At 38.1% G+C, this 144,179-nt stretch overlaps 8 protein-coding genes and 3 pseudogenes across 19 annotated transcripts; 7 read left to right on the top strand and 4 right to left on the bottom strand.

Moving 5' to 3' along the window:
• Positions 1-15,343: 15,343 nt before the first annotated feature.
• Positions 15,344-16,831, top strand: LOC104610685 (class V chitinase-like). The gene is made up of 2 exons (XM_010277420.2): positions 15,344-16,430; positions 16,639-16,831. Exons 1-2 carry the CDS (start codon positions 15,353-15,355, stop codon positions 16,665-16,667), a joined length of 1,107 nt encoding a protein of 368 aa, XP_010275722.1. The 5' UTR covers positions 15,344-15,352; the 3' UTR covers positions 16,668-16,831.
• A 6,511-nt stretch (positions 16,832-23,342) lies between these two features.
• On the top strand, positions 23,343-24,770 carry LOC104610684 (class V chitinase-like). The gene is made up of 2 exons (XM_010277419.2): positions 23,343-24,458; positions 24,614-24,770. The coding sequence occupies exons 1-2, from the start codon at positions 23,381-23,383 to the stop codon at positions 24,631-24,633; spliced, it is 1,098 nt and encodes a 365-aa protein (XP_010275721.1). The 5' UTR covers positions 23,343-23,380; the 3' UTR covers positions 24,634-24,770.
• A 7,330-nt stretch (positions 24,771-32,100) lies between these two features.
• On the top strand, positions 32,101-35,749 carry LOC104610683 (T-complex protein 1 subunit theta-like). 7 transcript variants are annotated; one of them, XR_016079332.1, is made up of 9 exons: positions 32,114-32,312; positions 32,626-32,698; positions 32,804-32,870; positions 32,995-33,093; positions 33,239-33,322; positions 33,764-33,975; positions 34,536-34,593; positions 34,706-35,355; positions 35,447-35,749. XR_016079332.1 is itself a non-coding variant. In XM_088892749.1 (8 exons), exons 5-7 carry the CDS (start codon positions 33,809-33,811, stop codon positions 34,769-34,771), a joined length of 291 nt encoding a protein of 96 aa, XP_088748875.1. In that variant the 5' UTR covers positions 32,114-32,312; positions 32,626-32,698; positions 32,804-33,093; positions 33,229-33,322; positions 33,764-33,808; the 3' UTR covers positions 34,772-34,782; positions 35,447-35,749. The 7 variants fall into 7 exon arrangements, 2 of the variants coding, with proteins under 2 accessions (XP_088748876.1, XP_088748875.1); XR_016079331.1 differs by having other exon boundaries at positions 33,229-33,322; XR_016079330.1 differs by having other exon boundaries at positions 32,804-32,916.
• Positions 35,750-40,118: 4,369 nt separating this feature from the next.
• On the bottom strand, positions 40,119-42,336 carry LOC104610682 (uncharacterized). Its single transcript, XM_010277417.2, has one exon. It carries the CDS (start codon positions 41,824-41,826, stop codon positions 40,591-40,593), a length of 1,236 nt encoding a protein of 411 aa, XP_010275719.1. The 5' UTR covers positions 41,827-42,336; the 3' UTR covers positions 40,119-40,590.
• A 16,363-nt stretch (positions 42,337-58,699) lies between these two features.
• Positions 58,700-60,041, top strand: LOC104610681 (class V chitinase pseudogene; annotated as a pseudogene). The gene is made up of 2 exons (XR_002023407.2): positions 58,700-59,347; positions 59,479-60,041. The product of XR_002023407.2 is annotated as a class V chitinase pseudogene (transcript).
• Positions 60,042-61,614: 1,573 nt separating this feature from the next.
• Positions 61,615-79,282, top strand: LOC104610680 (nuclear pore complex Nup85-like protein). 4 transcript variants are annotated; one of them, XM_088893433.1, is made up of 19 exons: positions 61,617-62,126; positions 65,668-65,770; positions 65,900-66,010; positions 66,160-66,243; positions 66,740-66,811; positions 67,010-67,066; positions 70,217-70,336; positions 70,429-70,629; positions 70,792-70,902; positions 71,014-71,051; positions 71,225-71,381; positions 73,791-73,892; positions 74,023-74,079; positions 74,553-74,699; positions 74,860-74,930; positions 75,059-75,146; positions 77,634-77,690; positions 78,512-78,742; positions 78,874-79,282. In XM_088893433.1, exons 1-18 carry the CDS (start codon positions 61,735-61,737, stop codon positions 78,704-78,706), a joined length of 2,163 nt encoding a protein of 720 aa, XP_088749559.1. In that variant the 5' UTR covers positions 61,617-61,734; the 3' UTR covers positions 78,707-78,742; positions 78,874-79,282. The 4 variants fall into 4 exon arrangements, 3 of the variants coding, with proteins under 3 accessions (XP_088749560.1, XP_088749559.1, XP_010275714.1); XM_010277412.3 differs by having other exon boundaries at positions 78,512-78,747; XM_088893434.1 differs by lacking the exon at positions 74,023-74,079 and having other exon boundaries at positions 61,616-62,126; positions 78,512-78,747.
• A 10,931-nt stretch (positions 79,283-90,213) lies between these two features.
• On the bottom strand, positions 90,214-92,394 carry LOC104610762 (proteasome subunit beta type-5 pseudogene; annotated as a pseudogene).
• Positions 92,395-101,532: 9,138 nt separating this feature from the next.
• On the bottom strand, positions 101,533-114,303 carry LOC104610760 (uncharacterized). Of its 2 annotated transcripts, none has more exons than XM_088892661.1 (3): positions 113,663-114,303; positions 108,186-110,703; positions 101,533-105,729 (listed from the first exon to the last, which is right to left on the bottom strand). In XM_088892661.1, exons 1-2 carry the CDS (start codon positions 114,198-114,200, stop codon positions 108,791-108,793), a joined length of 2,451 nt encoding a protein of 816 aa, XP_088748787.1. In that variant the 5' UTR covers positions 114,201-114,303; the 3' UTR covers positions 101,533-105,729; positions 108,186-108,790. The 2 variants fall into 2 exon arrangements, with proteins under 2 accessions (XP_088748787.1, XP_088748786.1); XM_088892660.1 differs by having other exon boundaries at positions 101,534-105,713.
• Positions 105,346-108,789, bottom strand: LOC148789729 (receptor kinase-like protein Xa21 pseudogene; annotated as a pseudogene).
• Positions 114,304-115,476: 1,173 nt separating the features above from the next.
• Positions 115,477-116,136, top strand: LOC148789728 (uncharacterized). The gene has a single exon (XM_088893763.1). The coding sequence runs from the start codon at positions 115,477-115,479 to the stop codon at positions 116,134-116,136; it is 660 nt and encodes a 219-aa protein (XP_088749889.1).
• A 16,110-nt stretch (positions 116,137-132,246) lies between these two features.
• Positions 132,247-134,283, top strand: LOC148789727 (uncharacterized). Its single transcript, XM_088892481.1, has 3 exons — positions 132,247-133,130; positions 133,205-133,635; positions 133,710-134,283. Exons 1-3 carry the CDS (start codon positions 132,827-132,829, stop codon positions 134,010-134,012), a joined length of 1,038 nt encoding a protein of 345 aa, XP_088748607.1. The 5' UTR covers positions 132,247-132,826; the 3' UTR covers positions 134,013-134,283.
• Positions 134,284-144,179: the final 9,896 nt, after the last annotated feature.

Below are 144,179 nucleotides of genomic sequence, written 5' to 3'. Positions count from 1 at the left end.
CTTTATCACTATACTCGAGAGATTAGAGGTCTCTAGCCGAAGTTTCCCCTCTGCCTTGAGGGCTTTTATAGGAGTGCTCTTGCGAGATCGAGCATAACCGCCGCTGGGTCCCTGCCACAGCCGTTACATGCCAGGGCTGCGCAGGTGGCCGTTGGGGACGTACTCCTTACTCGGGCGAGTGACACATCCTCAAAGTGATAGGCACGCCTCCACCTACTGAGAGACGTGGGCGCAGACTGTCGAAAGGACAGGGACTGTGCCGTCAGTTAGGAACGTGGTCCAGTCTGACTGGTACGGCTTATTAAATAGAAGCTTCCTGAGGAATGCTCGTGTGGCCCATTCGTGAGCTACTTTTCAACGAGCTTCGAATACTTCAGAAGTACCCTTAGTAGAATTGGTCATCGGATGACTTGCCTTGTTCGGGAGCTCGGGCGAGCTGGCTTTCTTAGTTCGCAAGTTAAAGTTTGCCTCGGAATATCCCTTGAGGTAGCTCGGGGGACCCGGAGCTCGCGTTATGCCGAGCCCCTCCTTTATCCTGCTACCATGTAGCGAGCTGCTTTATGGGCCTATCACTTAGCTGTACTGGACCACAATGTTGAGCTGTTGCTTACGCTGAATCAGCGTCCACGTATCGCCGTTTTATAGGTCGAGTCAAATCATCCTTTATCAGATTTCAATCCCATTCTTGACATTCAAGCTATTGCAAGGGGTATTTGTTGTAAAGTGAAAGTTGAGAGGGTTCTTTATCGCCCCATAGTACCCATAGTACAAGAGGCTCTTTATAATTTATAAAAAAAAGACTACCTTTATATCATATTATGATACTGTTTGAAAAATTTTGATAATTTTGGCTTTGCTATCAAGCTCATTAACGGGTGGAGGCAATTGCATACATTTCTTAAAGTTTAGAGTGAATCATTGTCAAGTATCACTGCCCCGAAATACAAGGTGACAGTCTCTAACTTACCCAAAGCAATTTAGTTAAACATATGGTCCATATCATATCAACTACCCAACATTCGTCGCCAAAAAATTAAAAAAGGAAGTTGGTTGAAGATAGAACATACTCTATATGAACACTCATATATACAAGTAAATAATTGGTTAAGCTTCTTTCATAGAATAGTAGATAGTTTCATTTTCCTAATTCTCCCATGTGATATAAAGGAAAATAAAGGAAATAATAAAATCAAAATTTGATTTGACCAAGGAAAAGAAATAGAAAAGAGAATTAAAACTTGACCTCTAGTGGGTCCCATTTTCTTTATTTCTCCCGTTTCTCCGCACTTCTCATTTATGATGGGTCCCCAGTCTCATATCTAATCTATATATAACACTTCTCTCTCTCTCTAGTATAGACAAGTAATTAACTTTCCACGAATGGTGTCAAAATGTTGTTCATCTTCTCTCTGTATTTCTTTCTTTCTCCCTCTGCACTTTTCAGATGCGGAAACTAAGATAAGAGGTGGCTACTACTTCCGGGAGAGTGAATTCCCCATCGCTGCAATAAATTCATCTCTCTTCACCCATCTCGTCTGTGGATTTGCAGAGGTCAACCCCGATACTTATGAGTTCAATGTCTCATCCTACGACGAACCCTACTTCGCCAACTTCACCAAAATTGTCCAACAAAGGAACCCCTCCATCGGCGGCGGAACTGGGAACTCCACTCTCTTCTCCATACTGGCTAGACCTTTCTTGGTTTTCTCCGGCCACCTTTTCCGACATGTCCAACATGGGCGTCCTCTTAGATGAGTGGCTAGCTGCCATAGATTCTGCTCGGAAGAGGAACTTCAGCGAGTCCCCTTTGATCTTGACTGTGGCGGTTGAGTACTCATCTATGCTTGGCATGGAGGTATACCCAGTCGACTCGATGGCAAGAAACTTAGACTGGATACACGTTGCAGCATACGATTTCAATAAACCCTCTGGATCAAACGTCACTGGTGCGAATGCAGCGCTGTTCGATCCTTCAACAAGAGAGAATGGTGTCAACTTCGGGATAGTTTCGTGGATCACAAGTGGGGTTCCGGCAAGTAAGCTGGTGTTGGGTATGCCTTTGTATGGCTATGCATGGAAGCTCGCAGATCCTGAAAACCATGATTTTGGTGCACCAGCAATTGGAGAAGCGATTACAGAAGATAGTGCTATGAACTATGTAGGCATCGCCCAGTTCCTTCGAGCTCAAGGTAGTGCAGTCACTGCAGTGTACAATTCAACAATTGTTGTGAACTATTGTTACAGTGGAACCACCTGGATTGCTTTTGATGGTGCTGAGGCCATCACTGATAAGATTTTGTATACTAAGAAGCAGGAGATTCTTGGGTACTATTTGTGGAATGCTGCCGCCGACGACAACTGGGTGCTTTCTCAGAGAGGTAATTTTAATTAGAAATTTATTAGAATACTTGTGGATAGGAGTTCCAAGTGATAATTAGAAATTTATTAGAATACTTGTAATATTCCAAATTCTTGTTATGTTCTTATCATGTCGCTACGGTACAGTTCATGAGCTGATAGAATCCAGCTGACTCTACCTACCCACATGACCTCGGGCCTGGCCTTCTGAAAGGCTTGGACTCGGAACTCATTTTGATTGAACCCTCCTATGGAAGAGTAGTGAAAAGAGCAGGAAAATGGGTGGGAGGTTCAAACACGATTGAGTCACTAGGTCCACCTGAAAACTTGCAGTTGTTTGGCCCAATTAACACATTGACCAACTAATTTTTCTGAGGGAGAAAGGGGAGGAGGTGCTCAACGCTGTAAAGTGATTAAGCGTAAGGTTTAAAATTTCGATATGATACGCCCGTATTATATCTTTAAAAAATAGATATGGGATATGCATGGAAATCAGATGTTTCATCTTTTTTCATGTGTATCGGACCCGTATCGGGGTGTATTGGGGGCATATCGACGAAAAAGATACGGCCAAAAACTAAAAAGAAAAAAAAATAAAGGGGAAAAAAAGTTTTCTTTTCTCCGAAATAAGCCTTCTTTCACCCCAAACGACTCTAAAACTCTAAACTTCATTCCTAGAGTGCTAGATTTGCAAAAGTTTGCAAGAAACAAGTGTAAATCGTTAATTTAAAAAAATGGCAAAAATAGGTAATTTTTTTCAATTTTTTATAATATCTTGTGATTTTTTTTCTTGAATATTTAAATTTATGTTGATCTACATTTCTTACATTCAAAATCACAATTTATTTTGTGTTGTCAGTAGATTTATGGAAATTTTATGAAGATATTTGGGGAAAATATAAATTAACAAAAAATTAAAAAATATAATTTTTTCTCTAAAGACTAAATATGTTTTAGATCTATGGATTTATCTATCATATCCATAGAGAAATTGAAATTTCTTCTTTATTTTTATTTTTTATTTTTTATATTTTTAAAATTAAAAATAAATAATTAGTTATATTTTATCATTTGATCACAACAATTGAATATATTATAATTCTATGGATGATCTATCATATCCATAGAGCAATTGAAATTTCTTCTTTAATAATTATTTTTTTTATTTTTATATTTTTAGAATTAAAATTAATTAATTATTTATTTATTTTTTATCATTTGATCACAATGATTGAATATATTATAATTCTATGGATGATCTATCATATCCACAAAGCAATTGCAATTTCTTCTTTAAAAAATATTATTTGAATATATTATATAATGTTCATTTATTTTTTATAATTTTTGAAAATAAATGATAAATAATAAAAAATAATTATTAATTATATTTTCACATACAAGTTGTGCCAATGCATGTTTTATGGTTGGATAGGAGAGTTGGGTTTTTCCCATCCCATAAAACATTAAAACTTAAGGATTATAATTTATAAATTATAGTTAAGCATAAGATTTTTATTATAATTAACTACAATATATTTCTTCATAAAACCACTAAAATATATTAATTTAATATATACACCTCATTGAGGTCTTATACTTAGTGTTGTTGATGTATTTTTATGATTTGTTAAAGTATTTGTAGTATTTCTAAACGTATCTATGCGTATCTTAGTTTTTATTCAATACACCTCTTAAAATTATCTTTCCGATACACTTGACATTTCCGATATTTTGAACCTTAATTAAGGGGGCAATTTCATGGCCTACTGCTACAAGGTTTCGATAGGATTGTAATTTTTTTATCCAGATTCAATTAAACCAGATCTGGTTAAGGCATTAAGGATGATCCAAACTCAGATCCATTTATAATTGGCCCAAATATGGATGCACCATCAGATACGTGCAAAAAATTATATAATATCTACTAGCAAAGCTTATTAGTTTGAATTCTGTATATTTGCTAGAAAGTCATAGGTTTCATAGAAATCATTTTCTGGTCACGCACTTTGATCAAGATTTACGATTTAAAGTAATTATATTTTCTGATTATATATATATATATATATATATATATATGTATGATAATTTTAAGTTTAGTAGTGTTGAATAGCCAATTTAATTTAAATGCAATGGACAATATTCGCTTCAAATTTCAATATCAATGAATCCAATTTGAAAGTGGTAAATGTGCGTCGAACCATTTGCAGACTTAAGTTTTTGGTGTTCCTTGAGGAAATTAAAGACATCTGTAAACAGCTTAAAGTCTATGGAGAAAGATGATTGCTTTTGCTTGTCTTTTCTTTTCTCTCCCCAAGTTATGTAAAAAATAGGGTAATAAATATATTTTTATCCTCGAGTTTTTAAATTAATTTCATTTGTTAAATAAATATTTTATTGTAAAATATTGATTAAATGTTAGGGATACATTTCCGATTAAATTAGTTCAATGTAGAAAAAATAGTAAAACAAAACAACTGAAATTAAGTGGCAGTTTTAATATTGAACGCGCTCAGACGTCTCAGATGTATGTGAATGTCTTAAATGCCGCTCATATTATTGAAATGGACATTCCTTTTTAAACCTAAATTTTTTCATTCGACTCCTAACCATCAGTGGCGCAGGGACAAGGCTCGAAAGGGAGATGGCGACGGAGAATTCGAAGAAACCATCAGTGGCATTCTCAATCAGCGGTCCTGCTCGATTTCCATCTCTCTCCCTCCCTCTTTCTCGCGTTCTCTCTCTACTGTCTCTGCTCTCAGTCGGCTAGCGGCGGTCTTGTTCCATTTCTCAGCAGCCACGTAATGGAGGCGTAGGCCTACCGCCTACAGCTTGAGCATTTGTTATTGCTAAGATTTGAATGGGCCCAGGCCCCGGATGGGGCCAATGAATTCCTTGTAAATTCTTCAAGTTGGGTATCGAAAGATATAGCTGGCAAGTAATGGAGGCGTATGCCCACAAAAAGGCTTTAAGGTCCAAGACAGGCAGACACCGCATTTGCAATTAGGCCTCCTTCCTCCAATTGAAGTCCTAAACCATTCTCTCTATTTTGATCCTATATTGGTTATAAAATGAGATCAAATCAGCCTCCCATAAGACTGCACCTCACAACGTCCCCCAGCACATTTCCTCCATGTATTAAAAACATTTCCCCATGATAATACTAGAAATAATAATGTCATCATCTGGAAATATTTCCTATACACTGCAGGGATGTACTATGGGACGTTGTAGGGCACAGTCTTGTGGGGGGGCTGATTTGAACTCCTATAAAACCACCCAAGATTAACAAAAGTAAGATTCCACCTTAGATAAATGAATCAATTTCTGGGTGAGGTATAGTTGCTTTAGTTATGGATTTCATGCACCATATGCCCATATCAAGCAAAAAGCTTGATCAGTGATAAGTGTTAAAGTTGAATATTTGAAGTTAATGTTTTTAATGGTAAGTATATCTGTTATGGGACATGAAAATATATCTTATAAAATGTGAATTAATAAAAAGTAAATAGAGCATTTGACGTTTTTAACATGATTAATTAAAATTTTAATTTAATTTATTGATTATTTTATTTTAACCAATGAATTAGCATGGGTTTTGGGGGTATTAATTGAAAAATTAGAGATTATCATGTGAAACTCCAATTTACTTTTTTCTATCATTCTCTTAATTTTACCCTCACTATTTCATACTTGATAGTTGATACCTTCATCATTCTCTTTATTTTACCCTAACTGATTTATTAATTTATTTTTGTGATAGTGGACCAAAGGGAAGTGGTCCACACGTACCATCTTTATCTTTATTTTTGTAATGATAAAACTAACCTTGACCAGTTAATCTATCTTATTAACTAATTTTTATAGGATTAAAATACCCTTGGTTTATTTGTCTCCCCTATTTCATTTTTACTCATCTCACAGTCCTTCAATTTGAGTAAACAATGGGTTTATTTTGAAACTTTGGTTCGAAGAATTGAGTTGAATATTTTGTTTGGTATCACAGATCAGGGTGCACCTGGGGGAGGCCCACTGATCATACAACAGAAATTTTGCAGTTCCATGGGTTTAAACCATCTAGACAACTAGGTCATAAGGAAAAAATTCAATTGAATAAAGGGGCATCATTATAATCTTGCAAATTCCAACAAAAAAAACATATTATAATCCTGGAAACACCATTCATATTTCAAAGAGTCGGGGTGATTTTAGGAAAAAGTCAAAAAAGTGAAGGGGTGTTTCAGATAATAATTCAAAAGTTATTTATTTATTTATTTATTATTATTATTATTATTATTTAACCCAACCCAAAGTTATTTATCGCATGCCTCACTTCTATTTTTGAACAATCTTGAGTTATAATATAATTTCAAACTTTACAAAATTTCATTTTTGATCACCTTGTAATCTTACAACAATGAATATTCCAGCTGAAGTTACAAGTAGAGCAACCATCCAGGGTGATGATAAAAATCAAAGAAGTCCCACAGTTCTGGTAGTAATTCTGGTGCCAATTGTTTCTATGGTTCTTCTACTGAGCTCCTTGCTCTTTTACTGGGGGAGGAGAATACACAAGCAAAGAGGTAAGTTCTGCAAACTATCTACAGAAACAACTAAAATGAACTCAGTATTAGCAGAATGAAGAGTTAAAATCAATATTTTCAATACAGGGATGGCAAAAACAAAGTCATCTATATTGTTTGCAGCTGATGTAACAAACAACCTGAATGGCATAAATAGGGAGAAGAGTGGTCCAGGGCTGCAAGTGTTTTCAGTTTCTCTGTTGTTGCTGCAGCTACAAATGACTTTTCAGATGAAAATAAACTTGGGCAGGGTGGGTTTGGACCTGTTTATAAGGTAATACTAAACCTTTCAAGTATTTTAAACATATCCATGGCTTCATGCATTTACATTATGAGGCAAAAAAATCCATTCTATCATCATAATCATCATCCAAGCCTTAGCCCAGTTATATGGGATCGGCTACATGAATCCTGTTTGGCCATTCCATTCTGTTTAATGCCATATGCATTGTTAAATTATGGGCACTTAGATCAATACTAAAAGTAAATCATTCTGTCAATTTTAAAATTATTTTTGATAGGGTAATTTACAAGGAGGACATGAAATAGCAGTGAAAAGACTATGAAGAACATCTGGCCAAGGATTGGAGGAGTTCAAGAATGAGATCAGTCTTGTTGCTAAGCTCCAGCATGTGAATCTTGTCAGGGTTCTGGGATATTGCATTGAAACAGAAGAGAAGATATTGATCTATGAATACATGCCAAACAAAAGCTTGGACTACTACATATTTGGTTTGCCATCCTCACCATTTTTTCTACTTTACTTGTTTGATGGAATATAGAATACTATCATATGCCCCATGTATCCTTATTAGTGCATTGAAAAGGAGGTGCAGTATAAGTAGCAAAATGGGTGTCTCACCCTCATTACTAGCAATAACAAAAGCCATCATACCCCATGTACACCTTTGAGCAGGGGTTCATTGCTTGGTGCACTGGTAAGTTACCAGTCTGACAAGCGTAACAAAGCGGGTTCAAGTCTAAATTAAAGCAGCCATTTTGTGCAAGAAATGCCAAAGGTCAGGTTTTGCCCTCTCAATGGACCAACATTAAGTCATCATCATCATCAAAGCATTATCCTGTTTTGTCATTCCGTTCTGTTTAATGCCGTATCCCATAATTAAATTATCAGCACTTAAATAATTTCCTACTACTTCTACCCATGTCTCTTTTTCCTCTACCCCAATGGACCAACATTGGGTAATGGCCCTTATATATATACGCCTTTAAGCTTCTCTTTAATTTATTTAATTATATCAGTTTATCTTTGAGGAATAAATCAGTGTTCATATGTTAAACTTTAATGTTACACAGATCAAAGCAAGAAAGTTTTGTTAGATTGGGAAAAGCGTGTCCACATCATTGAAGGGGTTGCTCAAGGGCTCCTTTATCTTCACAAATAATCTAGATTAAGAGTAATTCACAGGGATTTGAAAGCTAGTAATGTCCTATTGGATAGCCAGATGATTCCTAAAATATCAGACTTTGGCATGGCCAGAATGTTTGGGCAAAATGAATCTGAAGCACAAACAAAAAGGATAGTTGGGACATAGTAAGTAAAATATTCTCCATGCTGCAACTAGTTTACCAAATCAATAGCAAAAGAACTATATCAAATCAAACTAACAAGTTAACTCTATGATCCATTTAATGCAGTGGTTATATGTCCCCTGAGTATGCCATGGGGGGGCCTTTTCTCTATGAAGTCTGATTGATGTCTTCAGCTTTGGAGTTCTGCTATTAGAGATCCTAAGTGGAAGGAGAAACACAAGTGTTTGTTTCCCAGAAGATTCTTTGAACCTTCTTGGAGTTGTGAGTAGTGAAGTTAAATCTGACTATCTATTTCTTTTCTTCACATTTTATCTGTATATGTAATCAGCCATGCTACTGTGAGAAACAAATAATAAAACCCATTTAGAGAAGAGATAAGCTTTATGCATGGGCACAGAGTAGCTTGTTTTAATTTCTAACCAACTTAATTTTGCTACTATTTTAGGCATGGAAGCTGTGGAAAGATGATAGAAGAAGGGAATTTGTAGACCCAATATTGGATGATTCATCTTCAAATTGCAAGCTTACAAGGTGCATTCATGTGGGTCTTCTGTGTGTCCAAGAAAAGGCAGTGGACCGATTCAGCTTACAACAGAGCCGACCAACCATGGCAGATGTTGTTGCAATGCTCAGTTAACGATTCAGCTTTGCCCACTCCAAAGAAGCCTTCCTTTTCAATAGACAGACTTGATGCTATGGATGAAGCATCTGCACGTCAAATATGTTCAGTAATTGATGGAACCATCTCAATAACACTGCCCCGGTGAAGGTGTAGTTTCTTGAGCAGTTGTTTATCAACCAACAGAGCCGATTTTTGAAGTGTAAAAATTAAAAATATGAAACTGTACAAGAAAATTGTATTTTCTTTTCAGGGTTTTGATCAATAAATGAAATATATTTATAATTTCTTTAGTATCCATCATTCAATAACCTAATAGCATACCTTCCACACTGCAACTTAGGTTGGAAATGGGTTCCTAGTTCAAGACCTGAGGAATTAGAACTATGGAGGACAAACATGAAGTCCTCCATTATATATATACTACAGAAGAATGTAATCCCAACACAAGTAGGGGAATGAGAAAGGACAATTGAAGGTTGGGATCTGTTGAATTCGTCCCTTCTACTTCATCCCTTGACACATGCCAAATATATAAACACTAAAAGATGGGATGTGATGCCCAAATAGAAATCCTTTTGGTGTTGGGAACATAGGTGAGGTCCATTAATTTATCAATTTCAGAGTTACAAAATTATATCCAATTGGGATTTCTAAGAAAACTTTCTTTATCTCTAGACTACAACCAGTTAGATTAGGAGAGAGAGATGACTGCATCACCTATCCATTTCCATCCTCCATTTCTGTTTCCACTTTCCACCCAGCAATCTGCACCTGGGCCAAATTTTGCTAGGATACTGCCAACTCGCAAACCAAAGAGTACATTCTACGGGCCAAATTTTTTTAGCCCAAAGCCCCAAGCCAAACCCATAGCGGATCCATTCTCAAGTGTATTTCAGGCCAGCTTAGCCCATATATCGTCTAACTGAAGTACGGCCTAAGCTACTATGAATGAGGGTCTCCAACCAAGTTAGTGCTCATTTGGGAGGTCTTTTGGAATGTGGCTTCCAGATGCGAGAAGCACACCACTGCATTCCAGATGCGAGAAACATAACTATAATATGAAGTTATTCACTTATTCTATATCCACAATTCTGTCATTGCAACTCATCTCCGATGCAGAAATCATACCAAACATGCTCTTATTTTACAGCCACTATATTGGGGTTTCAAATGGATGGGTTAGGGTTTAAAAAAAGGGTAAATTGTTGAAATCTCTCTTGAAATTTTTGGTTATTGCTGAAACTTTCCCTGAAATGGTAATGGCAATCATCTCTCCTAAAATTTTTGACAGTTGCAGGCCCCCTTTGGTAGGATATTTTAAAAAGAGGCAAGAAAATGTCTAAAGTACCCATGTAGTTACTTTAAAAAAATGTTTATTTTCCAAATTTTCTCTTTATACAAACCACTACACCAAATCTTTTCAATCTGTTTTTTGAAGCTGATTTATTTTTCAAATCTGCCCTTTATATCAACCACTCAAAGGTAAAGTTGCAACATTAAATTATCTGTATTTATTGTTGATAAAGTTTGTATTATTTTTTTCTGTAGAAATCATGGGTATTTTAGACATTTTTCGTGCCATTTTTAAAAAGATTTACCATATGGGCTTTACTTGCAAATGTATCAGAAAATTCAGGGGAGACATTTTCATGCCTTATTTTACGGTCTCAATAATAACTGCATGGGCTTTACTCGCATATGGGGTCCAGACTCCGGTGGGTTAGTCACTGAGTCTAGGTTGAATGAAGTTGGCGAGTCTATATAGAGTAGGAGTTCTCTCGGCCGGAGAAGAAGAACGTAGTAAAATTGGTGAAGCTCGAGGTAATATTGTGGTGATTGGAGAGCTTGAGTTGGTAATTTATGGGAGAAAATTAATTTACACATCAGAAATGGGGTGTTGTAACTTGTAATAATTAACATGTAAGCTGCAATTAATAATAACTACGTACACGGCATTCTTTGGTCATTTAAGATGTTGTTTTTTTGGCACTTAATCACCTCCTAATATGGTTACTAATTGCACCCAAATGGCATTTAAATTGGATAATTACGAAAACTGTGGCTTATTAAATTATTTGTACATGTACCCCCTTTAATTTGCAAATGCAAAATGACCAAAATAACCCTAAGGAAGTGAACCATTGGGTATTTATTATATATATATATATATATAGGATGTCTAGGTAATTTCGCAATTAGATTTACAAAAATATTTATTTGTAGGATGGATATTACACATTCAAACCAGCTTATTAAGAACATAGGATATCAACTGTTTGCGACCAAGGGAATATGTTTTCAAATTACTTAGTAATAAAGGGGATAAGTACAAGATTTTAAGGCAATATGGCATAAATAAAAATCCATTTGATGTTCATATTTATAATTTATTATACATAGCCCCCTGTTCCATTTTTTTTTTTTTGTGTGTGTGTGTTTTTAATTCTCGAATACAGTCAAATGATCAATAGACCTACTTAATAAACATATGCCTGATTTGATAGTCCTCCCTTTTAATGCACAAATATTAATGCCCTCTGCATGTTTCTTAATTCTCAATAGGATTCCACTTGAATTAACAAAGTTTATGGACATGAGGACAGATCAGTACCACTGTACTAGGTCTTGGTGCATTAAAGAGGAAGTCCTGATCAAAATGGATATTTGCAACTGCATATAAACCTAGGTTGTGTTTGAATAAACCTTAGGATTTGTAGTTTTAAAGCCCAAAAATATGAAGCTCCAATTTTAGGTTGTGTTTGTTTTGGCTTTAGATTATTATGTTTTGAAAAGTAACTTTTACCAAATGATCAAAACACTTTTGTTCATTTTTGTTTCTCATACCCCAATGCCTCAAATCAAGACCTTACCAATGGGCAACTTTTGACTTTGAATTAATAGACTGATTATACAGGCAGAAGTGTATTTATAATTAACACGTAAGAACTTAATTAAGGGTTATGAAAAGGCAATAGTACCCCTGATTGTCCTACAAAATGTTAATGTGTGTTTTCTTTTTTTTCATAATAGTGGATGTATGTCTTTTTCTTTACCTTAATTATGAGGGGCCGGGGGGGGGGGGGGGGGGGGGGGGGGGGGGGGGGGGGGGTGGGGTATCCTAGTTAGCTCAAATTATTGACTATTTAGAAAAGTCTATTTGTCAAATTATATTGTCCCACTGTATTTGCTAAAGTCAGCATAATTTTCTTTAGTTTTTCACTTTTCCTATTTTTGATAAGCAAAATCATCTGCCTAATCACTTTCTCATTAATTATTATCCCAATTCTTGATAAGCAAAAAAATTGTAGTTTCTACAGCATATGCTGAACCCAAGCCTGTGTTAGATTCATGAATCCTTCAGGCTATGTTTGGTTTGACAGAAAATTGAGGGATGCACACTCACACACCTTTCCTGAGCCAAGTAAGAGCCAGGTACACTATCCAACCTGTAAATGCTAATAACCCAGTCCAGTCCAGAAGGTCCATGTCAGACACAAATTTATGCTTGAGGCTCCTTTCATTTGCTGGTATTTAGTAGGGGTAAATTGGTCAATTGAGTAGTTGACCGCGATCGCTGCATTCATTTGCTGGTTTATTGGATCCCATGTAAGTGAAGGTTTTGGAGAATGGGTAACTGAGACCCTCATAGAGGGTGGGTAAGTAACTTACCTACACTAAAATAACGCTCTCTGGGATTGAATTTACCCGGGCATGTTTTACCTTAGAAATACTTGCTCCGATAAACCCATATACCCAGGTAAGTGAAAATGAACAGGGCCTAAATGTCAAATTTCCTTTCGGTTTAGTTTGAAAGGAGTACAAATACAACTATGTAGAGTACAAAACCTTATATTTTATATATATTTGCACTCCTTCCAAATTCAGCCTTACTTGATTTTGGTCAGCAATTTCCTTAATGTGTATAGATAGATTAACTACAAAGAAAAGATGTTTAGGCTAGAATTGCTTTGTGCAACCACGGCCGTGCCCATCAGGCCATCACTGACCCCAAAAAATCAACGTCAAACCCATTGCCCAGGCCCACTTAAAACCAGTGGGACTCATTCCTGGAATGGGCCAGTCCATAAATAGCGGGTCACAGACTAATTCAATCTCCCCTATTAGACCTTGCATTTACTTTACAGCAAACAACTTTTCTATGTGGCGTTGATAATGAGTTACGTGTTGCCACCCAAACCTCAACGCAAGATCAGTAGAGCAGGAGTCTAATATGTATGCTGGTACAGTTGAAATATGAAGATAACATTTTGAATTACTCACAAAATGGATTAATTGCTCTTTTGCTGTTGGTAGTTTTAGACCTTGAATCCAATTAATATAACCTATTGCATCTCTAAACATGAATATGTTTCGGATTACTTACACAGGAAGAAGTAATAAGCAGCAGCATTTATTTGTCCACGAAATAGGCAGAAAACTTTTCTGGATGAAATGTTTCAGCTATTATTTCCACCCATTTTGTAGAAAAGCTTTGTTATTGACCCCTTTTTATTTGATTCAATGTAAATGGTAAAGAAAACAAAGTTTTAATCATAAGATAGAAAGATATAGCTCAAATATTTCAGAAATATTTTCCATCAATTTTACATTGAAAGAGTCTCAGTTTGGGAACAGTACAACTATATAAGACTTAAAAAATACCATATACAAGGTTTTGCACTGAACATATTTATATTTGCACTCTTCCAAAACCGAGCCAAAAGGATCCTTAAGAAATTACTACATTCAGTACTATCTTAATTATTTGTATTTAATTGGTTCTCTTCTAAGTATGTATCACAATTTGCCTTCAAAAATAAATAACAAATTGATTGTTATCTTTTATAAGGTTTTCTCATCTTCTCTTCAAATTCTGAGTTCCACCTTTCTATATACCTTTTGTAATGGATAACCGTGTTTAGTATATAAATTTGATTAAAGAAAAAACGAAAAGCAAAAGATTGAGGCCTTCCATGAGCCTTGCATATTCAGGACTTAACTAGTAATCTGTAGAGATGATCCTTAACTTAAACCCACCAGGTTTATCAAAAGGGAGTGGTAAATGGGCCTATCTACAAACAACCTCACGTCCGTCCATTGGGTTATTCAATGGGTCTGAGATTCATCACCCATGCAATGCAATGGACGTTACATGGTTGAGGATACAGTGAGAAATGCATGCTACGTATACATTCCTTTCATTACTATCCAATCAATTGCATAGAGGTGATGTTTGGTATGGTTTCCTTTTATTTGAAAAGCATTCAAAAACCGAGAAAGAAAATGATTGATAAATATTTTTTTATTGTTGTGTGATAGTTAGTTAGGTGCCATTAGGCGCCACACAAACAAAACAGTAAATAAACACCAAATAGGAAAATTTTAGAATGAAGCTTTTCCAATGGTTGGCTTACACAAAAACTAAAGGCCCATTTGGCATGTCTTTTTGCACGGTCTTTCAGCTGTTTACAAGTTAGGAAGACCGATTTTCGGTCTATTCCCATTTGACTCGCAAAAGATCTAGCCACTAAAAGATGAAATGCCAAAACGACGTGAAAAGCCCATTTTGGGCTGATTTCAGGAAGCTCTAAATGAAGCTTCTCGCATCTTTTGTGTTTTATTCTCACGCAAAAAGACATGCATCTGCCAAATGTGCTTCGGGCTGCTCAGATTTTCATGCAAAAGTTCAATTTGTCTTTTACATGTCAGAACTACTAGAAGATCTTTCCAAAAAGACACACCAAACAAGCCCTAAAACAAATGTTTATTTGTTAAACGGGCGTACCAAATAGAAATTTGGCACAAACAACCACATGAGGATGAATTAGCACAGTTACCAAACACCATCTAAGTTTGTACTTCCAGAGACAAATGATGTCCAATACATGCACCATGCAATCATGCATTGTGTTCAATTCTCAAAAATAAGAAAACCGATTGATCAAAATGATGTTTACAGTAATCCATTTTCCAAAATTAACAGAAAGCCCATTGTTTAGATGGGTCCTACAAATTGAATGCTTCGGATTGCTTAACCTCTTCAATGATTTTATAACGCTGCAGTGATATCTACAGCATGATAGTACATGGGTTACCTGATCAATGCAGCTGATACAGTGATATCTTCAACTTTTCTATTGATACACGCTGAAAATCAGTATGCTTCACACAGAGGTTGATGATATATAAAGCCATAGCTCTAAGCAAATAACCAAACAAGAGCTCCCAACCTACTTTAATGGCCTTTGTTTCACAGAACCATATCGTTCTCTTCTTTTGTCTCCTCCTATTTAGGCTTTCTGCAGCAGATCAAGATGCTGTTAAAGCTGGATACTGGTACCGTGGAAGTGGCTCGGTGTCCGACATCGATTCATCTCTCTTCACCCACCTCTTCTGTGCTTTTGCCGGCCTCAACCCTGACACAAATGAGGTCACCATCTCCGACGATAATGAAGATGCCTTCTCCACCTTCACCAGAACACTCCAATGCAGCAACCCATCTATCACAACCCTTCTATCCATCGGCGGTGGAGAGACGGACCCTCATTCCTTCGTCTCAATGGCGAAGAACCCCTCCTCAAGGGAGATCTTCATCAACTCATCGATAAACATTGCCAGATTCTACGGTTTCCATGGCCTTGATCTGGCCTGGGAATCTCCCACAACTGCAGACGAGATGAGTTATTTTGGTCTACTTCTAGACGAGTGGAGAACGGCAGTGGATGCCGAGTCAAATGAGTCTGGCGAGTCACCACTTATTCTAACAGCAGCTGTTCATTACTCGCCGGATATTGGCTCGGTGACTTTCCCAGTCGACTCAATTCGGAGGAGCTTGGACTGGATCAACGTCGTAGCCTTTGACTACTACACACCATCTTGGGCACCCTTCACTGGTGCGCATGCCCTCCTCTACGACCTTCCCAACCGAGTCAGCACGAGTTCTGGCATTCGTGCTTGGATCGACTCTGGGTTGGCTCCTGATACGCTAGTTCTGGGTCTGCCTTACTATGGCTACGCATGGAAGCTGAAGAAAAGTGGAAACCACGGTGTGGGTGCACGAGCAAATGGGCCGGCGGTGACTAAAGACGGTGAAATGACTTACAGAAAGATCAAAGAGTTCATCAAGAAGAAAAGAGCCAAGTCGATATACAACTCGACGATCGTAGCGAACTACTGCTACTCTGGAACAACATGGATCGGTTATGATGATGTGCAGGCAATTAAAACTAAGGTTTTTTACGCCAAGGATCAAGGACTGCTCGGTTACTTCGTGTGGCACGTCGGAGGCGATAAGAATTGGGTGCTTTCTCAAAAAGGTACGTAACGATCAGTACTGGACGACTGATCTTCATCTTCGTATCCATTAATTTTACCAAAACCCAGTGAGTTGAATGAATTATGCATCATTACCCATTTGCTGAGCGAGTCGTTGTGACTCGTCCTCTTCTTTGTTTTGTGTCTTGATTTTTGCTCAGAATGGATTTCCTTCTGCAATCACTGAATAATATCAATCTTGTTTTCCAGCTTCATCAACGTGGGATAGCCTTGAATAGTTGACGAAAGTTGAAGGCAAGAGGAGTAAGGAAAGTAGAAGTTTTTTTTTTTTTCTTTTATTTTGCTGCAATGTTGGAGTTTTATGTGAGCAAAAGTTATGTCTGGACATTAGAAATTGATAAAAGATTTCAACTGCTATGAATTAGTAGCTTCACGAGCATGTGTTAGAAACAGAACCCATTGTTTCCTAAATGGGTCAATCATCAAGCATGGATGGACCAAGCTCTTTTTTTTTTTTTTTTGTATTTTTTTATGGCAAATGAGGCTCCTATGCTGCCTCAATTCAAATTAAGGCTGCTCATTACGATCATGGAATAAAGTGTCTAGTTTAGTTAATCTCGAATCACCATCGGATCGTGAGACCCACTAAATATCCAAATTCAAATCATATCCACGTTCATCATTATTGCTCCAAATACTAGCAGTACTTCCAGATCAAGTAAGGAGGCATTAACATTCCCCCTTCAGAGATCATTAAGAGAGACACAGAACGTTAATAAGTGTAAATGGACGACCGGCGCCTTCATTTAAAAAGGAGGTACCAAGCATAAGTGTTAGGAGAGGTTGATGAATAAGTATTAATTTATTCTCTAGGATGCCCTGTGTGACTTGATGAATAAGTTCATCCATTCATTTGGATGAAATCTAATTAATTATAATGGGGTGATGAGGATTGAACACTATACCACTTGATTAAATAGCCTTTGTTGATATGGTATTACCAAGTGGTCTAGTGTTCAATCTTAGTTGCCTTTATTATAATTAATTAAAATTTCAATATACATGGTATGGTTGGGCCTGTGTTTTGTCCATGCTGAAACCCAATAGTCTTTCATATGTGAGAGGGTTGTTAGAAAACAGACACCTATTCAGAAACCTCTAAGTTCATGGTGCAAATATCAGTGACAGTGCATATCATATGATATAGCACAACATTGCACAGTGAACAAAGGAGCATATTGGACTTAGTGGGTTAGATCGTCCATATGAATGTCTTTGAAGAAATACAACAATACAAATCAATAAATCAACTATATATTAGTGTTGTGAGTTAAGGCTTTTAGAAGCAACATCTGGCTCGCATAGTGTTACCGGTCAGAATGGGCCGAGGACAACACTGTCAAGTCGCTTCCGAGCTAAGGCACAGTCGAGTAATCTGAGGTCTGGAGTGGCCAAGGGCTGGTAGGCCGGTCCTGCAAGGAGCCAAGGAGGGAGAACGTCAGAGGCCCCGGGTTGGCATCCGAGGCGGAGACTCAGATGATCAAGTTAGTAGGGGTGCAATGCGAGGTGGACGAGGCCTGAAAAGAAAACACTCAGACGAGGCCACAAAAGGAGTTGTGAGTTCTTAAGCCCAAGTTCCAGATGTTTACCTTGAGGGGGTTGCACCCTATTTATACTTGAGGTCATCCGGAGGTAAGTGGGTTCAGACGGTCAGGATGCAGTCTGGACATGGGGGGCGCAATCATTCGGGGCCGTCAAGTGCATCTACGCCATTGGTTCCGGGTTGCATGCCGAGATCTGCTCCGTGCACGCCCTGATTGGGTCCGCTTTGAACGCCGCAGCCATCACATAGCATTACATACAAGGCTTTCTGTTGGCAAATTGGTAAGGCTCAAAGCCTCAGACACTAGATCTCAATACCAGTTCTTAAGAAACCATTCAACGTGAAGTGAAGTAAACAGAGTTAAATTAGATGACTTTCTCAGAGCTTTAAAATGTCTGAAATCCTAATTACACTGATTATGCATTAATTAATGTTACTGTGCAGCTTCATGAACATGGAAGTAGATCGCAATTGCTCATCGCAGGAGCCACGATCACAGATGGGGTGAACTTGAATTTTATGCAAACTAATGAAAATTTATAAATTATGAAAGAGACATTTTATTGTTAGACAAACGATACCCAGGAATTTTTCCCGAGTGATGAAATAGAAAAAAGGGTTATATTATATAGTAAGTCCCCACTCCCCACATATCATCAAAGGGTTCGGCAATAATATGATGAAGGAAATACATCAAACCGGAAAAAACATATACCCAACCCAATCAACCGACACCAAAAATGTGGGGACCAATCAGCTTGACACAGATGCTCTTCCTTTATCTGGGCATGGAACAAGCATATAAGACAAGCAGCACAAGCTGCAGAGTTACAAATAGAGAGGAGTAAAATACTGATTAGTGTTTATATTCCAGCAACTATCTTCAATTTTATGAAGTAAGCTTGCTTAATCTATGGTTGGCAATTGGGAGAGTTGGACCGAGTTCTAGTTGGATGGACCTTTGAACCCTTTGCCGGATCACATCCATTAGCAGCCCAGCATTTGTGGGTTTAACCCAAATTGACCTATCTAGCCCATTTAAACTTTGAAATAGCACAATAAAAGATATATGTAGATGGGTCTTGGGCCTGTACCCTGCCAAGTGCCAACTGCCCCTGCTTCACGGATTGAGACCTTCTTTGGACTATCACGTCCAAAGAAGTTTATTTCCAAAAGATCCTAATTTTAAAGACCTGAGCTCGTTCATAAATAATAGGGATAATATCCAGGAAATTACTTAAACGTATCCTATAGTTTCAAAAACTATTTATATACACCCTAAAATATATTTAGCATTTAAGTTGCATTTGGATGCGATGTAAATTAAGAATTGGTTTGATTTTGTAGGTGTTTTGAAAAGAGGGTATAATTATTATCGACATAAAATTTTACTTCGGTTCAGTTTTGTATGTATTTGGATGGAGTGAAGTTTTACGTCCATAATCAATGTAAAACCTCATCGGCACTCCTCCACCCATTGCTATTTTCAAAAAGCAACAATCACTTTTATGGCTTAGTGTAAAATGCCGTCGATGTATTTTTACATCAATAATGTTTTACACTGATTCCAAATGCAACCTTAAAATTGATAGGAAGCATTTAAAAGATAAATAGCCTTAACAGTTCTTTAAATTTTCAAAACATACACTGCTCAAACGAGCTTTGCCCTGACCGAAGATTTTAATATTGGATCTTTTATCAAACAAGATCAAGAGAATGGGTAGATAACTCCACCCATTTTTGCCACGTGGAGAATCATGTGATTTTCACAAGTTAAAACCCAGCTGAAATAAATTAGTAGTACATAAGAACATGCGTGTCAAGAATGACATTGGAATAAATTCAGGCACTTAATGAGAATAAGGGGGTATTCCGCCATTGCTTCTTGCAATTGTAAATCCTCGAGTTGATCACGGCCGACTGCAGAGATCTTCTTCATAATTCCCCTCTTGGCTTATTGAGTTTTGTTGCAAAGGTTGCATTTGGTTGCAGTGCAATTTTATTTATACTAGTACAAATGGATGGAAGTGTAAATAAAAATAATGCAAATTGTGATTTAATTTTGTTTTGGGTTTTACTTTATTTTGTTTTATTTCATTTATACTGTAATTAAATAAAATAAGATAAAATTTGAAACAAAAATAAATCAAAATCTGCACCCAAATATTTTGCACTACCACAGTTTTGCATTGGAACAAATAAATTTGCATTGCACCCAAACACAGCCTAAAAGCGCTAATCAGGCAGGCCATATCTTGGCTAAATTTGGTTTAAATGTACAAAAGATTAACATTGGATGTCGATGCCGATATCTCTGACCTTCATTTAATGAAATTGCCTTACCAGGCTTGAAAAAATAAAAGAGTTAAAGAACATGTTCTTGTTTTTTCGTTTTTGCTTATGTGACAATTCCAAAAACAAATGAAAACAAAAACATTCATGTTGTAGAATACCCCCTACAGCATATATAACCAGAATCATGCATATATTACCTTCAGATATCACTTGTAAATCTTCTACACGACTCGATCCATTTGGTTCATAGTCAGAGTTATAATCAGAATCCCTCAAAACCGAAATCGGAGTGATCTATTCCATAGTATGTTTGGTTTAGATAAGAATCAGAATGAAAATCAGAATCAGTTTGAATGAAATTTCATTCCCAAGGGAAGAGGGAATGGTCATTCCCTCAAATGAGGGAATACCACTCCACCAAGTTCTACTCAACCACACAGTAGGAATTAGAATGGCTTATTTCGATTCCGATTATAGACCCCTGCTTCCACGAACCAAATGGAAATCTTAGAGTCTGGTTGGTTCACAGTTGGAATCGGAATCAAAATCTGTTAGAATTGGAATAAAAATGATCTATTCCCATAGTCTATTTGGTTCAAACAAGAATCAGAATGAGAATTGAAATCAGCTGAAATAGGATTTTATTCTCAAGAGAGGGGGAGGAAAGAATGTCATTCCACCTGGAATGAGAATAGGATTCCAATTCCACCAACCAAACAGTTGAAATAAGCATGCCCATTCCAAATCTGATTATAGACCCCTATTCCCACGGACCAAATGAACCCTTATGCTTTCTTGTAAGTACTAAACCAAAACCAATGGATTTCCATCCATGCTCTTACAGAAAAACTCCTGTTATTACTGTCGTACATGGATAAGACATTCTTATAAATATTTACAGTTATTTAATTGTGGATCCAAAAGGTCATTTTTCTCATATACATACTTGAGTGAAATTCTTCAATTTCATCATTTGAAAGCAGTTTCGTGTTCATCCCTACTACTGAATTATGATTAAAATTTCTGAAAAAATAGAGAGAAAATTTATTACCTTCTAAAACATCAATTATAAGATTGCACAAAAAGAGAATCAATGAATACCAACACTTTTCAACCCTATATTGGCCTTGTTTGCTCCTGGAATACTTTTGGGCCCTATTTGTTTTTCAGTAAGTTATTTACATGGTTAAATGTAGTTATTTGGGTAAGTTTTTTTTGGGAAACACTTACCCAAGTAAGTGTAACCCGTGTTCTTTTATTTCTAATGTAAATAAGGCAACAACCATTTTAGCCATAAAACTCCATTATTAAAAGGGGCATTTTTATCCCATTCAAGTGTTGGCAACTTCTCCCTAAGGCCTTGTTCGTTTTTTGGTAAATTACTTACCCGGGTAAATGCAATTACTTGGGTAAGTTTTTCCTGTGAAACATTTACCCAGGTAAAGTACATTTGCCCATGTTCTTTTATTTCTCATGTAAATAAGGCAATAACCATTTTAGCCATAAAAATCCATTATTAAAAATGACATTTTTGTCTCATTCAAGTGTTGGCAACTTTCCCCCTAGGTGTGAAAGTTATTTACTCACCTAAGAGATGAATATACCCAAGAAAATAAACTTTCCTTGGTCTCCACATAAATCTAAAAAAAGAATATGAGATTCTTGGCCAATGGGAACCAAAATCCCATTGATCAACTTTCCCCCCTCTCAGAATTTGAAAAAACAACGCCCCCTAAGTGGGAAAAATATTTACCCATCTAGGAGATGGGTATCACTTACCCAAAAAATAAACTGAAAAAAGAACATGAGATTCTTGGTCAATGGGAACCAAAATCCCATTGACCAACTTTCCCCCCTCTCAAAATCCAAAACTAGAACGTCCCCTTGTTTTATCTTGAAAAAAAGAATCATGCCTCATCAATAGAATTTCGCTAGATTACAGTTGGCAAACAGCCAATTAACCGTCAAATTAGGTACCCGTGGTTAGAATATGTCAGCTAGTTGCAGAAGGTCTAGGCTGCTTTTGGTCGGAGTGCAATTTTATTTGCATTATTATAAATGCAAGGGAGTATAAATGAAAATTGCAAATTTTGGTTTAATTTTGTTTTGGGTTTTATTCTATTCTGCTTCAGGTCTTATTTAACTTCATTTTTTACTGCAATTAAATAAAATAAGATAAAATTTGAAATAAAAATAAATAAGAATTTGCATTAGTGCAAATAAATTTGCATTGCAACCAAATACAGTGTTAACTACAAGTCTACAACTTGTATCTGTCCATTTTCTACCATGTTGTGTAGTCCAAGGTTTTTCGAACTGCTGTTGACCCGGACGGTCGGACCATTCGGCCCAAAAACCGTCTAGGAAACCGGTTCCATTTTATCCCAAACCCGGTTTTTGACCAAAAATCATTAAAAAAATCAGCAATTCGTTGACCCAGGTGGTCAAACCGTCGACCCATTCAACGGTTTTTGACCATTTTTATTTATTATTATTATTTTTATTTATTTATCAAAATGAATTATTCGTTTGAACTAAACAGTTAAACCATCAATTCGTTGACCCAGGTGGTCAAACCGTCGACCCATTCAACGGTTTTTGACCATTTTTATTTTTTATTATTTTTTTTATTTATTTATCAGAATGAATTATTCGTTTGAACTAAACAGTTAAACCATCAATCCAGAAACCGGTGGCCAAAACGGTTCTCTTTCCAGGTCGTTTTTTAAAACGTTGGTGTAGCACATTACCCGCCCCAAAACATACCAGTTAAAATGATCTACCATAACCAACCGAGTAGTGTAGTGATCCCTGGACTGGGCTGGGCTGGGCCGGGCCGGGCCGGGTTTGGCTTCTGGGCTTATGCCTATAGATTTTTTTTTAAGGCTTATGCCTATAGATAAATATCTTATATTTAATTTTGGTGCATCTAACAAGCTACATTGTAACTTGTTTTTCTTATCAAATTCATGTAACTTGTTTTGACCAGTTTCTCCTCTTATAGAAAGTGGGGAAAAGAACCACCAAGCTAAGCTTATATTTATCCATAAATACAAGTTCTGTTGTGCAAGTTCAAGGCACTCTCTCTCCCCAATGGCCTCACAAAATCTTCTCCCTTTCCTCTTCTGTCTTCTCCTCCTGCAGCTTCATCCTTTGGCAGCCCAAGATGCCGTTAAGGCCGCCTACTGGTTCCCAGACAGTGGATTAGCTGCGTCTGAGATTGATGTTTCTCTCTTCACACATCTCTTCTGTGCTTTCGCTGATCTAGACCCTCAGACCTACCAGGTCACCATCTCCGCCGCTAACCAAGCTCCCTTCTCCACCTTCACAAGCACACTGCAACAAAACAACCCATCTGTCAAAACCCTTCTCTCCATCGGTGGAGGAAACTCCAATGCCTCCTACTTTGCTTCCATGGCGAGTCAACCCTCTTCCCGGAAGTCATTCATCGATTCCTCCATAGAAATTGCTCGATCCTATGGCTTCCATGGGCTCGACCTTGACTGGGAATCTCCCAGAAACGACACTGAGATGGTTAACATGGGTCTGCTTTTAGACGAGTGGAGAGCTGCTGTGGACACCGAGGCAAGTAACTCTGGCCAGTCGCCATTGCTCTTAACTGCAGCCGTTTATTACTCCTCGGTTCTTGATTCAGTAACTTTTCCGGTTGATTCAATTGGGAGAAATCTGGACTGGATCAACGTCATGGCTTATGACTATTACATGCCATCTTGGTATAATTTTACTGGTGCTCATGCTCTTCTTTACGATCTGCCTGATCGAGTCAGCACGAGTTCCGGCATCGAAGCCTGGATTGGGGCCGAGTTGTCTCCTCAGAAAATAGTTCTGGGTTTGCCTTTCTATGGCTACGCATGGACGCTGGCTGACCCTGCAGACAACGGTGTGGGTGCACCGGCTACCGGCGCCGCTGTTACGAAATCCGGTGCGATGACTTACAAAGAAATTAAGGCTTTCATTGAGACAAATGGAGCAACAACAGTATACAATTCGACCATTGCGGCCAATTACTGTTACTCTGGATCGATTTGGATCGGTTATGATGATGTAGAGGCAATTGCAGACAAGATTTCATATGCTACGGAGACAGGATTGCTCGGATATTTCGCGTGGCACGTCGCCGGTGACGACAACTGGGTACTTTCAGAAGAAGGTATGCAGTCATCATTAGGCTTACCCAAATCGTTCATTTCTTTTTTATTTGCATCAGAGAGTAATTAACCCGGTTAAATTAGATGGCTTGCGCAAAGATTCAAAATGTCTCAAATCCTAATTGCACTGATTATGTTTGTTATTGTTGCTTTGCAGCTTCATCAACTTGGGGATAAAATGCGTTGCTCTCATTGCAGAAGCCACCACTACAGATTAATTGAAACATGAATTCTAGTATTCTACGCAATAAATGAAAATTTCTATGTTGACTATCAGAAGAAATTAATGAATAAAGTATGAAACGAATATCCAATCGCAGATTTGTCTCAAATTGATTCAAAGTTGACAAACGAATATCCAATCACCAACCTATCACATGTCTATTCTTATTGTTTCTATTGTCTATCTTTCGTCTAACAAAGCCAGTCATCCCATCGACGGGTCTCCGCTAGTTAATGAATAAAGTATAAAACTTTCGATGTTTGATAAGCGCAGATCGTCTAAAATTGATCCTAAGGTGGCGTACGGTAAATTTGAAGTCTGAAAAGAAAAAAAAAAATCTGAAAAAGCTCAAAAAGCATTTACTCAAAAGTTTAATTGCTTTTATTGATTTTGTAAACTTATGAATATAATGGAGTTCTTCAGTAATCTGAATGTTGGAATAATTGAAACTTGTGCATTTTACAAATTTATCCCTTAAGTTGTTATTTAAATAAAAATTATTAAAATAATAAGATAATATATAAAATATTATTAAATAATAGAAAAAAGATAAAATACTATGGATATTGATACAATAAAATATTAAAAAATAATAAATAAAGTCTAATAAATAATATTTAAAATATTAATAATTAGAAAATAAAGTTAAGAAAGATAAAATAGTAAAAACTATTATAAATATAATAAATATATGAAAAACAAAAGATATTAATGAAATAATAGTAATAAAAATACAAAATACAAAAAAGATTATATGATATTATTAAAAATATAAAACAAGTACAGAATACTATAAAATAAATAAAAAAATATTAAAAAATGGTAAATCAATAATTGAAAATGATAACAAATTTTAAAACAATAAAATAAATTAATAAATCAGCCATATTAATTTTGTAGTTTTTCATGAGAGAACGGAAACAAAAAATATATATAAATATAAAAAACTTAAAATAGGGTCAAAATCAAAATTCATTAATATTTAGAAAGGGCGTTGTTAAGAGATGAAAAACAAAAGGTTTTGTTTTGTTTTTATAGGGGCACACCCATTGTGCTTCGCAAGCAACAATCGTAAGAGCAACGACTGCCGCTGCTATTTCTCAGAAGGGGTGGATTCGAGCCAAGCCGAGCCAAGCCAATACTTGGCTATTCTAGCTCAACTCGTAGGAATAGCATCAGGTTTGAGCTCGGCTCGGTTCATAGCTTGACTATAAGCCAAGTTTGTTTTTAAAATAAAAATTATATGTATAAAATTATTTTTTATTTTTTAGAGAAAAAAATAAGAATTATAAAATTATTTACTATTTTACATAAAAAATAAAATTATTATTATATATAATAAAATTATTTATTATATATGTATGCATGTATGTATTTATTATATATAATAAAAATTATTTATTTAATACTAGGATCGTGAGCCTCAAGAGCCGAGCTTCACTGGGCTCGAGCTCGACTTGATTAGCAAATGAGTTTATATATCGGGCTCGAATTTGGCTCGAAGCTCAGTTTAAACCAAGCTGAGCCGAGCTCGAATAGCTCGTGAAAGGCTCGGCTTGTGGCCACCCATATTTCTCCCCATCTTCCCATCTCTCTTCCCGTCTTCTTCCAGCAAAATATTTCTCTTCTTTTAGCATTTTTTTTTTTGGTTCTCCTCCAACAATATGAGGAACAACAATCTAGGTTGGTTGACTTTACTCACTGCACTGTAGTGAAGAAGAAGAAGAAGAAGAAGAAGAAGAAGAAGAAGAAAAGAGAAACAGAGTTGTGAGAATAGCTTCTTCTTCTCTCAAAAAGCATAGAGCATAGCAAAAAAACCTCTCCTCTGCCTGATCAAGATCACCAGTGTTGTTGTTGTGGAGTGGGAAACAATTATGAGAAAAAAGAAGGGTTTGTGTGGGCTTGGGATGATTTAAGGTGCAAGATAATATTATTTTTTTTTGAATTCTCACAAGAGCACCATTAAAATATCGATACGATATGCCTCGTATTAGGTATATCTTATTAATATCGGACTGCACTGATATTGAATATGCTACGACTGCAGGTGTATCCTACCAGTTCGATACGCCATCGTATCAGCGCGTATCACATAGTATCAGCCAATACGCGCCAATACAAAAGCGTATCGACCATGGGTTCAAAGCTACTACGTAACGGCCATCCACTTTGGCGACACACGTAATCAGCCTGGACGAGCCTTGTTAGCCCTGTTTGTGAGGTCGCCCCTATAGGTCGAGCCCTTTGCGGCTCCTACGGGAGTTGGCGGCCAATAGACTACAATCTCCCTACGTGTCGAGCCCTTTCAGGTTTCCAGTGTGAGTTGGCAACCTGTAGTTAGTAGAGCTGCCCCTGTAGGTTAAGCTCCTTGTGGCTTATCATAGGAGTAGATGACCAGCACCTTTGAGGATTGACACAAAGCAGCCGTGGCACCGACCCACTATTCAAATGCCAACAGCGACACACGTATTACAAGGGGAAGCCAAATTGCTTTCAACATCAAAGAGCCCTAATCCGACCTCAAAATATGTTGGTAACAGGCCAAAGGACCTACAATAAAGCTACTCCCTTCACTGAGCTAACCTTAGCTCAAGAGTGGGGGGCAATTGATGAGGGCAGATTTGACCCTCCATTGACATCATGACACATGGCATCTCAAAATAGTTGGACTACATCCTAGCATCACTTAGGTGACAACTTGCCTTAGCCAAAATGGGGTTCCAATTGACGACCCGCCTTTGTCACCGACCTAGCGACCTACCTCTTCCATCGACTTGGCGACCTACCTCTGCTGCTGACCTGATGACCTACCTCTGTCACCGACCTAGCAACTTGGCGACTTGCCTCTACCGCTGACCTGGTGACCTGCCAAAGTGACACGTAGCGGATCTCTAGAAGCCTACCAGTTGTCTTTGAACATTTTGGGACACCGTGTAACCCTAGGCCTTATCCTCATCTTGCCCGAATCGAAGGGAAATGGTAAGCCTTATTAACTGGCATGTTATCCTCCTTCCAAAGCAGAACGGACCTCTACGTCATGGGTTGAGGATTCCATAAGTGTTTCATGAGACCCACAGCAACCTAGCTATATAAGTGTATCAGCTCCTGAGACCCGGGTAGATGCACAATTTAGTTCTCACAGTTCTCCAGCTCTCTCACATTTAGTTATCTTAAAAATCTCTGATTCGCTGACTTAAGCATCGGAGTGCCCACCCCGGGTAAAACAACCTAGGCACTCTAACATTGTTTTCTTGCAGATCGTACTAGTAAACTATGCAGCTCGTCACCATTCAACTAGGCATCAGAGCCACCTCTCCAGCTCATCACCACTCAACTAGGCATCAGAGTCACCTCTCCAACTCGTCACCACTCAGCTAGGCATCAAATCCACCTCTCCAGCTCATCACCACTCAACTAGGCATCAAAGTCACTTCTCCAGCTCGTCACCACTCAGCTAGGCATCAGAGCCACCTCTCCAACTTGTCACCACTCAACTAGGCATCAGAGCCACCTTTCTAGCTCGTCACCACTCAGCTAGGCATCAAAGTCACTTCTCCAGCTCGTCACCACTCAGCTAGGCATTAGAGCCACCTCTCCAGCTCGTCACCAATCAACTAGGCATCAGAGCTACCTCTCCAGCTCATCACCACTCAGCTAGGCATCAGAGCCACCTCTCTAGCTTGTCACCACTCAACTAGGCATCAAAGTCACTTCTCCAGCTCGTCACCACTCAGCTAGGCATCAGAGCCACCTCTCCAACTTGTCACCACTCAACTAGGCATCAGAGCCACCTTTCTAGCTCGTCACCACTCAGCTAGGCATCAAAGTCACTTCTCCATCTCGTCACCACTCAGCTAGGCATTAGAGCCACCTCTCCAGCTCGTCACCAATCAACTAGGCATCAGAGCTACCTCTCCAGCTCATCACCACTCAGCTAGGCATCAGAGCCACCTCTCTAGCTTGTCACCACTCAACTAGGCATTTGAGCCACCTCTCTAGCTTATCATCATTCAACTAAGCATCCAAGCTACATTCCAAGTAGGGATTATTTAGCTAGGCATCTGAATTACAAGCCAGCCGGGAGCTTCCAAAATGCACATCATCAGGTTTGACCATGGTTTTCAAAATCGGACCAGACCGGATAGTCAGACCAAAAAAATTGGGAACCGATCAGGTGATTGGTTCCAGTTTTCCCCAAAATCGGATATTTGCCAAAAAATGTTCATTTGGTCAGCAAACCGTTGACCCAGGCAGTTGAACCTTTCGAACCATTCAAACCATTTAACGGCTATGACCGTTTTTTATTTTTTTTATTTTTTTATTTTTTTTTCAGAACAAGTCGTCCATCTGGTTCGAATGGTCCAACCGTTTGACTCGAGAACTGGACCCCTGACCAGTTCGTTGTCCAGGTTGGTTTTAAGAACCTTGGGTTTGACTAATGATGTAGCGTCTCACAATAAAAAAAAATGGGAGTAGCGTGATTCAAACCTAGGTTGGTGAATGCGAAACCAAAGACAAGATACGCATTAACCACAAAGCCACTTCTTATTTCAAGTTAGTTAGTGTAATAAAATAACTTTTATTACACTTAATGTTTACATGCATACAAAAAACAACATACATTTATTTTCAAAAACTTCAACTATAAATTAAAAAGAACGATATTTAAAATTAGTATTTTATAAATGAATGGAATGAATAATTCATAAAATCCACACACACACACACAAATATATATATATATATATATATATATATATCAAAAATGAATTTTATTTTTAAAAATTTATACAAATAAAATATTCATAATAGAATAATTACTTTAATACTTAAATTTTATAAATTTTCATATGGTATATATCTTAAATTTTTATAAATTATTAATTAATATTTTAATGTGCATTAAATAACAATGTATTTATTATTTAAAAGTATAAAAGTATTGTTTACAAAATATTTGAAAATATAATATAAATTGAATCTATTAAATACATTAATCTACATTTTATATAAAAATAATTTTTAACTTCAAAATTTTATAAAAATAAAATATTAATAATGGAATAACTATTTTAGTAATTAAAATTTATGAATTTTCATATGATATGAATTTTCAAAATATTAATAGATGTGATATATTTTAAGTTAAGATTATATATTTTTATAAATTATTAATTTACATTTTATAATAACACATTTATTGTTTACAAAAATATAAATATTATTTATCGAACATTTAAGAATTAATTTTTTAGTTGAATTTTTTGTTAATGTTAAAAATAAAAACAGAAAAATAGAAAAAATGATATAATAATTCAAATACAATAGTTACATATGCTTTATGTCTTGCACTTTAATAGATAATAAAATAATATTGGCTTTTTGCATATAATAATTTGTAAAAATCTATATAATTTTTGCCCTGGATTCTTGATTGATGCATTATTAGTAAAATTGTATAATATCTACATGCCCTGCTATATTAATTATAATATATTTCTTCATATGTATATGTATATATATAATTTAAATATACAATTCCTATGTATTTATATATTACTTATAGTTGTTTTGACATTAAATTTAATGTTATTAATATATTTATGGAATTTGTGTGCATTTTCTTAGTATATCCAAGTATTTTTATATTTTTTGTTCATATCCATTCGTTTCCCAAACATATCCGTATCCATATCTATATCTAAATTGTCTGATACAATACTTAATACCAATATTTTAATCCTTTTTTAAAACAAGTTCAAAAATAATTCAAACTCTGAATTAATTGAAGGAGTTTTCTATTCAGTTTTACTGAACACAACCTAATTAAATTGAGAGACGAATATCGAATCACCCAGACATCCATGTATGAAATCGCAGAGGTCTCCGCTAGTTAACGAATGAAGTATAAAACTTTCCATATTTTAACAAATGAATACAAAATTGTCTCAAACTTATCGTAAGTTGACAAACGAATTTCCAGTCATTAACGCATGCATGCATCGCATCGCATGGGTCCCGTTAATTAATGAATAAAGTAGGAAACTTTCCGTGTTTGAAAAACGCAGATTGCCTCAAATTGAACCTAAATTGACAAAGGAATATCCAATCACAACATATCATATCAGCAAAAGATATATATGTAAGGTATACAAATTAGGCCCAATATCAAGATAATGATCATGGTTTTTAAAATTGGACCGGAACGGACGATCAGACCGGAAAATTGAGAACCAGTCATTTGACCAGCTCCGTTTTTTCTTAATATCATTTTTTTCCTCAAAACCGTTGATTTTGGTTAGCAAATCACTGAATCATCCAATTAATCGTTCAAATAATTTTAGTTGTTTTTCAATTTTATAATTTTTTTAAAATTTTAAAATTCTTTTGTCAGAACGGATCAACAGTTTGAATCAAATAATCGGACCCCTGACCAATTCGGTCATTGGTTAAGTTTTAAAAACCATGAGAATGATTATTGCTTTTGGGTCATTTCCCTAAACATCTTTATGGTACATAGTTTGGTTTCAGTGGAATGAAGAAGAAGAAAAATAATGGTATCTGCGTTTCTCGTCTAACATGGAATCTTCTTTCTTGTTCAAATCAAGAATAGAATTGACTGAATGGAGTGGATGCTTTTTTTTGTTACATGACACGAGGAAGATAATTAAAGCCGGTGAGGGAGAGTCATGGCAGAAGAATCAAGAAGAGCTATAGGGCGTTGTAGTAAGACACAAACTATAAGGTTGGTTTTATGACATGTGGGGAGGGTTTTCACTTCACTTGCCAGTTAGGAGCACTGGATCGAGTTGTAGTTGGATCGGTTTTAAGCCTTTGCTGGGCCACATCCACATATTAGGCTATTACCCCAGCAACTGTGGGTCTAACCCAATTTGACCCATCTTAAGATATGGGTCTTGGTTCTGCACCCTGCCATGTGCCATTGCTTCATGGATCGGACCTTCTTGGTCCATGTCTCATTGACAAGGCTCCCATGCATTTAAACCAGAATTTAAAATCTGTCTATTTGTAAATTGTAATTTCATGCATTTAAAACGATGCAATTGAAACTTGCACCGTAGGGTTAGTTTGGAAAGAGTATAAATATAAATATGTACAGTGTAAAGACATATAAAATATAAAGTTTTTTATTTTACATATTTGTATTTATATTCCTTTCAAATATGTAGGCAAAATAATATAAAATACAAGGGCTTGCACTATATATTTGCATTTGTATTCCTTCCAAACTGATCTTAAGACTGCGTTTGGTTGGAGTGTAAATCTGAACCATTGCAAATTTACGCTCCCGTTTAGATTTACATCTGTTTGGTAATCATTTAAAAATGCATTAATTCTCGATGCAAAAATATATATACACTCAAATTTACATAAAAAATGAGAGAGAATTTTATTTTCAAATAAAGTAAAATTTGTTATATTTTTCGGTCTAAGTAAATGGAAAATAGTTTTGCATTCATTTGCAAGTGAAAGAGAGAAACTCTCGACGCCGTGCATCAAGGTCGCTTATCTTCTCACGGAATCTCTGTATTCATCGTCCTCTTCCTCAGACGCCGTGCAAAACGAAGTTGAATTGCGTTTTCTTCTCACAGTTTGCTCCAAACAACCTCAGGTATTTCCTTCTTCATTGAGCAAAATGAAGTTGAACTGCGTTTTCTTTTCACGGTTCCTGTGTGTTGTATTGGGGATTTACCTGACATGATTCTCATTAGAAATAACAATTCATGAGTAAGCGATTCTCTTGTCTTGTCCCAAAGTTCGAGATAGAACTCCACTAGAAAGTCATTCATCCGGTTCCAATCATTTCTGAAATGCTTTGTATAGATGAAATAAAGGGAACTATTTTCAGTATTTCACATGGCATCCAATTGTGCAATTTCCTTTTTCTCGACAGAACCATGCTTATTTTGATGTTCCTGCTACAGGGTCATGGTCTTGAAAATTAGCTCAAAGTTTGAACTACGGCAATTTTGCCGTACTACAGGTTCTGTTGCTCTTGTAAGCATCCTCATCTCATTATCATCCTCATCTTTGTAATTTTCTAATTTCAAGGAAATCCTTCCTGTTATTCTGACTAATATAATTTTGTAATCTTGGCCATAGTTAAAGCTGAGCCAACCAATCCCAGACGAACTGGGATATGCTGATTCTATTTCGGTAGAGGAGATTGGTAGTGTTCGGGTGTTTTCCATTATTCATAAGTGCTATTATTGAAGGTTTTTTTTATTTATTTTATTTATTTTTTGATTTTGTCCTCTCTTTACCTTCAATGTATGTATTTCCTCAATTGATAGGTAACTGGTATACTAGATGACCTTGATAGACCACACTCAACTGAAAGTATACTAGATGACCTTGAAAGAGCAGTTGATGATGGTGTAAATACATATAAGGTATTCATGCTTCACATCTTCTTTTGGCACATTAACCTTGAAGCAGAATTTAAACGTTGCCGACAATAAAAAATGAATTCTGCTACTCAACTTGTTTTCATCAGCTTTTGGATCAATGATAATTTTTGTCTCAAGCTATGTGCAGGGACAGTCGCATAATCCCTGGAGCTGCAGCAAGTGAAATTCTGTTGGCAAGAAGACTGAAAGAGTTCTCTTTTAAGGAGACAGGGTAACTGTTACTTTCTCTTCCTTTTCCCTTTGTCAGTTACCTTCATAGCCATAAATCTTGGATTCTCCTACATGAAATTGGTTCTAGTGGTTTTATATTATCTATGAGATGTCTTAAACTCGTTGCTGTCTGTCATGGAAATTCAAAACTAATTTTTTTGATGTTTCTCATGGAAAAAATCACATTAGTGAAAACAAGGATATGGTATGCAGGTTGATACTACTATCTTTATGGTATCAAAACACTCTTCTTTTCTCTTGTTCAATATTTCAGAATTGAGCAGAAAACTACTCATGTTACATCACACGTTGGTGAATATTTACTTTTTTTTTTTTTTCTACGCATTGAACATGTCACATTCTTCTATGGTAATGACTTTTATGCCTTTGTTGTTTGACATGTCCTGTATAGCTGCTGAAGTTAAGGTACTTCTGCTTGCAGATTAGATTAGTATATGCTATTGCAAAGTTTGCTGAAAGCTTTCAGATGGTACCTAAAACTTTGGCTGAGAATGCTGGGCTGAATGCAATGGAGATCATTTCCACCCTTTATGCAGATCATGCAGCTGGAAAGACAAAAGTGGGTATTGACTTGGAGGAAGGTGTTTGCAAGGTTGTAATTGCTATGGATATTTGGGACCTCCATGTGACCAAGTGAGCACTTCATATTGTCTATTTCCTAAAACCATTTCAAAATCTTACCATGTAACTTTTTTCATTGTGGAGTATCATCCATGTGTTGGTAATAATGTTTTGTCAAATGCTTCTTGGGGTTTGGACTCGGATACAACCTGGTCAAATAGGCTTTGAAGGTCCAGTAATAAATATCTTGTTGGACGCATTTGAACGGAATATTAAACTACCAATTTGTATCTTTATTCTACGTGGTTCAACTCCCATTAGGTTGTTCAACTCTTGTCCTAAATAAGTTTTGTTTATTGATGGTGATTAACAGCAACCAGGATAGGTCTTACAGTATTATATGTTAGAATTGATATTGAAGGGTGAATAAGGTTCAAATTGAAATAATGCTTTGTAGTTTCTTCCACCAGGAGATCTGGAAACCATCCACATTATTTTAGGATTTTGATTTAGAATGATTTAAGCATGTTTATAAAGATTTATAGTGTTCCTCCATTTTTGTTTCTGTATATTAGTTGCTAATAATTATACTGGAATCATGACTTAATTATCTTTGTTGGATATGTTGACAGGTTCTTTGCCCTCAAATGTGCTGCAGATGCTGCCTGCATTGTGCTTCGGGTAGACCAGGTAATTTCATGTATTACTGAGAATTTTCATCCCCTAGATACCTTGCTACAGAGATCACCTGATAATGCATTAGCACTTGGTAAATTTTTAAGACTACCTATTGTGATTACAGATTATAATGGCAAAACCAATGGGTGGTCCAAAGAGAGATCAGCCTGCAGCGATGGACGGGGATTAGCTTTTGGCAGGGTAATTAATCTCTGCAATTGGATGCCATGTAAAATACTGAAAGTAGTTCTGCTCTGGGTCTTGTAGCCTTTCTGAGTACATGATGATTTCTCCAATTGGGTTTTCTTCTGGGTCTGGTTTCCTTGAAGTGTGCTTCATTTTTAATGGGAAACCAATGCCATTTAGTGCTGGGAAGGATGAACCTCTGCACCTCTATGGAAGGGCATGTTGGGGACCATCCTTGTTGCAAATTGAAGAGAATCTACAAGAGGAAGGGGGTGAAAATCATGGCTAGTGGTGAAGGACAGAGGTGAAGCAAATTCTTTGGAAGTAGGCTTGGTCAAAAAGGCATCAGGATTAGATTCAACTAAACAAAAAAAATGAAGTCTCGCCAGGGGAGGAGGAGAAAAGAATAGGATAAAGTTTTTTGAAGGGAATGGAGGTGAAGAGAACGAAGTTGGGGAGGACGTGGGAGAGGTGACTGTTGATAGAGTGGGGAAAGGCGAAAGATCGGGAGATCGGGAGATTTGAATGTACATTTCCAGATAACTAGGGAGAGACATCCATGTGTTAAGCCGAATAGGTGCTTCAAATGTATGCGAGTCCGATTCCCATGTTGGAGCTTGTTAGGCCTATTTATTAGATGGTTTATGTCACTAATTTTTTTTGTTCCTTTATGTGACAGGATGCCCAGGCTGCTAGTTTTATGCTTGTGGAAGCTTCATAGTTCTTATTCATCGTTGGCGTGAAGAGGAGAGAGAAACTAGCTTACTTGGTAGAAGAGACTGTTGTATTTGCACTGATGGTGGGAGTAACTGATTGTTTTTATGTTGTTATTTTTTACCTAGATGTCTGCTGTATGCTCGGGCAGCTTGTAATTTTTAATATTTGTTTAATGGTGGGAATAGCTGGAACACGATTTGGTAGCAAGAAATGGTTGTATTTGCATTGATGGAAATGCCAAACATCTACAAAAATTGTATTCTTATTTGCATCTTTCAAAACAAATGAGGTGAATGCAAAGTGGGTGTGTAAATCTTGAACCACTTTGCACTCACATCACACGAACCAAACATTTTTGTTTTGCACTCAACCAAACGGAGCCTAAAGGTTTAAATTTGTACAATGCAAATACAAGGTTTTAAAATATTTATACAACATTTTGCATTTGTACATGTTTGTATTTGAACTCTTTCCAATCCGAGTCTAAGGCTGCATTTGGTGCAGTCCAATTTTATTTATACTAGTATGAATGCACGAGAGTGCAAACAAAAAAAATGCAAATTCTGGTTTAACTTCGTTTTGGGCTTTACTTTATTCTGTTTCATGTCTTTATTTACTTCATTTATACTGTAATCAAATAAAATAAGCTAAAATTTGAAACAAAAATAGGTCAGAATTTACACTCAAATCATCATTTGCACTGCTATAGTTTTGCATCAATATAAATTTGTATGCATTGCAACCAAACACAACCTAAATTACTTCCTGTTAGCTGGAAACGGAAAATAATAATTTTGACCCCAACATCTATTTGAAAAAATTTAATAAAAGAAAATAAAAACAAAATTGTCATGGCCACGATCGCAGATTGATTGAAACCTGAATTTTATACACAAACTAATGAAAATTCTTATGTTGACCATCGGAAGAACTTAATGAATGAAGTTTGATTGGTGCTGGGCCCTTTTGTTTATACTTTCTGCGATCTGTAGATTGGTGCTGGACCATCAGGTCCATACCCAAATACCCTGCTTTCTTTGACTCTTTCCAAAATATGCTTACAGTAATAGATAAGGTTTGTAAAGACCATTGCAGTCATATACCAAGCGAGTGCTTTACATTTTATGGAACTAATCTTTCGTAGAACAAAAGACCTAATTACTAGATCTGCTGAAATTTCAGCAGGAAGTAGTGAATACAGGGTGAAGCACAAAAACTGAATACATTATATATACAGTGGCAGGTTCTCTCCAGTGTCTACTAATTACTAGAACAAAAGACCTACTCTGGATTCAATGCTTTGGAGGCATATAGTTATGTGATGTACTCATGTAAGTTTAAGTAGGATGGGAGGAGATGATAGCTGCAATAATCCAGAATGCAAAACATCTCTATTTTATGATGAAACATGGAGACTTGATTTGGAAGTGCTGACTGTAGCAATTCTCTTGGGAATAGCTGCTTTAATTGGAAATCAAGTCCATAGAGGAGGTAGCCCTTTGACAATTTACTCAAAGTAGAAAATTGGTTACAAAATCTGGGCACTTTCTCAAGATTAGATTGGGAAGGATATGTGCTAGGACTATTTCCATAGAGGAGGTAGCCCTTTGACAATTTACTCATAGAAAATTGGTTACAAAATCTGGGCACTTTCTCAAGATTAGATTGGGAAGGATATGTGCTAGGACTATTTTGATTCTACACCAAAATTAATCCTCTTGGATTCTGGCATGAAAATTAAAATCCATCTCCTACAATCTTTCCCCCTCCATCTGATTTCTTTTCTTAATTTGTATAAAAATTTTAATTACAAAGTTTCCTTACAAGCCCAAGAAAAGGTAGCCACATCAGGAATGCAGGAGAGAGAGAATCAAAGATTAATAAACCACTCCCTCGATTTCCCTGTTGGGATCCAGAAAAAAAAAATCTGGTGGAATGCAGAGAATAGAAGAAATTATGCATGTCTTCTGACATTTTAGCAAAATTTCATCCTGCATCTCCACTTCTGGCTCCTGAATCCAAATAAAACCTAATGAATACCCACATAATCTATTTGAAGATTCTCTATCCGGGAGGAATATTCACACAAAAGGTTAAAAAGGCAAAGAAAGAGAAGCAGGAATCAAAATGCAGGCTTCCTGTTCCATCCAAAGCACACATTTCCCTGGTAACAATGGAAGCCATGCAAACTATGAAAGGACACATTTCCCTGTTCCATCCAAAGTACACATCCCCAACTATCTGAGTTCTTGAAAGGGGTGGACTGGATATGGAATTAACCCTTTGACATTTTCAAGTAAATGTACACAATTATCCATTCTACAAACATTAAATTTCACATTCAACTAATTGCTCACAGTATTGTTGGAACTGATTACTGCTTGCCAGTTTTTCTCTCCAATCTCATGTTTTATCTCAAATACATTCAAAGCAGTAAGCGTTTTGACCAGAATACCTTGCTACCCTGGTTGCAATTAAGCTTCATATAGAGAACATGAAGACACTTCTCAGAAGTTAAAATCCAACTGAAATTAGAACATGTATGTCAAGCATAAAGAAGCAATTACTTCAGACATAATAGGTATCAACGGGTTCAGAAACTAAACAGTAACAAAACATCTATGTTACAAATATACCAGTTAAGTTGTCAGTAAAGCCATAAAACTAAAATGTTGAAAACTTTTAGTCATCCTTAATTAGTTCTTATATGAGTAATTAGGGGTGCAAGTCGGGTGGGCTGGGCCGGGTTTATGGTCAACCCAGGCCCAGCCCTAAAATTTGGGCTTAAGGCCCAAGCCCGGCCTGAGCCCGAGGTCAAGCCCGATTTTCCTAACCCGAGCCCAGCCCGTCCTGTAATTTGATGCACTCGGGTTGGGCTTGGGCCCAGGCTGAACTCAAGGTGGTCAATGAACCCACTCTAAAATTATACATATATAAATGTATTTATGCAAATATACATATATTTATGTATGTATGTAAATATGTATGCAAAATATCTATACCAATGTTATATATACAAATATATATGTATATACATGTAAATATGTATGCAACATTTATATATATACACATATATGTATAAATGTATATAATTGAGCCGGGCTCGGGCCAGGTTTGGGCTACCCAAGGGCTAGGCCCGAGCCCGAGCCCGGCCCGAAAAATAAAAAAGCCCGCCTTCTTGGGCCCAAGCCCAGCCCCAAGGACCAAAAATCCAAGCCCAACCCGTGTAAAATTTCGGATTGGGCCGGTTCGGGCTCAGGTTGGGCCCGCCCAAGTTGCACCCCTATGGGTAATATATCTTCTGCATTTGTATATGTGATAAACCAGTTAACTGCAGAAGCATTCCATCCATGATCTCTTGAGAAAAACTTGCCTGTTCCTTAGAAATATAGACAACCATAGATTTGTGGAACCCTGACAAACCATCTATCTTACATGGTTCCAACCCCATTGTATATAGGGAAGGATTTTGTGCATATCCTTGCATTTGAATTTTCATTTACGTCCCTAAAAAGAAATGGACTAGAAAATTATTTCCTTAGAAAAATTTTAACTATAAGATTGTCCAAACGTAAGTACATGAATTCACTAGGATATTTTTTCTTCAGATTAGTGTTCTCTAAAACTATTCTCCACAGAAACTCTAATGTTAAGTATTACCTTTAAAAAGCCTTCTCTCATAGTTTAGACTGCAAACAGTAGATACAATTGTTGACCTTTTGTCAAGATACTAGATATGATTCTATACATTATTAACTTACTGTTAAATAGAGAAATATTAATTTAACAACTTCAACTTGCAGACATCAACTTAGAGGCTAGAGCTATTTAGAGGCCCCCTTACAAGTGCTGAGATAGCATGCCTTATGATCATAAGTAATTCTCTGTCCCATACCAATTGTTTCTCTTTGCATCTATGAGATGGCTTAAACCGTATGGATTTGATTAGGCCATGAACTCACTTTGTTAATAGGATTAGAGTTGCATCAACTTGATGTAGTTTGCACTTTTTATCCAGAATGTTGCAACCTAACACTGCATATCAGCTGAATCAAAGGTAAATAAACAAATTGCATTCCAACTGAGCATATTTGAAGACAATTTGCATCTCCGTTTCAGTGCAGAATTCATCCTATAACATTCTTATTAAAAAAAAAAAAAAAAAAAAAAAAAAAAACAGAAGAACAGAGAAAGAAGTGAAGGTCTGATATACTTTTAGAGCAACACAGATGTAAGAGGATGCAGAGTCTACAATGGAGATTTTATATTCCAAAAAACAGCTCAAAACTATCATTTCTAATTATGCAACTTTGCTTTTGCTTTAAAGCATAATTATTTATTTCACAATTCAATGAATCTTCGTATCATTGGCACTGACTACTTCCTGCCAACTTTATTTTCTAATCTCATTCAGAACAGTGGACATCTTGGCTAAAGTTTTGAAGAACCAGCAATCAAGAGGAAGATTGTCTGCAACATTGGTCATCAACAACATTAAGTTGCTTCTTGTTTTTCCACTTTAAATTCCCTTATTTGGTCTGTTTAGTTGAGACGGGCACAGATCATAAAATGAGAGAAGATAATAGAATTTTGGACACAGAGACATAAAAGAAATTGATCATGAAAAAAAAAATAGTTGAATGTATGAATATTTCCATTCAGAAATTAAGAAAACAAAACTTGACTTTTCATTTGGCCAGCCATGATTAATCACCATCTAAGCCTTGTCCCAATCCCAACTATATGAGGTCAGCTACATGAATCCTGTTTCATCATTCCATTCTGTTCAGTGTCATATTCATCGTTAAATTACGAGCACCTAAATCATTTCTTATTATTTCCACCCAAGTCCTTTTCAGTCCCCTAACTCTTCTAGCTCCTTAAATTTGTAACAGATCACTTTTCTAACAGGTGTTGTAGATGGTCTAAAATGCACATGACCAAACCATCTCAATCTACTTTCTCCCATTTTATCACACATTGGAGCAATTCCTAGGTTCCTTCGTATGCTTTAATTTCCAAACCTATTGTTTATAGTTTTACAACTCATTCATCTAAGCATTCACATTTCTGTAACAATCATTTTTCGGACTTGACCTGCTGTGATTAATTACAAAAACCATTCTCTTCACTAACTGCAAAGTGCCCATTGTTTCTCCCATGAGATAACATGCGCTGCTTGTTCAGTAACTGGGTCCTAGCTTTGCTGAGTGCAGAACTGGGATATTTCTGATTCCCACACAATTCCTCTTGCTTTCTTACTTCAGATGTGTATGTAGAAAGAGCTTCCTCTTCTCCAAAATCTGACTGCTGTTCTTCTTCAAAACTTGGATGAAGTTGTTTTGGCTCTGGAGTGAAGTGAAATACATGTTGAAGAAACTCATTTTCTTTCATGTGCTTGACAAACCCACCTCCTAGAAAACGCTTCACAAAGTTTATCTTTATGGATTGTGACCACATTGATATGTTTAATAAATCTCGGCCGATTTTCACAGAGGTTTGTATTTTCGCAGGACTCACCAACTGTTCCTTCAGACCGTCACAAGAGCCATTAGTAGAAAATTTATTCAAGTACCCAATCTCAGAGATAAGAGACAATGCTTCTGATGATGCAACTCGAACTTGATCATTCTCATCACGAACAAGATTTGAGAAGTAATAAGTCGACTGCTGCCAGAATTTTGAATGAACTCTCCACCCATTGATGAATGTAAGGAGGAATGTCCAAGCAGATATGGCAGATGCTAATTTGGGACGTGATGATTTTGATTCAGGAATAATAAACTGCCACATAGTTTGCATAGACCTTTCAATCTCATCAGGGTCTCCCCCAACGAATGTGACAATAGCCAAGCAATCCAAGAAAGAATTGACCCTCTTATCAGAATCTGAACTAGACCCAAAAGAAGACTTACCAAGAAGAGCATAAGAAAGGTCGGGAAACGAGAGTTCCAATATCTCATGAGGCAAAGACAAAACATCTTCTCCCATATTACCAATAGAGAGAGCCATTAATCCAATAACCTGAGAAGCTAAGGTTATCTCTTTGGGGGTAGATGAACCACGCTTGATGGAATTCAGACAGTGGTGCAGTAAGGTGATTGAGTACTTGTTAAAGAATTTTTTATGATGCAAACTATTCAAAAGAGCATCATTGATAAGAGAAAGGGCTAGTTCCCTTACGGATCCTTTCCTGTTGGATAAACCCTCCAGACATCGTTCCAATCCCGGCGCCGCGCCTTTTCTACTCCTCAGCTGCGAGCTTTCAGACGGGCCTTCCGATTGTTCCAAACCTATTCCTTTTCTGCTCTTCTGCTGCGAGCCATTACTACTACCCACCATTGTTGTTAACGTAAGAAAGAGAGCTACTTATGAGACGAGTCTTTGCAGGAACAGATCAGACGGGTTTTTGCAGGGAAGGATGGTGGAGAACGACAAAAACTTGAAGGAAAGAAAGGCGGATCGATTGAGAAAACAGAACGGTACGATGCAAAGTGGTGGGAGAGAGGGGGGGAATTGAGGGAATCCCAAGTCCGAATCACGGAATCAGAATAGAGTTCAAACTTCAGACGATCGAAGCAAAATCCAAAAAGGAAATCTGAACCAGCTTTGGGACTCAAGATTCAGGCTGCGGCCGGGAGAACCATTTCCTAATCGAACCAGGATTGAGGAAGAAGAATAGTGAGCAATGTTATCCACACGGGCTGCTAAACCGTCGTTGACTATGGGTTTCACCAACCCGTGTGGATTAGCATAGCTTTCTGGCTTTTTGGAATTGGGCCGGGATCTATCGCGGGGTGCAATGCACGGGATGGGGCACCCCTCTTTCTCCCTCACCCCCGTAATTCAACACACTAACTCCATCTTCACCCCAAACTGAATGGCAGGGTGGGTTCAGGGCAAGACATCCATTTATAAATAAAATTATGGAAATTTGGGGGTATTTTAGGAATTGAATTATGACAATTTGAAAATATTTTATAAATAAAATTATAGGATCTTAGGATTATAAGAATATAAAAAAAGTTTAGAGATATTTGAAAAGCAATATTAAATCTATGAATATTTTACTAATTTACCTTCGGGTTTAAGGAATTATATGCAAACTCCATCTTTAATTTGGAGCAAAAATATTTTTCCTGTTCCCACCCCATCCCCATTTAAGATTTGAGATAACTTGCCCCATTCGGGGTGGGGTAGGATAGGTCCCAATTTTATGGGGAAAATTGCCATCCCTACAATTCTATTAATTTTCTATAACTAATTAACTAACAATAAGTTAAATTATAATATTTTATAATAATTTCCACAAAATTATTGAAATTGCTATTGATTAGAAGTAATGTATAGTAAATTAATTATTTACAATAACAAAAAATTAATGTAAATTGTTTGCTTTTAAAGCCTAAATTATATACTATTAATCAAAGTAAATGAAATATAGTATATTAATGTAATTATGGTAAATTACATTAATTTTTTATTAAAAGTAAACCATTTATTGTTAATTAATGTAAAAGCAGGTATGATCGAAGTCAACCAAGTGGTCTAGATTGGTGTGGATAGAATTAATAATTTTTCTAAATTAATAATAATAATAATGGATTGTTATTTAAATAATTATGAAACAATTTCTGATAGATTAATTTCCTAATTTAATTTTCCTAGATTTTTTAATAATTATTTAGTTGAATAATAATAATAATAATAATAATAATAATAATGGATTATTATTTAAATAGTTTTGGAGAATATTTTTTCATAGATTAATTTCTTAATTATTTAATTACTTATTTTAAAAATAATTATGGATTGTTAGTTAAAGAGTTTCCCTAAATTATTCTATATTTGTTAACGATAATAATTGATTTTATAGAAATTAGTAAATTACACTAATAAGTAATATATTTTATTAATAAATTATTATTCTAAAAAATTAATGAAAATTTATTAAAGTACAATGATTAATGTAAATCAATGTAAAGTTTGAACATTTATTAATAACAAAAAATTATTAAATAATGGATTTAATTTATGGTTGATTATTAAATTATTTAATATTTGTTAAATAATGGATTGTTTCTGAAATAATTATTTCATACTTTTTGGTAGAATATTTTCCATAAATTTTTAATAATTATCATAACTAATGAATTACTTAACAATAATGGAAGATACCATAAATATATAGGAAACACCAAATTCCCCTTATTCTGCTCTCTTTAATTTGCTTGAAATCATGTGTATAGATATAAATAGTGTTTGATTTTGAAAACCAAATCTAAATTAATTATGGCCCTATTGTTTGATTGCTCTTATAGCAACAAAATTTAAACATAAAAACAACCCAATCATTCTATTGAATCTCTAGATTCAGAACTTAAAATTGTTGGGGATCATACATCCATGTCTGTTTGGCATCACCTCTCATGTTGCTTCTACTTATGGTTTACCACTTACAAATAAGACCTTCGAGTTCTACAATTCATACCCTCTAGGAAAGAGTCATGCTCTTCCCTTTTCTTCTAGTTCTATAGTTGTTTCTACACCATTAGAATTTAGAAGTAGTATACTCGATTGTGTGGGCTCTCCAAACGTCATACCTTACAGAGTCGTCATTCCCAGATCCATGGGCCTGCATCTGGTTTGCTACTTTCTTCTCATGGGCCCACATCAACTCCACTGGACCCACTACTTCCTCTAATGTTCCTGAGACTACAAGTCGTATGGTGACTCGTTCAATCCATGGGGTGAACAATCCAAATCCCCACTATGCTCTCTAATTGCTTCTCCCTTTCCTAAAATAGAGCCCACATGCTACTCTCAAGCCCGTAAAGATCCACGATGAGCCCTTGTAACTGAAGAGTACAAGGCTTTAATTCAAAAATTGCATGGTCTCTTGGGCCTCCTCTGGTAACAAATGGGTCTTCCGCATTAAACAAAAACCCCATGGCTCCATTAAGCATTTCAAAGCACATTTGGTAGCTAAGGGCTACACACAGGAGACTCGCTTGGACTATGATGAAACCTTAAGCCCAGTAGTAAAGCCCACTACCATACACATTATTCTTTCTCTTGTTCACTTCAAGTGGAATGTTCGATAATCGAATGTTAATAATGCCGTTTTTGCATGATCATGTTAGTGAGGAGGTCTACATGAAGCAGCCCATCGGTTTTTGTGGATTCCCATTATCCAAATTATATTTATCAATTACATTGTTTCTCTCTAGGGGATCAAACAAACCCCCCATTATCAATCTAGAACTTTTTGTGGCATGACAATTCATATTTTGACACCAATTTCTACTGATTAGCCCCAAATATTTCTTGAAGAAACAGCAATAGTATCAAACACAACCTAAGCTTAGCCCAAGACTAGACACAACCATCTCTTAATGGCCTTAGAAAGCCATATCTTAATAATGATATATGGAACCACGAGAGAAGCAAAAGGATCAAGCAGAAATCAATCAAATCACCAATGATAGTGGACTTTGCTTCAAATAAATTTTCTGCTAAGCTCTTAGGGGGTGTTCTACAACACATGAATGTTTTTGATTTTTGAATCACCAACCTTGACATTGGAGGTAGTTGAAAACTGGGCAGGATGGTCTAATTTTGGGTCAATAACACCCAACCATAAGGACCTAAACCTTGGGCACAGGCCTAGTACTCTAAGTCTCCGAACGGAGGTCAAAACCTGGCTGGGTTGCTCAGGCTCAACCGAACCAAATCATTCAGCATAGTGTGTGGATTTTAGAAGGATATCTTTCTTTTATTAATGAAGGGTAAATTCACAAAGACCCCCTTGTACTATGGAGTCAGTGATAAATACCTCCTTGAACTTTCACTTTACCACAAATACCCTCACCTGTTAAGTTCGAAGATGGAATGAGTTAAATTACTAAAATGTCCACTTGAACCTTTCTTCACCTTTTTCTCTTAAACCTTAATTGATCAAAACTACCTCCATTTTCTCTAAACGAAACCAGCTAAAATAATAAAAATCATTTCACTGGCATAGAAAAAAAAAGTTTTTCTCTTAATTCTTGATTCATTATACTAACATGAATGTGTCTCTTCATCTTTTTATTCACTCCTTTCTCCAATAAATAAAAAAAATCAAATGAAACAATAAATTTATATCTATCAGAAAAAGAAACCTTTACCATTTCATTTGAATATTGAATCCAGCAAAAAATCTATAAGAATCTACTGGTGCAATAAAGAGGACTTCAATGTTATATTAGAAAATTAATCAAATCATAAATCATTCAAATAAATAAGAAAATAATAGATTGAGAATTTAAAAAAATTAAACAACTGAATGAAAATCTTTTTTTAAGTCAACGGACAGAACTTTAATGGAGAGTATTTGTCATATTGAAAATTTAGAAGATATTTATTATACACAAAAGTTCAAGAAAGTATTTGTCGCTGACCATAGCATGGGGGTATTTTTAATTCACCCAGAAAAGATACATAGAGATCTGATCAGCTCGTGAACCATTTAACCAAATTGGATGGATCCCCTGGATGACCAAATTTAATTCGAATTAGCTGCTGTAGAACGAACGGACAGAACTTTTCAATGGTTATTTATTTCACCTAATCCTATCTCAACCAAATCATATCTAATACGGAAGAGATTACATTGTCCTAGGATAAACCAAAGACTCCCAATGAAGTGTGAGCTTAATAAGAAAAGAGAGAAAAAAATGAAAGGTGAATACATCAGTGTTTAAAGAAAGAGATAAACCATCACAGCGAAGTGGTGTTTGATAAGAAGTTTGGCGTATTCGAATTTCAATGGGGTCTACTTATAAAAAAACAAAAGTCGTTGGGGTCTCATGTTTGATTTGCGATGGCGGTCATATATAGAGAATGTAATTTCCACGAATAAATCATTTGGTGAGAATAAAATTTTCAACCTGAAAGAAATGTAAATAAATAGGTCCTTGTGAAGAATTACTTATTTTAACAATCACTCAAGGTTGTTTGTTAGTCCATTTTTCATTTCACTTATTATGTTTTTAAGCATTTATTGGGGTGGGGATATTTAGTAAATTATTTTTTCCATAAGTGTTTATATTGACACAAATGACAATTTTAATCCTCTCTTCACTCATACATCTATGTATGCTATGTTATGTATTTTAACTGAGAGTCCACATAATCCCCACTTCATGACAACTAAGAGCCCACGTAAATTCGCATGTGTACAAGTGAGAGTCCACATGAACCCAACTTCATGATCAGCACTATTTCTACCGTCAATGGCCCGGTATCAAGCTCGATACATCAGCCGCTAACATCACTAGTACACCAGCCATCGACTGGTACAGCTGTTGTAATCTATTCTTTTTTCTTTTATAATTTTTTTTTCTATTTACCTTAAAAAAATCTATGACAAATCAAAGCATCCGTACTAGCTGATTGGCCCTAAACTATTCTGATATCATTCCAGCAGTATCATAGTTGAATCCTTTAGATTAAAATAAAATAGATTCCATTGGTGGGGAGATTTCAATTAATTTTGGGGGATTTGCACCTTATCCCAACAATTATTTATGATAGACACAACCACACCATGGTACCGTCAAATGAAATCTCTGCTCTACTCCCAACTACGGGTGGATTTTAGCTGATCCGGGTCTATTATCTAGTTATTTGAGTTCGATTCATCAAAAAAATTATATATATGTATGAATGTATTAGGCTCGCAAGCCTCACAAGCCAAGTGTCATTGGGCTTAAGCTCAGCTCAATGATAAGCTTAAATGGAGACGAATCAAGCTTTTCACGAGTAATTCAACCCCAATTAATTATTTTAGGTAATTAATAAATATCTAAAATAAATATTTTATTTATATAAAGTATACAAAGATATAACTTATTTATATAATTTAATTATTATGCATATAAATTATATAAAATATTTAAACATTTCATATATTATATATAAGAATTAAATAATTGGTCAAATTCATACATTTATCAAATTGAATCAGGTCATATCCGAATTGGAACCCAATTGGTTATGTAGTATGAATAAAAAATCCGAATTCGACCAATTAGATATTTAAATTATTTGAATTTGATTCGATCATGTAAAATCTCAAATTCAAAATCAGATTTTCAAATACCGTTGACACCCCTACTCCTCACCCTTTTCCTCCTCTTTTCCATTTCTCTATCTAACCGACTAAAATGATTATATAGATTCTGGTTTTGTAATTATGATCCAAATAATAATTGGGTCAGTTTTGGTAGGTCCTTTTAATTTTTAGTAGTTTGTATGATATTGTATGTATAAAAGGATAAAGTTGATAGATAATATATAAGATAATTTTAATTAAAAAAATTAATTTATTAACATATAAACAATTTATTAATTTATTGTCATTTTCATTAAAATTATATTATCAAAAATGAATTATTAAGTAACTATTTTTATAAATAATTATATAAATATAATATGATTCTAACGCTCAGTTTGGAAACAATACAAATGCAAATATGTACAGCATAAATACATACAAAATATAAGATTTTGCCCTCTACATATTTACATTTGTACTCCTTCCAATTAAGAATTCATATGGAGATATAAGTGAGAAGAGAGTAACAGATTTTGCCGAATCGATTAGGGTGGCCGAGTTGGCACCAAATTTCACTTGAAAGTGTGTGGAATCATGTTTAATACAATGGATGATGAATAGCCACACGACTTGGTCCCGATTGGCCTGAGCCTACAAAAAAATTGATTATGTAGGATTAAAGTTAATGGTTATTATAGGGTTGGGCCAGCTGGACTGACACCTAATTTCACCTGAAAATTATGTGGACTTATGTCATCAGACGCGAATTGATATATGGTTGATTCAATAGAATTAAAGTTAATGATTATTATGAGGTTGGACTGGCTGAATTAACATTAAATTTAAGCTTTAACCTGTGTGTGGAATCATGTTGGACACACGACGGATGATGATGGTCTACGTGGCCCGGTTCAGATTGGCTTGAGTTGGCAGAATAGTTGATTCTACAGAATTAAAGTTAATGACTGTTATGGACCTTATGGTTGGGGCGACCATATCAACACCAAATTTCACATGCAACTGTGTGGATTGATGTCATACTCGATCGACGAGGATGAGTGGCCTCCATAGATAGATCTATGTATACGTCAGTTGGGCAATTATCCCCCATGAAAATTTGAAAAAAAATTTATATGTAATGACAAAATTTTAACTTTTTTCACATTACCCGATTTAAATAAAATTGTAGGGGTTATTATTATTATTATTATTTTGCAATTTGTCATATTAACGATGAAACCCATGTCTTGGGACTTGCGTATTTTTCAATATAACATTTGACAAGTATTACCCTGAAAATTAAAGGGGTCTTTCAATTTATTCATTTTCTTTTCAAGTTTGTAAGGGTTGGAGGTTTGGAGTAAGTTCTTGGACTGTCGATTAAAGAAAAAAATTGGGGGGGACAAACCTAAGTAATCTCATTCTAACATTATTAAAGGATGAAACGCGTTTCAGGATATTTCTTTCTTAGTGTTTTTACAAATTACATCCCCTAATTTTTTATGCAAAATTGTCTCGGTTGTTGTGTTAAGAATAGTTCATTCTCTCCTATCATTTTAGTTTTTAGATCCCATATGCTTCAGAATATAGGGAAAAACTAGGAGAAAAGACGACCCATTGATCTTCTTTTGAATTTTCTAATCCCAACTTTGTTTGTTAGCAAACCTACAAACTAACTAGAAAGTTGTATTTTATTATTTTGGATTTACATTCTTGTTTTTTTTTTTTTTTTAAATTCCAGCTTTGTTTGTTGGCATGCTTGAATTTGCATTTTTTTAATCCCAACTTTTTCCATTTTTTAATCACTTTTGGGTTTTAGCATTTCAAGGCAGGCATATAGGAAATAGTTTTGATAATTGATGCTATCTAGGATATTTTTTGTGAAGACATTTACCAATTACAAGAATATATATTCTATTTTATGATCAAGCAAAAAACGAAAGATGTTTGTCCTAAACTTCCATTGAAATTTTTATTTGTATTAAGAAAGTGAAAATTTTATGTGATTAGATTCTTAGATTCTTTATTATATTATTGGCTCAATTTGTCCAAAACAAAATAATGTACCTTTGCAAATTATAATTCTTATTTTGTTGATCAACTTTTATTTTTTTACCTTGATTGGAACTTGTTAGGAACAATATTATTCTTATAAGCTCTTATTTGTTAGAGGTTTTTTCATATGATTATACCTACATTTCATTGAATTTATTTAATATATATTTTATCTACTTTTATATTTCTGAATTTATTATTATTTTTATCTTTGCATTGATGAAATATTTAAAAAGGATAATTACTCAAAGTACCCCTGAACTAACAATTACTTAAAGTATCCCTATGGTTTGAAACCTTACTTGAAGTACCTCCAAAGTTTCGGAAATTTGATTTCGGTCAAGTTTTGCCATTAAATTAGATAAACAGATGTCTTTTGACCCTTGACTTCTGTTTAAAATTTAAAACATACTCATTTTCCCTTCCTACCCTCTCGTTCTTGCTCTATTTTCAAACATAGACAATCAAAACCAAGCGGTGATGACTAAGCTCTCTCTCTCTCTCTCTAGGTAACCCAAAAATAGGGCCACAATCCCTGTATAGAATAGAAAAAAAGAAAATTTATTGAAAAATGACATCAAAATAGAAACTAGAAATTCAAACTCAAATGGATGAAGGAGCATAGGCATTCATTGCCAGTATGGCTAAGGCAACTTCCAATTGATAATTACAATGGTTACGCTCAGGCTATCCAATCTTCCAAATTTGATTGCTTAACATGGTCTTCCAAACTATGTAGAACACATAACTTTGCCCATTTCTTCTCTAATCTACCATTTTTAAACAGAAACTCTCTTATTTTAGAATATAACACCTTGCACATAGCTATCACCTGTACTTGAGTCTAAACAATAAGTCCCAAGTGTAACCTAAATAAGCACCCGTACTTGTACTCTCAAACAAACTATAAAAGGAGATAAATTCATTGTTAGACAGTGTATGCTCTTTGCTCCAATAAGATTGATGTATATAGACTTTTCAATATGATTAAAATAAGTACACTTTATTTTATTTTCAATTGGTGTGTTTCTATGAATTATTCTTTAAATTGAATATTTATGAAATTTATGTTAATTTAGAATGTTCTCAATCATTGGATAAACTTGGGGAATTTATCTTGATAAGGCTAATACTAATATATTGCCGAATTGGTAGATCAACTTGTTTCAGCTACTAAGGTTAGACCCCTAGCATAGTCAATGATTATTTAGAAGAAATATTAAACCTAGACTAATTTCCAATTATGCCCTAAACCTTGGGACAAATAGGCAAAACTGAAAAGTTGCACTTAACCTTAGACTTAATTATGATATTACACTAGGTATTGGATTGAACTACTTTTGATATGCCAACCAATAAGATCTATTAAGGGTCAAATAATAATTGGGCATGTTGGAACAATTTGAAAAATTACCTGAGCGAGTAATCATAATGATAAGGTCAGCCCATTTGTCAAACAAAGTGAATATTAGGGTTTACACTCTCTAATGAAAACTTAAACTATTAATAATGAATTTCAACTGTATTTGAAATCTAGTTTACACGGTGCATTTATATATTATATTATAATTTTATTAAAAATATTTATAAAAGGTTTTAATCCTAAGATCTATATGAGAAAAGAGTGTGACAATGTACTCTCTAGTTAGGACAGAGGTCCTCCCTTGTGAATAGTGTTTTCATGGGTATGAAACACCCATTCACTTAAGAAGATAATACACATCTAATTAAAGATATATAAGTCTTGATCAAAATCTTATTTCGATCAACTCCAAATAAGATTAGGAGAATGCTATATATAACTGACGAGAGGGAGAAAGCAAACCATCCAATTCTCCCCACACCATTACACTCTTTCCTTCTTCCCTTTGCACCCTAATTTGTACTAGCCACTGTAGAGATTGATTTTCTTCAGTCCTTAGTTGTGTTTTGGGGGAAAAACATCAACCATATCAAGTTTTAAACACAATTGCATCAATCCAAGGAGGTTGAAGTTTGATTTGTTGAATTGGCTTCAAACACATTATTGTGCCATCTTCATCAGGAGGTCAATCTATGTCTAGTATTGGGTGTAACTATCACTCTATGAATTACTTTTTGGGCTCTATATCTGGTACGATCAGCATTTAATTTGGGTTTCAAATCTAGTCCGATTTAACGTAAAATCGATCTAGAAATTTAAATTTCAAATTATTAAAAAACTGATTCCTAGGTTGAATTAGAATTTTTTTTTAATTCCTCTAGCCACGAGCTCTAGCACAACCATGTTAAATTTGATTCCTAACTTAACCAACATTCATGAAGTTGTTTCTCCATAAGGTCTTGGTTTTCTTATGATGGTCTTGGTTTTCTTATGATGGTGACTGCTTGCATAGGTTCAAATGGCAATCATAAATAGAAAAAATAAGTCACTTATTCCCATCAATCAACAACAATACAACAACTAGGGAGATTTGCTCTCCTAGTTAACAAGAATGCCGGCAAAGTTGTGGAACAAGTTAGGCACAGGGGTTTTGAACACATTAGAGAGCCACATCTCTATGCGGGATTTGTAATGTTTGATAGCAATACGAGAATTAATGCATATTGTTGTATGGACATGGGTAAGGTCAGTCGTGACAATTAAGGGTAAATTAGAAGTGTTATGTGATGTCACATGTAAGTAGAATGTGTCAGTCAACTAACAGAAGGTTAGTGTGTGTAATATTACATCATACTTTAAGGGTCTTTAAGTTGGGTTACTTCAAACCTCAAGTAATTGTCAAATAGTTTAGGGTAGCAATTATTCCTATTTAAAATTATGTTTACTTTTATAATTTCTTTCTTAATGGTGATTTTTCTTAGAAAAATGGTGTTGTAAAGGGGTTTGTTAATTTTGTGGTATTTTTTTTTTTAAAGAAGTAAACAAGAGCCCTTATATTTCATTTTTTTTGTGGTATCAATTTTAGTTTATTTGGATACATATTGCAATTAATTGCTTATTATCTACTTAGAATTAAATTTTAGATTACTTTTACTTTCATGTACTTTTTATAAATTATAAATAGATATTGCTTCAACCTAGCTATATTGTATACTCAATCGAAATAGCAGTTTAATATATGTCATTTAATTTGATTATTTTGAGAGGTTATGGATAAGTTTTGAGAAGGAAATCAGTATTAGAGCAACATTTATCTCCTTAAGAAGCTAAGCATATAGATTATATGCAAAATTGTTCAAAGCAGCATTGAGTTGAGATCGATCAACATAGAACGTTTTCAGCAGATCTTGGGTTATGAACTAAATATTCAGATTATCATCCAAATGATCATAACAAGATATAGAGAGCATACTCACAAAAGGAACCTTGTCAACCTTGTCATTATATTTTTCCCTAGAGAAAAATTAGATAAATGTCAAGAAGATTTTGTTCTTCTTGGTTTGATAAGTTTAGTAATTGGTCGGAGTAGCAAAGAACACTGCATTTTTCTTGTGTTGCTATCTTTATAGGCTATACCTTGGAAAGAAAGGGGGTAGGGATTCATTTATTATAGAGGGATTTATAAATTAAAAAAAGAAAGAAAAGTTTTATATTCATGTTAGAGGCCCAAATAATGCTTACAACCATGCTTAGAAGAAGTGACAAGATTTGATGAACCAAAGCCAATACATTGAAGTTTGTCTATCTAAGCAATCAAATCATGCTTGAAGCATATATTAAAGTTGTTTAACAACATCAATTGATTCCATTCATTTTTTTTTTTTTTTTGCACAAAGGGTTGTATTTTTGTGGTCATGATGAATATAAGATTTTCACTAATCAAGATAATTTCATTAAACTTCTCAAGTTTCTTGCATATCAAAATGAAACAATCAATATGATATTTTAATTGTTGCTACAATTGAGACCACAAGTGCAATAATTGAGGATCTTGGAGATGAATTATTTTTTATTATAGTTAATGTCATATGATATATCAAATAAAGGATAAATGGTTGTTACTTTGTGTTATATAGATAAAAAAGGAAGTGTTTTTAAACATTGTCTTGGTATTGTATATTGTTAGCACATGATTTTTGCTTAGTCAGCCGCTTGAACCTCCAATTCACCCCAAACTCTCAATTATACCCTTCCAACATTTCTGAAACACCCCAAAACCCCAACTTTCACCCTCGAGATCCCTCAGATCCACCGTTAAATCTACCTGATACCGATTTGATGGCCCTGATCACCCCTCATCTACACCTCAACCACTAGACCCAATGCCACCATCAGACTCAAGTCTTCTCAAAACACCTATTCATGAAATATCAGCTCAAGATTCTTCCATTTACCCCCTCATCAAACCAAGATTCCGTTCCAATGCCTCTCGTTTGCCTAAACACTCGGAAAACCAGATTCCTTTGATCCGAACACATCTAAACAAATCAAACCCCACCAATCAACCCAAAGTGTTTGAAAACCCCATCTTATCAAATTTCAGCCAAAAATACCTTCGTTTACCCATCCATCTATGGATATTCTATTTTAGCCGATCTCATTGACCCGCACATGCACGACCCCACTCCGTAGTCAAACCCATCTCAACCTTCCATTTGGTGGCCCAAAATCATCGCCATTGAACCGAAAGACCCAATTTGACCCTCCTAGACTTGGTTTGACACATTTCCTCAAAATTACCAAATTACCCCTAACTAAATTCCCAAATTACCCCTGCACCAAATACCATAATTACCCTTATCCAAATTCCCCAAATACCCCCTTGACCAAAATTACCAAAATACCCTTCATTTCAAATAGCCTAAATTCCCAATTCCCAAAATGTCATGGGCTAAATTACCAAAATACCCTTTAAAGCCAAATTACCACAGTACCCTTCCCTCATTGTCGAGTTACCAAAATATCCCTTGGACCAAATTACCAAAATACCCTTTTCTCCAAATTTCCAATTTACCTTTAACAAAATTACTAAAATACTCCTCAAGCCTAACTCCTAAAATATCCCCATTCCAAATTACCAGAATACCCTTCAAACAATATTACCAAAGTTACCCTCCTTCCAAATTACCAAAATACCCCCTAACCAAATGTCCTTCATACCCTAAAATTCCAAAATTTTCCCTTCATTTCAAATTCCCAAAATACCTTCATTGTATCCAAACTCCCAAGATACACCTCATTCCTTAAATCCCCAAAATATCCTTTTTAACCTAAAATTACCAAAATGCCCTTCTCCCCAAATTACCATAAATTTCTAAATTGCCCATCGGACCCCAAGAATTGAGCCCTCCTATCCATTTAAACCCTAACTTACCTAAAACCCCCTTTTGTTTTTGAGAATTGATAGAACCTTCCACTACCCTCCGTTATAAATAAAGGCACCATCCGCATAAGAAAAAAGAGTTTTTGAAGAGAATAGGGGTCGGAAGGTAGAGGAATTTGGAAGGGAGAGGCTCTCGGTGCTTTCCTCTTTGAGGAGATGCCGAGCTAAGAACAGAGAGTTTCAGGAGTGAGGGAGACTGAAGGAGAAAGAAAGGAGAAAGGGAGAAGCTCTTCCGAGAGCTAAGAGCGCTAAAGAGAAAAAAACGATAGAGAGAGAGAGAGAGAGCTGAGAGAAATAGAGAAATGAATGAGAGAGATTAGAGAGACAAAGGGGGGAGACGCAAATGAATACATCAGCCATTCCTACCATCGTTGTCGGATTTTAGTGTCACCGCAAGTGCCCACGATCTGCTTCCTTTGTCACATCCGAGCTAGAGTTTCCCCAACTTCATCAAATTATTCTAAACCTGTGCATTCAAATTTAGTAGCTTCGATTTCTTCCTTGGAAGGTTACAAGAGGTGAGATTTTTACCTCATCTCCCTTGTAGTTTCATTCTTTTTTTACTTCTTTATTTTGGGTTTTCTTAAAAGCTAGAGGTTGTTTGCATCTTCTTGTAATCAAAGGAAGAAATTCAAGGGCTCTCTCCTTCTTCCAGCTAATCGACTGAGTAAGATTGTGGGGGTCCTGATAGAAAAGGGGTGGGAATGTATTCTCACCCCTTTGCTCAGGCCCTTATACCTAAAAGGAGATTAAATGGGGAGGAAGAGATGCCCAGTTATAGGAGCTCCCTTCCATTGTAGGTGGACGACAAGTTCTTCTTCTATTGCCTTCTTCTAATGTAATTTCTAGGAATGGAATTAATATTTGCACTGATCAGAGAGAGGGGTGCCTAACCCCTTCCCTCTCTCTCTCTCTTATCTTACCTACATCTTCGGTGACAAGGCCTAGAGCCCTTTTTTTTTGTTTAATTGCAATTGTTCGGGAGACACATCACTCCCTACTTTGTGATTTCGGTGGGTGGCAACTCTAAACAATCAGCCAGGAAGTGAATTGCTGGTTTTTTCTGACATTCACATATACGTTAGTAATACTATTGATTCACCCCTTAGCATAGAGCAATTGAATCATTAATTTATAAATATGAATTGAGTATGTCAAGAATTTATGAAGAAGACTAATGGTGCTAGTAATATGCAAGGTGAGATTAATGGTTTTAAAAGTTTTACTTTGAAAGAAAACCATATGCTTTCCATGTTCATTGCTTTGTTCATCAACTACAGCTTACACTTGTTGTAAAGAATCACATTCAAATTGATTCACTTTTCAATTTATTTGCTAATTTATTGATGTTTTTTTTGGCAATTTATTGATGTTGTTGGAGGCTAATGTAAGCTTCTTGATATGCTTCAAGAGAAATAAATTGTAAACTTTAGAGAACCATTGGAAAATGGAGAAATTCTTAGTGGACAAGGCATAAATCAAGAAATTAGCCTTAATCGTTTGGTGATATTGGATGGGGTCCAGTCATAGTACATTAATGAATTTAATTCTCATGTTTTCTTTAGTGATTGATATATTAGATATTATTATAGAAGATGGTTTGGATTCAAAGCAAAGAGTTAAAGCTAGGGGCCTTTTAGATTTAGAGTAGTCATTTGATTTTGCATTTACTTTACATTTAATGAAAAATGTTTTGTCAATCACAAATGAATTATCATAAGTATGCAAAGGAAAGACCAAGATATCATTAATACTATAAAATTAGTTAAGATAGATCTAAAGAACAATTGCAAATGATGCAAGATAACCGGTGGGAACTTTTGTTGAATGAAGTTTCCTTACTTTGTAGCAATTATGATATTGGCATCCTCAATATAGATGAAGTATTTGTAATTAAAGGGCGATCATGATTCAAATCTCAACGTATTACAAATACCATTATCATGTTGAGTTATTCTACACTGCTATAAATATACAACTTCAAGAGTTCAACGATTGGTTCACATAGCTAAATGTCAAGTTGTTTCTTTGAGTAACATGCTTAAATCTACATAAAGCTTTCTATGCTTTTAGCAAGTAAAAGTTGATTCTTCTTACTCAGTTTTATCTACTTGAATTTTCACTAATAGATCTTATGGCACTTGATAATAAACTAGAGACTTACATCAGTGATATGCACATTTGTGCTGAATTTTTAAACTTAAGGGGGGGGGGGGATTAATAGCCTAACAAAAAAGAAGGTATCTTGATTATCCATTGGTTTTTTTGTTGATGAAATTAGCATTGATTTTAGTTGTTGTCATAACTATAATAAAAAGGGTATTTTCTATAATAAAGATAGTAAAAAACCAACTACATAATCATCAAATGGGAGATCATTAAATGAAGGATTGCTTGATCACGTATATTGAAAGAGATGTATTTAATAAAATTCATTAAGAGTTGATTATGCAACGTTTGTCAAGGACAATTGTGAGATGTATCTATTTGTCTTAAAATGTTTAGAATGAAAATATGTAATATCAATTTTTGTTTTAATTACTCAAAGGTTTTTGATGTTATGATAACCTAATTATTTATGTTAATAATTATAACTATCTAAAGATTGATCTTTGATTATATAACCTTAATAAAAATGATAATACAATAGTAAAATTTTGTGTTAATAAATCAAGTGTTCTTAACTGAACTTATATATTATCTATCAAATTTATCCATTCATTCTTAACATACAATAAAAATTACAAGAAAAATAAAAAATCTTTTAAATAACGGATTCAGAACAAGCAGGATCTAAAATTGACCCAATTATTATTGGGGACAAAATTACAGAAATAGAACGAATATAATTGGTTTAGTTCACGCAGTTAGAATCAACCCATTGACAGCCCTAGTTTTAGGGGAATAAAGAAAAGGAAAAGAGGATGAAGGGGAGGGGGAGGGAAGTTGGAGAGAGAGAGAGAAGGGTGAACAGAGAGGATTGGTGTGTGTGTGAAGAAAGTTTTTTTCATTAAGTCTATGTTTTGTTCGATAGAAAATAATAAAGAAATAAAAAGTTGAGGGAAAGCACTTGGTAAATTTTGTGAAATTCTTCAATTTTCCTTATCAATGAAGCTGACATTTATGTCCAATTTCTTGACCAACTTACCAATATGGAGAGACAAATTACTCGGTGAAGAGTTTATCATCATGAAGTCAGGAGGTTTTGACAGTCCAAAATAATGCATGCTAGCTAGAAGGGGTTTTACCCCGTCAATGGGGATGTAACAATAACCTTAATTTAATATATCTATATATTTTGAAGCTCAATCTGGGCAGTAAACGGTTATAGTGATTAAGGGGGTGTTCGACAATTTTGTTTTCAAAAGTACAAATTAATATATATGTACAGTGCAATCCCATACTGAGCCTTTATGTTTCTCTGAATGGAGTGAATAGCTAAGGAAAAGAAAACAATCAAATTCATCATCATCTCAATACTCAAAGGATATGCATCGATCATAGCCACCAGCTATTTAGCAGCAACAAACGGAGCCTAATATACTTAATTAGATAATTTAATTTTGAGGAAGAGGGTTTCTTGTTAACTTAATTCGTCAACGCGATCAAGACGTGTTGTACTCTTTTATTAGTTTGGAGACTGTTCCATCCATGTCCTATATATTTCCGTAACCATCCACGGCCTAGCTATAGCAACCCTTTTCTTCAATAATGGCGCCAAAAGTTGTTTTTCTTCTGCAACCACATTTTTCAGATGCGAAAACTTGGGTTAAGGCTGCATACTGGCTTCCCCATCTCTGACATAAATTCTTCTCTCTTCTCTCACCTCCTTTGTGCACTTGCAGATGTCAGCCCTTACACCTACCAGCTGAATATCTCCTCATCTGATGAACCCTACTTCTCCACCTTCAGCAAGACCGTCCAACAGAAGTACCCATCCATCAAAACCCTTCTATCCATTGGTGGCAGCGACGCGGATTCGTTAACCTTCTCTGCCATGGTTAACCAATCCTCTTCTCGAAAGGCCTTCATCGATTCCTCAATGAAAATTGCCAGGTTATACGGCTTCCATAGTATAGACCTCTGTTGGGTGTCTCCGGGCACAGAGTCCGACATGATTAACATGGGCAAACTCTTTGATGAGTGGAGAACCGCGGTGAACTCCAGTGAGCCAAAGCTGATCTTGACTGCAACAGTTCATTACTCACCCAGACTTGGCTGATCTTGACTGCAATAGGGAGGAATTTGGATTGGGTACATGTGTTGGCATATGACTATTATATGCCGTCTCGAGTGAATTTTACAGGTGCACATGCTGCTTTATATGATCCATCAAGCAAGGTGAGTACTGATTTCGGAATTGGGTCATGGTCCGGATGATTCCCTAAATCTTCTAGGCTATGTGAGTGACTTAAGAAAACTTGGTTGGCTTTTGTTCATATTTTATCTTTATGATCATGCAATTCGCTCTTAAAAGAGTACGTACTGCTTAGAGCGAGATTAATAGCAATACAAATTATCTATACATTTCAGGCATGGGAGTTGTGGAATGAAGGAAGAAGCCTGAAGTTCGTGGATCCAGTATTAGATGATGCATATTCCTTTGGCAAACTAATGAGATGCTTTCTAGTGGGGCTACTGTGCGTTCAAGAAAGAACATTGGACAGACCCACCATGTCTGATGTTGTTTCCATGCTTAACAATGAAGCTATAGCTTTACCAGCTCCCAGAAAGCCTGCTTTTTCAACCACAGGAACTGGTACTGGGGATGATGCGTCTGTAGATCAATTAAGAGTTTGCTCAGTAAATGATGTAACAGTTTCTCTAGTAGCACGATAAGGCCATGCACAGGTCTTTCACCTATCGCGCATTTGCTCCATATTCACCATTAGAACACTTTTCTTAGAATATATATTGTAGAAAGAGAGACTGTTGTGACTGGTTTTCTTTATCAATCGTCCTATATATCCTATGGTGTACATTGAGAGCTTGAGCAGCCCTATTTTCAACCACAGGAACTGGTACTGGGGATGATGCGTCTTACAGCCCTATTTTCTGTAAGACATGAGATACTTCGACCTGGTAACAAACTAAAAGAAAAATAATAAAACTTATACATTTATATTTTGCAAATGATGACTCCTTGAAAGCCCTTTAAGTATTACAGCTGGGAAATTTCAAAATCAAACCCATCTTCAAAATGAATTATTGAAAAGTTTTTAGTTCTATACTTCGCCTGATATTCGGGTCTCATATTGTTATCGGATCGGATCAAATATGAAAATCCGACTTCTTCATTGGATTCAAATTCGAATCCGTACTTATGACATCCAATCAGATTTTCGAATTGATGGGATCGGCTCGTAAAGTGTCAGATTGGATTTGGATATACCCTAATTTGAATCCAATATGATCTGTTTGCATCCCAACCAAGGTAATTAATTATTAGTTAATTACATAATCATTTTTAATGAATTAAGCATTTAATAATTAATTAAATATATTAAAAATACATAAATTACATATTTTTTAATTAATGAGTTAAATAAGAATTAATAGTTATGTATTTAATATTTAATTAATTAAGAATATGAATTAATAAATAATAAAACAAACAATAAAATAATTAAATAATGCATAAATAATAAAATATAGTAATAATAATAATAATTTTAAATATTACCTCATTGTTACTATTATTATTAGGGAAATTTCTCGATTAGTACCCTGTACTTTGGGCATAATGCCACTTAACTAGTTGTTAAGTGGCATTTGAAAAAGATAGAAATGCCCTTTTGAGTGTCATCTAATTTTCTTTATCAACCATCTAAACGCTGACAAAAAATTCCCACTGAGCCCCCCTTAAGTGCGGAATGGAAATCGGGAATTGAATTCATTATAGGATTTATTATACATCTTTTAGAAGATGCCGCCACTCAGACTCGAACCGAGATGCTCTAGCACTACATCCTAAGAGCAGCGTGTCTACCAATTTCACCAAGGCGGCTTGCTAGAAATCATAATAGCCCATTCATATTCAATCGTCGAGATTGAAGGAGTCAATTCAATGCAAATGACCCCAACTTTCTTGAATGGAACAAGCAAGGATATGAGACTGTTAAATTTTTGTCAATATTTGGATGGTTGATAAAGAAAAGTAGATGACACTTGAAGGGCATTTGTGTCTTTTTAAATGCCACTTAACGATTGGTTAACGACAAGTACTAAATTGTCACGTTTTGAAAATTTGGGTACTAAATTGTTGCATTTTAAAATTTAGGGACCAAAGTAGCCCTAAGCCCAAAGTATAGGGTATTAATTTGGAATTTTCCCTTATTATTATTCTTAAAATTTTTAGTATTATTAATTAATATTGTTAATTAAAATAATAATTATTTTTAGAATTAATTAATTACGTAATTATTTTTTATCAAATTAACCACTAATTAATTAATAATTATATAATTGAAATAATGAATTATTTGATAATTTAGCCTATAATAAAATAATTAATTATTTAATTAAATAATACATAAATAGGGTCATATTACGGTCTTAGCGTAAAGGGAAGAAGAAACAGATTAAGGGTGTTTCTAAAAAACAAATCATGTAATCATTGCTACAGTAAAAAGTAAAGGCTGACCAAAAAATGGTAACGAACGCTTAGACCTAAACGAGCTATCGAACAGCTTAGTATTAAGTGTTTTTCTCCCTCTCCTGCGGTTCAAAAACCCTTCCAAAGCCCTAAACGAGGGACGTCAGTGGTGGTTCCCGCGACTCCGGACCAACATGCCCGGACGTATGTCAGATCCCAGTGATTCTCTTGTTCCTTTTTCGCCGGACGTGAGAGACCCAGTTGTTTATTCACTCCACCACGACCTTAAAGCCCCAATCTCTCGCCTCTCCATCTCCTGGTCCAAAGGAAATTGCCTTCGTGTGTCTTTTTTCGGAAAAAAATCGTCGAATTCCAGCGCCGAGGGTTCTGGAAACTCCAATGATCAAATTGGCGGGAAAGTTGTGGAGGTGAAGTTAAGCTCTGAAGATGGAGAGATCGATGAGGCGCAGAAGCGAAGGATCGCTTATGGTTCAGTTTCTCCATTTGCACTTCTTCAGAGTCGGAAGAATTCTATGTCATTATTGTCAAAAATGTCGATGGGTTCGTCTACTTATCACGTTGAGTGGTAATCTATTGCAACTCGTATCTCTAAGTTTGATGGTTTTTCGGTAAACTATCTTTAATTTCAAATTAGTTGAGCATTCTTAGAGTCGTTTTTTTTCGGTTTCTAGAATTCAAGAGTTGAAATTTTGGTTCTTTACTTTAATTGTGATCTCCGGTTGGTTAATCACAAATGTTTAGAAGGCATTGCCCCATGCGAGTCTCGGCTATCTGGGTTCTTGGTAGGAATGCACTTGAGACGGACCTAATCTACGGCATTATTCTGTATGGATGCCTATATATCTTGATCTATATCCTGGAGATGTGCATGTTACAAGTTTTTAAGCATATCTGAATGCTCGAGTTTCCAACATTTGAACAGTTGCGCATCTAATATTTCAATACTTTTATTTCTATTTGGAATTATCTGCAAATTTTGATATTCGTGGTATTGCATTTAAGGAAGGAACTTGCTTTACTTAAGTAGATTGCCTATAACGTATTGCATTTAATACTTCTCCCTCTGTATGGGGAGCGGGAGGAAAGTTACCATAGATATCAATCAACTTCTTATCTGTTTTTGATACCTTAGTCTCTTCATGATCACTACAATGCTTTGCTGGCTATAAATATTGGTATACGCAAGAAACAGAACTTATTGTTCAAATTCCAACCCTGAAGGAAAATATAATTTCATTGGAAAATATGAAAAACATGTACAATTTTGAGTTGTCTGGAGAATTTTTTACTTATTCTTTGACAATCTATGCCTTCTCAGAGCACTTTCGTTTCATGGGGGTTAACAATGTAGTACTCCTTAGACAGCATGTGCTAATAGTAGAACAACTTTTTGTTTTGGTTGTTAGTAGTAAGACAACTTTGACTAAGAATATCCCTGTTACCAAGGTGGAAATTTATTCTTTAGAATAAGAGGTCTCCATATAAGCCTATATAACTTATTGTAACAATGTCCCAATAATTCAAACACCTTTTTTTGGTTGACCCTAGATCAATGTTTTAAAAGGTGTGCTTAGGCTCACAGGTATGCAAAAATTCTAGGGAGCTATATTTCACCTTGGCCTCTAAAGTCGGAACTACTTTCATCTCCCACTTGGTGGAAATCCAAGATCATTATCCTTTTTAGGTCTTGTCATTGAAAGATTCACCAAAATGTTAGCATCTTGGAAGAAACGTTATATATCTTTAGAACTTGAGATGAAAAATAACTTCAATGAAAATCCACTTTCTCTAGTCTTCCAATCTACATTTATTCAGTTTTTAAAGCACCCATGAAAATTAACAAGGAGAGAATCATGAGGTGGATTGGGGCTAGGTAGATTGGATCTGAAGAGTAAGGCTCTTTAGGTAAATGGTTATTAGAGATTCTCTGCTGAAACTCCTAAACTTTGACACTTGGTTATTAGAATCATCCATGGTGTTGACCCTAATGACCTCTTCGTCTTCCATATTAGATATGATGTTGGAAAAGGTGGACCAAATAAAATTCTGGAAAAATTTGTAGTTGAGAGGCTCATTGTTGAAATATAGATTTCTAAGAATGTACTCCTTATCAAATGCTAAGAACCCCAATCCATAGCCTCTATAGTAAACTTTAATGCCACACCTCCATCATGGGTCCTTTGTCCTCTGTAGGGGTCTTAGGGATTTTGAGATTCAAGAATTCTTACTACTCACCCACTTGCTAGAAGAAGCATATATGGACCTTAATCTAAATGATTGCAGAGTGTGGGCAGTTGATGGCATGGGCAAATTCTCTTGTCCTTCATTCTTTAATGTCATCTTACTTGTGAATCAATTCTTTCAAACCTTTCCAACCAAGGAAATATGGTTTGGACCCAAAAAACAGAAAATTAGTATTTACACCTTTAAAGATAAGGGCTTATTGCTGGAAAGTGTATCACTAAAAAACCATTACTTGAGAAGTCCTGCAGAAAAGAAGGTGAAATTGGATTTTGACACCTAAAATGTTATCCTCCATAAGGCAAGCAATGAAATCACATTCTACTTGATAATCTCCTGTCAATTGTCTCAAAGTATTTTGGAGTGTTTTCTTTCTTTATTTGATGCTAGATGGACACCCCAAAGATGTATCCATGTTTTACCAAAGAAGAGCGATGAGATTCTTTGGAACTTGGAAATGCACAAAAGCTGCTATTGTCTGGTCCATTTGGGAAGAGTGTACTGCAAGGACATTCCAACTTTCAAGATAAATTTCAGGCTACAAAAGATTTAATAAATTTAATTCAGATTGGAATTATTCATTGAGAAAAACTTGAGGAATTCTCACATTTCACAATGGAGGACATTATGAGAAGGTGTTCGACGGTGGCAGGCTGGCAGCATCAGCTAGGACAAGAAACCGTCCTTCTTTGCCTTGGTGCCCCCTCCTATAAGGAAAAATTAAGATGAACTTTGATGGGTGCAGTATTGGGAACCCAACATCTTCAAGGTTTGGTGATGTGTTTCAAAACCACTCATAAGATTTTTATTACATTTTCAGGACTTGTAGGAATTGCTAATTTCATAACAGCATAATCATGAGCAGTTCTACAAAGACTGAAGTTACCTAAAGCACTATTCCAGGGATTGATAGTTTCGAAACCACTCAGAAAATTGTTGAAAAAATACACTCATACTTATCCATGCATAAATATTACAAAAGAAGCAGTTTCAGTTCATTGTTTTTAATTATGATTCTCTTTTTGTAAACGGACAGGGGTATGTATTTGCTGTTATAGAAATTGGGGGGAGATGTTTTTTTGTAACTTCCCTTTGCACAACCACTTGCTGTACAAGGGTTTTCCTTTTTGAACGAAATTCTATACTTTGCCTTCCCTCTCTCTCTCAAATAAAAAAAAAAAAGATGGGGACTCTAAAACTATTGTAAGCTAGCTGAAGGGGGAGATATGGTTGATCCTTGGAGCCTTAGGCAGAAAATAAGGAGGACAAGATGCTTGTGTGTAAGTTACAAGCATAAATCTGTTGGATTCCCATATCAACCAACCCATTGGCTGATTTACTTGCCTAAGAAGGGATAAATAAACAGGAATTATGGTATGTGGACTGGGGAGGGGTTCTTGATGGAGCAGGTCCTGCATGTAATATTTGTGGCTGTCTTATTAGAATTTTAACAGCTTAACCTATGTATACCTATAAAGCTACAACCTCTATGTCAATAATATAGCACTCTAACTTATTGAGCTTATAGAGTAATGCCCTTTAGATTTGATTATTACAGGTTGAACCAATTGCATGATTGATCCTTACCCTAATTCACTCACTTTGTTTGCCAAAAATAAAAATAGTATGTTCAACCTTTCTTTTAGATACTTGAAAGGATGATGGGTTTCCTCTTTGATGGTGCGCATTCTGTTATTAAAAATATTGAAATTGGTTTCTACACATTCTTTGACAATGTGCATATATCTGTGCTAATGAGCAGGTTGAAGCTATTTGAATTCTTCTACAATTAGTTATGTTTAGCTTTAGTGTTTTAGAATTCTACTACATTTTATGCATATGGTCACATTTGTCATGGCTATCAGGTGGGAACATGTTATGGAGTACAGTAAAGATATAAATCTTCTTCTTGGGAGTCCAAAACCACTTCCTAGTCCAGTCATTGAAGACCCAAAGACAGTTTTGAAGGTGATTCACCACCTTTTAAAGGATGAAAGTCTTGAAGTTTAGTTAGTAGATACTTGCATGTACTTGGATCTTTTTCCCTCAAGTTTAATATAAATATCATGCTAAACCTAGTGATTTTTAAAAGTGCAGGCAATGGAGAAGCCCACCTGTTTGAAGGCTGCCTGGGAACTGATGGAAATATTTTATGCGGACAAGCAGTCACAGGCTTGGCTCCCAGAGAGCCTTGTTGATTGGTTAGCAGTAATGCTCTTTCTTCTGATTCCTTTTCCTTTCCTCTACTCTACATACTCGAAAATAATATTAGTCACATGTATTTGTATTGCTCTGAACAAATCCTCCAGGAGTGGTGGGTTGGGATCTGCTAAGCTGCTGATCATTTCTTTCTGCAGGATTATGATAACCTTCTATCAGAAACAGGGACAACTGTCTATTCAAAACTTGTTGATCTGCAAAAAGAACTTGTGACCTTACAGGTTTCACCACTTTCTGATGTTCCTAGTAATTTTGCTTGTTTTGTTTGTCACATTTGGTTGTGAAATACAACAATTGATTTGGGTGCATTGACCATTATGCTTTATCTGGATATAGTGCAGGTTTTGCACCAAGATTTATAGCTGACAATAGTTATATAAGGGCATCTAGAGCTAATAATTTATCAGGGGCCATTGTCAACTTTGTGGTTTTATAATCTTCTTCTTTAATTGCTGTTCTTTAATATGTGATGTATGTTCTATATTAAAAACTCAGCGATGCTTTTATGTTGATTGTTGGCCATTTTATGCAAATGCTTTTGTAAATCTCTGGTGCTCATCTTGTTTTATGATCAAAGTTCACCACTTTACCCTAGGTTAACTAAATTCTGTTGCCCTCTTCTATTATCTTTGTTTGTTACATCCCTATTACTTCGCATTTAACAAAAAGAAACGGAAAGGGAAAGGAAAGTGATTTTGCCAAGATTTTACCATGCAGGCTGTTGAAGATAATCCAAAATATTGGGAAGGGATATCATCAGCACTTGCAGTTGGCTGGCTTGAGATTGTGGTAAGAATTATCTTTTTAATCTTTTGCACTCTCAGGGCGGTGATTCTCTTTCTCTCAAATAGTTATTTGTAATTTTTATGGTTGAAAATTAAAACGAAAAAGATGTTTGTGGAACATGCAATTTCTTCTATTTTTATGTTGGACAGGCATGGCAAGAAAGAAAGATAATTTAGTTATTTCTCTATCCCTCTCCCGCAGGTCAAATTGTTGAGATTGCATGGATCTTATCAGCTTGATCAGCTAGGAAATCGTGAGGTTTGTATTATATCTATAGAGACTTGCACTTTTTTACTTCAGTTCTCTTTAATTATATTTTATTTTACCCAAAAAAGGTTTTTGTCTGAGGAATATTGCATGATATAAAGGAGATTGTATTTGGTGTACACACATCATGAAACGTACAGTTGAGTATTAGTAGTAGTTTGCTAATCAGGTCCAGTGTGGAGCTTCCCTACATGGTCCCACCTATTTCTGCCACATGGAAAGATCCTGAGGTCAATCCAGACTGTCCATGAGATGGAGGGTCCAGTGGATTGACCATGTGTTCAGTCTCACAGCTCATATCAACCACATGCCCAATCTTGTACTGGAGTTTTGCCCAATCAAATAGGCCATTCATGATTGTGAGTCTATATCAAAGTTATCCATAAAGATGGTCTATTTTGAACACATAGGAAGGTCTAATAAAGTAAAAGTCTACTCAAACAATACAAAAGTTACAAGCATTGGTGAAGAGGTTTTTTCCACGAGTGTATTGTGGAGCAAGGAATGGAGACTCCTTTTGAGCTCCAAGCTAAGTTGCCATGGGGAAGATTTCTAGGCTGTTTAAGTAAGTTCGTGAGACGAACCAACTAGTAAACCCATCCCAAGCTATTCAGGGCTGGTTGGTAATGAAAAATTCCTGAGGGCAGAACTGTTAGCTTTGATTCAAGGCCTAAAGTTGTTGATGAGCAGGATCTGAGGAATGTGCAAGGAAGGTGATCTCACTTGATCATTTTAACTTTCATGCCCCTCCGGACCATCTTTTTGATCTGAGTCTCTCCTTGGAATTTCTGAATCTGATTCCTCTAACTGCACACCAAACTGAGTAGTGTCCCCCATCTACAAAAGTTCTTGACCTTTCTTTGGTAATGGATCTTCCAACATTCCTTTGGCATGTCTAGCTTTAACTTTCATCCTCTTTCTCTTGTGGATTCTCTTTAATTTATTACAAGGCCCTGCCCCAACAAGCCCTTCTTTCAAATGAGAAAAAACTTTATTTACATGAACTGACTGTCCTTTTGATCTTTTTGGGTTCAGCAAAATTCTGCTTTTGATTCTATCATCATTAACCATTCCTTCCTTATTTGCTTCAAATCTCTTCCTTCCCCCAAATCTCTACCCAATTTTCTACTACAACTTCAGCATAATTTCCCAAATCAAAGCTTTCCTCCCTCTCCACCTAATTCTTATCTTTTCCAAAATCCTTTTCATCACACGTTGCTTTCTTCTCTAATTGAACACATCCACTTTCTAATGAGGCTACTTCATATTTTTTTCAGTCATCATAAAAGCCTACACAAATTTTGAGCTGTACAGATTACTCTTTTCTCTCTGGTTATTACAATTCGTGTTTTATGCAAATAATGTAACTGTGTATAAATCCAAATGTGCCTCGTTCAAATTAAGTAATGGTGAGGTAATTTGAAACCCTGTTTTCAGAAGAAATTTGAATGACTGGGAAATCAAGGCCATGTTTGGTTCACTGCTCTGGGCCTCATTCTTTTAATTCTTGCTTATTTTGGGAAAGAATGGGCAAGAATGAATAACATTAAGAGTGTTTGCTTACAAAATTCTTGCCATGGGCCACATTCTTTTTAGAATGAAAAACCAGCCCCATAGCACAAATATTGGGTAGCCTGCAGCATGAAAAATAATCATGCTCCATCTTGCTGATTTCATTCTTTGAGGAAACTCTGCCTACAAAATTGTTGCCATAGCTGTTTACTTTTACGAAAGCACTTTTACAAAAATACTTTTACGAAAGAACTTTTATAAAAGTACTTTTACATGAACATGAAAGCACTTTTACGAAAGCACTTCTATAAAAGTACTTTTAACGAAAGCACTTTTATAAAAATACTTTTACATTAAAGCACTTTTATTGAAGTACTTTCATAAAAGCACTTTTTACGAAAGCACTTTTATGAAAGTACTTTTATAAAAGCACTTTTTACAAAAATACTTTTAAGAAAGTACTTTTACAATACATCTATGCCAACTGGTAAACATTGACTGTTGGAGACCTAGGTTGGCGGTTTATGAATACTGACACAATTTTTTTTAAGAATGAAAATAAACATAGGACACTTATCAGTCTGAAAAGAATTCATTCTTAGGAAAAAAGTGTTTGGTTCATAGCAATATTTTCTCATTCTGCCTATTTTTAACCATTCTTGCCCATTTTAGAATTTCATCTTGGGTAAGAATGAAAAAGAATGAGAATTGAACCAAACATGGCCCATTAAATGACTAAACTGTTAAGGTTAATCCAAGACACAAAAGTTGACATCTTGGAGGTTGATTATAGAGGTGGTCATGGGACAAATCAAGCAACCTTTCAGTTCAGGCCTTCTATAAAGGCTGATCCATTAGCAGGAAAACTCCTTACTTTGGTCTAGAATCTGGGACTCCTTTCCATCAAAAGTAGCTTTCATACTCTGAACTGATACTCTTGAAAGATGCCTAACTGCTGATCTCTTGATCAGAAGAGGAATGGCTTTGAACAGCGATACCTGCTATTTATTGAATGAAGTACCAAAATCCTTGAACCGTCTTTTCATATACTGCAACTTCCCCCATCAATTGTGGTATATGGTCCTAGCATGCTTTGGATCTCAGATGTTTCTCTGTAAAACTCTATTGCAAGCTTCTCCAAGGTTGGATGTTCCAGGGATTAAACATCAGAGGGAAACCTTTTTGGAATATTTAACCAGCTGCTTGCTGATAAGAAAAAAATTTAACCAACTGCTATCATATGGTTTGTTTGGATGGAAAGAGATCAGTGCATTTTTGAGAGCAAGTATTCTGATATGGTGGTGGTAAAAAGGAATTTTATGTTCTTGGCTAAGTGTACAGAAGCCTTTCCAGGGTGTCCAGATAAGTTAATTTTTTGGATGATAGACCTTTGTTTGCCTAAAGTACACATTTTTCTCTTTTGGTATATATTTCCAATGTACAGTCCCTCAATGCACATGGGCTGGTGTAATTTTTTGGTGGATAATTAAATGAAATACAACACTTTACCTTTCAATGAAAAACAAAGAAAAGAAAAATTCAACAAAAAGACCATTACATCACCTATTAAGAAAAGGAGAAAAAATAAATAGGTTTGTGTGCCATGTTAATGCACTTTTACTATTACAGACAGAGAATGGTCTGGTGGAGGCAGTTGCTGTTCTAATCTCCAAAATGCCACGTATTCGTACTGAACTAGCAGTTGGAAGGTTAGGTGAATGCTATAAAACAAAGCCTGATTTTGTCAAGGTATTTTCGGATTCTCTCTCTCTCTCTCTATAGACACACATAGTATGCATCTCTGAGCTGGTTCACTATATTTGCATCTATCTGTTTCTTAGGCATGGGAAAAATGGCGAGGGCAAATTACAAAGCTGGAATGCAGTGCATTCTGGGTTCAGTGTGATCACCGCCAGACAAGAGAAGGATTAAAGAATGTTCTACAAATTATGTTGGGAAACACCAACTCTCTCAATACTGTGACAAGCCATTGGATAGAGTTGTATATATCTCACTTCCTTTATGTCAGGCCATTCACAATGGTCAGTGTCTGTTGAGAATTTCATCTATTCCTTGAAGTCTTTCGTACTCAAATTCAGCATGCATATTGTTTCTCTTGTTGAAAATTATATGTAAATCCTTTATCTTGGTTTCATTGCAATCAAGGTGGGTATTTGACTTCTTGTTCCATTTTTCTGTATCAGGGTCTAGAAAGCATGTACAGTTTAGCTCAGAAATGCATGCAATTAAAACCAACATCCAGCACCCATAGGTTGATGGGGCTTCTCCTTGGAATTCTAGGAGAAAATACTGAGGTGAGAATGGATTTTCTTCTCCTTAATTAGATATTTATCTTCTTATCCAAAAAAAAGTATCTTCATTTGCCTTTCATCTAACTATCTCTCCATTTTATCTGTATGGTTCAGGTTGTTTTGGCTGAATGTTCAAGGTCATTTGGTCCTTGGTGAGCTTTTGATTTCTTTTGTACTTCTTTATTATTAAGTTTCAACTGATGACAGCATGGATGTTATAGACCATAAGCATAAATTCATTAGTGCTTGTATTAAATTATGAAAATTTGTTTTTCATGTATGGTCTATTTAGTTTATATATCAGATGGAAATTTTGTTTTGACAGGATGGTTGCACATGCTGTAGAACTATTGACAGCAGGGAGCAAGCAAGCAGAAATTCTGTTACATGAAGAGCGTTATAATCTGGGAGGTATCAGCATAGAGGAGCTTCATCGGCTTGTATATGCTCAAATTCTATCTTCTCATGCTCTAACCTGGCAAGTGAGTTGTAAAAATGTGAATGAGGACTTCTGGATCATTCCATTTCTTTAATGGTGGATTGTGAATAGTGATCTCATCTGGTGTGGTAGCCCCTTCAATGCATATGACTTGGGAGGCTTATATTGTGAGAACCTATGAGCCATAGAATTGCTGTTCTGGGAACTTCCTAGGCATATAGTTTAGTGAAGTATGTATTAAGAAGTTTTACAATCAAGTACCAAGCAGTAGGGGTGATCATTTCAGCCCGGAAATTCCGGGCTTGGGCCTGGGTTTTGTGTTCAGGCCTGGCCCGGGCCCACATATATTTAAACTTACACATTTTGTGTATAATGTATACATATGTATACATGTTATTTTACATTAGATTATATATTTTATATATAAATATCATAGTTTTCAAGGCGCCAAGGTGAGGCTAGGCGACAGGGGGGGTGCCTTGTTGCCTAGTCGCCTAGGCGATGGATTTTTTTAAAGTAAAACTATATATCCTAGGGTAGTTCCCTAGGTTCCATAACCATCTTTCCTTAATAATTATTCATAATTTTCATAAGAAAAGTATAAACTTCATGTTTAAGTCTAGAAAATCAACATTTTATGAGAAAAAAAAGAACAAAGTAAATAAAATTCAAAAAATATAGGGGCTGAACCCCTACTTTTGTTATAGGAAAGAAGAAAAGAAAAACTGGAGGAAGAAGAAGAAAATGTGTTGATTAGACAAAATTTTAAGTTCTTCCCTTGCTTATTGGTTTGTGTTTTGAAAATTTTGAGGGTTCAATCAAGGATCAAAATTTCAATACGATACGCCCTGTATCAGGTGTATTGTATTGTATCTTTGGGGTTCCGACACCTATTTACAGGTGTTTTCGGGGACCCATTTTTTTAAATATTATATATATATAAATGAAATTGAAAACCAAAGAAATAAAAAAAATAGGGGGAGTATCATTATAAGTACCGATACACCTTTGCCAATACATAGAGACTTTGAACCATGGGTTCAATACAGCAGTTAGCAATGTTTGCGTTGATTAAACCCTAACAAAATAAGAAAATATTAAAAAGAAATTAGTATATAAACACATAAAATGAATATTCTAGTTTAATAATGTCTATTTTATAATTATAATATCAAAAAGTTAAAAATATAACAGTATTTTATAATCTAGTGCACAAAACTACTTGGCAACTGGGCGAAGTGAGCCTCCAAGGGTGCCTTGTCGCCTAGGTGTTGCTTTGACAACTATGATAAATATTATAACATGACATGTATAATTTATATTATATGTAATATTTTATATTATATAATGTATAAAATAAGTTTGTATGCATGTTATTATAAATATGTAATGTTTTATATATGAAAGACATTGGCCCAAAATCAGGCCCGGCCCAGGCCCGTATAGACCTGGGCTAGGGCTTATGTTTCAGGCCTGGAACCCCAGGCCGGGCCAGGCCCGGGCCTAAGCTATAGCCCTTATCATAAGTGCAAAGCCCGGCCCGGCATGGGAATCACACTCACCATAGCTAGCATAAGAAGAAGAAAGCTCAATATATTTCATTGCTCTGTGTGTAAAACGTCCATACATATTTATAGTCTCTAAACTCATAATGGTCGTAGGAGTCCAACTGTTAAGCTCATAATGGTCCTAGGAGTCAAAACTGTTAAACAATTCAAAGAAGACTCGATAATTCTAATCCTACTTATGCAATGACCGAAATTTTAAACATAAACAAACTATAACTAGACAAATTATACCCTATCAATGGACCCCACGGAAAATTGCAAAATGACAAAAATACCCCTACTGTCAAAAAATACAAAAATACATAAAATTTCATAAAGTTCGAATTTTGGTTCTTCATCTCCTGCATCATTCCTTATGTAACCCACCTACTGCCACATGGAGGAAAATTGTGGCCAATCCAGATCATCCATTCCATTGGGTGGAGGACCCATTGGATTGGCCACTTGTTGAATCCTATAATCCATATAAATCCTATACTCAACCTTGCATTGGATTTTTCCCCAACCAATACTAGCCTTCAATACCTCTAAATTTTTAATAGGAAAGTTGTCCATAAAAAGGGAGTTTCTTTTGTTCACATGTCAAGGTCTTTTGAGGCTTGCTCACGAGTGGGTTATGTGGTAGGTGCTAACCCATTAGAAGGGTTGCTTGGCAAAACTTTAGTTTTTTTCTATCTAATTCTTTTATCACAAATTAATATAATTCCTGATTGTTACCAATTCAAGAAATTGCAGTCGGTGTCTCCTTTACTTTCAATCAAAATGTTGCTCAATAAGTCGTATCAAAGTTTAGCACCAAAATGGTCTTATTGTTTTATCATTCTTATAGGTGGTGCTTTTGTTGTTTGATTTTATTAACTCATTAAATGCTCTCATATGTTCAGATTGCTCCAATTTATTTGACATCATGCACAAAGCAGGGAATGGGTTTGTTGGAAATTTTATTGTACAAGCAACCTATACAACATAATCATCTGTTACTTAAGGTGATTAGGTGAATTTCATGTTTTGTTTTTATTTATTTATGCACAGTATCCTTCAATAGTTTTCTGAGTTTGGTAGCATCTTAAGCTGCTCTTAACATTACTTTCTGAGCGAAAGTATTTTGTATTCCAGAGTTTGGAGATTTGCCGTCTATATGAACTTGACAGTATCAGTTCAAATATTATGAAGGTATTTTGAGCCTTGGCCTACTATTTCTTGTTATTTGGATGTTGGAAAGGGGACATGGAAAACATGCTTCACATGCCACTTTTGTAGTATATATTAGGTTGCACAGCTTTTGATCTTTGCTTTGATAAAGCAGACTGGATCTGGGTGATTATAGAAATGCCTTTTGAAAGTTAAGAGTGAGGCTTGGAAGAACTTTTGTTCATCATCATCATCTTGTAAGCCTTCTCCTAATTATATAGGGCTGGCTACATGTATCCTGTTTCTCCACTCTGTCTGTTCAGTGCCATATCCATTGTTAAATTATGAGCACCTAAATCATTCCTTACTACTTCCACCCAAGTTCTTTTTGGTCTGTCGCTCTTCTATCCCCTTCAACTTCTAACAGATGACTTCTAATGGGTACTGTAGATGATCTTCTGTGCATTATAATTTAGCCTTGCTTTTCTTACTTTAGTATATGTTTCACTAATCAGATTGCTGGAATACACCACTGGAAGCATGGTAAGAAAGGGTCTGGAATTTTCTGGCTACAGCAAGCTCAGGATGAAGTCCGGCTTAATAGAATTGCTCAACAGTTGTTTGATTTTGTTGGGAAGTCGATATCTGATGAAAGTTTCAAGGTATTAAATCAATTTATTATAATATCTCATCTTTTTACAAGTTTATGATAAACCAGGTGTACTAATCTTTAAGCAAAAAAAGATCATATGGCCTTCGGTTGGCCTGGGGATTTAATCTATGAAAACTCATTCTGTTTTATTGCTTCGTTGCTATAAGCAGCAATGGGAAGGATTAATTGAACTGTTGGGTTCTGAAGCCAGGACTGTAGGTGGTCTTGAGTTTCTTCACAAGTAACTATCCTATCATCTTCCTCCATCTGCTTTAGTTCTATCTATAGGAACTCAAAGAAATGATTAATAATATTTCTTTTTGTTGGCCTTCAACTTCTTTGGTTAATTTTTATTTGAATGTGACACAGGTATAGGGACTTCAAAAAATCCCTTCAACAGGTTCAGGATGGTCACATTACTGATGCTGCTCGACAGGCTGTGGAATCTCTTATACTGGTATATGCAGAAAAATCCTTTATCTACCTTCTCTACTGTCTGCATGGTAAATAAAATGGTGCCTATGTGAACCTTTTCTTTTTTATTTTTTTTCCTGAAAAGTAATGACCTTGTTGTGTCTAAAAGTTTGTGGTTGTCCTTGAGACAAATGAAAGAAAGAAAAGATGTCTGAAAAAAAGGGAAAAAAATTATGATTGTGTGCATTGTCTAGCTACAGCATAGCTATTTGACAAATACATATTGGTAATCACCTACTAATCCTTTGGCCATTGTAATGGCATCATGGCATTGCTCACTTCTGCATGAAGGAAAACAAAGACTATGCAAAAAATGAGAAAGAACTGGCCAAGTTGATTGCAAATGAAATGTCATAGGGGTAGAGAGAAGGGAAGAAAGGGCATAATGTGCAAATTGGACCTCAAGAAAACTAATGAAAATATGGAACAATGGTTTTTGCATTGCACTTTTGGAAACCCAGGCAACTCCAAGGTAAGAGGTGTTTTCAGAAACAGTGATGGATGTTATTGCACTTTTTTCTGGTCCTATTGGCTATAAGGACTTCTTAAGGGCAGAGCTGTTGGAAGTCTAGCAAGGGATGAAGCTTGCTAAAATTCTAAATATGGAGGAATGGGCAGATGATTGGGGATGTAAAGTCAGCAAGCTTTCATTTAGATACTTGGGCATGCCTTTGGGAGAAAGTTGTAAATTCAAAACTGTATGGGAACCTATCTTGGAGAAGGTAGACAGAAAATTAGCCTATTGGAAGACAAAATATTTATCCAAGGGTGGCAAAGTAACCTTAATTAAAAGTGTGCTGGCCTCCCTCCCTGTTTTCTGCTTATCCTTTTTCCCTATTCCGGCTAAATGGCCTCCCTCCCTGTAAACATGTTTTTTAAAGTTGTTTCAAAGGAGGAAGACATCTCTTTCCCATGTCAAAGAATATGGATTAGAGCTGTGCCTTCAAATATATCCTTTTTTGTCTGGTCAGCAGTGCTGGATAAGTTCCTAACCAAAGAGAATTTAATCAAAAGAAGTTTAGAAGTGGTAGATATGGCATGTCCCTATGTATTGGGAATGTGGAATCCTCTAGTCATCTAGTGTTACACTGATTTTACTCACTGGGTGTGGTTAAGAGTGGTGGAATTATTTGGTGCTAAGCTATGTTTCCCAGCTGATGTTAGGGGATTCATAGAGGCTTGGTGGCTGGGTGGTTTGAGTAAAGCTGGAAAGGTGGCATTGGAGCATTATTCCGACAGCTGTTCTGTTGGTTGTGTTGAGTGAAAGAAATAACAGATTATTTGAAGGAATTCAAAACTCAAAAGATGTTCCGAGGAAATTTCTGTGGATGATCCACTCGTGGCTAACTGTGCACCAGTTCTTTAAAGGCAGACATCCAAGTGTCTGTTTTGAGTGAAATTTTTTGTTTGCAAGGAGTGGATAGTTTTTGTTTTTTGTTTGGGGGATTGAGGCTATAATGGGCTATGTTAGGTTTTTGTATATCCTTTGTCCATTTTTCTTTGTACAGGGGTTTCTGTAGTTGATTTTTTTATGAAATCACTTTACTTACAGTTCTCAAAAAAAAAAAAAATTCTAAACATCAGGGAATCTGATGGGGGAGGGGGAATTCTAGGTGGTAGTAAGATGTCTGCTAGCCTGCCACATAACTACTTGACACCCTGGTGCATAGACATACAGTTATGGAAATAAAACAGTAGGCAAGGCAAGGGAGTTGGGTGTAAACATTAACTGGATTCCTAAAGTGATGTCTTATACCTCCTTATATTCTCCTTTCTTCATAAATTTTATTTTTTTATTTATTACCAAAATAAGGCAAGGAACAGGGAGAAGTCAGTTGTACTGGGGCTTGATTCCACATGAGAACTTGTAATAGCAAGAACGAGAATGTAGAAAAGAGTGGGTAGGAATAGCTGACCTAAATTTTGGTGTACAAATGTGCATCAGCTCATGTATACCTGTAGAGAATTTCTTCCTCTAATCAATAAAATGTTAAATCCCTAATGCAAGAGTTGGGTGCCAAGGCATTTTGGGTGTACAGGTCTGCTAACTGACTAGCAGAATGATATAGCAAAAACAAGGAGCAACAAGAGAACAAATTTTTTGGGGTTATCTGAGGGGAATTTGTAAATTGAAGGGTTTCAAAGAAAAGTTCTGGTTGCCTTCATCACCTGTGTTATATAATGCACATTATCCCTGCCTCAGAATTATAAATGCACCTTAAAGTACTTTGGCTCTCTTTATTAGGATACATTTTCTGTTCCTTACTCGACCTTTCTCTGAGCATGATGTTGCTGATGGGAGCTTGCTAAGCATCCCATATTGCAAATGTATTATTAGGATAGTACAAACTTACCATGCTGCAAAGAGGATATCTATTGTGTTATGTTCTCCACGTTTTTGTCTTGGTGTGCATTTGCAATTCATCAGCAGATATGTGATTGACAATGAAATTCTTGTTATTGCATGCAGCTTATGAAGAACCCATCCACACCACAACGTTTCTGGTTGCCTCTTCTGCATGATTCGGTGAGTGCTGAGTTAATAAAGTGGTTTTCCTTATTCACTTTTCATTTATACTTTTTTTGTGTTTTTTTACAACGTTCAGAGAACTGGACCAGGCATAGAAGCAGAAAAGAGAGGTTCATTGGTCAGAGGTTCAACCAGGATCAAACTGTGATGATGTGGCATATATGCATATATACTATGAGTAGTATAAATATTATATAATTTATTTTACAAATTATATCATACTTGAATGCGGTGGATGGATTGCCAGCTTTTTATGTTTAAAAGCAAATGACCAGTTTCACACCTCTTAACTTGTGTTTTTTTAAAATACATGTGTAATGAAGTAATATATACAATAAAGTCATAAATTAACACAAATAAAGAAATGGATTAATTGTAATTGAGTAAAACGCAAAAAAGAGGTCATGAGTTCAAGTCTTGCCAAACATTTTGGAATTCCGATTGTTTAGTGACCCGGGTGGTTAAATGAAACCAGGACCAGTTCACCGATTCTCTTGTTAAACAGGCTTGTAAGCTGGTTTTTTAGGAATCATGGGCCAGTTTTTTAGGAATTCCGGTTCCTAAGGTATGACCAAACCAGCTGGGCCCGGTCATGGTTCAACCAGTCTGACTGGCTGGTCCTGTGCGGTTTCCTAATCACTCGGTTTTTATTCCAACTTTCAAATTAATTTTATCATTGATATCATTTGACATCAATGAACGACCCATCTTTTCACTTGGCTAATCTTGCTGATGTAGTTGAGTTGGTTGTCTCTACTTCTGAACCTAGGGATTGGTTATTCATACATATTTTCTTAATCATTCATGTCCCTTTGCAGGTGAAGTTGCTTAATTGGTCAGAACATCCTCTTTTGAACATCTCACAGACAAACCTTTTATTGAACAAACTACAAGAGTTGTCCATGGCAAAGTTACACCCAGACTTTATTGAAGCTGACTTGCCACCTCATGCCCTTAACTCTGTGAGACTAGCCCTGGCTACAAATCTTGGGCGTGCTTTTCTGGAGGAGTGATTTTTTTGAAGCTTTGTAACATAAAGCTGCAAACAGGTCTGGTATGTAATGCAGATGTTTCTCTTTTTTTCCCCAATTTCTTTACCTATTACATTTAGAACCTCACAAGTAGCCAACCATGGTTATTAGTGTTCTAACGTGCAAATATCTCTTCTTAATGGGTGCAGGGTCACTGTACTGTTAACAAAGACAATGGTCTCCAAATCCAATTCTCCATAAGAGGGGGCTCACTTGACTAGACGGTGCATGAAAGCGTGTTTTTTGGCCGAGGTATCTTCCACATGAAGTTTCATGCCGGTACTACTTTCAACTGACCAGATGACAAATGGTTTTGCTGGTGGTGGTTCACATATCTTTTCTAAATTTAGAGCTTGCTTCGGCAAGCTATGTCCGGAGTTAGATGACAGGCATGTAACTAATTAATATGATCTTAGACTAATTATTTAGGCGAGGTGGGGAGTATCTTGTTTAGTTTGTCAATTATCATGTATAATTGTGATTTTAAGTACTGTATACCGTGGTGTTTAACTGTTCATCTGATACCATTTTATTCAAAGGCGTGGCCAATTTCAAGGATATAAAGGAAACATAGATGCTTTCTTGTTAGTAACTTATTACTTGTGGCCTTGTGGACATCTGGATTGGGCTGGGTTTATGGCCAACCCAGGCCCGACCCCAGATCAAGCCCGAGGTCAAGCCTGATCTTTCCAACTCGACTTCAGCTCACACTTTAATTTGATGCAGTCAGGTTGGTTTCAAGCTTGGGCTCGGGCCAGGCTTGGGTTGGTTAATGAACTCACTCTAAAATTACATGCATTTATGTAAATATGTATGCAAGGTTACACACATATGTGTGTGTATATAATTGGGCTAGGCTCGAGTCAGGCTAAGCAGGGTTTGAGCTACCTAAGGCTCCGTTTGGTTTGTTGGGATAGGGATGAAAAAAAAGGAATATTCTAAGAATATAATTTTTTTTTCCTTTATTTGTTTTGGGGGGAAATAGGGGGATGGGATGAGAAAAGGGAAGGATGCGGGATCCCAAAAGTAAGAACTCGGGGTCACACCAAATCCATGCGATCCCACTAAGAAAGAGAAAATCGAAGACACATTTGGGAAAAAATATCGGGCCTTGTCAGAGAGGAAGTTCCTTTGTCTTCTTCCATCTACCTCTAGGCATTCCAACGGTCAACCGTCATATCTTCGGCCACTCTTTTGGCATCTTTGAACGATGTTAAGGCATTCCAACGGTCAAGCTCTGCTTCAAGTTCCGTTTCAACTGATTTGCCTTCTATCCGTTTCCTGCTTCAACCAGGGCATTCCAACGGCCATGGCAAAGATATGGCCGTTTTGCCCTGGTTACCTTTCCTCTGCTTCAAGTTCCATTTTGCCCTGGTCTTTGAACAAGCAATGCAAAGCAGAGGATGAGAGCTTGAACGATGGTTGCCTTGATTGCAGTTCCTCTGCTTCAACTCTCTCCATCGTTCGCTTCAAGCTCTCATCGTCCACACAATCTGCTCATCTCTCTCTTTCAATCTGCTCATCTCAGTTGTAGTGTCCTCCCAGCCCTGGGGTGATTGTATGCTATTTGAGCCCATTGACAATAAGCTTTTCTTATTTCTTCATCTGATGCTTCAAGGAATCGAAACTGCATTTAGTTGATATTTTATATGCTGCTTAGCTGCTTTATAATTTTTATTGAATGATCTATTTATTACATTGATTATTTGATCTTGCACATTAGATTCATGATATTTTCTGTTTGCTTGAGTAATCTTATTTAGTAATCCTTGGGACTTGTGCAAGATATGGACAATACACTACTTGATTTTCCTGGCAATATTCACTGCAAAATAATACACGTTTAAAGCATAGATTCACAAGTAGTTAACAACTTGAGTTTCACTGTCAGCCTGATCATTGCCCTTGACAAAATAGTTAAATATTATTTTCTTTTCTTTGGATGTGTTTGTGTTGGAGGGCTGGATTGGTGTTTTTTTTTTTTGCACTCAAAGAGAAGTACATGGATTGGACTTGAAAAGTTCACTATATAACATGGATAAAAAAATTTAAATTCCCATTTCAGATTACCCACCAAATTAAATTCAGCTCCAAGTATTAAAAAAAAGATAAAATGATAAAAATCCTTTAGAATCAGGTTTTGAGAGGATGATTGGAGTGGGGTTGGCAAGTTGAAGGAGTTGTGCCCAAGACTGTATAAGCTGGCTGAGACTGAAATTACCATCAGTAGCTGCTATGAAAGGAGAGGATATCAGTTGATTTAAAGTCCAAAATTCAGGAGGCCTTTACTGGATAGAGAGGTGGATATCAGTGAAATCCTGCTATCTAACTCTCAGTAGAAGCAGTTCATAATCAAATCAGTTAGAAGGAGTCCAAAATCGTTTTAAGCCAAATACTACAACATGGACAGGATAGTAGCTGCTCTAAGCAAGTTGGTTGCTGATCGGGTTATGGTTCATCTAGATTTCTTGATAAAGAGGAGCTGGGAGAATGGAAAACTGCTTTTACCGAGAGTTAGATATGTAACACTCAACATAATTATATGCTGTTTTCTTTTTAGACATCTTTCATATTCCCTCATTTACTAATGAAAGATTTGATCCTTTTATTATATAATTATAATTATCAGATTGGATCCTTTTATTATATAATTAAGGATAATGAAGGCTGAATGCTGATAATATAATATTTATCCATGAATCTATCTACCTAATTATTCGTCTTTCCATACATTTTGCGAATCTCTGTACATATATTTTTTTATAATAAAGGAAAACTTTTAAGTTCTTGCAAAAAGAAAACAACATATAATTAAGCTCCCATCTACTAATGAAAGATGTCTAATCCATCACATAAATGGTCTTTCAATGGCATCACAGTACAGTTAGGGGTGTCAATTGGACTGGATTTGGTCCAATCCAATCAGGTCCAGTATGAGTCCATTACAGTTTACAGATAGGTCCAACCCAATCTGATGAATAATATACTCTTGACCATTTTGGACCAGTCCAATTAAATGTCTGGACCGTCCAATCTGATCAAAATGGCTTTAATTTAGATTGGTTCCAACCTAAGACTGGTCCATTGACACCTGTATTCTCCAAGATTATAGACCCATCATCTCTTTTGTCTCTGATCCTTTAAATTTTCTCTCAGAAACTAGAATATGCAATATATCCACATAGAGGTGTAAAGTGGGCTGTGCCGGGCCGGTTTGACATGGCCCGTGCAAAATGCGGACTGTGCCGTGCTGGCATGCGGGGCATGCCACCCTCCTTAGTGAAAAATTTGGGAGTCGGCTTGGCATGGCCCATGGCCCGGGCCCGTGTTGTGCCACGGGCCGAGCCTTGGGCTAGGTTGGGCTGTGCATCGGGCCAAAGCTATTTATTTAAAAAATTGACAAAATAATTAAAATTTTAATTTTATATGAATTTTTTGTATAAAATCGCTTATATATACAATAATTAAATAAATTAGTATAATAAAATAAAAAATATTTATTTTATTAATATATTATATACTATATATTATTATATAATTATAATTTATATAATATTATATAACTATATATAAAACAAAATAAAAATATATATATGGGCCATGCTGGGCCGGGCTGCAGGCCGCGGGCGGCACGGCTTGCTCAGTTGTGCCATACTGTGCCAGCCCGTGGACCTAAAACCCCAGGCTTAGCACAGCCCACATGTTTATACCGAGCCACAAGCGGCACAACCAAATTTACACCTCTATATATTAAAATCTGAGTAAAATTCCTACCACATGCCAGGCCTACTTTTTTTCAAGCGTCTAATTCCATTACCGGCTAAGATCGGCTTTTCACTTTATAAAAGTCAAATGGACATAAAGTGAAAAAAAAGAACATAACTAATATATTCTATCATCAATTCAGTCAAGCTTTTAGGGAGAATGGACCTTCTTACCAAGACTAGAACTGTCACTGGTGGAAACACTTTCGGGTGACCAGTTGCCTTCCTCGTAATTTTCCTTTTCATTTAATAAAAATTGCTTTTAACTTAAAAAAAAAACTTTGATCCAATTTCACCATTTTTGCTTTGGTCAATTTAGGAAGAACAAAATGCAAAAAATAGAAGGGCACCATCATTGATCTTATCAGAATCAGTGGCTCATTAAGTTTGAATGGGGGAGGAGTTGCAGGACTTTACTACAGATGACATGATGAGACATTGGTCCTTTGTGGCATCTTAATTGCCTTCTAGAGGCATCTTCACTGGACGTTGGGATCCTCATCTCACCATCCAGGTTACATAATTAAATGATTGTTACTTGTGTAATACAGGGGAGCTGTACTAGTAGAGTAGAATGTTTCTTATTGGGTGTATGGGGAAGTTGTAATATTAAATCTTTGGCAGTGTTCCTTTTTATTCTTATACCTCTCTTTTTTCTTACTTGTTTATAATGTTCTTTGATCCTGATGTGGATCAATACAAAGATGTATATAATACATGGTTGTATGTGAAAGTATAACACGTTGATAAAATAAGATCATAAGTCAATATGATAATGTTAATTTTGTTATTCATGGACCTTGCTTTAGGAAATGAATAGTAGCTATATTTATTCCAAAAAATCAAAGGCACAAGAAAACTAGAAATATCCTTTCGTATTTCTGAAGTGTTCAAATTGATTTATGATGTAAGATCAAACATGGCAGCCTAATAATCCAAAATAAGTTATCTTTCTTTGCAGACAACCCCTTTTCAATTTGAAATTATGTGGTTAAGACATCTACTCGTGTGGTTGCATATTCATGAATAATCTTCATGAGCGGTGGTGAATTTTGTGGTTGAGAAACTCTTGTTGCAAGAGTTGATTTGATTTCATGAGTAGCAGCAGGTTCCATGCTGGAGATAATGGTTCTGATGGTCAGAAAACTGAGCAATGTATAGTGTTGTTGAAAGCTTGCTTTATATGATGTTTTGTAAATTCTGATTCAGATGAAGAGGAGGTGGTTAGGTGGTCTATCTTTAGAGTAAAATATGCTTAGATCAGTGAAAGTTAGAAGACTGAATGCCTAATTGCTTCTCTTCACCTAGTTTATAGGCTCAGAAAGCCCAGAATCCCGGCCCATGCTAATAAGGCTTGGTCAAGGCCTATATGAAAAATTCAAAATTCTAGCTCCCTTCTTATCTATTAAATTTTTGTATATTCTTAGACTTTTTCTGGGCCTGCTCACCTTGTGGACTAAAAGGCCAAATAGTTGGATGATTTTTGTGTCAACCCACTTTGTATTTAAGATAAAACTTAATCCAGTGTACCACTTTTTTTTTTTAATTTTTATTGGCAAATATTATCACCTTTTCATATATTTGCTATGTTTCTTGTGTTACAGGAACACTTGGCATTATAGAGCAATGGAGGATGCAAACTTGTAGAAATTGAGAAACCTATGACAAACTCATAGACTATGCATTGATATCTTCAAATCAAAATTTCTCATTTTGGGATGTATTTTAATCTCGCGTCTTTCGCATTTTAATTTTGCGCGGAAAGGCACGAAACGTCGCACAGAAAGACATGCATCTGTCAAACAATCTTTGGGCTGTCCAGATCTTATGTCAAAAGCTCAATGCATATTTTGATTGTTAGAACTACAAGATTTCTCAAAATGACTTGTCAAACGGGCCCTAAGTCATTTTAAAACGACTCTTGGGTGTAAACTAGCCGTAGGTGCATCATTATATCTTCGTAAGGCACATTATGAGCCCAACTCAACTTTTACAATTATTGGGCTTCGATTTCTGTTTTGGGCTGACCCAGCTCTAGAAAGTTAAGATTAGTGAATCTATCTGTCACACCCAATAAAACATGTTGTGTTGGGTTTGTATCGGGCTGGTCTAACCATAAGTTGCGGCCTAGTCTTTACAAAAATACATAAAAGAAAAAAAACAAAAATTCCATCAAACTATGTAAACATAAATAAAAAGTCAATACTATTAATTCAACCCCTGAACCACCATTCTTGAATTTCAGCTTTTTATTTTGTTAGATGATAAAATTCAAGAATGATAGTCGGGATGAAAATAAAAAAATAAATAAATAAAATAATATGAAAAATTTATTCATAGTCAATCCATATAGAGAGTCATTTAGGCCATGTTTGGTTCCATGGGTTTATTGGAAAAATGCCATCACATCAGCCTCACATAGAAATTGCCATTTATTGTACATGAAACCACTGTTTGGTTTCAATATTGACCAAATTAATTAAAAGAAAAGAAAGTAAAAACAAAATGTTGATTTTTCTCCCAGGTTTTGTTTTTAAAGGGTGATATAATGAGAGTTTCTAGGGGTGTTTTCAGAACAAAATATCTTGGGCCTGTGCCCTTTGACGCTTTCTACTCGTTTTAAGTGGTTATGTGACCATTCCCGAATGAAAAATACAAACAGTTCCTAATGGAAAGTCAGTTAAGTAAAGCAGTTGCATAATATAGGGATTTTTGGGGAATATGCAAACTATAGGATAGGTTTTAATAAATACATAAAATCATAAGGGGTATCTAAATAAATGACCCTATTATTAATTCAATCCGTGAACTACCATTCTTGAATTTTAGCATTTTTTTTTTTCTGTTAGAAGCTAAGGCTGTGTTTGGTTTGAAGGAAAAAGTAGGGAAAGGAAGGGAAATGTAAGGAAGCCTTTACAAACCTTGTATAGCTTTTCCTATATTTCTCTACCTTTTCCTTCAAACCAAATATAGCCTAAAATTCTTGGTTGGAAAATCAGAAACATACTTCCAAAGAATGTGGATCAACAAATCTCAAGTGTGTTTTTCTTAAGACATGGAAAAAGGAAAGACTGAAAGAGAGAAGTATAGAATAATAAATGGAGGGCAAGGCCCATCTGCACTAGAGGAATGAACATGTGACCTATCTAAAAGACTTCCATGTTGTGGTTTCTTCAGATTGGCTACAAAATTGCCATGCACATGTAATCGGTTCATCAGTTTGGTTCTATGAGGTAGACCCGACCCATCAGTTCATCAGTTCGGTTCTATCAGGTAGACCCGACCCATTTATAGCCCTAGCCTTGTCACAAAGAGCCTGTTTTTTTGTGATTTGAACTAGCACCTCCTCAATGGAATGAAAAAAACCGAGGATATGAACTCTACCTTTTCATCCAAATAATTAGGCTGTGTGCTTGGTTTAGTAGAAAACAAGAGAAAAACATGAAATTAAAGGAAAGCTGTTAAGGAATTTTGGCTGTGTTTGGTTGCAGTGAAAATTTATTGTATTGATGTAAAATCATGGTAGTGCAAATGATTCGGGTGCAAATTTTGATTTATTTTTGTTTTAAATTTTACCTTACTTTGTTTGGTTGCAGCACAAATGAAGTAAAATAAGACACAAAGCAGGATAAAGTAAAACCCAAAATAAAACTGGATAAAAACATATGGTTAGACTGGAAAAATTGGGAACCAAAAACCGTTTCACCTCAATACCGTTTTTTGTCCAAAAGCCGTTTACTTGGTTAGCGAGCCGCTGACTTGGGCGGTCAAACCATCAACTTGAACAACAGTTTTTGGTCTTTTTTTGTTTTTCTAATTTTTTATTTTTTTATCAGAGCGGGTCATCCGTTCGGACTGAACAGTCAGACCGTTTGACCCTAGAATGGTTCCCTATCCGGTCCAATTTTAAAAACCTTGAACAGGGAGTGGGTGCCTTGCCTTGAGCTTGGCTTGGTGTGCGGCATGGCTTGGCCCAAGGCCCAGCCCATGGACCAACCTAACCATGGCATGGCACGGGCCCGTGCGGGTTTGGGTCGTGGGCCGAGCTGAACTGACACTCCAAATTATCCTAGAGGAGGGAGGCACGGCCTGGGACGTCTCATGGGCCAGCACGACATGATTTGCACTTTGTGCGGGCCACATGTGGGTCATGTTATGTTGACCCACCACGACCCAATTTACACCTCTACTTCAAACCCACCCAATATTGGGGACGGGGTAGGGAAATTTGTGGATTCTCGATCCTTGATGAGGAGTGAGGTGCCTTGCCCCTGAACTCGCTCGGCATCAAGGAGTGGTTTCCTTGCCCTGAACCCGCATGACACTAAGGACAGGGCAGGGATGAGGTAGAGTGTCTTTAACTATGGGTCAGGTAAAGGGATGGGGTGCCCTGCCCTGAACCCACCCCATTGTCATTCCTATATAATTGTTAATTATTAGTGGAATTAATAAAAGTGTTAGCTTTTATAGTTATTTTTATTTATTTAAAATTAATCAAAATTTCATAAAAATAATAAAAAGAATAAAAATGATTAAAATTACTACAAATAATTAATAAAACTAAATTTATTAAAAATTCTTTGTTCATATTTAATTATCAATAATTATTTTTTATAAATCAACAATATATGAAGAATAAAATTATTGAAGTTTTTAGATTTTCCCGTGCATTACACGGATCCCTGTTAGTTTATTTAAATAATTGTAGCAGTGAATACCGATTATTTTATCGGGATGGTTCTGGTCTATGATTTTGAATTTGTCTCGCCTAATAACTGTGACGGATTGGATCAGTCTTGAACCAGACCCCACCCGCTGAGATCCTATTGATTCACTACAAAAATTGGGGGGTTGTTAATGTTATATCTAATAGATGGAAAGATAAGATTAAAGATTTGTATTACAAATAGGATTAAAGATTTGTATTACAAATCTTGAAATTATTATCCTAAAAATCTCTAAGTGAAAATTGTTTGAAATTTTGATATAAATAGAAGAGTTTGTTTTCGTAAAAATCTCTACCCACCTAAAACCATGGAGGACGTTAGTAGCAGCAGTCCAACTTCGGTGAAGAGTCCGAGGAAGACCAGCGACTCCATATGGGACGTTGATTTCTCCGACATTCCGCCTGGCTTCAGATTCACTCCAAGCGACGAAGAACTCGTCGTTTCTTACTTGCAGAAAAAGCTTTTAAAAGATCGGTTGCCTAAAAACAAGATTGAAGTGGTTTCTCTTTACGATTACAGTCCACAAGCACTAACAGGTTTGCTTCTTCTCGACATGGGTGATGGTGGATGTAATCTTTTTTTCTTTCTTGATTTCTTCTTTCTTTCTGCTTTGTATTTAATGTATCCATTGATATACAGAGAAACATGAAACCTACGTGAGGCAGAAGGAATGGTATTTCTTTACCCATAGAGATCGGAAGTACCCGAATGGATCTCGGCCGAACCGGTCTGCCGGAGATGGGTATTGGAAGGCCACCGGAGCTGATAAATCGATTTACAGCGACGGTGTGCATGTCGGATATAAGAAAGCATTGGTATTCTACAAGGGGAAGCCTCCGAAGGGTGAGAAGACAAACTGGATTATGCACGAGTATAGGGTCGCTGAATACATTGATCCTCGTCCTAAGGAAAAACGCCATGACATGAGAGTATGGTTTTAATCAGTTGTTCATTCCAGCTTGCTTTGAGGAAGTTTTTCAGCCTTATTCTTATCTTTTCCTCATCTAGGCTTAATATCTGATCCGACTCTCTTGTTCTTTTCTTGCACCGGCTCTCTTGCATTCTTCCTTAATTTTATTTTGTCCATTTAGATACCTGAGCAAGTTTTCTAACTTTTTTTTGTCTTTCTTATCGAGTTTCATCTTTAATTTTGAGCATACTCTTTCTCGTTTTAAATACTGAATTAATCTTTCTTTTTCTTTCAAACCCTAATCTTTTTCTTTTCGTTTTTGATGCAGTTGGACGACTTTGTTCTCTGCAAGATTTATAAGAAGCCAGAGAAATCGGGAACGACTCGGGTGGCGGGAGATCGAGAGAAGGCCAAGGTTGATGGTGAAGCCAGGGAAATCGGCAATAACCACTGTAATCTTGATATCCCATACACACAATCATCATTTTATGATGAATATATTAACATGCATAAGGAAGATCCTGAGCAAAACTTTTACACTAACGAAGGTATACCAGATCAACCTCTGCAGCATAGCAATTTAGAGTACTGGCAGAACTTTCCTAACAACGACCAGAGGTTTACAAATATGGGGTTACTTCATGGATCTGCTGAATTGGATTCAGACTACTGGAACTCCAACTCGAATCTGCACACTACTAATAATGGTGCAAATAACCCTTGCAAATCAGTGCACGGAAGCTGTAACGATCTCTTTCGGCAGTTAAGTGATTTCTTGCTTGATACGTTGTCTCCGTGTACTGCTGAAGCTTCAGTTGTACCACCAGAGCAGGGAGACGATTCAAGAGTTGTTCCACCAGTGCCACCACTCAAACGGAGGCGCATTGATGCTTCTCCGTCACCATTGAATTACAACTTTGTTGATGTTCCCCCGTTGCCACTGCAACAATTCAATCACAACCTTGTGGGTGATCCTCTGGTGCGACCACTGAATGAAAACCATATGGGTGTTCCTCCATTATTGCCACCGGTACTCCAGCCAAGCCAGGTTGATGCTCCTCCATTGCCACCACCCAACCAAAACAATGGTGGTGTTCCTCTAGAGCCACAACAGCAAAACGATGGCTGGCGAAGATGATGTTTCTGTGTGTAGATTTGTTGTGTGTATATATAGTGATCAGTATTTACATCTGAGAAGTTGATATCTAGAAAGATGATGTCTTAATTTGGGAACTAAAAATCATTCAGGTTTAACAATGAACTTTGGACCTTTGGTGGAAGTATTTTCAGTCTTAGAACTGCTATATCTTTTCTTTGGATATTTATTTTATTAAAAGATCTTAATGTTGGCAGTTTGCACAATTCAAGTATGCGTGTATATCTCATGGTCACAATATTCCCACATGGTGCAAGTCGGATCTAGCGGTTCTAGCTGGATCTTATCCAAAGCCCACGATGTAAGGACCCAAAACTTATCCAAAGCCCTCGATGCAAGTCGGGTCCAACTCTTTTAAAGGGCATCCATATTTTGACCCATTTTTCTAATTCGGGTGGAAATAGTGTCTAATTCTAATGTGAATGCCGTGTACATATTATAGCCATCCAAAACTGATTCAGACTTATTATTCCGAATCAATGATGTTAATTCAAAAATGTTATCTCTTTTTACAAATTGCTATATTGGAGAGGTTGATCTGGTATATCTTCGTTAATAGTGTAAAATTCTTGTTTAGGGGATCTTTTAAGTTAACCAGGTTCAAAATATCGATACCCACGTCCGACACGTCCGTAGTGGTGTATCGAGCAGTATCCATAGCTTTTTTTTTATTTTTTAATTTCTTTTCGAATCTGATTCAGAAGGGTTGGTTTAAGGTCCAATTACCCTCTGATCCGGTCAAGACCTATAGGGTCGTATCAGGAAGCCCCGATATCATACGTATTGATACACTGAACCTGATAATAAACAGATGATTTTGTACGTCTGGGATATATCAAGAACTGTACAGTTATTGCCGATTTCCCTGGCTTCTTCATCAAGAACTTGGCCAGGTTGGTGCTCCGATGTTGATGTTTCTGTGTATATCTACTTTATGGAGGAGGTTGTTTCACTGCTAATAGTGGATCTTTGATTCCAATCTTCAGTTTTCTTATTGTTTTCATTAAAATTGGCTTATTAGCATGATCATCACAGACATCAGGAATTGGATTCGCAACATTAAACAACATGGTTTTGACAATGTGAACAAGAACAAAGCTGATATGGATGAAAGCAAAAGGGTAAGGGTTCTGCCCTTGGATTTGCATGTCTTTATTGGTGGTTCAGCAGTGTTTGGTTAAGGGCAGCATTGATCCACTTAGGCTCACAGACGAGGCTCATTTTGTGGGAGTGCAAACAAGACATGACTACAGAGGCATTCTTGACCTAAGGATACGAGGTCTATGGATTTCTAAAGGAAAGCGGAGGTCATTGAGAGCAACAATACTTCGAAGCAACAACACTTGAAGGCAAATGGTGGGTGTGGAGGAGGCGTGACTAAAGCCCCTATTTAAAGAAAAATGGATGACCTAAATTGCCTCCAATCCAATGGCCATGACGTGATTGCCTCCACGGCCCAATCGAATAACCAACACACGTCACTCACTTCGGGAAGACAAAATGATGTCGAGCGAGCCAACCGGTCTGCTCGCCATGTTGGCTGGTCCGCCCAATGACACTAAACTGGAAGAAGCGCAACCTGGCCGGCCCGATGCACATATCACATATGGATGCAACTTAGTACCCTGTCCCGTGCACGGTCCTCACATGGAACCCATCTCCGACAAGGATCCGACCTAGAAATACAAGAACCCGTGATGCGCACGGTCTACACCCGCTGTAAAAAATCGTTTCCCGCATGGGCTGTGGATTACCTGCAGTGAGATCCGTCTTGCACACGGTAAAGCAACAACTGCCTACCACCAAGTGTTACCTTTGGCGACCCCAGTCAAGGTCGATGCCTCGCACCGAATTGCCTCGACATCAATGAGACACAAGACAGGGGCAAGTACCCCTCGCACTCGTATTCAGCATGGACTTCAACTCTTGAGAACCAAAGCTGAGGCCTTCGGGGGGCACAAGTCTTCACGGCACCCCTTGGAGGGAAGAGCGAGGACCAAATCGACGCCACCACAACCAACACTATTAGCAAGCCGGAGCCGAGGCCTAGCCCTCACTAGGAAGAAAGCTGAGGTCCACAGCTGAGACCTCCACCACAGCCTTGAGAGTGGAGGGTGGGGGGGGGGGGGGGGGGCAAATGATGTAGGCGTAGATGGCCCGGACCAATAGCGTGGGGTGCATGCGGAACAGAGGTCGACGCGCGGCGCGGAGCCAATGGAGCGGCTGCATGCGGTGGCATCGGATGAACACACCCCTTAGGACCGGACTGCATCCTAGCCATCTGAGCCCACTTACCTCTAGATGGCCTCAAGTATAAATAGGGGGCAACCCCCTCAAGGTAACCACCTGGACTGTAAACTACTAAGAGCTCTACAGTTTCCCGTTCGACCTCCTACTCCCCCGTACTATTTTAATTGTTGGAATCTTCGCCTCGTGTTTGCACCCGGGGCCTCTGATATTCTCTCCCTCTTCATAGGTCTGACCTATCAGCCCTCGGCTACAGCAGACCTCGGACTCCTTAGCCAACCCTCGATTTAAAAGCAAAATTACCTTGTTGCCTTCAACCCATTCCATGCAGCAACACATATCATAACGATACCTTTTATCCAATTAATATACCATAAGCATATGGGGGAACGAGAACCAATAGAAAATTGTGTTCCTTTTAGTCTTCCTCCTTCATTCTCATCCCATCCAGCAATCGTGGTCCCAATAGGTAGACCCATTCCACAGTATGAGTGCAGAATGTTTGCAAACAGTTTTGAAGCCCCCATAACTGAAATCCTTCGCTTCCAACTTATGCAATCAACACTTGATTTCCATGTTTCTATGCCAAAACTAGCAATCAGTAGCTCCTACGCCATTATACCAAGCATGTGGATTGATTTCAATCATTTTCTTAACAGATTGTAATGAGATATATCCTTCCATGCTAAGGTCTAGAATATGTACAAACCACGACTCCCTCCTTAAAGATGAAAGCGAGTGTTATTGTTGTCCCTTTGGCTGGCTTTAGCATTTGTTTCACTTGCTTTCTGAAATCCATCAAAATGATTGGCACAAGGAAGTCCAAATGAGAGGGTGGCTAAGAATCCATAGTAATTAAAATCCATAGAAAGAATGCATTGATGAGTGATAATTACATCATATTTATAAATTAAAATAGAGATCAAATCTATTCAAACTCAAAGTCTTAGACTCTATCTAGGACTTTATGTATTTTATCTTAATTCATCTCAAACTCTATCCTAACATAATAAATTCTATCTTACTAAGAATTCCTAAGCACCTTTATCATAACAGTCCATACATCAAATTTTATCTCAATTCTCTAACAGCAGTCAAAGACGGTTCTATCCATCAAAGTTTCCACTAAGTCGAGATTTCCCTATTCGTGCATTTCATTCAAGTCTGCAACAGAGTTGAGCCAACATTACTATATTTCAACTTTGACCAATTATCTATTAATTGCTTTATATGTGAGAGAGGTGTGAATTTTAAGTGGAACCCACATATTGTTTTTCCCTTAAAATTACTTGTGTCGAAAGAGTTAGATTTTTTATTTTCTTAATAATGTATTATTAATTAATTATTAAATAAAAATAATTGTTTTTTATTCTTAGTCACATGTAAACACAAGAATTGAAGTGGGACTCACCTATAATTTTTCAATTCATTTTTGGCTTTAACAATGCCACATCATCAGGCCCTATTATTTTATGATTTATTTCATAAAACTATCAACGATGTCTCTGTTGTCTGTTTTTCCTTAAATGGGCATTTCCATTATAATTTGAGGGCGAAAATGGCCATTATAATTCAATCTCTTTTCTTCATTTGCACAACTGTATACTCAAGTCAATAAATTAATTTCCTTTTAGTTAGTTTTAAATAGGTGTTAATTGCTTCCTTTAATTTTTTTTTTTTTTTTTTTTATATTTTCTCTATGCAGCCAAATGCAAAAGATTTTCTAGTTTCTTGTCATTTTTTTATATTTTCTGTTATTGATGTGAGGTCCACATGGTTGATTTGGGTTTTGCATGTTTCCACTATAGATTTGTTAATAGGTTTTTTATGCATAACTATCTGATTATTTTGGTTTACAAAAAACGAATGAAATAAAATTTGTAACCGGATGGGTTCTTTTTATTCTCGTTCTTACCACAAAAAGAATTTACATTTTTAGAAAAAAATTGGTTCACAGCAACATTTTTTTATTCTGTGTGTTTCTAATCATTTTTGTCGGTTCTAAAATTTTATTAATAGAAAGAATGATCAAGAATGAGAGATAAATCAAATTCCTTTCCTCTAATCCAAATTCTAACGTATTTCAAGTAGGCCTCTCTAGTGGTGACGGGATCTGCTCCTCACAAATGGGTGTTTCACATGCACATCACCGTGCATTAGAAACATCTCCCATGAATAATAAAAAGTAAGTATGGAAGATGTTCTCAATGGATGATAGGATGTGTGTGAGGCGCCTGTGAGGCGCCAGGTGTGAGGAGTAAATATGGTTTCTCTCCCGTGAGATTGATCGATTAAATACAAGTGGCGCTACTGTAAACAACCCAAGGAAGAGCTTATGAGAGGCATAACGGCATATTTTGTGATGCGAATAGCAACTAATAACAAGCAGTAGTTATCATTTGTAAGCTTGCAACTTTTGGCGCCTTAAGGTCAACTTACGGAAACCCAGCCCAGGTGCATAAGGCCCATACGTAGGTTTAAGACTTGTCGTGGGTTGCCTAGACCATGAATCCAATTGTAATAGGCCCATATGTGGGTTTAAGACTCTTGTTTACAATGACAAAAAATCGGTACAATTAAGGAGGCGTTTTTTTTTTTTTTTTCTTTCCTTTGAGATTTTGAGGGGGGGAAGTTGCTTAATGGGATTTTGATTCCCATTGACAAAAAAATTCATGTTTTCTTTTTTCAAATTAATGTGGGTAAATAACTTTTCCATCCCCTAGGTGGGTAAGTGATATCCATCCCCTAGGTGGGTAAATAACTTTTCCACAGGGAAAATTGTCAACACTTGAATGAGATAAAAAATGTTCCTTTTAATAATGGATTTTTATGGCTAAAATGGTTATTACATTATTTATCTGATAAATAAAAGAACATGGATGAATGCACTTATCCGGGTAAATGTTTCTCAGTAAAAACTTACCCAGGTAATTGCATTTACCCGGATAAATAACTTACCAAAAAGCGAAAGAGGCCTAAATATCCTCCTTGCTGTGGGGGAGGAAAATCTTTCTGAATTCTAAGAAGCAGTCAGGTCTGGCAGTATTCTCAGCCCAAGTTGAGCCTTCCTCTCCTGTCAACCGGTTGAGTGCAACTCCTGATTTACAAAAAGGGGAAGGTTGCCCTGCTCAAGTTGAATTAGTTGATTATGTGGATAAAGCTCTTAGTTTTGGGAAGTTGTTCTTAGGGTATCCTATCCAAATATCCAATTGAACAATATCCTCAAGTTCGGGATTGGTTTATATCTGAACTTTCTAATGGAGTGAAGACCCATCGTCCTTGGATTGAATTGTGCTCTAGGTCGGATCTAAATTCGGAAAGTTCTTGGTCTGGTTATTCTTCAAATCTAGTAGTGTTTCCACTCAAGAGAAAGAAGTCCAAGCTATTGGGCTGGTTATTCTCACCGTAGCTATTCCTTTTTTTTTTTTTGTGAAATGGTAGGGCAAACACAATGAGAAACAGCAGCCCAAGAGCCAATAGGTCCCAAGAAAACCAAGCACAGCCAACAAATCCTAAACCGCTCCCCAACAAGACCTCAGCCAACCCAGATGGGCTAACCAAACACAATGAAAACAACAACCTTTGAAAAGTAGGAAGGCAACAGCTCTAGTGACTTACTAGACCCCTGCCTCTCCCTCTGTGAGATAATTAAAATTCATCAGTAGACAATTGCTTGCAGTGATAGCAGTGGAAACACAACGATTAGGCTCGGTCTAGGAGTGCCTATTTAGTTATGCATATAAGATGCTGAGTCCTGATCTCCTACCAATAAAAGACAGTCCTAACACAGTTCTAAGATGATCCGTGTTTATAAAACTCATGCATAGTGAGTTCCAACCTTGAGACTCAATTTGCTCCACATGGAATGCTTCTCAAACCCTTGGGATCGAATCCCTCCTTCACTAGGGTATGGGGGATGGGAAGATTAATTTTAAGGATAAAGGCTGGGGAAGCCTTTCCCAAATGATCAAATATATATTGAACCTTTTTTATTTCTTAACCCAAAATTTACTCTGATTTAGGAGTAGCCACCATTAAATTTTATAAATATTTAGATAAAAATAACGTGTAAGAAAAGGCGGGGGGGTGGTAGAGACTTATAACATCCTTCCCAACAACAAAACTACCTCCCATAAAGCTTTCCATACAGAAGTTCTTTTTTGTCTATTATTCATTGAGTATTCAAATATATATACATGAATACAACCACCGGACTTCTAAGCTTATGGCAACTAGAACTCCCAAGTTTATAGGGACTCAATCTTTCATATCCTATCTGAACTATTCATGATAAGGAAAGAAGATATATACAAAGAGAACGGACTCCTAATCCTAACACCCCCCTTAAGTTGGAGCATGCAGATTGTAAATGCCCAACTTGTGGGGAAAGTATTAAAACTCTCTACGACCCAGTGCTTTTGTAAAAATGTCAGTCAGGTGAACGGTAGTCGACACATAAGCAGGACGAATGCAACCATTTTGAATCTCATCACGTACAAAATGGCAACTAAATTCAATATGTTTCGTACGCTCATGAAACACTGGGTTTGCCGCAATATGCAAGGCTGCCTGACTATCACAATATAATTGCATTGGGTTTGAATGCGTAACTCCAAGGGCCAATAACAATCCCTTCAGCCTGTTTAATTGTTGAGTAGCTTTAAGTTTCAATGGAGATGGTCTTTGGTGCTTGCAAAGATTGGACTTTGTTAAACACCCAATCAAGACTTTGTTTAAATTGCTATAGAAATGTCATTTATGATGTATTTTTATTTTCCAAAAGCTGATTTTAATTTTTCTTTCAAAAACTGATTTCATTTTTTTTTCACAAGCTGATTTCATTTTCAAGAAACACGAGTAAAAGTACAACCATACCACAACTAAGCCACTGCAACTATAGGTGTAAAGTGGGCCATGCTGGGCCAGCATGGCACGGCCCGTGGGCAGCCCATCTTAAAGGCGGGCCGTGCCGTGCTAGTTCCTGGGCCTCCATGGGCCATGCCATCCTTCCCAGTGGAAATTTTGGGGGTTGGCCCGGCACAACCCACAGCCCAGGCCCGTGTCGTGCCATGCCAGCATGCAAGCCTGGGCCAGGCCGGGCTGCAGGCCGTGCATGGGCTTGGGCCATGCCGGGCTAGGCTATAGGGCAAGCCTTGGGGCTTAGGCCGAATCGGGCTGCACTGTTTTATTTTCATTTTTTTTTTTGAAAATTTTGATTTTTTTTCTAAGTAAAATTGTAAAACTAAAATATTTAACTTTCCTATGAACTTTGGGAATTAGGAACTATTTAAAAAATTAAGAAATGAGAAATCTAAGTTATTTAATACATAAATGAAAAAATTACTTAACCAAATTGAAATAAGAATGATGGAGTAACAAGTTGGAAGAAAATTAAGAATTTTATTTCATTTAAATTTGAATGGTACAAATTAGTGAATTACAAATAACAAATACAATGATTGGATCATTGCATACTTGGATGAATGAAATATAAAAATGGAATAAATTAATAAAATATAAAAAATACAATATGGTTACAAATTGAAAATACAAAATTACATTGTTAAAACATTTAAAAAATATATCAAATAAATTAAATAAAATTTCAAAAATTTACAATAATTTGAAAAAATAAAAAATTCTACAAGTAGTCAAATTCATGAATCATCATTCATGACTTTCATCATCTGCTTCGGGTGAAATGTCTGGTGTTGTATCATGCCCTCCCTTGTCTTGTAATATATGTTTTGCATCTAACCAATCATTGAAGCAGATGCACATCTCTATGCTCTCATCATTCATGTAGCTTCTTTTGTCATCTAGCACCCTGCTACCTGCACTAAAACAAGACTCCGATGGAACTATAGACACCGGAGGGTTAGTAGATCACATGCCATGGCGGCGAGAACTAGATAATTTTTTGAGTGTTCACTCTACCAGGTTAAAATATCAAAATTATTTGATACTTCACCTAAATTAGAAAAATTTATTTGCAAATAAAAATTAAGTTCAGTATATGAACTTATAGAACTAGTAAATTTCTACCTTCTACTTATTAAATAAAAAAGCTTTTCTCTTCTACTACTGGGCTTAAGGTCAGAAATAGAAGAAGAAAATGAACAAACTATAAGAATATTTCTTACAACTTCAAATTCATACAAACTGTACATTTCAAATAATAAATTATTAATTTATTTTTCTATTTCCTATATCAATATTCATAGTATAGAACTAGTAAATTTCTACCTTCTACTTATTAAATAAAAAAGCTTTTCTCTTCTACTACTGGGCTCAAGGTCAGAAATAGAAGAAGAAAATGAACAAACTCTAGGAATATTTCTTACAACTTCAAATTCATACAAACTGTACATTTCAAATAATAAATTATTAATTTATTTTTCTATTTCCTATATCAATATTCATATTTTCATAATATGATTCAAGTAAAATATCTAAACCATCTTTCCTAATCCTAGGGTCTAATATTGTAGCTAAGCAATAAAGGGGTGAAATGTTCTCCCAATATTTTTTAAATTTATTTTTCAGAATTTCAACAATACATTGAAATTGTGGATTATTTCTATATTTAGCAAAACAATCACCAATTACCATTAATTGATATGGTAAATTACAGCTAGTTGGATAATAAATTCTAGATAATTCATTTGTTGCATCATACAAATATTTTCAAAAATCTCTTATACAGACTGCAATTTCCCAGTCTTCCTCAAATATCATATCATTAGGCATTTTTGAATTATAAAAATTGGAATTCTACCTGTGCTTTACATCTAATATAAAATGTTTATATTTTAAACCATAATTTTGGCATAAATATTTTAATTCTTGTTTTCTTGCTCCTGAACTTTTTATATATATAATACGATTTCTAATTTTTGAAATATGAGTAGAAATAATATTCAAGGCATCTTGGATATATAAATTTAAGATGTGACATGCACATCTAATGTGAAATAATTTACCACTTAAGCATGGTTTTAATTGAGATTTTAAAATATTTATTGCAGATTTATTATTGCTAGCATTATCAAAACTAATAGAAAACAATTCCATAAGTATGCAAAGTATTTAAAATACTTGCAGTAATAGCTGTGCCACTATGTGGCCATTCAAGCCTAATAAAACTTCAAATTATTTTATTCAAAAGCCAATTTTCATCAATAAAAAGGTCGGTAACACAAATATAACTAATATTAAATTTGGACATCCAAACATCCAAAGTAATTGCAATTTTAGAATTAAGATTTGCTAACAAAGAAATTAAATTTTGTTTATATGAATAAAAAATTTTTAAAGCATCAGCTCTTATAGTATTCCTAGAAACTTTTTTATATTATGAGTTTATAGAACTACGCAACCATTTTTATAGCTTTGGATTTTCAGCTAATATAAATGATTGTTCTGCACGTACAATATACTTAGCAAGTTCTTGTCTCATTTTTTCTTGTGAATATCTAAAAGTACCAATACTAGTCCCCTTCCTAATCTATGTTTGGGTTGTTTCTCTCCCTTCATCTTCCTCTCGCTCAAATGTGAGCAGATGTCTACTCAAATGACTCGTACCACCCTTGCTACAATAACTAAAGTCTTTCCTACATTTTTTGCAAACGGCCCTTTTCCCCTTCTCCTCAATATCCTCTACTTTGAAAACTTTCTAAATCGGGCTTCAGCTTAGAAGTCCTCCTTTTTCCCCTAGTACCAGTATCACTACTACCAAGGGTGAAAGTTTCACTTCCATCGACATCAATTGCATCAGTGTTGATACTATCATCATGTGATTGAATGTCATCCATGGTGAACATGTTGGAGACTCGGTTTTTAGAAGAACTAGCCATTTTTTAAATTCTAAAAAGATAAAACTTAATCTAATTTGACTTACCCGGATTGTCAGTTCAAAATTCCAACTTGATTTCAACGGTTGAAGCCTTTCAACATCTAAACCTCCCGAATTGAGATACTTGAGCTGGTTGAGCAAGCCTTCTTCTTGTTGAAAGTCAAAACTTCTTAATAAAGTTGAGACTTGAGAATTGGAGAATGCAAAATCAAATAATTAGCTAATCAGAATTTCTTAGATTGCAAATAATTGAGAATGTATGAATATGAGAGAAAGAGAAGAGATTAAGAAAATTGTTGAATTGGTGTGATGAGAATGGTGAAGGATAGGGCTATTTATAGGAATTGAACATAATTCAATTACCCAAAATACCCAAAAATTATTTGTTATTTAATTGTTGGGAGGGGTATTTTGGTCATTATAAAGTTACTTATAACTTTACCCAAAATGCCCCCCTAAACTAGTTATTATATAGCTGTTGGGGGGGGGGGCAAGGCCCCTTTGGTAGGGGGGCCCAACGGCTATATTCCCGGGTAGGCCATGCCTCGTGCCATGTTGGTGCGCGGGCCACAGGTGGCACGGTACGTGCTATCGTGCTGTGCCATGCCGGCCCATGGGCCTCAAACTCCCGGCCTAGCACGACACAGACCTTTGTGCCGGGCCTGGCACGGCCTGTGGGTCTTCGTGCCGTGCAAGGCCCGTGAGTCTTCGTGTCGTGCCATGCCGTGCCCAATTTACACCTCTAACTACAACCAAGTCATTTTTATTTATTACCATTATTACAGTCATGTATTCTTCACCCTCCAAATGAATCAGATTGTGACATTTTTAAAAATAAAAATGACCTAAAAACCATTCATTGGGTTTAACAGTTTAGTAGTTCAACTGCTCGGGTTCAAAGTCAACGATTTTTTTTTTTTTGGGGGGGGGGTGGGGGAGATTTTGGGACAAATATAAAATGGAATCAAACATTTCGACCAGTCGGGTCAACAATAATTTTAAAAACATGTATTTAAGTGTATTAACTAATTGATTAAGTAAATTAAGATAAGCAAATAAAGTAATTAGAGAAACTAAGCTAATTAAACTAAAATAAGTAAATTAAGTGAACTAAGTATTTGATTAAGTCAATAAAGTAAATTAAGCTAAGCAAATAGAGTAATTAAATAATTAAAACTAATTAAGGTAAACACACAAATTAGGTTACTATTAATTAAACAAATTAAGTAATTAAAGAAATTAAGAGTTACTAAATTAACTAATTAAGTGATTGTTAATTTATTATTAGGTAATCTAATTAAGTTAATATTTATGTAATAATTTATTGATAATTATTAATTTAATAACTTTTAATTTGATAAAATCCTTGAAGTAATTTACTTCAACCATAATATTTTTTTTTTTAACCAATACATCCAAAGTGACATTTTAACCTTTCTCGTTTCAGAAGACAAGAACGTATAAAACGTTCATTCAACAAACGGTAATGGAGCCAAACCAAACGTCCTCTTATTTTGCTCTATGAAATCATCACCGGTCATTTTTCTTGCTTTCCACGTTGGCGTGGAAAATAATGAATTCATTAATATTATCTCAAAATACAAAGGGTTTAGAGTCCAAAACCTCTTTTCCCAAGAAAACAAATCCCATTCACCGTCAGAGATTCCTGGTATCCAATTTCGTTTTCTCAGGTCACCCATTAGGCCATTAGCCCATTAGATTCGCTGATTCGCTAAGAGATTTTGTGAAAAGAAAGAGGAATCTTTCGTGTTTGAATAAAAATGCATCTGTGTCGTCAGTCAGTCGCCCTTTTATCTCTAGCTTCCACGAAGTATACTATCAGCATGTGAGCATGCATTCTCCCCTCCACTGCTTAAATAATGCATTCTCTTCCCATCTCAAACCCCTCAAAAATCAAAAGCCAAAATCTGTCTCAGTTTAGCAGCAGCTGTAAGTGTCAGAAGAAGAAAAGGAAGAGATGGAAAATTGGCATATCAGAGGGATACTCAACATGATCATGGGTGCTCTTGATGCCAAAGACCCCAGGCCCACTATCCCTCTTGGTCATGGCGATCCCTCTGTTTTCCCCTGCTTTCGGACGACTCCAGTTGCTCAAATATTTCTTGAAGACTTGAATTGCCATATGATCATTACCTGACATGATAATGTCGTCCACATAAACGAGAACAAGCACATGCACCCTATCTCGACGAAAGGTGAACAGTGAGTAATCTAAACATGATTGCTGAAACCCATATGTCTTCAAGGCTACGATTAATTTAGCAAACCAACATATCGGCGCTTGTTTCAAGCCATACAGAGATTTTCGCAACCGACACACCATACCTGGTTTATCTGACTGAAAACCAGGAGGCATTCGCATGTATACTTCCTCATGAAGGTCACCGTGCAAGAATGCGTTATGTACGTCCATTTGATGAAGCTCCCAATTTCTAGCTGCTGCGACTGCAAGAAAGGTACGAACAATAACCATTTTTGCAACTGGGGCAAAAGTTTCATTATAATCAATTCCCTCAACCTGCTTGTTCCCAAAAATCACGAGACGGGCTTTGTATCTTTCCACTGTCATCAGCGTTATACTTGATTCGATACACCCATTTGCATCCTATGGCTCATTTTCCGGATGGCAAAGGCTTCGCGGTCCATGTCTGATTATTTTCAAGTGCCTGTATTTCTTTCTGCATTGCATCCCTCCATTTTTCATCCTTTACGGCCTCAGCAAAAGAAGTAGGTTCAACTCCTACAGTAATAGCTGCCAAGAAAGTGCGATGTCGACAAGAAAAATTGTTACAGTTCATATAGTTATCTATGGGATAAGGACTACCTGCAGAATGTGATTGGCCGAGTGAGCTTGCAAAGGGACGCGAAGAGGGACTCAATCGCTGTGTGGTGTGAAGCACATAATCTCTCAACCTTGTGGATTGCTGTTTCTATCGATGCCCATGCCCCAAATGAAATTCAGAGTACTGTTGTTGCTCAACATCACCACCCCCCTTACGTCAGAACTGTCTTCACTTGCATTTTCTGTGGTGGCGTCACAAGAATGCATGGGTTCACCAACATTTGCATTCGGGTCTACGCGGGTTCCTTCTTCTACATGGATTCCTTTTTTAACGAGTTCACCTCGCTGGTCAATCTCTATATCGCCATTTGCTTGACCTAGTAAATTAGTGGATGACACCAACACCTCATCTGTCCCACCTATTCCACAATGAAATTGGCCTTGTGCTTTGTTTGGCTGTTCATCCTCCTTGCGTGCATAAGGGAATTCATCATCTAAAAAAATAACATCTCTTGATGCAAAGAACGTGTCGGACTCTAAATCATACAAGCTCCATCATTTTTTACCAAAAGGATACTTAACAAAAACACATCGTCTGCTTCGACTGACAAATTTATCCCCTCCATTTCCATGATTGTGCGCATATGCCAAAAACCAATAACCCGCACATTATCATAAGAAGGAGGTCACCCAAATAAAACTTCATAGGGAGTCTTTCCTTTCAACAGAATGGACGGTGTCCGATTGATCAAATAACATGCGGTCAATACACATTCCCTCCAAAAATCAATAGGCATGCTAGCTTGAAAACGCAATGCTCGGGCAACATTGAGTATGTGGCGGTGTTTGCGTTCAACCCTCCCGTTTTGTTGAGAGGTCCCGACACAAGTGGTTTGATGAATAATACCATGCTGAGCAAAATAACTAGCTAAGCAGACAAACTCAGTCCCATTATCACTACGAATCACTTTGACAAGTTTGTTAAATTGCCTTTGAACCATAGCAAAAAAATTTCGAAGAACTTGTCCCACTTCTGTCTTATCAATCAGAAGATAAATCCAAACACCTCTAGAAAAATCATCTACTATTGTCAAGAAATAATGAGCACCACAAGAAGCTGCAGTTCTATAAGAACCCCATAAATCACAATGAATTAACTCAAAAATATTGGATTCTTTATTATTGCTAGAAACAAACTCTTCTCGACATTGTTTAGCTCGGAAGCATACATCACAACCCTTAATACTGTCATCCTTATTTTTAGTACTAACAAAAGGCAGCAACTTAACAATTTTATGAGAATGATGCCCTAACCTTTGATGCCAAATATCACACGTCCTGCTCTCTGTAGTCTTCATTGCTCTTGCTAATGCAATGCTCCGAAAATAATAGAGTCCCTCTCGCTGCTCACCCGCTCCAATCAACATCTTCGTAGTTCAGTCCTGTATCATACAGAATTTATTAGTGAACTGAACAACATAATTTGAGTCCTCAATCAATTGCAACACAGAAATTAGATTGCAATTCAAACTAGGCACATATAAAACATTTGTCAGTTTCAGATGATCGTCCAATGCAACTGTGCCTTCTTTCTTTGCTATTGTCGCTTTCCCATCTGGTAGCCCAATAGAGCATGGAATGACGTTCTTTATGTCTCTCATTGACTTGAGGCTTCCTGTCATATGGTAAGAAGCCCCTGTGTCTATTATCCACTCTGTCAATTTTTGCTTACCACTTAGTTGTTGACTCCCCTCTTTCTGTGTGTTCAAAATGTTGAGTAACATGTTTCATTGCTCACTACTTAGTCCATTTAACCCAGTCTTGACTGCATCAATTGATTCTCCTTGAAACACATTGCCTTGCATAGAGACTTTGGCTCTATTGGCACTGACTTGGCCGCCACGACCTTTTCCTCCTGCCCCTGCTCCTTGTTTCTGTTCACCCTATTCTTTTTCTTTGTTTTCAGCCACAAAAGACAAAAGACAAAGAACCGATCCGGATCTCCCTAAAGAGACAATCCTCCTCGGCGGCTGCGACTATGAGCATTGGCTCATCGTCATGGAATTCCCCAACGACCCTAAACCCTCCAAAGACGAGATGATTGCCACATACGTCAAGACCCTTCTGTAGAGGAAGACCGAAGAACTCTGCTCCGTGCGGTTCCCTTCTCTGAAACTGACCCACCGAACCCTTATGCTTCCTCTGAATTTGAGTTTGTGCCTCTTCCTACTTTCGATGCCTGATTTCTTCTCCGACGATCTTACCTCTGAATTTGATCCAGTGGCCGTCCCCTCAGTGTTTTACGAGTCAAAAGCCGACGGAGAACAAGCTGGAGCCGTAGAGGATGAAAGACCGAGCTCGCCAAGAAGCTTAATTTACAGCCGAGACAAGTCGCTGTTTGGTTCATAAAATAGTCGCGCTCGTTGGAAGACTAAGCAGCTCGAAAGATATTACGATCTTCTCAAGTCCTCGTACAACTCTCTCCTCTCAGATTATGAATCCGTTGTCAAGGAGAACGAAAAACTCAAATCTGAGGTGATCTTTTTGAATGATAAGCTGCAGGCTAAAGAAGCGGCGGGAGAGGCGGTGGTGGTGGAGCAGAAAGCCGACCCACCACCTTTGACTGCTTCCAACAGTGAAGCTGTCTCTGTAACTGCAAAGATGGAAGACCAGCTGTATTATATTGGTCGGTTTGAGAGATTACCAGGATGACAAAGCCGATGCAAGAAGGTCACCATGCAAGTACAAGCCCGACGAGTCCCAAGCTCTTGAAGGCCTACGACGAGTTGCCTGAGAATACCAGGCTTTGATACCATGTAAAACCAAAGCTTTTCTGCTCGGTTCTTTTCTGTCTATTATTCATTGAGTATTGAAATATATATACATGAATACAACCACCAAACTCCTAAGCTTATGATAACTAAAACTCCCAAGTTTATAGGGACTCAATCTTTCCTATCCTATCTAAACTATTCATGATAAGGAAAGAAGATATATACAAAGAGAACGGACTCCTAATCCTAACAGAACATATTTGAAATATGTACACATACTAAAAGGAAATACAATATTTACAAATATAGAGTTGAAGGGCCGGTCATTGCTTAGCGTAATGTCAAAACCTTGGCGCAAGAGTTCATGTAATAATGACCCTTTCTACTAACAAGCACACAAAGAGCTTTGTGATAAGAGGAATTGATTCCTGACGTCTTTGAGCACGGTGACAACTTGTTTCATGTTAATCCTCCTTTTCGGCGACTCCACGGAACATTCCAGAGCTAATTTCAAAATGGATGCAAGACCAGGTCGTACCATTGACAAATCATCCATTTTGCCTTTGATAAGCAGACTCTTATCCACAACCTCCATTACTGCATTTGGAAGTGATGACTTCACCCACTGCCTCAGGCTCATTTCTTCGCCAAACATTTTATTTGTAGGCCTTTTTCTTGTGAATGTCTCCATTAGCATAATCCCGTAGCTGTAAACATCACTGCTTGTTGACGCTCTTCCTTTTAATCCAAACTCTGTTCATGTATCAAACTATCAATACATAGAATGAGAATGAGATTGGAAACAAAAATTTTGAACAATGAAATAGTAAAATCCAAGGGGTTGGGGGGCAGCAATTCAAAACATTGCTGAAAACACTTAAAATGCATACCAAACCTTAATAATGCTTCTTACAATCGTAAGCCTGTCACCAAGGTACAAAAATTGGGCTTGGTTTAAAGGAAATGGGCCTCTAACCAGTTTAGGGCCCACTTACCCTTAATTACTGTTAATACATTATCGAAATCTAGTTTGGGATCTTTTATTTTTTAGGTCTATTAGGCTACATAATGGGGGTAGCTTATCTTCTATATAGCTCATTTGGTTTCAATATTAATAACTTTTATCTAAAAATGGTTAAAAGCCCAAAAATAATGCATAAGTGGATTGTACTTGGTTTGGTTCAATCCAATTACAAATGTCACAAGTTATATTGCTCTTATGGGTGCAACTTCAATAGGTTGGGTCAGGTTAAGGATTGACCCAAGCCCAACCTGAACTGGAGTCTTAAACCTTGAACTCAGACTTAGATTAATTTAATTATGACTAAAACTTCATCTTATATATTTACTAATAATTAAATATTTTAAATATTTAAGTAATATTTATTAAGATTTTAACATTTAATCATTAATAATATAAAATAAATAAAATAAAACACTAACGGATAATATAAAAAAGTAATTCTTTTATTAAGTAATTAACAATAATTTATTATTTTTGTAATAATTAATTCAAATTACTAAATTATTTTTATAACAAATTACTAAAATAAGGATTGATTATTTTAAACAACATTGTATCATTCCTTATAATTTGTAACAAATTACTAAAATGGATTGGATGTAGTGGTACAAGTCGTGTTGGGTTAGGCTAGGTTGAGGTGAAACTTAACTGAGCTATTGAACCCCTATTCCTAACCTTAATCCAACCCAAAGTTTTTTTTGTTTGGTTGGGATTAGTTTGGGATCAGATTGACCCGACTTCATTACTTTCTTTTGCCAAATGTTCTTATTTTATTGATTCATGGGTTGAGGTTGGTTCGGCTTTCATATTATGTATGTAAAATGGACAGGGTTAAATAAGGCCATTACCCAATGTCAGTCCCAGTTGTCTGGGATCACGGGAGGGGTATACTAGATATGGTCCTGACCTTTGTCTGTATTCTTTGTACAAAGTGGCTATGCTCTCAGATTTGAACACCAGCCTGAGATTTTACCATTACACTAAGTAATAGCCCCTAAAAAGTATATAATTATACAGTTTAATCACGTAGGCATAACATTGTAAGTACATTCAGTGAGCATTTAGAAAATTTTTTGACACTTGTCCCTTAAAATACCCCCAGCAGCCTATCCTTGAAAAAGATTAAAAACAACTTTTGACAGTTGTCAAAATACTTATTAAATGTGCTTATTATGCTGTACTTGTAATTATAATGTTTTACAAACTTTTTACTTAATTTAAAATTTTTGACATAGATATATACATTTACATGTATAAATAAATATTTCCATAATATTCATAGATAGAAATATGAATTTTAATTTGAGTTTATGGGTAAGAAATTACCACCCCTACTCCTGATTTAACTCAAGTTTGAAAGGGAAGTGTGTTTCCTAAGCTTAAATGAGTAGCTATTTAATTTGAATAAAGGAGTTTCTTTTATAAATGTATTATCATATTTCTACATTGATCTATTTATGTAAATTACATACAATACATGCACAAACAAGAGTGCAACTCAGGTTGGCCGAAGTTAGCATTTTACACCCCTATGGGCTCAAGCCTTCGGGCCAGGCCCATTCAAATTTTGAGAAAAGCCCAACCTGAGCCCCAGCCAAGTTGATCTTGCTAAAACAGGATTCAGTATTAATTTATAATCTTAGATGGTGTTCTACAATATGAATGTTTTTGCTTTCTTTTTATTTTTGAGATCACCGCATCAGCAAAAAAATTGATCAAATATGTTCTTGAATCGTGTTTTTGTTTTGAGAAACCAAAACAAAAGTTATTTTATTTTAATAACTGTTCATGTTTTTGAAACCATTCAAATGGGGTTTTTAAAATGAAAATAAAATTTGGAGTATAGATATTATATGGTTCATGAAAATGATAAAAGATCATCAGATGAAAACATGTTTTCTTTGGAGTACAGAAATTCAAGGACACATCTTTGGTTTTAGTTTTAAAAAGAAAAAAAAAAAAAAAAAACATACAACCAAGAACATATGCTTCTGCACCTTTGTTCTGAGGACCAATTTATTTTCAATTCAGATGGTTTCAATTTGTTTTTGGAACTCAGAACAAGATAAATAATTGACATTGGAGAACATACTCAAAGTGTGCAACATCTTGACATCTACAAAGAATGTTATATTCCCTAGAATTCTTACAGTAACTTCCTTACGGTAAATAATAGAATTTTAGCAAAGTTAAATTCTTACCTGGAGCAATGTAGCCCATTGTTCCAAGGGTGTTGGTTTGTATTGCAATCTTATTTGCAGTTAATATCTTTGCAATTCCAAAGTCACCAACATATGCTACCAAGTCTTCATCAAGGAGGACATTGCTTGGCTTCAAGTCACAGTGCACTACAGTCTCTTGATAATTGTGATGCAGATATTCCAATGCACAAGCAACATCTATCATAATGTTGATTCTTTGGTGGAGATCTAAGAAATGCTTGTCCGAATATAACCATTTTTCAAGGCTTCCATTTGACATAAACTGCATAACCAGAGCTCTAAAATTGTGGTTAGAGCAAGTGCTGATTATTCTGACAAGGTTTCTATGTCGAACATTGCGCATAACTTGGCATTCTGCACTGAAACTCTTAAGTGTTCTCTCATTTTGCAAGTTCAAAACCTTCACGGCGACCATCACTCCATCAGATAATGTTGCTTTGTATACAGAACCAAAGCTCCCTACTCCAAGTAAGTTTGCAGCATGGAAGTTATTTGTTGCATGAAGAAGCTCTCGGTGCACAATCCTTCTATATCCCATTTGAACTGGTGGATCAACTTGTGGTGGAGCAAGTGACTTACTCATTCTATGTTTTGTTGACAGAAACAAAACAATGATAATAACCAAAGCAATGGTAGGAAGAATCCATTTTTGTAGAAAAGATTTTGTTCCCGACTTCGCAGAAATTATGGTACAGGATGGAAAGAGGTAGTTTCGACACACCACAGAGTGCTTCATTCCCTAAAAACGATTGCACTGTAAAGTTTGCAAATGGTCCTCCGCCTGGAATTTTTCCTTGAAGCCTATTATATGATAAATTCAAGTACTTGAGGAGAAAAAGTTTCTCCAACGACGTGGGAATCTCGTCTGATAGGTCATTAAAAGAGAGGTCCAAGAATTCCAGACTCAGCAGGTTGCCTAAGGATTGTGGGATTGGGCCTTGGAACCGATTCTTTGATAAGCTCAAATAATTTAGTCTTTGCAGGTTGCCTATAGTAGCTTGAATATTACCAGTCAACCGATTGGAAGACACATCCAGTTTTTCTAATAGGTTCAAATTTCCCACTTCCGGAGCCAAATCGCCTTCCAAAGAATTATGTGACAGGTTCAACAATAAGAGATCTGTTAGGTTCCAGAGGCTCTGGGGTATTTTGGATATTAACATATTGGAACCGATGAAAAGGAGCTTTAGCCGATAGAGATTCCCCATGCAGTTTGGTAGGTGCCCAGAGAGCTTATTATCCTCGAGAACCAGTTCTCCCAACTGTACCAAAGAACAGAGACCATCCGGAATGGATCCTTCTATTTTGTTATGACTGAGGTATAACCTTTGAAGTTTCTTTAACCCTCCAATTGTTGGAGGTATGGTTCCACTGAGTTCATTGGCGCTGAAATTAAATGTGATTAAATTGCTCAAGTTACCAATTCCTATAGGAATACTACCCTTGATATGACTCTTTTCTCCTCGGAAAGCTTCAAGAGAATTAGAAAGATTTCCTATAGAATCTGGTAGGATGCCATTCAGTGGATTACTCCCAATATACAAGTATTTCAAAAATCTACAACTTGTCAGGGAAGTGATAAATGTAATTTCTTGGAGAGAGTGAGGTTGCTTAGTTAGCTGATTGTCTTCTATATCAAGAATTCGAAGCTGTTGCAAATTTCCCAATGTTTTTGGGACTGGTCCGTTGAAGAAATTACTGCTTAGATCCAGAACAGTTAACTGGGAAGCGTTTGTGATAGAAAGAGGTACTGGTCCACTGAGACGATTCCCAGTTAGATATAGTCCTTCGAGATTGGGAGTCAGAAGTCCTATATTTGTTGGAAGATACCCTGAAAGGTGATTTAATGGAAATGCAATAACTTTCAGGGTTGAGATGTTAAAGATCTTTTGTGGTATTGATCCCACAAAGTTGTTGATGCCCAACATCAAGATTTGCAAATTTTGCAGATGGCCCAATTCTTCAGGGAGGACTCCAATCATGTTATTGACTCCCAATTGAAGTAGTGACAGTTTTGAAAGATTACCCATGGATGGAGGAAGAGTACCTGTGAAAGCATTGTGGTCTAGATAAAGCCCTTCAAGGTTGGATAAGCTTCCAATTTCTCTAGGCAGAATTCCACTAAAGTTGTTGCGAGCTAATGCCAGATTTTGGAGATTTGTGCATTGGCATATACTAGAAGGCAAGATTCCATTAATTTGATTGTTGCTTAGAGCAAGGTCTACAAGGTTAGGAAGGCGAAGTCCAATATCCATGGGAAGATCACCGGAAATGCTGTTGTTCATGAGATATATAGCTTGCAGACTTGAGATGTTAAATATATTATAAGGAATGGGACCTGTCAATTGATTGGCAAACAAAGCCAATTCCTGTAAATTCAGCAGATTACCAAGCTCCTTTGGAATACTTCCTTGTAGGCTGTTGGAGAACAACTGAAGCCTTTCTAACAATGATAGGTTGCCAATGGAATTTGGGATAATGCCAGTAAGACCATTATCTGCAAGGAACAAGAGATGAAGGTTAGGTAGCATTACAAGCTCTGGTGGCACTTCTACAGTGACTTTGTTGTTTGACAATGACATTTCTTCATCATCAATTAAGTTCCCTCCCCTAGCAAGGGTAATGAAGATGGTATAGTAGTGCTAGTAGTAGGGTTCTGACCCAATCAATGTGACCCATCCATTAACCTTCTTGTTTACGTAGTGAATTGGAAGAAGGTTGGAGATGGGCTGAATCATCCACTAGATAATCTTAAATGGGTTAGGTTTGTTTTGGTTGTGGCCTTGTGGGTACGTGTATAATGTATATCCACTCCACTCAGAAACAGAAGTACTTTCCTATGTAGGTGGTGGGCCATAATTAAATTATAAAAACATAAAACAAGTAATATACAAAAATTATAGAAATTTTGTAAAAGAGAGTCGGCCATGTCTCTAATATTCTACATTCATAAAGGCAAAAATTAAAAAAATTAAAAGGTGAATAAATATTTAACCCATGACCCACTACTTGAGTCAAACAGTTCAACAGGTCAATTGGAAAATTTATAGGCGGTTGACAAGGACGACCGTTGTTGGGTCAAATTATCCAACCATCTGGTTCAAACCCCGGTCAGATCGTTCTTGGGTCCAAAACTGGATCTGGACCCATAACCAGTTCCTCGGTCAAATGATCTGATCGTCCAGTCCAGCCTGGCTTTCAGAAACATGACATGTGGATCTGTCCTACCAGTAGGTTTTACTAAGACAAAAGCAATGTTGGCAAGTACGATCTGGTTGTTTCGGAGTTCACATCTCCTCCCCACAAGGGGCCGCCCTACAATATACCACAACACATCTCCACCGTGTATTGAAAACATATCCGATGATGGGGAGGAGATGTGATCCCGTTGCTTTGCTAGACTGCTTAAAGGACAAACAAGTCCAGCTTTCCAGTTGGTGGGTTGGATAGAAGAACTCTACATGCTCTCTCACCTTTTCTTATCTCCTTTCATCTTCAACTTGATGTCTAACTATCATCATCTCATTAATTCCCATTGTTCTTCCACTTCAGTTCAAAATTCAAATAATGTATAATTACATCCAATAACTCTGATTAAACCTTCTATATCTATACTAGCTAGTATAAAATGTGGAAATAGCTCTCCACGTCTTTTTAATTTTTTTTACTAAAATATGAGAGTATAAATTGTAATTTTAATACTACTATTCATTTCATTATATTCCCTCTTAAGTCATTAATTCCATTCTCTCTCATTAAACTTTATATTAATTTTAACATCAAGTTTCATTAATTAAATCCGTGAAAATATAGAGAAATTATCTAAAACTCACCCTTGCTTTTCAACATTTCTCTTAATATCATCATAACTTTTTAAAACATCCAAGGAATCCAATGTCAATGAATTTTTGTTTTCCAAAACTCACCATATGTTAGAGCATCATTAACTTTCATTGATATATAAAGTTGTCCAGTAGCATAAATGCAATTTTCATGGCCAAACTGCCCCTAAATGGTGAATCAGCCTTATTAAATAAATTTTTATGACTAAACTGCCCCTAAACCCCCAACTGCAAAACCCCATTTTGAAAGCTTTCAAAACACAATTTAGAAGCCTCAGTCAAACTCCCCTCTCATCCAAGCCCTAGCCGGTGAATAGACCTCCAGCAAACCCTTACGCACTCTTTGTGCCCTGGGTGAATATCGGCTTCATTCTGGGCATTTGTGTCCAGAATCTCTAGTTTTTCAGTTTCATCGTATAGCATGAGTATCAGAAGCATGAACATCCCGGCTGATGTATGAAACTTCTGAATTCCCAACCAAATAAAAAACTAAAAGCTAAACAAAATTGAAACGGACTGAATATTATAAGGCCCTCTCAGGACCAACCTTGAATTATTCTGTGGACCTTTGGGGCCTCATCTATGATAATCTGTGAACAGGTTTATCCCTTTATAGACGGTTTTTGATAGGTTAGTTGTTTAGTGGGATTTACCAAATAAACTAAGAACAAGTTCGCTTGCACATGGAGGGGACTGACGGTGCTCTGTTCGATGGTTCAACAGAGCTTGGCTTTCTGTGTACGTAGGCTGTAGTGGAGGAGAAAGAAGAAGAGAAGAGGAAGGGAAGGAGGAGGACGAAGGAAGGGAAAGAAAGAAGTAGAGAAGAAGAAGAGAGAGAGAGAGAGAACTCTATTTTTTCGTTAAAATGCCCATAGCATCAAGTAAGAAGGGCTCGCGATCGGTGCACTGGACGAGTGAACCCGCAAATCAGAGTTGCATGTCGACCAGGAGAAGGAACGCGTACCGTTAACGTTCCAAGTCCAGTTAGTCGGGTTCGGCCAAAATGACAAAATGGAGATCAAAACCCGTGACAAATCTCATTTTTGACTTTCCCCTGTATGCTTTTCCCCTGGAGACCAAACCCTACACACACTGTGACCTGAACCGGTGACCGTCAGCGGTGACGACAGGAGTTCCAATAGTACGTTTCTCTCTCTTCTTCTTCTCCTTCTTCTTCTTATGCTCTGGCTTTGAGTGCGCATTTCTTTATATTGGCAGTAGACCTCTTCATGGCCGGGCTCGAGTTTGGCTTTTGCCAAATACACAACACCGAGTTCAGGTCTCTAATAAATAGTTTGGTCACTTGGTTGTTAGAGATAATAAGAAAATTTTGAAAGATTCAAGATGATTGAACATGGTGTTAGCGAGTAGAGTGTAGGACATGGTGTTGTTGCCTATGAAGAAATCGGTTTTTGAAACTAAGCGGAAGATTCAAAAAGAGATGTATTGGTGGTGGATTCGAGTTCATCCCATTGCCGCCTCTAATGCATTATCAGAATTTGAAGAACAAAGCCGAAGAATTATCAATGGATGAGCAAATAATGGGCTAAAGGGGTGTGAAGTGTGAACTGTGAAGAAGGGGGGCTGTGGTGAATACTGAATAGAGATGATTACCTGCAAGTGACAGGACACGAAGCTTAGATAGCATCCCAAGCTCAGGTGGCACATCTCCGGTGCACTTGTTGGATGATAATGAGATGACTTGAAGCTCTTGGCATTTCGATAAACTGGGCGGAATTATTCCCTCCAACTGATTGTTTTCCAAATGGAGCAGCCTCAAACGAGGCAAATAGCCAAGCCCATAAGGTACCTGGCCATGGAAATTGTTGTTGCTGAGGTCCAGTACCGTGAGGAAGGAAAGGTTGCTCAACTGGGGCTCGATGGTGCCTGAAATGCCCATAGAAGAAAGATTCAGGGCAGTGATTCTTTTCCCATAACCACTGCAAGAAACTCCAATCCAGTTACAAAACGACGAGTTGGTGCTCCATTTTTCTCCCAAGACGTTGGAATCTCGATCAAAAGTTAGCTTTGCTTTCCAGGCTAGCAAAACTACTGACTCATCGCTTATGTTTGATGAAGATCTAACCAGCCATACCATGCATGAACTCAACAACAATTGAGTATGGAAATATATGAAGGCCGCCTTTCCCATGAAATTAACTTGTAACTGCAACTAGTGCTTCCTAAACCGGACTTGTATGAAAGCAGGTTGGAGATTACCTTGCTGTTTAGCTGATATATAGAAGTTGAGATACCTTCCTAGCAAAAACACGAAGACTTGTGAGTCAACCCAAAACGAATAAGTACTTAAATATGCCAAAAGGTCAAAAAGTCAAAAATATTGTTAGGATTGAATTGGGAGTCTCCGTGATTAGGTGACTCCGCTGAGTTAGGATCGAATTAGGAATAGGAGTCTACGTTTTGAGTTTGAGTTCCTGTAAACTTAGGAGATTCGATGGCTGTGTATGGCTGTGCATATATATCTGAATCTTCAATGAATGAAAATAAGAAAAAGCAAACCAGAAAAGCTTTGGTTTTACATGGTATCAGAGGCACGAGAGGTCTGTGCTCCAAGACCTCTGGAGATCAGTGGCGGCAACAACGATATTTGGTGGCGGGAAAAGGAGAAACTCTGCACGCCAGATTTTGTTCGAGACTCCGTCTTCCACAGAGTTTGATCTTTGCCTTCGTCCTACCAAGACTGCAACCGGCGGTGGAAGCGGCAATCTGTTACCAGCTGTGCGAACACTGAGAGGCGAGAATCGTTCTAGCAGCGGCGATCCATTACTAGTGTCGCCTTTCGTACCAGTGGCGGCGATCTGTTACCAGTGGGCGATCTGTTACCAGCGGCGGCGATCCATTACCAGTGGTCGTGTTTCGTTCCGGTCGCAGCAATCTCTTACCAGCGGTAGCGATCGTGTTTCGTTCTGGTGGCGGCGATCTCTTACCAACGGCGACGATCTGTTACTAGTGGGCGATCTCTTACCAGCGACAGCGATCCATTACCAGCGATCACCTTCTTTCTGGAGCAAAAGCTTTAGAAGAGGTTGGTTGCGGATGACTCGCAAGTTCGGTTGCAATCCCAAATCCGACGAGCTGCTTTTATAAGGATTGACGCGCGAGTTCGGTCAGTGCAATCCCAAATCTGAAGAGCAGTTTTTTTTAAGGACTAAAGCCCATCGATGAACGAAAACAAAGAAAAAGAACAGAGCAGTGGTCAATTGACAAGGAATGTGATCTCGCCCTACCTTCTATCAACCAATGACAATCCAGGCAGCATTATCACACAGATCTAGCTTAGAGGCAACAACTATGATGAATGGGCTTGAGCAATAAGAACGGCGCTGCGAGCCAAGAAAAAATTCGGCTTCATCGATGGATCGGTGAAGCAACCTCCGGACGATTCGGTGGAATTGGAAGATTGGTGGATGGTAAATTCCATGCTTGTGTCATGGATTCTGAATACGATTGAACCTAATTTACGTTCAACCATAACGTACACTAAGATTGCGCAGACACTCTGGGACGACATAAAGGAGCGATTCTCTGTCGGTAATGGACCACGTGTTCAACAAGTCAAATCCGAGCTGACAAATTGCAAACAAAGAGGAATGACAATTCTGAATTACTATGGCAAACTCAAGATGATTTGGGAGGAATTGGGAAATTATGAGCAATATCCCACTTGTCAATGTGGAAAGTGCAGCTACAACATAAGCAGGGCATGGGATAAGAAGCGAGATGAAGAGAAACTTCATCAATTTTTGATGGGGCTAGACGACACGGTCTATGGAGGTGTGTGTTTGCATATACTAAGTACAGAACCCTTGCCAAGTTTGAATCGAGCCTATGCTATAGTAATTCGAGAGGAGCAAGTTCAAACCATGACTAGAGCAAAGGAAGAGAAGACTGAAGATGTGGCCTTCGTAGCCCACGCAGGGAAGAGGCAAAGTGAAGGCAGAGACAAGAATGTAGTATGTACTCACTGCAACAAGGCAGGCCACGATACAGAGTCTTGTTTCCAACTGATCGGCTACCCTGAATGGTGGGGCGATTGGCTGAAGAATAATGCTCGTGGAATAGGCTGAGGACGTAGTGGACAGAAACAAGGAGCAGGGGCAGGCGGAAAAGGACGTGGTGGCCAAGTCAAAGCCAATACAACCAAAGCCTCTGCGCAAGGCAATGTGTCTCAAGGAGAATCAATTGATGCAGCCAAGACTGGGATAAATGGACTAAATAGTGAGCAGTGGAAGAGGGGCGTCAACAACTAAGTGGTAAGCAAAAACTATCAGAATGGATAATAGACACAGGGGCCTCTCATCATATGACAGGAAGCCTTAAGTCAATGAGAGACATAAAGAATGTCATTCCGTGTTCTGTCGGGCTACCAGACGGGAAAGCGACAATAGCTGAGAAAGAAGGCATAGTTGCACTGGACGATCATCTGAAACTAACTAGTGTTTTATATGTGCCTAGTTTGAATTGCAATTTACTTTTTGTCTCGCAATTGATTGAGGAATCGAATTGTGTTGTCCGGTTCACTAATAAATTCTGTGTGATATAGGACCGCACTACAAGGATGCTGATTGGAGCGGGTGAGCAGAGAGAGGGACTCTATTATTTCCAGAGCATTACATCAACAAGAGCAATGAAGACTACAGAGAGCAGAACGTGGGATATTTGGCATCAAAGGTTAGGGCATCCTTCTTATAGAATTGTTAAGTTGCTGCCTTTTATTAGCACTAAGAATAATAATGATGACAGTATTAAGGGTTGTGATGCATGCTTCTGAGCTAAACAATGTCGAGAAGAATTTGTTTCTAGTAATAATAAAGCATATGATATTTTTGAGTTAATTCATTGTGATTTATGGGGCCCATATAAAACTGTAGCCTCTTGTGGTGCTCATTATTTCTTGACCATAGTAGACGATTTTTCTAGAGGCGTTTGGATCTATCTTCTGGTTGATAAGACGAAAGTGGGACGAGTTCTTCGAATTTTTTTTGCTATGGTTCAAAGGCAATTTAACAAACCTGTAAAGGTGATCCGTACTGATAATGGGACTGAGTTTGTCTGCTTGGGTAGTTATTTTATTGAAAGTGGTATTATTCATCAAACCACTTGTGTCGGGACCTCTCAACAAAATGGGAGGGTTGAGCGTAAGCACCGCCACATACTCAATGTTGCCCGAGCCTTGCACTTTCAAGCTAGCTTGCCTATTGATTTTTGGGGGGAATGTGTTTTGACCACATGCTATTTGATCAATCGGACACCATCCATTATGTTGAAAGGAAAGACTCCCTATGAAATGCTATTTGGGCAACCTCCTTCTTATGATAATGTGCGAGTTTTTGGTTGCTTAGTATATGCGTGCAATCATGGACATGGAGGGGATAAATTTGTCAATCAGAGCAGACGGTGTGTTTTTATTGGGTATCCTTTTGGAAAGAAAGGATGGAGCTTGTATGACTTAGAGTCCAACAAATTCTTTGCATCTAGAGATGTTACTTTTTTAGAGCATGAATTCCCATATGCACACAAGGAGGTTGCACAGCCAAACAAAGCTCAATGTCAATTTAATTATGGAATAGGTGCGATAGATGAGGTGTTGGTACCATCCACTTGTTTACCTGGACTAGCAAATGGTGAGATGGAGATTACGCAGCGAGGTGAACTCGCTGAAGGAGTCCGTGTAGAAGAAGGAACCTACGTAGACCCAAATGCAAATATTGGTGAACCCATGCATTCTTGTGACACCACCACAGAGAATGCAACCGAAGACAGTTCTGATGTCAGAGGGGGTAGTGATGTTGAGCAACAACAGCACTCTGAATTTCATTTGGGGCGTGGGGGCCCCAGGGGATTTCAGGAGCATTTTGACGCCGACCCATGCTCTTCAAAAGAGTAAAGAGGCCATCTTCCCCGAGGAGGTCGCGTCATGGACTGATCTCCCTCTGCATCAAGTGGCCTGTCGTGCCGTTACCCATGCCATGGTGGTAAGTGTTCTCCTTTTTTAGCTCTTTGGCTTTTGTTTTGTTGGTTCTTTTGATCATTCAGTCTCTTTTGGCAGGTGAATTCTTCCATTCACGCCTTGGCGACTCAGGTGGAGATGAGCTCGAGGCAGGCGCGAGCTGCCGAAGAGGCTCGTCGTGCGGCCGAGGAAGCCGCTCATGCTGCTGAAGAGGCTGCTCGTGCTGCTGAAGAGACTGCTCGTGCTGTTGAAGAGACTGCTCGTTTTTCCCGGATCAGGCAGGCGAGGTCTCAGAGAGACGCCGAGGCCATGGGAGTGGTGGTGAAGCACATGGCGGACTTGAGGCTGGATCTACAGCATCAGGTCGAGTATCTTCAGAAGGACATCAGGGAGAGGACGTAGATCTTTTCCCAAGGTATCGAAGATGCCAAGAAGAAGGCCGTCGAAGAGTACATCGCTTCGCTGGGTTTTGATGATCTGATGGTGAAATCATATAGGAGGGATTTTAAACTAAGCCGGTGGATGATCCGGAATACGTACCCCGAGCTCGATGTTAGCGCCATATCCACTTCGCGCATAACCCAGGAGATGGCTAACGTTGCTGATGCCGAGCTAGACTCCGAGGGCGAGGCGGGGCCTTCGGGTTTTGTCGAAGTGCCTTCTAACGATGATGAAATAGCTCCTGGCTTGTAAACCTTTTTATTTTTTGTACTACTCTACCTTTTGGAATGGAAGGATTTGTTTAAGTGCTGAGCATATTTGTCGAACTGAGCATTCTCTCCCGAACTGAGCATATTTTCTGAACTTCATGTATTTGCCGAACTGACCATTCGTTCGATCTATTTTCTACCTGAGTTAACCGCACTCGCGCGGACTATTTTCTTTGCTTGCTTGTGCCGAGATTCCTTCGTTAGCTCGGCATCTTAGCCCATAGGCTTTGGTGGTGATTTTACCCATTTCGCTTGGCGGTCTATAGATAGTATCGCCTTAGGTTGACAATGTTCCATGCTCGGGGTACTTGTTTTCCCTTTAGGGTTTCGAGCTCGTATGCCCCCCCGAGTGCTTTCTTTACTCTGTAGGGTCCTTCCCAATTTGGTCCAAGTTTCCCTACGCCAGGTTCGGGCACCATGACTACGGAGAACTAGGTCGCCAATGCGGAAGTTCCTCTTCTTTACTCTGGCGTTATAGTACCGAGCTACCTTTTGCTGGTAGGCCGCAGTTTGGATCTATGCGAGGTCTCTCACCTCGTCCAGAAGGTCGAGGTTGGTACGTAACTCACCTTTGTTTGTCTGTTTGTCGTATACTCCTAGTCACAGCGTAGGTACTTCGATTTCCGCTGGGATTACCGCCTCGGTGCCGTAGGTGAGGTTAAAGGGGGTCTCTCCTGTGGCGGTTTTTTCCGTGGTTTGGTGAGCCCATAGAACACTTGGTAGCTCGTCTGCCCACAACCCTTTAGCTCGGTCTAGTCGTGCTTTCAGTCTGCGGAGGATGGCTCTGTTCATTACTTCTGTTTGGCCATTTTCCTATGGGTGTGCAACCAACGTGAAGTTCTGACTAATTCCCATACTTTGGCACCATTCTTGGAACTTGATATCCTCGAACTGTTTGCCGTTGTCGGAGATCAGTACCCGAGGTAGCCCGAAGCGACATACTATGTTCTTCCAAAAGAAGTTCTGTATGTTTCGGGCTATAACTATTGCCAGAGGTTCAGCTTCTATCCACTTTGTGAAGTAATCTACTGCCACCACTTGGAATTTTCTCCCGCCTGTCGTTGGTGGGAATGGTCCTAGAAGGTTGATGCCCCATTGGGCGAAGGGCCATGGACTGGTGAGGTATTTGAGGTCGGCAGCGGGCTGATGGTGGATATTGGCATGCTTCTGACACTTGTCACATCTTCTGACGAGCTCGATGGCCTCTGTCTTCATCGTTGGCCAGTAGTATCCACGTCGAAGTGCTTTTTGGGCGAGGGCTCTTTCCCCCAGGTGTCCGCTGCACAAGCCTTCATGAGTGTCGCGGAGTACCAGCTTGGCTTCGGCTGGGCGCAAGCATCGCAGGTAGGGGAGCGTGTAGGATCGTCGGTACAACCGTCCGTCTATCATGACGTATTTGGCTGCCTGGCACTGCACCCTCTTGGTTGCGTTGCGGTCCGTGGGGAGGGTTCCGTCTAGTAGGAAGCTCGCGAGTGGGTCGATCCAGCTCGGCTCTGCTTCAGTGACAGGAGCGACCTCTTTTGCCCCACTGAGAATGCTGGGCTGAGGTAAGTCCTCTACGTACACGGTTCTCATGGCGTTGTGGCTCGTGCTGGCTAGTCGGGACAGGGCGTCGGCCTCAGTGTTCTCTGACCTCGGGATTTGCTTGATTAAGTGTGACTGGAAGTTGAGCAGAACCTCCTTTACCTTTGCCAAGTATGCAATCATTGTGAGCTCGCGCGCTTCGTATTCGCCGCCTGTAACTTGATTGACCACGAGCTGGGAATCACTACAGATAACTATGTGCTTTGCTCCAACCTTGTGCGCTAGGTTCGGCCCGGCTATCAGTGCCGCGTACTCCGCCTTGTTGTTGGATGCCGCGAACTCAAAGTGTAGTGCGTATTCCAACTTTGTTCCGCTCGGGCCGCGTAGCATTATTCTAGCCCCGCTGCCTTGCTGGTTCGAGGAGCCATCTACGAGAAGGATCCAGGGCTCCTCATCCTAGTTCGCACTTGGTCTAACCAGGAGAGATGATACACTGGCTGCTACTTCACGGGGTTTAGACTCGATTGGCTTGGGAGCTCCGAGCTCGCCCGAACTAGGGATCTTGGGCTCAACCGGCTCAGGGGCTTCGAGGCTAAACGTGCATTCTGCGATAAAATCTGCCAAGGCTTGGGCCTTAATGGTAGTTCTTGGCTTGTACTGGAGATCATACTCGCTGAGTTCGATGGCCTATTTCGTCAGTCGACCGGAAACCTCGGGTTTGAGTAAAACTTGTCTCAGAGGTTTGTCAGTCAGGACGATGATGGTGTGAGCCTAGAAGTACGGGCGGAGTATTCGAGCTGCTATCACCAGTGCATATGCTAGCTTTTCTATCTGCGGGTACCTTGTCTCTGCTCCCTGCAAAATTTTACTAACATAATATATGGGTCGCTGGACCCGGTCTGTTTCCTTTATTAGTACCGAACTGACCACCTCGTCGCTTGCCGAGAGGTACAGTTCTAAGTCCTCGCCCTCCTCGGGCCGAGCTAAGGTTGGCACACTGACGAGGTAACCTTTTAGCTCGTCAAACGCGAGCTGGCAGTCTTGGGTCCACTCGAACCCTTTGCCTTTGATTGCTTTGAAGAAAGGTAGGCAGCGGTCTGCTGACTTGGACATGAAGCGGCTTAGAGCGGCTATGCGGCCGTTTAGCCTTTGAACTTCTTTTACATTCCGAGACGGTCTCATATCTAGGATGGCTTTTATCTTGTCCGAGTTGGCCTCGATACCGCGCCGATTGACAATGTAGCCTAGGAATTTGCCCGAGGTGACGCCAAAGACACATTTGTTGGGGTTCAATTTCATGCTAAACTGACGTAGGATTTGGAAGACAGAATCTAAGTCTTGTATTAATTCTTGTGAAAACTGTGTCTTGACGACCATGTCGTCTACACAACACTCTATCTTTGTGCCAATCAGGGGCCGAAACAGCCTATTTACAAGTCTTTGGAAGGTCTCCCCGGCATTTTTTAATCCGAAGGGCATGACCTTGTAACAGTACACACCGAACACGGTGATGAAGCTGGTTTTTTCCTCATCGAACTGGTCCATCCGGATTTGGTTGTAGCCTGAGTAGGCGTCCAGGAAGCTTAGCAACTCATGTCCCGAGGTCGCGTCCACTAGGCGGTCAATTCTGGGGATGGGGAAGCAATCTTTCGGGCAAGCTCGGTTCAGGTCGGTGTAGTCGATGCACATGCGCCACTTGTCGTTCACCTTTTTTACCAGGACAGGGTTGGCCACCCAGCTCGGGTAATGAACTTCCCTTATGAAGTCTGTTGCGAGGAGCTTTTCGACCTCCTCGTCGACCGCCCTCCAGTGTTCTGGGGCTAAGTTGCGTTTCTTTTGTCTAACGGGTCTGAGTACAGGGTCAGTGTTAAGTTTGTGAGTTATAAGGTCAGGGTCAATACCGGGCATATCGGCCGCGGACCATGCAAAAATATCTAAATTTTGAAGTAAAAAGCTCACCAGTTCGGTCCGTAGGGGTTCTTCGACGGAAGCACCGATCTGGAGTGTGCGAGCTGGGTCCGTAGGCAAACTCGGGATTGCGACTGTTTCCTCTGTGGGCGAAGCTCGTTCCTCGCCTTGCTCCACAGGCTGCTCCAGATCGAGGTCGCCGGCTGCCTTGGTTTTTCCCTGCAGGGCGGCAACATAACACTTGCGGGACTCGAGCTGGTTGCCCCGCGCTACCCCCACACCGAAGTCCGTAGGGAACTTCATGGCCAAATAGTAGGTGGAGACCACCGCCCGTAGGATATGCGTGATTGGCCGCCCTATTATGACTTTGTATGGGGATGGGGTCGCGACCACCAGAAAGTCATGGTTGAGTCTGACCGCACAAGTCGGTTTTCTGTGAGGAGGAACTCGGGCTTGGAGCGCCGAGGTGCCGACCTTGTGGGCGAGGTTCCCGACCCGCCTGCGAGCTGCGAGGCGGGGATGACTTTTTTCTCTCTTCGGCTTGGGGACGAGGCCTGGCTGTTAGGGGGGTTCTGGGGCCTGGAGGCCTTTCCTTGGTGGGGGCGCCCATCCTGCGGGGAGGCCTTGACCGGCCTCGGAGCAAGGTGGCGAGGTGGAAGTAGTGATTGGTTCAGTGGCAGTTGGGGGAACTGCTGTTGATAGTGATACTGGGAGATGTTGTGCAGCACTTGGTGCTGGTGAAGCTGGTGTTGCTGGAACTGTTGCATTTGGGCTTGCATTGCCCGCATGCACTACATCAGGTCGTCCAACCGGTTTTGGCTGGCTGCCTGGGGGACGGCAGTTGGTTCAGTAAAGGTTGTCTCAATAGTGGGAGGAAAGGGGATGCTTGTGGCAGGAAGGTTTACGGGCGCCACTGCTTGTCTCTGTGCTGCGTGGATGGTGAACTGTCCAACGCACACCACGGGCGCCACTCCTCTGTTTCGGTGGATGGTGAACTGTCCAACGCACACCATGGGAACTTGAAGCTGTTCCCCGGTGATGTTTGTCTCTATGCCGTGTCCGGCGTTGCTGGAAGAGGCCATGAGTGTTGGGTTTTTTGAAGAAGAAAAAAGGGGGTATGAGAGTTTGGAGGGAGGCTTTTTGAAGCGATTCCCACAGACGGCGCCAATTGATGATGCGCAATCCGGCCGGTCTTAGCTGTCAATCTGAATCGAGTAGCGGGGGACCTGAAACAGAGGAGATGAAGAAGCTCCAGGGAGAACCCGGTGTAAAGGCTTCGAAGCTTAAGTTAGAATCCTTCAAAGGCAAGATAAACCAGATAGCGCAAAGTTTGCATACCTCCTCTTCGGGGGTGGAGAGCCTTTTATAACCACCTCGCGCACTTACTCCTAGACTCCTGTCAAGTCGGGAATGAGTATTTCCGTGCTTCTGCCAGTTCGGGCGTCATCGCCTCTGTTGGGACAGAACCGTCATTGCTTCTTTTGTCGGAACCGTCCCTGTAACTGGAGGCAGTGGTGACCGGTGACGGTGGCAGGTGGCCGTTGGAAATGCAGCCGTCAAGCGTCAGATCCCAAGTCAGTCAGGTGCGCCGCCCCTGGATACGGACTCCTTCGGTGTCAGGTATGGCGTGGTTCGCTCAGTTCGATGCTCCGGAAGCGAAGTGCCTGGAGCGGTGCGTGAGGCAAAGTCTCGAGTTCAAATAAGGGGAGGCCCCGAACTGTCATAAGACGGGCCAGTTCGGGTCTCTGCTTTGTGTGACTCGGTGTCAAGGGAGAGTTTGGGCTCCTCACATGGAGTCCGATCACTAAGTAGGGAGTTCGGGCACCTTGCAGAGAGTTCGACCACTAAGTAGGGAGTTCGGGCACCTTGCAGAGAGTTCGACCACTAAGTAGGGAGCTCGGGCACTAAGTAGGGAGCTCGACCACTAAGTAGGGAGCTCGGGCACTAAGTAGGGAGCTCGGGCCTTTTGCTAGGGAGTTCGAACTCTAAGTAGGGAGCTCGGGTACTAAGTAGGGAGCTCGACCACTAAGTAGGGAGCTCGGGCCTCTTGCTAGGGAGTTCGAACTCTAAGTAGGGAGCTCGGGTACTAAGTATGGAGCTCGGGCCCCCTGCTAGGGAGTTCGGGCCTGCTGGTCCCTTCCCTTTGGTGTTTGTACCCTCGGTATGGTCTTGAGTGCCGAGCTACTTGTCTTTTTTGCCACATGCCATGATTTGCGAGGTCGGGCCAAATCTTCCTTCATCAGATACATTGCTGGAGGATTGTTTGTATTGAATGTTTTTGATATTGTTTTGAATAAAAATGCTTCTTCTTCTACTTATATTGTTGAATCCTTTGATATGTGGCATGCTAGACTGGGACATTGCAGTGCTCCTTATTTAATACAATTATGCAAATTAGGAGTTTTAAGTGTTCCTATTAATTTTACAAATGAAAAATGCTAAGTATGTGTAGAAGCAAAGTTCACTAAAAAACCTCTTAAAAGTGTACAAAGAGAAACTGAATTATTATAACTTATACATAGTGATATAGGAGACCTTAAGTGTCATGAAACTAGAGGAGGAAAATATACTATATAATATTTACAAATGACTTCTCTAGATATTGAAAAGTAATTCTACTTGGATCAAAAGATGAGGCTGATCAAGCTTTCATAAACTACAAAACTGAAGTATAAAACCAACTAGGAAGGAAAATAAGATGACTTCTCTTTGTTGAAGTGTTTTGTGTTTTAGTTTTACTATCAAGGGTTTTAGTATTTTAGTAATTTTTAAGTTTTAATCTTTTAAAAAATGAATAATAATTATTATACTTATATAATATATATGCATATATATGTTAATTGGGGACAGGTCAGGTCGGAGATTGCATTCCTTGTCCCCATCCTCATCCCTGATCGGGGATTCAAGGATAGCCCCATCCCTGATCCCAATTAAGGAGCTCAGGTACCCGTCAGGGACGAGAAAAATTGCCACCCCTACACCTCACTTCCCAAAATATATAGGGTCTATTTGGCATCATTGTCGTTTCTTGGAGCAACGGTGCCACATCAGAAAAACGACGCTCTAGGAAACGGGCATTTGTTTGGAACCATTGTTCAATGAAAAGCGGTGCTCCATGGCTTGAATTAACGTCAAATTTGTCATTTCTTGGAGCTGCAGCTCATTGCTACCAATAGAACAGTGATGTGGCACTGGATCATGGGTACCAATGCTGAAAACATTTCCTGGAGCAATGGTACCAAACAGAAAAAGTTGTTACTCCAGAAAACATCTTACCTGACAACAATTATTCCAAACAAAAATAAAGGCCGTTTTCACAGAAAACGATGCTCTAAACCACACATCAAAAAATGGTGCTGCAAATACAACATCATGAATGATGATTTCATGGGAGATGAGAACCGTCTTGATGATTTCATGGGAGAAGTGCTTGCTATTGCTACCCCCAGGTTTAATTATATTTGTCTCAGTTCTTCCACACATAAGACTGTAGTCAGATGGAATTGAATTGGAGATATAGCAATACAAAGAAATCATGTTTTTGCTAGCGGTCTGGGACCACGACATAAATTACATGACCGTTGACATTACTGGCAGTCTTTCTTTTCTGGTATAGGCATAGTCAGGGAAAATCATGACTGCCACCTGGTGGTATACAAAACCACCAGGTGGCATCAATTTGGGCCATTAAATTAAGCATTGCCGACTCTTTGTTAAAATTGCTGATTCGGTCATAAATCACCAGGAAAATAATAATTTTTTGAAATGTATTCCACTTTGGTATGGAAAATATATGATATCCGAAAAACAACTGACCAATGAACTGAAATCACAAATGTTAATAGCAAATAAAGTGTTATTTATCAAATTTTTTAATGGGTGGTTTTTGATTGATAAAAACTCTTTCAATATCATATCTTTTCTGTATCATAGATTTTCCCATTATAAATACTAGCATTGCAAGCTGTTGGTAAGACCGCCGGTTTGTTTTAAAATTGACATCTGTACCAACATTTCTATGCACTGACACAATGGGAAGCATAAGTTCTTGTGAGAGAAGAGGGAATAGAGAGAAGTGAAGAGAATAATGGTTCATCAGATTTTCAAAACATGCCCTCACCCCGTGATTTCCATCCAACGGTATGTGTTTGTCATCTCGTCCTTTCTTTTGCCCCTACCACAACAGAGATGTCTGTGTACGATACAAACTACTTCGGTGTACTTCCATTAGAGGAGATGGCTTCCTTCGCTGCGGACGAGAATGTTGGTCCAGCCGTGCAACGACAAGCTCTTATGCTGCAAAAAAAAACACCATCTGTTGGAGATAAATGGCAGTGCCAGTTTTTAAGGCTTGGTGTCAAGGCCCGTGGTGGCAATGGTTTATAAGACAATTAATTTCATTTATATGTATTAATTTGATTATGGGTGTTTTAAATTTTGATGAAAAATGTGTCTTGCCTGAAAAGTAGAAAAGATGCTTGAAACACATATGGATTTTAGATCTTCATTGCTGCTAACCAAAAGCAGAGTAGACCCTTGACTACAAAGCACTTGATCTCTAGAAATTCTATTCAATGCTTCTGTTTATTATAATGGTGGATTCTGTATCGTTGCTAGTTGTTGGAAAATAATAAAGAATGAAAAATGGAATTTATCAGTAATCACTTTTCAAACTGAGAACTTATGGAATTGTAACGCTATAGAATTGTGAATCTCAGAAATTGCAGAAAGAAAGAGAGTTGAGTCGTGCCATTTGGTCATTCTCCTTAAAATTGCATTTTCTCCTTAAGGTGTAGCCGGGTGATTGCAAATCGATCTTAAAGATAAAATAACCTATAGGCCACTAGTAAGCGTGCACTCGCTTATCAGACCTCGGCAAATCACCAAGAATGATGCTCAGAAAATCGACACTCGATAGAGAGAGAAAGCTATGTTGTGTGCATTGATTTGTGTTTCTAGATTGGCCAACACTCATTTTATAGATTGTTCCAAGTCAACCAAATGGACACAAAAGTGCCCTTTCAGAGAGATCTCTTCAGAACAATGCACATGTTTGAAGAGACATAAAACAAAAAAAGAAAACATTTAAAAATAAATTTAAAAATTCAAAAGTCAAACTGTTTAAACTGGTCAAAACCAAAATGATTTGATGAGTTGCGGGTGTGAAAAACACCTCCAATCCCCCTCACATGATGTGAATATCTACAGTGCTTTCCTTCTATAGCTCCCTACCCATAGAGAGAGCAAGTCTATAGATATACTCAAACTCAACCTTCTTCCTAAACAATATGGGACAAGGAGTCTTTTCATACATTCAAAGGAGGGAAGAGAAAAAGACAACTCAAAGAGTATTAGGAAGGGAGGAGGAATTCTTGAAATTTTGAATCTCCCTCCAACACTAATCCATTAAGAAATTTTCAAGACGCACTAAGGAGCCTAGTGAACTCTAGTATCTGTTCTCGACAAGCTACTGATTGTGTTAACAAGACATTAAAGAGTTTGAGTAGATTGGATGAAGAGATATTATCTACTAATGAGGTTCCCATTATTGCCCTGCTTAAGAAAACAGGGTTCTCTAGTTCTATTGATGGGGTTTTTTATCATTCTTCGAAGAGATACATGAACTTGAAAATTGAAACCACATCGAGATTGTTTAACAAAAAAGAAAAAAAAATAACAAACAAAAGAAAGAACGATTGGGATTTTAAAAGAGAAACGAGACATACAGTAAAGCAGGGGGATGGTGGGATTGAAAATTTTAGTGGGCATGTGGGAGTGAAACCTTTAAAACTTTACTCAACGCAAAATCACATCCTTTGTCCCTTTTCTGTACCAGACCAATGGTAATCTACCACGTTAGCCTATCTTCCCAGAGATTTTTTTTTTAAGGGAAAATTTTGGATTAGTAACATGTATTTTGGGTCTAGTGCTAATTTGGTCCCTAAACTTTAAAACGTGACAATTTGGTATAAAAAATTTCTAAATGCGACAATCCGGTACTTGCCATTAATCAACCATTAAGTGGCACGTGAAAAGATTCATAGCGCAACTGCCTATCAAATGCGAGCATCATTCGGTCAGGGTACTCTCCCCTTGTCTTTCAAATGAACAAAGTGCCCATACTAGAACCAGTTCCTCCACCTAGAGTGTGACAAACTTGAAATCCCTGAAGACAATCATAGTTCTCAGCCTCCTTCCTCAAGACATCAAGAACGGAATCGATAAGCTCTACAACCACCCTTCATCTCTCTCTCTCTCTCTCTCTCTTCGTCCTGTCTTGTCGCTCTTCAACATTCTCTCTTCAAGATCTAATTTGGGTCACTTAGCACTCTTTTAGTCTCAAGGTAAAAGACAATGAAGCGTTTTTAGAAAGATAGTTTTGACATTTTAAAAGTTTTAAAGCACACATGCCATCATGTGTTATGGATAACTGAAAGGCTACTAATGGTAGGTACTAAATTGACACATTTTGAAAGTTTGGGTACTGGATTGCCACATTTTAAAGTTCGGGACCAAAATGGCACTAGGCCCAAACATTTTAAAAGTTTGGGTACTAAATTGGCCCTTTTAAATGATATAGTAGATTGTTGTTGATCTGGTGTAGAAAATTTTCTGTACCAAAGGAACAAAAGATGTGAACTGCCTTAATGCATCTCCTATACGTGTTATTGGTAAGGCCCTCTGCCATGCACACAGATTGTTTAATTTTAGTAATTGATAATATAAAAGATGTTTGGGAATTTTTCATTGGTCAAAATATAGGGAGGTGACAGAAATCACAAAATCGGATCCCCCCAAATCCATAACGCTCCCCAACCCTAGTGCAAGTTGGATTCAGTCCCAAGTATCCACTACAACCAGTAGGAGCCCTTACAATCAACCAGTTGAAACTTTAACAAGGGATGTTTAAAACTAAATTAATAAAATATTTCTATTTATTGTTGTATGTACAACAAAAAAAATAAAAAGAAAATAGAAAGAAAAGCATAAACATCTTAAAAATCATTAGTACAAATAATGATATGAATAAATTACATTTTAAAAATTCATGAATAAATTTCTATATTGAAATGAATAAATTTTTTTTAAAACTTATTGATATGAATAAATTATTTTTCAAAAAAAATCTGAATTTATGAAAAAATAGTTTTCAGTAAATTAACTTTCACTAAATTTAATTACCAAAACATGAAAATTAGTTTATGGAAATCATTAAATTAAAATTTCACAATAAATACCAAAAACCAGTGTAAACTACTGATAATTTTGAAAATTATTAATAATTACCAAATATAAATTATCGATACTAAAGTTCTCCAATAATATTCCAACTTAATAATTACCAAAAACCTATGTAAATTACCAATAATTAATTAAGGAAATTACTAAAAAATTTCAATTTAATAATTTTACAAAACTATTAAATTTTCTAAAAAGTAATGAAAATTATAAATATAGTTAGAATTTCCCAATAATTTCCAATTAAATGTTTAACAATTGCTAGAACACCAATGCAAATGAAAATAACAATAAATAATTTTTATTACGAAAATTAATTCCAAAATCAATAATTTACTAAAATTATATAAAAGTACTAAAATGTGCTGAAAATTAATTTATTAAATTTTGTAAATAAATAATTATCTCAAATCAGCCCCCACAAGATAGCCCCCACAACGTCCCACAGCATATCCCTGTCATGTATTGGAAAAATCTCCCGATGATAGTACCAGAAATGATGTTGTCATCATTGGGAGATGTTCCCAATACATGATGGGGATGTGTTGTGGGACATTGTGGGGCAATCTTGTGGGGAGGTTGATTTGAACTCTTCTTCCTTATAACTCAAAGGCCTCATATGCAATAATAATTATTATTAGTTATTAATTACAATAATTAATCATTATTAATTATTAATTTATTATTATTACTACTTATTAAATAACAATTAATAATTTTTAATTAATTAATTAAGTATTAATTATTATTACAATTTGTAATATTATTTCTTTATTAAATTACATAAAGTTAATAATTAATTAATAATAAATTTTAAATGTTAATTAATTATTATAATAATTAGTATTATTTATAAATTATTATTATTAATCATTAATTAATTATTATAGTAATTAGAAGTAGTTATAAATTAAATATTAATTATAAATGATTAGTTGTTAATTAATTATTAATTATGAAATTAATTAGTGTTAATTAATAATTAATTATTAATCATTATAATAATTTTTTAACATTATTTTTTATCGAATTACATAAACAAATAAAATTTTTCATATATGATTAAAATGGACAATTGACAATTTTAAGAATTAAAAATTTTAAAAAAGATTTTCTGCATTCAAAATTGAGAGAAAAGAAAAATTCACCAATATCAATATTCCCCTTAACAACGTAATTACTGTACTTTTAAATATCAAGTATCAGAAAAAAAAAACAAATAAGCCTTAATCATTCATTGAGTCGATAAATTATTGAGGTTTATGTTTGAAGAAAAATTCAATGCACCACTATTGTGGATATCATGTCTGTCTTTTTTCCATTATCATATCTTGTCTTGTCTTTTCATTATCATGACTTTTCTTACCCTTTTTTTCCTTCCATTTCTTTGAAATCTAATACAAGTATACAACCTTATATGTCTTTTGGGGCGACGTTCAACGTTTTTGAATTTTCCTTTTAAATATCTATAGGCTTTGAAAGAGAGTGAAACCGCCATTTTTTTGGGATATAATACCGCCAATCTTGTTTTGCCCCTACTTTGTCTTATTGAATAATTAAGAAATTTCAAAAAAGAATTTGTCCCTCTTGGACGACTTATTACAGGTCTTTATTTATATAGATATATATAAACACCGTAACATGATAATCTATAATTATATTAATCATTTATTTCAACGAATATTATGTTCCACCATAAAGATTTCGCTGAAAATTACAAGATAATAAATGAGTATTACCAACTAAATCTACATGAAACAGATGTAGATATTAAATCATTAAAATCTCATGGGTCTTTATTGTCTCTAATAAAACTATGCATATTTATTACTCTCTAATAAATCTATCTCTTTCACGTTAACAATCAATGTTGTAGCATCTCTCTTCCCATTAAATCCTTATTTTCCTCTTAGTCTTAAATACCTCTTAATCCCTTTTGACTCTTTCTAATAAAGTAAGGTGTAAATTGGATGAATTGGGTTAGATTAAGGATCAACCTACATATGAACCTTGCTTATCAAAAAAAAATAAAAAAAGAAAAACCTAAATTTGAACCTTAGCTTGAACCCAAATTAATGTCTAAAAACCAATTAAACAAATCATTGCTCTTTTGTTTGAGTTATCAGATTTTTTCCTCTATTTTGTTCATTTCCTTGGTTCAAGTTCTTTCCTTCGTTTTTATTAACTTAATTTAAGGTAGATTTGTTTAATGGATTGTTCTATTACAATAATAAAATGTAATAAGAAATAAATGTGAATTTTTAATTATCTTCATCAATTCAATTTTAAAGTAGATAGGACTATACAATGGGAGGTAATCCATTGCCCTAATCCAAGTCTCTCCTACAACAACTAAGTAGATGAAGTATCAATTGAGTCACTATCACTGAATTTATGTACTTCACATAATATATAAATTATAAAATTCAAAAATTCAAAAAAAAAAATGTTTCCTACTATTCTATACATTAAAAAAGTACAACTTTAAACTAACAGATTTGTCCTTTTGCGGCTACGTTCAACGTTTTTGAATTTTCCTACGGGGACTGAGAGAGAGAGAAACCGCCATTATTTTGGATACCGGCAACCTTGCTTTGTCCCCAACTTTGTCTTAATAATTTCCACAGATTGTCTTTTCGAAGAAAAAAATCTGTCCACTTGAGCGACTTATTACGGGCCTTTATTTATAGGGATTTTTGGATTGCAATTCCCTTTTCAGAAATCAGATTAATTATTTATTCAAAGAAATGACGAATATGATATTCCACCATAAAGGTCTCGCTGAAAATTACAAGATAATAAATTGTCAGTCGGTTGGAAAGTGGCAGCCGGTTTACTTGGTCCTAACGGGGACCCGTGTTTTTAAATTGAAAGTGAAACCACAGCAATCTATCTTATCTAATATTATATATTCAGTTTTCTCATCAAAACAGGGAGTTGGGGACAGGTGAACCACCAAGTCTTCTCTGACATTGGACGCAATCTTCACCCTCGTATGAGGTATGGTTTCTTCTAGGCAGGTGAACCATCCAGATCCTATTACACGTTTGATTATGGTCTAAGGCTATTCTTCTTCAATCTGTCTTCCCTGCTCAGGTAGGTCCTTTCCCCACACTTACATTGCAGAAATTGTTGGAGTTTCAATCCCTCGTTACTTACTATAACTTGCCCGAGGAGTTTGCTTATTTCATACCTTCGGGTAGCTTTCCTTGGGAATACGGTCCTGATGAGATCGTAATATTCCGGGAGCAGCTCGCCGCGGGGCTGCGATTGCCTTTCCACCCCCTCTTCGTCGAAGTCTTGAACCACTTCGGCGTGACAGTCGGCCAGCTTCACCCGAACTCCATTCGGAACTTGGTGGGGACAATCTCCCTTTTCTGTGACGAGAGCTTTCCGTTGGACTTGGAGATTTTTTCTTCAATCTTGATGCTCAAGAAGCAAGCGGGTCCTCTCCCCGGGCGCAGGCGGGCTTACTACCTGTCTCCTCGCCCGGGTTTTAAGCTTTTACACGAGCTCCCCAACAAGGTCCCAGCATGGAAGCGGGACTATTTCGGGGTGCGAAGTGTGCTGGGGTGGCCTTTTCAGACCGGGTGGGGGATGGCCGCTCCCGACTCCAGGGTTACGCTTGACAAGGAGACGGCGAAGGGCCTCCGGCAATGGGCGCAGCTTGGGCTGAAGTGCGAACAGTATCTGACGGAGGCCAAGCTCATTGTGGCCGGCCTGAGCTCAGGTAGGTCCTTCACTTAGAGACTCTTATCTTGCTATCTTTCTTGCTTTTTACTGATGGCGAACTTCTTTTCGCAGGTGTGATGGATTCGCAAGGGACCCGAGGTGGGCACTTGTTTCAAGGTATGAAGAGGAGAAAGCGGGTTGCCAAGCGAACTCGCGCCGAGGTGCCTCAGGATGCGGAGCCCGAGGTGCCGGGCTACCAGCCAAAAGATCCGCCCAAGGGGCCCGAGATGGTCCCTCCGATGCAGGAGCCGGCGGGGGGCCCTTATGCTAAGACTACATACACAGGGGCTCTTACATACTCCGGTGCTCCTGCTTACTCCAGGTCTACTCATACGCGAGCTGGTCCCTCGGGCTCGGGGGCCCCAGGGGATTTCAGGAGCATTTTGACGCCGACCCATGCTCTTCAAAAGAGTAAAGAGGCCATCTTCCCCGAGGAGGTCGCGTCATGGACTGATCTCCCTCTGCATCAAGTGGCCTGTCGTGCCGTTACCCATGCCATGGTGGTAAGTGTTCTCCTTTTTTAGCTCTTTGGCTTTTGTTTTGTTGGTTCTTTTGATCATTCAGTCTCTTTTGGCAGGTGAATTCTTCCATTCACGCCTTGGCGACTCAGGTGGAGATGAGCTCGAGGCAGGCGCGAGCTGCCGAAGAGGCTCGTCGTGCGGCCGAGGAAGCCGCTCGTGCTACTGAAGAGGCTGCTCGTGCTGCTGAAGAGACTGCTCGTGCTGTTGAAGAGACTGCTCGTTTTTCCCGGATCAGGCAGGCGAGGTCTCAGAGAGACGCCGAGGCCATGGGAGTGGTGGTGAAGCACATGGCGGACTTGAGGCTGGATCTACAGCATCAGGTCGAGTATCTTCAGGAGGACATCAGGGAGAGGACGTAGATCTTTTCCCAAGGTATCGAAGATGCCAAGAAGAAGGCCGTCGAAGAGTACATCGCTTAGCCGGGTTTTGATGATCTGATGGTGAAATCATATAGGAGGGATTTTAAACTAAGCCGGTGGATGATCCGGAATACGTACCCCGAGCTCGATGTTAGCGCCATATCCACTTCGCGCATAACCCAGGAGATGGCTAACGTTGCTGACTCCGAGCCAGACTCCGAGGGCGAGGCGGGGCCTTCGGGTTTTTTCGAAGTGCCTTCTAACGATGATGAAATAGCTCCTGGCTTGTAAACATTTTTTTTTTGTTTTTTTGTTCTGCTCTACCTTTTGGAATGGAAGGATTTGTTCAAGTGCTGAGCATATTTGCTGAACTGAGCATATTTTCCGAACTTCATGTATTTGCCGAACTGACCATTCGTTCGATCTATTTTCTACCTGAGTTAACCGTACTCACGCGGACTATTTTCTTTGCTTGCTTGTGCCGAGATTACTTCGTTAGCTCGGCATCCTAGCCCATAGGCTTTGGTGGTGATTTTACTCATTTCGCTTGGCGGTCTATAGATAGTATCGCCTTAGGTTGACAATGTTCCATGCTCGGGGAACTTGTTTTCCCTCTAGGGTTTCGAGCTCGTATGCCCCCCCGAGTGCTTTCTTTACTCTGTAGGGTCCTTCCCAATTTGGTCCAAGTTTCCCTACGCCAGGTTTGGGCACCATGACCTTACGGAGAACCAGGTCACCGACGCGGAAGTTCCTCTTCTATACTCTGGCGTTATAGTACCAAGCTACCTTTTGCCGGTAGGCCACAGTTCGGATGTGCGTGAGGTCTCTCACCTCGTCCAGTAGGTCGAGGTTGGTACGTAACTCGCCTTCGTTTGTCCGTTCGTCGTATACTTCTAGTCACAGCGTAGGTACTTCGATTTCCGCTGAGATTACCGCCTCGATGCCGTAGGTGAGGTTAAAGGTTGTCTCTCCTGTGGCGGTTTTTTCCGTGGTTCGGTGAGCCCATAGAACACTTGGTTGCTCATCTGCCCACAACCCTTTAGCTCGGTCTAGTCGTGCTTTCAGTCCGCGGAGGATGGCTCTGTTCATTACATCTGTTTGGCCATTTTCCTGTGGGTGTGCGACCAACGTGAAGTTCTGACTAATTCTCATACTTTGGCACCATTCTTGGAACTTGATATCCTCGAACTGTTTGCCGTTGTCGGAGATCAGTACCCGAGGTAGCCCGAAGCGACATACTATGTTCTTCCAAAAGAAGTTCTGTATGTTTCGGGCTATAACTATTGCCAGAGGTTCAGTTTCTATCCACTTTGTGAAGTAATCTACTGCCACCACTTGGAATTTTCTCCCGCCTGTCGCTGGTGGGAATGGTCCCAGAAGATCGATGCCCCATTGGACGAAGGGCCATGGACTGGTGAGGTATTTGAGGTTGACAGCGGGCTGATGGTGGATATTGGCATGCTTCTGACACTTGTCGCATCTTCTGACGAGCTCGATGGCCTCTGTCTTCATCGTTGGCCAGTAGTATTCTTGTCGATGTGCTTTTTGGGCGAGGGCTTTGCCCCCCAGGTGTCCGCTGCACAAGCCTTCATGAGTGTCGCGGAGTACCAGCTCGGCTTCGGCTGGGCACAAGCGTCGCAGGTAGGGGAGCGTGTAGGATCGTTGGTACTACCGTTCGTCTATCATGACGTATTTGGCTGCCTGGGGCTGCACCCTCTTGGTTGCGTTGCGGTTCGTGGGGAGGGTTCCGTCTAGCAGGAAGCTCGTGAGTGGGTCGATCCAGCTCGGCTCTGCTTCAGTGACGGGAGCGACCTCTTCTGCCCCACTGAGAATGCTGGGCCGAGGTAAGTCCTCTACGTACACGGTTCTCATGGCGTTGTGGCTCGTGCTGGCTAGTCGGGACAAGGCGTCGGCCTCAGTGTTCTCTGACCTCGGGATTTGCTTGATTAAGTGTGACTGGAAGTTGAGCAGAGCCTCCTTTACCTTTGCCAAGTATGCAATCATTGTGAGCTCGCGCGCTTCGTATTCGCCTGTAACTTGGTTGACCACGACCAGGGAATCACTGCAGATAACTATGTGCTTTGCTCCAACCTTGTGCGATAGGTTCAGCCCGGCTATCAGTGCCTCGTACTCCGCCTCATTGTTGGATGCAGCGAAATCAAAGTGTAGTGCGTATTCCAACTTTGTTCCGCTCGGGCCGCGTAGCATTATTCCAGCCCCGCTGCCTTGTTGGTTCGAGAAGCCATCTATGTGAAGGATCTAGGGCTCCTCATCCTAGTTTGCGCTTGGTCTAACCAGGAGAGATGCTACACTGGCTGTTACTTCATGGGGTTCAGACTCGATTGGCTTGGGAGCTCTGAGCTCGCCCGAACTCGGGATCTCGAGCTCGACCGGCTCAGGGGCTTCGAGGCTAAACGTGCATTCTGCGATAAAATCTGCCAAGGCTTGGGCCTTAATGGCAGTTCTTGGCTTGTACTGGAGATCGTACTCGCTGAGTTCGATGGCCCATTTCGTCAGTCGACCGGAAACCTCGGGTTTGAGTAAAACTTGTCTCATAGGTTTGTCGGTCAGGACGATGATGGTGTGAGCCTAGAAGTACGGGCGGAGTTTCCGAGCTGCTATCACCAGTGCATATGCTAGCTTTTCTATCTGCGGGTACCTTGTCTCTGCTCCCTGCAAAATTTTACTAACGTAATATATGGATCGTTGGACCTGGTCTGTTTCCTTTATTAGTACCGAACTGACCACCTCGTCACTTGCCGAGAGGTACAGTTCTAAGACCTCGCCCTCCTCGGGCCGAGCTTAGGTTGGCACACTGACGAGGTAACCTTTTAGCTCGTCAAACGCGAGCTGGCAGTCTTGGGTCCACTCGAACACTTTGCCTTTGATTGCTTTGAAGAAAGGTAGGCAGCGGTCTGCTGACTTGGACATGAAGCGGCTTAGAGCGGCTATGCGGCCGTTTAGCCTCTGAACTTCTTTTACTTTCCGAGACGGTCTCTAATCTAGGATGGCTTTTATCTTGTCCAGGTTGGCCTCGATACCGCGCCGGTTGACAATGTAGCCTAGGAATTTGCCCGAGGTGACGCCAAAGACACATTTGTTGGGGTTCAATTTCATGCTAAACTGACGTAGGATTTGGAAGACAGAATCTAAGTCTTGTATTAATTCTTGTGAAAACTGTGTCTTGACGACCATGTCGTCTACACAACACTCTATCTTTGTGCCAATCAGGGGCCGAAACAACCTATTTACAAGTCTTTGGAAGGTCGCCCCAGCATTTTTTAATCCGAAGGGCATGACCTTGTAACAGTACAGACCGAACTCGGTGATGAAGCTGGTTTTTTCCTCATCGGATTGGTCCATCGGGATTTGGTTGTAGCCTGAGTAGGCGTCCAGGAAGCTTAGCAACTGATGTCCCAAGGTCGCATCCACTAGGCGGTCAATTCTGGGGAGGGGGAAGCAATCTTTCGGGCAAACTCGGTTCAGGTCGGTGTAGTCGATGCACATGCACCACTTGCCGTTCGCCTTTTTCACCAGGACAGGGTTGGCCACCCAGCTCGGGTAATGGACTTCCCTTATGAAGTCTGTTGCAAGGAGCTTTTTGACCTCCTCGTCGACCGCCCTCCAGCGTTCTGGGGCTAAGTTGCGTTTCTTCTGTCTAACGGGTCTGACTACAGGGTCAGTGTTAAGTTTGTGAGTTATAAGGCCAGGGTCAATACCGGGCATATCGGCCGTGGACCATGCAAAAATATCTAAATTTTGAAGTAAAAAACTCACTAGTTCGGTCCGTAGGGGTTCTTCGACGGAAACACCGATCTGGAGTGTGTGAGCTGGGTCCGTAGGCGAAGTCGGGATTGCGACTGTTTCCTCTGTGGGCGAAGCTCGTTCCTCGCCTTGCTTCGCAGGCCGCTCCAGATCGAGTTCGCCGGCTGCCTTGGTTTTTCCCTTCAGGGCGGCAACATAACACTTGCGGGACTCGAGCTAGTCGCCCCGCGCTACCCCACACCGAAGTCCGTAGGGAACTTCATGGCCAAATAGTAGGTGGAGACCACTGCCCGTAGGATATGCATGATCGGCCGCCCTATTATGGCATTGTATGGGGATGGGGTCGCGACCACCAGGAAGTCATAGTTGAGTCTGACCGCACAAGGCCATGTGCCGACTTCCACAGGTACTGTTATTTTTCCGAGGGGCCTGACTTCCTCTCCGCTGAAACCCACCAGGGGAGTGTTCGCGGGCTTCAGTTCGCTCCTCCGTAGCTGTAGCTAGTCAAACGCTGATTAGAGAGGATGTCCGCCGAGCTGCCCGAATCTACGAGTACGCGTCTGACCTTGAAGTCGCTGATCCTTACTTTAATGACAAGCACGTCATTGTGGGGATAGTGGACTCCTCGCACGTTGTCCTCTGTGAAGAAGATTGGTTCTTCGGTCTTTGGTCTCTTTGGAGGGTTCCGCTCCTCGAGGGCCGCTTCGCGAACTGAAGTTCGAGCTGTTGCCGAGGTACACCTTGCTACCACCGAACCTCCCACAATTACATGGATGGTTCTCCGAACTGGCCTCTCCACCGGAGGCTGTCGCTGCAATGGTTCGGCAGGCCTGCTGCTAGATTCGGGGGCATCCTTTTCGTGCTCCCCTGGCCGATCTGCCTTATTGTTATTATTGTTGTGCTGTACAAAGTTTCTCAAGTATTCGCGATAGATGAGCCCCTCTATCTCGTCCCAGAGATTATTGCACTGCTCGGTACTGTGACCATGGTCCCTATGGAAACTACAATACAAATTCTTATTTCTTTCGTTCGGATTTCCCTTTAGGCGAGGTGGCCACTTCACGTATGGGGCGTCCTTGATCGTCATTAAGATCTCGGTCCGCCTTGTGTTCAGTGGCGTGTAATCCGTCCGAACTGTTAGGGGAGCTCGGAACGACTGGTTCGGCTTCGGCTCTCGGGCCGGGTTTTTCCGGTCGACTAGGTTAGAGGGCTCGCCTTCTCTCTTTCTTTTCTCGTTTCCGCCCTCGGTTCGTTGGTTGATTTCTTCCTCTGTCCTCATGAACTTGTCCGCGAGCTTGAGGAATTCGGCCACGGTTGTGGCCTGGTTAGCTACCATGTGCCATTTGAATTCTTTGTGCGTTACCCCTCTTTTTGCCGCCGCGAGCTGCACCGCGGTATCTGCAAGCATGCTTCATTGAATCGCTTGATGTAGCCCCGTATGGATTCTCCTTCCCTTTGGACTACTCCGAAGATGCTTTCCTCTGCTTTGGGGCACCGCTTGCTGGTGACAAAATGTGCGGTGAAGACCTGCACGAACTGAGCCCAACACTTTATCGACCCAGGGGCCAGGTTCCTGTACCAAGTGTGGGCTACCCCCCTGAGAGTGGTGGTGAAGGCCACGCAGCCCGAGCTCGACCTGGCCCAATTTGAACCTACCCAACATTTTATGATATACATATCTACTAGACTTGTTCATGGGCAGGGCTCGAGCTTGGCTTTTGCCAAAATTTGAATGGGCCTGCCTCAAGCCTGAGCCCGATACAATATAAATTCAGACTTGAAGCCTAACCCATGAACGATTCTATTATCTACATATTATCAATATATTCTACTCGGAAATTGGGTTACAAAGCTCAACATGTCCAAAGCCCAAACCCAACTCAAGATGTGGGGTTAAACTTGGGTTGGGCTTAGGTTGGTAAATTCAAAATTAACCTTAGGTTGATAAACTTGGGCCTTGGTTAGTAAATTATACATTAATACTGTCATTTTATTTTTGTTATTTATTAGTAAATTATCAATAATTATTGAAAATTACAAGTAATTTTTCTTTTATAAACCCAAGCCAACTTGAGCATAATCCAACATCTTGGGCTAGGTATAGGCTTGGCTGTGTAGAGCTTTGTAGCTCAATTTCCAGGTAGAATATATTGACATATGTAGATATGTAAATCATAAAATGTTGGGTGGGCTCAAATTGGTCAGGTCGGGCTTAAGATGCCCAAGGCCTCAACTCAAGCCCAACTTCATTTTAGGTTAGGCCTGAGTTTTTTGGCTTAAACGCAACTTATGTAAAAGTTTTGGTTGAACTGAATTAGGCTCGGGTTGGATCCACCTAATTTGCACCCTACCTCCTTTTGCCTCAAATTCTTTTAACAAAGCCCATGCATCGCACGGGTCCCCACTAGTGTTTTCTAATTCTATGTTAAATAATGATACCCATATCAATAATTAGTAGACTTTTAATTCATTAATTTTTATTTATTTTAATTTTCATTTAATTAATAGTAAAATATATGTTGACAGTAGAATTAAATTATGTATATTAGTAAATTATTTATTATTTGAATATATCTAATGTAATTATTATCTCATATTTTAGTTATTATTTACTTATTGTCTAAATAGTTATTAGTGAATTAAATATTTATTATTATTATTATTGTTGTTGTTGTTGTTAAAATGGTAGTTATTACTTAATAATTTTAGTTTTTATTTGTAAATAATAAAATAATTATTTATTTGTCAGTCTAATAATAAATAGTAAATTTCATAATATTTCATTATTATTTTGAAATTTATATTAAAATATTTTGTTATTTATTTATTAATTTGTTATTACTATTAAATTGAAAAATATGTAGCAATTATTTATAAACTCATATTACAGTATTAAATGTTAATATTCTTGAAATATTATTTTTTGTTTAAATTTTTTAATTTAATAATTAATACCCATTTTAAGCAATTATTTATTTATTACTTAAATAATTATTAGTAAATTTATAACAAATTTAGTAATTAATAGTCAAATGGTTTCTATTAGTAAAATTAAGTTGGATATACTAGAAAATTATTTATTATTTTATTATTTTTAGCTTCATTATTATTTAATATAAATTTTCAATTCAGGTGAACTGGCCTGGCTTCTCAGGCCAAACTGGTTTGTTCTATCTAACACAACCCAAGAGGCGAAATATGGTCTGGTTGGCTTAGTCTGACATGGGTTGGGTCAAGCTAGGTCATTTATTAGGTCAAACAAAGCGGGTTAACTCATCTTAATTCACCGAGTTAACATGCTGAGTTGATTCGGCGGACTCAATCTACTCACAATGGGACTGCTCGTGGAGCATCTTGGAGCGCCTTCAAAGTTCAAACCATTTTGTGGGCTGTGAGCCAGTGACAGAAACAAGGTTTGAAACCCCTTATTCCAGTGAGTCCGAATCTCCTGCCTATATTTATCGCAATCACACATGGAGAACATCTCATCTTCTGCATAATATTATGCAGAGGGAAATGTTCCCAATTGACGGGGGGTGGTGTATTGTGGGTAGGTGTGAGCAGGAGATCCGGAGTCTATTCCAGTATCTCTGGCCACCGGTGAGTCGGTGACCACCTAGGATTGATTGCCACTCGCCAATGGTCAATTATTAATTTTTGGTAAATTTTACTACTCACCAGGATGCCCAAGAGTTGCCCACTTCGTCCCACTGCTATACAATTTTGGAGGCGTTCAGTTCTTTTGAGGAGATGTCCCTCCCACAGTTATGGAGGTCGTCCTTCCTCTAGTAAATTTTCCAACAATTTCTCGAGTTGGTGTTGTGTCTCATGTGGTTCTAACCAGTCTATTTCAATTCTTTGGTGTATCTTCTCCTAATTACGTACCATCGGTTGTGGATTCTTGGGAGTCTAGGGTCCCGTTTAAGGAACTCATAGACCGCTCGGTCTTGCCTAGATTGTTGGCTTCCTAATACTGATCAATTTGTCGAGCTAGGACATAGCGGTTGAGGGCAGTCACTTGCCTTCCCAATGGGGGTGGGGCGGTATCATCAACCAGCCAGGTTCTAGAGGAGTTGCTTGTGGGTAACCACCAGCTCGAGGCTTTTACTATTTAACATTTGTGATCAACACCATGATTTCTCATTTAGCAGAGCCTCTAGATGATGAGGATAGTGAGGGCCTGTTGCACATGGGAAAGATTCACTTTCATGAAGCCCAGGTGGTGGAGGTTGACAGACTTGTAACAGCATGGGCAAGCTCCTCAAGGAAGCACCTAGCTAGAGAGCTTGAAGCCACCCATCCCTCGCTTGGCAAAGATGGCACAAACAATGGATCGACGCATGGTATACGTACCAAGCTGAATTGGCTTGTGTGGAACTCATGCACCACCTCCAATCGTCTTGGCCATTCTTGGAATCCCCATCTCCTCCTTAGGCCAAGGGATTTTAAAACCTGGTTACAATTCAAGCCATTCTGTAACTTCAAGTCATTTATACAAGTGCTTTACTTTCAAGTCATTTATACAAGAGGTTACCATGGGTCGACATTGTCTTACCCCTCCCAACTCTTAAGATGGAAGTCTTGGTGGATGCATGCTGATGAAGGAAGATTTGGCCCGACCTCTTGACCACTCAACACGTGGCAGAGGCAATAGTTCGGCACGGTAGTACGCTCAAGGTGCGAGCTCCGAGAGGAGGAACCAGTGGTCCGAGCTCCCCAAAAGGAGCCCGAACTCTCCCTTTGGCCCCAAGCCTTACGAGGAGCGCAAAGTGTAACAACCCGAACTGGCCCGCCCCAGGGCAGTTCGTGCCACACCTCTATCCGAACTCAAGACTTCACCTCGCACACCACTCCAGCACTTCGGTTCCAGGATGCCGAACTGAACAACCGTACCTGACCTGACACCAAAGTAGTCCGTATCCTGAGGCGGTGCACTTGACTGACTTAGGATTTGACACTTGACAGCCGCACTTCAACGGCCACCTGCCACCGCCACCTCCAGTCATAGAGATGGCTCTAACAAAGAGAGCAGTGGCGGTTGTCTGCCCCAGCAAAGGTGATGACACCCGAACTGGCAGAAGTGCAGAGGTAATGATACCCGACCTGATAGGAGCTTGGGAGTGAGTGCGGAAGTGGTTATAAAAGGCTCTCTTCCCCCCCAAGAAGGAGGTATGTGATAACTTTGCTCCATCTGTTTTTTATCTTGCCCTTGAAGAAATACTAACTTGAGCTTCAGAGCACTCTCGCCGGGTTCCTCCCAGGGGATTACTCGCTTTCTTCTCCGTTTCAAGCACCTTTTGCTCCAACCAAAGGCAAGATCGTTGACAGCTAGGACCGGCCGGATTGCGCTCCATCAATTGGCGTCGTCAGTGGGAAATGCTTCTAAAAGCCTCCCTCTAAAATTCTCATAACCCCTTTTTTCCAAGAAACCCCAACACTCATGGCTTCTTCCAGCAATGCCGGATGTAGTACGGAGATGAACGCCACCGGGGAACAACTTCAAGTCCCCGTGGTGTGCATCGAACAATTCACCATCCCCCTTCCGGTGGATGGGATCCCCAGCCTGAATGCGCCACAAACAGTGGTGCCCGTGAACATTCCCGCCATGAACGTCCCCCTTCCTCTCCCTGTCGAGACAACCTTTACCGAACCAACTGCTATCCCCCTAGCGACTAGCCAAAACCAGTTTGATGACTTGATGCAGTGCATGCAGGCAATGCAAGCCCAAATGCAGCAGTTCCAACTACATAAGCTCCAGTAGCACCAAGTACTGCACCACATCTCTCAATATCACTATCAGCTGCAGTTCCCCCAACTGCCTCTGAACCAACCACAGCTTCCACCTCGGCACCCTGCTCCAAAGCCGGTTAAGCCCTCTCCTCAGGGCAGACGCCACCACCGAGGAGAAGCCTCCCAACTTCAGAACCCTCCCAAGAGCTAGGCCTCATCCCCGTGTCGGGGGGAAAGAAAAATCACCCCCGCCTCGCAGCTCACCAGCGGGTCGGGAACCTTGCCCGCCAAGTCAGCACCTCGGCACTCCAAGTTTGAGCTCCCGCCCACAGAGAACTGATTCAGCATCCTAGCGATGGACTACCAACAGTCTGGGCCCATCGAGCTCGGCAACACAGAGGCCAGCAACGCCAGTACTAGGCCCACTCAGCAACGAAGACGCCGGTGAAGTTGTCGAACTGCCACCCGTGTCCTGCCCGAGCTCCGAGGTAAAGAAGAGACAAGCTCGGACGAGGTAAAAGCTGCCCCTATTCTCTCAGTCCCTTTCCCCCTCTCATCAGAACTCCTTGTAGTCCCCATGCCCAGAGATTTCAAACTCCCCCCTTTAGACAAGTATGATGGGTCCTTCGACCCCAACGACCACGTCGATGCCTTCCAGTCCCAAATGCACCT

The sequence above is a fragment of the Nelumbo nucifera genome, chromosome 8 (assembly GCF_055504915.1).
Source record: "Nelumbo nucifera cultivar China Antique chromosome 8, China Antique-T2T, whole genome shotgun sequence".
Lineage (NCBI taxonomy): Eukaryota > Viridiplantae > Streptophyta > Magnoliopsida > Proteales > Nelumbonaceae > Nelumbo > Nelumbo nucifera.
This window is presented reverse-complemented; position numbering and strand designations above follow the sequence as displayed.

What these genes read in the sequence shown, in the direction of transcription:
- LOC104610685 (XM_010277420.2), top strand. Translation starts at nt 15,353, where the DNA reads ATGGCCTTTGTTTCACAGAACCATATCGTTCTCTTCTTTTGTCTCCTC. An exon ending in TTGGGTGCTTTCTCAAAAAG is followed by an intron (nt 16,431 to 16,638) that starts GTACGTAACGAT and finishes CTTGTTTTCCAG; the next exon opens with CTTCATCAACGTGGGATAGC.
- LOC104610684 (XM_010277419.2), top strand. Translation starts at nt 23,381, where the DNA reads ATGGCCTCACAAAATCTTCTCCCTTTCCTCTTCTGTCTTCTCCTCCTG. An exon ending in CTGGGTACTTTCAGAAGAAG is followed by an intron (nt 24,459 to 24,613) that starts GTATGCAGTCAT and finishes GTTGCTTTGCAG; the next exon opens with CTTCATCAACTTGGGGATAA.
- LOC104610680 (XM_088893433.1), top strand. Translation starts at nt 61,735, where the DNA reads ATGCCCGGACGTATGTCAGATCCCAGTGATTCTCTTGTTCCTTTTTCG. An exon ending in ACCCAAAGACAGTTTTGAAG is followed by an intron (nt 65,771 to 65,899) that starts GTGATTCACCAC and finishes TTAAAAGTGCAG; the next exon opens with GCAATGGAGAAGCCCACCTG. An exon ending in TTGGCTGGCTTGAGATTGTG is followed by an intron (nt 66,812 to 67,009) that starts GTAAGAATTATC and finishes CCTCTCCCGCAG; the next exon opens with GTCAAATTGTTGAGATTGCA.
- LOC104610683 (XM_088892749.1), top strand. Translation starts at nt 33,809, where the DNA reads ATGGTACCTAAAACTTTGGCTGAGAATGCTGGGCTGAATGCAATGGAG. An exon ending in TGGGACCTCCATGTGACCAA is followed by an intron (nt 33,976 to 34,535) that starts GTGAGCACTTCA and finishes ATATGTTGACAG; the next exon opens with GTTCTTTGCCCTCAAATGTG. An exon ending in TTGTGCTTCGGGTAGACCAG is followed by an intron (nt 34,594 to 34,705) that starts GTAATTTCATGT and finishes TTGTGATTACAG; the next exon opens with ATTATAATGGCAAAACCAAT.
- LOC148789728 (XM_088893763.1), top strand. Translation starts at nt 115,477, where the DNA reads ATGGTAAATTCCATGCTTGTGTCATGGATTCTGAATACGATTGAACCT.
- LOC104610682 (XM_010277417.2), bottom strand. Translation starts at nt 41,826, where the DNA reads ATGGTGGGTAGTAGTAATGGCTCGCAGCAGAAGAGCAGAAAAGGAATA.
- LOC148789727 (XM_088892481.1), top strand. Translation starts at nt 132,827, where the DNA reads ATGCTCAAGAAGCAAGCGGGTCCTCTCCCCGGGCGCAGGCGGGCTTAC. An exon ending in TGTGGCCGGCCTGAGCTCAG is followed by an intron (nt 133,131 to 133,204) that starts GTAGGTCCTTCA and finishes TTCTTTTCGCAG; the next exon opens with GTGTGATGGATTCGCAAGGG. An exon ending in CCGTTACCCATGCCATGGTG is followed by an intron (nt 133,636 to 133,709) that starts GTAAGTGTTCTC and finishes CTCTTTTGGCAG; the next exon opens with GTGAATTCTTCCATTCACGC.
- LOC104610760 (XM_088892661.1), bottom strand. Translation starts at nt 114,200, where the DNA reads ATGGGAAAGGCGGCCTTCATATATTTCCATACTCAATTGTTGTTGAGT. An exon ending in TCGTGTCCTGTCACTTGCAG is followed by an intron (nt 110,704 to 113,662) that starts GTAATCATCTCT and finishes TGTTCCTTGCAG; the next exon opens with ATAATGGTCTTACTGGCATT.